Below are 126,492 nucleotides of genomic sequence, written 5' to 3'. Positions count from 1 at the left end.
ATGCGCTGTTAAAAGTCATACTTCATATTCTAAAATCGTGATTTTCTGCATCTCATACATATATATACATTTTAGCATCATAGCAGTATATTCCCAAAACATACATTTCATTCATAATATACCAATATAACATAAGCTTTTCTGAAACTAAATTTACTCGTAATTAATAATAATTTGCATTTAAAAAATAACTGCTTTAGTTTATTCCCTTACCTGGCTATTGAGAAAGCCCCCAAAATATCCTAGGCTAACCCCCGTATGATTTCCTGATCAATACCCTGAAACTCAAAACTCCCTGTATTAAACATCAGTATTTTCATGCGTACATCATCTCTTATAACTATCACAAGACTAAATTTGGCTTAAAAAGTTTTACCTCAACTCAGAGATGATTTCCAACTTCGTTTTCCCAACGATCCGCTCCGGAAAACTCGTAAAGAACTTCGCCAGAAGCGTCGTGGTGACTTCGGATTGTCGATCCGACATATATCTGGCCCAAAAATGATGAGAGAGAGAGAGAGAGCCGAAGGGGAGAGAGAGAGGGTGAAATTGCTTATGAATGAAGATAAAAATCAGATTTTTGATATATATATATATATATATATATATAGGGCCAGATTCATCGACGAGACACGTCACCTCGTCAACGAGTCCTTCATTAAATTCGTCAACGAGACCTTGTATTCATTGACGAAATTCAGGCTGCCTCTGAACCCTCTCGGTATTTTCTTGTCGACAAGGCCCTGTATTCGTCAACGAATTTTCTTCTGCACTTGTCGATAAACCCCTGTATTCGTTGATGAATCCAGGCAATCTCTTGAAATCATTTTTATCCCCCAAATGCAATGTCGTCGATGAACACAAAGTCTACGGCCCCCTCCTGTTTCTATTTCTATTTCTCTCCCTCTTAATTATTCAAATTCCATTTTATTTGGGTTGTCACATTACTAATCCACCTTACATTTTCATGGATAGGATGAATCAAGTTATTCAACTATATTTGGATCAATTTATAATAAAATTTTATGGATGATGCTTGGGGTATTCAAAGACTCAAGAAGTACATGAACAACATTTGGGATTAATTTTGCAAACATTATGAGAGCGTCATTTATATGCTAAGTGGGAAATGTGAGTTCTGGACAATTAATACAAATTTTTTTTGAAGTCATGTCATAATCAAAGAATAGTTAACTATTCATTCTTCTAAGGTTATATGTTGGTGTTAGATCTTTGAAAGACTGGAAATGAAAATTGGAGATGTTGAGTGTTAATGCTGAAGTAAGGTGTATTAGAACAGGATGTATAATCCATCTATGTTAGTTATCAGTTCTAATGGACTTGTTTAAAAGATTGACTCAAAACTTGTTGGGTTAATGATGGATTTTACTTGCGTTTGTATTCAACAAATTTCGAGGATGAAATTTTTTATGAGGAGAGAATGTAATAACTTCAAAAATAGTTAAACAAGATGAGTGAAATGATCTTAATATATATATATATATATATACATATATATATTAGTTATTAATTATTAATTAATTATTAAACTGAATTAATTAATTAAATATTATTAAATTGGATTTATTAAATAATTAAAATGATATATATATATATATATATATAACAAAAGATAAAAGTAGATATATATGTAATACACTAATATATGTTATATAGGATTGGTATGTAAATCTCCTGAAGGTTCTGCTTTAGGAGAATAAAGCAGATTAAAAAGAAACCCCCCCCCCCCCCTTGGCCATGAGTCTCTTTGCGCTCTCTCTCAATTCACATTGTTCACCTCCGTCTCTCTCCCACTTCCTTCAATTTCTCGATTGATTTTCGCCTAATCGAAAATCAAAATATACTACTGGACTTCATTCTCCGCCACCGACATTTTTACTGGAGTGGATTTGTCATAGGAGCGGCGTAGGCATATCTCGTGGGGTAGGTTCAATTCTCACTTTTACCTCAATTTCTCCTAATCTTAAGCCCAATTGACAATCGGACACCACCACGAAAATCTAGAGATGATTCTCTATAAGTCTAGCGGAACGGATTTCTCGTGGGGTTATCGTAGGCATAACCCCAAAATTAGGCTAAGGGGATTATTAAGGGGCTAATTATTATTTAATTATTGTAGATTTAGAAATGTTAAATATTAGGCATTCTAAGGTTGAATTAGGGTCATTGAATTTAGGGCTCGAGTAAGCGCTACGGATGTAATTTCGGGACCCTACGGGCATAGTTCAGGAAAACCAAGGTAATTTGATTATTTTGGAGTTTAACAATTTATTTAGGTTATTAGGAGCTTAGGAAATGTTTTATGGAAATTATGTTTGAAAACTAAGGTGTAAACCCAAGAGAGGGGTGAATTGGATTTAAAATTTTCTTTTTAGTCTTTTTAATAAATTCTTGACTTCTTATTGATTTACTAATTACACAACAAATACTTAAAACAATATCCAATCCACAACTGTATACCAATAAAGTAACCAAGACAACACAAGTACTTAAACAATCAACCAAACCAATTAATTTTTCAATCAACCACAATATTCAAACTAAGATATAAGGTTTGGTTTTTGTTTGTTTGCAGCCCTGTATATATGAAAGTTTGATTCAAGCCCTAAAGTTAATGCAAGCCCTATGATAATGAATTTGCCTTCTCAAAATGAAGTACCATATAAAATTCAATACTCTTTCCAAAAGTTTAAACATTAAATAAACTTTTAGTTAAAGAGTCTTTGGGTGTTTAACCAAACAATGTACTCCCTAACCAAACAATGTACTCCCTTACGATTTCTGCAAAGTATGGATAAATCAACGTACTCCCTTTCAGTTTCCACAAGCCCAGAAACAATTTAAACTTCAATTTATTTAATTTCCAAACTCCGTAGTATTTATAATTAAGAATTTAAAACATCCACGCAATTTATATGTTTGCTGGAAAGTAAAGAGAGTAAAGGAAAGAGAGAGACACCGGGATTTTACGAGGTTTGGCTTATCCCTAGCCTACATCCTCGCCTTTGGCAAACCACCAAAGGATTCACTAAAACTAGTTCCTTTCCAGGTGGAACAACACTGTTACACACTCTTTTAGTAGGCTAGAACCCACCTCTCCAAGTGATATCCCCTTACTCAGTCAATCTTTCAATTAGGCTAGAGCAGCACCTCTCTAAGCGATACCCCACACTAAGCCAATGATCCGAACACCTTGAATTGTTCAAGAACTACAAAAAAAATATGAAGTAAACACTACATACAAGAACACTCTCAAAACAGAGTATATTAGTACAAATTCAGCACTATGTACTTCAACAATTTAAATACCAATAGGAAATAGAATTGAAACTCAAGTGTAGAGATCACCAAGGGTTCTTTAGTGATTGAGAAAACTCAGTATGAGAACCGTAGATTGATGTTTCAACAGCAATTCAAATGAATTCCCCCCAACAAGAGTATGAGCAATAGAGAGCTTTGAGAGAGATTGAGAGATTGAATGCAAGTTTGCTGTGTAATTGTTTGGTTTATTTATTTCTTGGGATTAAGGTAGTATTTATAGACTTTTTAGGATTAGTTTTCTTGTTTCCCAAGTTACTTGGAGTGTTCACCAAATTTTTATAACGTTCACATTTGAAAAATTAATTTTTAGAAATTTTCCGTTAAGTTCAAAAATTTTAATTCCCGTAGAGTCAGGCCGGTGGACAGGCGACTGGGTAAGCAATTTTCACAGGGTCAATCGGCTGGACAGGCGGCTGAGGCCTTTCTATTTGCCAGAAATAAATTCAATTAATTTGCCAGTTGGCCGGCTCGACCACATTCAAAAATGTCAGTTAGCTGGACATTGTCAGTCGACTGAGTAAGGTCAATTCATTTGGTCGGTCGATTAGGCAGTTTATTTAACTGTTGTATTCTTGTTAGTCAGCTGAGTATCCCAGTGTAATCTAGTCAGTCGGCTGACCAATTCATTTTTCTTATTTTTCATTTTTAGATTTCAAAATTAGTTTTACTCTCTTGGTTTGATTTTTCATAAAATATTTTTCGGGGTTTTAAAATAGGTCTCTAAGTCCAAAAATATCCCCTAAAGAACTTCAACAATATTTCAAAAGACATTTAAACATTAAAGCTCTTACATAAAGACTTCTAAGCCATTTGTCATTCTTAAACACTTAAGTCTTCATGCTTTGGTCTGCTACTTGTCAAGCTTTAAAATACTTTGAACTTTTCATCAAGTCCTCTTTAATATCCATGCTCTCACGTTCTTCAAGCTTTATTCTTTGAATCCATGCCATTTAAGCTTCATATGATCATCCTTCTTTGAAGTATAAGCTTGCAATGGATCCTTGACCTTGCATTTACATGCCTGATCCTTGTAAATCCTAAAATATCATTACTCAACCAAATATGTTAAGTTTCACTTATTTGTTAGTATCAAAACAAGATGTTAAGCCTTGTAAGGCCAACAATGTTAGAATTTTGTTAAATGTTCTGGGGAAATAGAAATTGTAGATTTTGTACTGAAAATGCCCCAGGCTCAGTATTGAATTGTGTAGGCATCTCAGTAAGTTATGTAAGGGGATAAACTAATTCAGTATTTTCATAAAATTATGTACATTGTAAGATTATGTTTGGGAAATATTGTTGTGAATAGGGATATGATTTAGATATGTTTTATCAGGAAATATGATTTTAGAATAAATTTTACACCAAAATTTTATCCATCTTGTGTGACATGAGTATTATTTACCATGAAAATTATGCTTATGGAATATTATGTTATTTCAGAATAAACATGTATTTCCAATTTTCAGGAAAATTATAAAACAATGCAGAAACTATGGTTTCATGAATAATATGTAAATAGTGCAAGAAATTCATGTTCAGTATGTTACAATTTGACAGCACAGATGCCGAGATTACTTGCTATGTTATACCGGTGCAGATGTCGTGATTTATGTTGGCGAAGATGCCATATTCATGTATGATATTACAAAATTCATGAAATATTATTATGTTAGATATTATTATGAAATATGAAATAGTTATGTTCAGTATACGAATTGTATTATATGATATCAGAATCGGGATGGTATGGTTTAGTTTAGTTTTCAGTAGCATGGTACTGTAGCTATATCTTTAGAATTATGATAGTACTACCACACAACCAGTAGTGTGGGAGATGACAATCGATGTGGCTTCAGTGTAGAGTGGTGATGTTCCCCTAGCAATCCGGGACCAGGCGAGGTAGACCCATCATACTTACAGACTTATGTTTGATCTAGCATGGTCGGCCAGCCATTACTAGGTCTCGCCTTTGGGCCGCACAACCCAGTCATGTGGGGGTAAGACATGACATTAGCCAGCTATCCATCCTGAGTGTTATTTCAGTATAGTACAGTTATATAAGATGTTTTCCATGTACAATACGCAGTATGTTATATTATGAATTGACAAATCATGTTTTACTCAGTTTAGTACAGTCAGACTTTTTCAGTTATGTTTTATGTATTATTTTCATGTAAAACATGAAAATATTCATGTTGTCACACACTGATACTAGTTTATTTCCCTTACTAAGAGGTGTCTCACCCCAGTATTAAAACATTTCAGGAAATCCAAGTAGAGGAGCAGATAAAGCTCTGTGACAGTAGAGTTGGACTGTGCTATCCTGTTATAAGGGTGAGTTGTTGTATTAGGGTCAGATTTACTTTCAGAATTGGTCCTAGGATACATTTAAGTCTTTTGGTGGATAATTGTATTTATATAATTAACGGATTTAATAAAACTTTGATATTGTGATTGATTGGTTGGTTGGTTGTATGTAAATTACGTTTCTTGCTACTTAGGTGTCAAAGTTATTTGACAGGTATGTCCCCAGTACCCACGGGTCTGGGTGGACCATGTTTATATCAATATAATAGGGAAACAGGGTAATTATGAATGTTGTTATGTTTTCATGTGAAAGAAAAAATAATATATGGTAAAATAGGCAAGTCGTTACACCTAGGCACCTATTTCCTATGACAAACTATTTCTTAGGAACCTCATTACCTATGTTTTAAATGTTTTATTTTACTTTTTTATTTTCTTTAATCTTTTAAGAAGTCATGTACAAGTCATGTGCATGTAAGGCTATAAATATGTCATCACTTGTATTGTAAAAGACATCTTGCATTACCAATTAAAAAAAAAAAATTTGCTTGAACTTGTGAATCTTGTTCCTCTCTTTATGTGAGTAGTGTGAGGCTACATTCCGCCTCTCCGGAGATTGGGCAGTGAGAGACCGTGATGACATCAACGTCATCATCAACACTACACACCCACATCTCTTTTATAGCTCATAGCCACAACCACCTCAAGCTTTATTCTTGTCTCAAGATTCCTAAGGATCAACAAGTTTGTTCGTGGTATGATCGAGTACTCATGTGTTTTGATGTTTGACATTCCAAACATTTTGGTAAGCTTGTTTCAATTCCTTCTTTGTGACCATCTAAAACAACCCCTAAAAGTACCTTGTAAGCCTTGAAATTCTACCCAAATCCTTGATTGAAAAACCTTATTCATTCTCTTTAAGTCTTCCTAGATTTTCAAACATAAACATGTTTGCCAATACCATGCTTAGGGATATTTGATTTGCACGTTAGGACTTGTGATCTAAGACTTCTAATATAACATATTTTAAAGTGAACTTAATTACTTGAATGAAATGATCAACTAAAAGCTTTTGAACCAAATCATATATATTTTCAAAATCTAAACAACTTGTGATCGTTAAAATATATTTGTGATGTTCATGTTTGGTTAATTCAATTCTTCTTATAGATTGTGATATTGTGTGTGCGCTATAAATAGGGTCAACTGTAGGACTAAAACTAGTTAGAACTGTCCTACATCATATAGTTATGCAAATACTTAAGGATTATTTGTGGCACTGTCAAAATCAACAATTAAACCTTCCTTTTAGCCCAAATTATAAATGATTCATCGTCACAATTCGATTGCGACATCCTTGAGATAATTGGATTTTTTTAAAAAAAATTTTGCCAACATCATGAATTTTTCACTTAAAATTTATACTGATAAATAAAAATCAATCAATAACGTACATATGTAATTAATTAGCATATTAATTGCATTCATACATATCTTTATATTTACATAAATACTTAAATACAAATTAAAGATGTGTATTTATGGTGAATGTACGTTATAATTACCTTCACTAACCCCTACTGAAGAGACCGTTGCTAGTATTTACTATGTCAGTTATTGTTGACCTTAATGTTCTCAACTTCTCATTCATTTCTATTATAATTAATTATAATAGGGGTATTTCAATATTTTTACACATTTAATTTAACATTATTGAACGGTGTTATAACATTTTCATAATTTTAAGAATCACAAGGGTGTTCAGTGATCATAAGAAAATTATGGGGTGACTTTTATTAAAAAAAAAAAAAATTAAACCACAAGAAAAGTTTGTGTTAACTATTTTTTTTTTTCTAAACTGAAAATTCATGCTCCCAAACTCTACCTTAGGTTAAGTTTGAGGGAATGGATTTTGAGTTGAACTATAATTTTTTTATAAAAAAAAATTATATATTTTTATGTTATATTTTTATTTGGTTTATATATGTGCATATCTAAATCATAAGAGTGAATTTCAAGTTTGTGAACAAAAGGTTTATTAAAGTCTTATATCATCGTGGATATATATTTTATATTTTTCATGATCAATTTTTTATTTTGATTTCTTTGAATAAGTGCAAAAAATTTATGACAAACTCAAAATAGCAGCCTAATAAAAAATTGTACATAGAATATGAAGAAAATATGAAATATTATATTAATTTATAAAATATTTATTGAATGTAGCCTCAATCCCTTCACCCATGTATGAAACCATTGCCCTTATAAAGATTTACTTAATTGTATAAATTAAGGTTGCGTTTGGATCGAAGCATGAATTTTAGACTTTAAATTTAGATTTGGATGGATTTGGATAAATTCAATACAAATTCAAATTCAAGATTTCCCTAAACATATGATAAAAGAATATTCTTATATAATTGGATGTTTTAAATAAAATTTCAAAATGCAATCTCGTCTCCTATAAAAGCAAAATTAAGTATACATGTCATTTTAGGAGTTTAATTTACAAGCAACAAAAATATTTCTTTACATATTCATATTTCCTTTACGGGTCCATTTGGAACTTAGAAAACATTGAGGAAAGAAAAAGAAATTTTCATTTCAGTTTCAATTCTTACTTTTTTTTTTCTTTTTTTCTTTTTTATAATTTTTGTTTCTTAGTTCAGTTTTGATTTTTATTTTCGTGAACATATGGTTATTACACGAACCGAACCGATATATGGATTTATTTACTATATATATTATCAATATTATATGTTATTATATAACGATGTATCTATTAAAAATGGTATAGTCCCAAAATTGGGGTAAATTGGGTATTTAAAAAATTTAGGCAAATACTTAAATAATTTTAACAACGGTTTGAGGAAGTAATTTAAATACGCACATGCGATTATATTCACAATAAATATGAACAAATATAAATATACTCAAATTAAAGAGATTAGGGAAGAGAGAATAAAACACAGATTTTACAAGGTTCGGCTATACTCTCCTACGTCCTTACCTCAAGAAAACTACTTGAGGATTTCGCTATCCACTCCTTTCAATAGGCAGAGCCACCTCCTTCCTTCACTAGGCGGAGAAGTCTTTACAATCCCTCCTTATAGGCGGAGATGCTTTTACAATCTCTCCTTGTAGGCGGAGATACCTCTCCAAGCAATATCCCCTTACTTAGCACGATTTACACCCGAACCATCGTTTGTAGAAAGAAAAATAGAAGTTGTATAATGAATGCTCATTGATTGAAAACTTGGATTTTTATTGTGGATGAGTATCTCTTTTTCTCCTTGTTAAAACAAGTTAGAGACCATGTATTTATAGCCAAAATGACCTACTTTTTATGACCGTTAAGGGTTGAAAATAATTGTTTATTTTAAAAAAATTAGGTATTTTCAAGGCATTACGCCTCTTTTCCCAAGAGGTCCGGTCGACCAGGCCAAGGGTTCGGTTGACTGGATTTTGAGTTTTCCGTTGCAGAACCCTTTCAATATTTTAGGTATAACTTTTTCTAAAAAAAACTAAAAAATGTGACGTTTTTTGTATCAAAAAATAGTTATGAGAAAATCTCACAACCTTCATGTTGAACATTTTTTAATATGAGAAATGATTAATCGATGAAATTGCTCATCAATGCGGCGGCAGAAACATGAAGAGAATTTTGAAAAACTTGTTTTGGGGTTTTCATTCCAAAAGTAATTTTAACACTTTGAAATAATTTTTACACATTTGAAAAAGAATTTTAACACTTTGAAATAATTTTTTGCACATCTTAAAAATAATTTTCAATGGAATATAGAGTGCTTAGGGCCCAACTAAGGTCACCTATGAGTTTTTTTCACATAATCAATGAAATTGTACTTACATAGATCCTATTTATAAAATATATGAAATAACTTCTTTAAATTCTTTAAGCTTGAGCTTCATGAGCTCCATAAATATCTTCATAGTCTTCAAGTTTGGTCTTAATATGCTTTATGTTCATAGCCAGTTATCATCGTCTTATACACTTCATGGCTTTTTAATTTGCATATGTTATTGTGTTTAATACCTTAATCCCTATAAACATACTTAGTAGCATAATTAGATGTCTTGGTTTATCATTATCAAAATAGGATAAAATCTAGAAAAGCCTACAGTATCTAATATATCTCAAAGTTAGAAAATAGCATGTATAAATATTTTTTGAGTGATTAATTTGTATAAACTAGGGGTGGCAAAACGGGTTCATAGGTCAGGTCTAGGTGGATCGTAAACGAGTTGAGGTTAACCGCACTTGTTCTGTTGGAGGAGCTCCTTGAAGGTGGCAATGAGGTTGGATTTAACATGGCGGGGGAAGCTCTTGGAGAGGACGTCAGGGACCTTCGTCGGATTGGATTGGATCTGTGGGCGTGGTTTAGGGCTTGGATGGCGAGGATTACTTCGGATTTGCCCTTCGCCCTTTTCCCACTTTCATAATCTTCATCTATTTTGCCTTCCTCTTCTCCTACCTCTGAAAGCTCACATGATTTGAAGTCCAGAATTCACTGTAACAATGTTACTTAAACGGGTTGCCCGTCAAGTGACCTGACCTGAACCCACGTTAATCCATGTATAAACGGGTTGACTTGCATAAACCCAAATCTGTTTTAAACGAGCGGGTTATGGGTCACCCATCGGATTTCAACCTGGTTTGTCACCCTTAATATAAACAAAGTGTAGATGCATACACTAAATCAAAATTTAAATAAATGATCTTATTTTCTTTGAAAAATTATAATGTTTTGAAAATTAGTTTAAAATCGATAACCGAACCAAATTGTTGATTAACCAAACCATTGGTCAACCAAAGGATTCGGATTGGTTTTGATTTATAAAAATATAGAATCGAAACGTTCGATTTGATTCAGATAACAAAACCAGGAACACTTCAACATTCCGTCACTAATCAAGAATAAATAGTTTTCTTATCTACGTTTACATAAATAAATTAATTATTTAAAAAATAAATACAAAAAGTACGATGTCAAATCCATTTGTTGAGTGAATTTTTCTCTTTTCTTTTTTTTTATTTTTTAAAAAAAGAAAGACAAGTGCAAATCATCTTATTTTGAGCGAGTCTGGATAGCAGATCGCAAAGGTGTCCTCCTTCCACGTGGCCAGTTCATACACTTCTGGTGCACACTAGCATGACATACAGATTGAGCTTCCTTGGAATTATCAATCATTGTCCGCGTGGCATGGCTCGCCAGCTCAGACGGGGAGCCGTCATTTTCCCGGCGGAAAACGACGGAGTGGCAGTTTCGAAATTAAGCAAAGGAATAGGGGCAGCCCCGGAACCCGCCACATGGGGGCGTCGATGGGGACGAGGTGACACAAGAATCCAAGGATGCACGTGATGATGGAATGCATGAGTGAATGATGAGGCGCCACGCTTTTTACCCACCCCCCTCCCGGCGCGTGTCCAACCCTTACCCGCCAAGCGCCACCACCGTTCCCCCACGCCCTCTGGAACCGCGTGGGCCGCTGCTCAAACCACCAAACGCCTCGGTGGTAGAGACCTCTGCCGCTGCGTACTGCCTTACTTCACGAAGCATGGAAGACCGCGCCGGTGGAGCGCGTGGGATTAAGATAATCATGCGCTTCTATCCGGTGCGGAAAACAACACAAAGACTCAAAACGGGGACCAGTGATGTGCCGCCACGTAAGCAGAAGAATACGTGGCGATAAACTGTGGAGGTGCTTAATGCGAAACTGCGGTGGCAGGCGCAGGCAATGATTACTCATGAGGGTGGGGGAGAGGGCTGAGGAGGACAAGAGCAAAGATGGAAACCTAACTTCAAAGTGAAAATGATGAGTGGGTCAAAGGATGGATTAGGATTAGGGTTTGAAGGAATGGCGATTTGACCAAAGCTGCAAGCAGACAAAACCCTTAAAACCCTAAATCAAAGAAGATTCAAGACCAAGACCAAGACCAAGACCATTAATGGGCCAGCCTTTCCTTTCTCGATGGGAAAATATAAAAGTATGTTTGGGCTTTTGGATGAAATTAGGATAAGGCCCAAAATTCTTGTGGACTGCTTTTAACTACCCCAACTTAATTATAGATTGTAAGATGGGATGTTAGGTTGGGTAGGAAGTCATGCGCATGTCACATGGGTCTTGGTCCATGCACCCACCAACTGGGGCCTAAATGGGCCTCTCTCCCTTTGGCATCGCTGCCCTGGTCCCCTCCTGTATCAACATGTGCCAAACAACACTTACCTAATTTCTCAACTTCAAAATATTTTTTTCAAGTATGGTGATAAGTTTGAGGCAGCATGATTTGACTTCATAGACACTTTAGTGAGGTTTGACTTGATCAGGCATGTTGATTCCATCTCTTGATAATTTATTTATGGATCTCATACTTTACTTTAGTATGGTCCTTAGAGGGCTATATAGCCAATTTTGTTTTATAAGTTCTTCCCTTTAACTTTTCACCTTAAGTTTTCTTGACACTAAACCTCTCAACTCTGAAGCTTGGCATGGAAGAAAAATATTTTTCTGAAACTTTATTTTTTGAAGAAAATTTATTTTCTTCATGAGGAGGAAGTTGTTTTCTTCTTTTTTTGGATAGAAAGTAATTTTACTTTAGTGTGTGATATTAAAATTAAAAGAAAATAAAAAAGATGGTGATTAGATAATTGAAGATGGTGCGGACATGAACATTCTTTGGAGAACATGGTTCGAAATCGCGGTCGCGGGTAACGTCGCGAAACGGTCGCGGGTGTCGCGGGTCGCGGGAGACGCGGGTGTTACGTAACGGGAAGCGGGCGTAACGGTCGTGAATTTTTTTCACGCATGCACAACCATGCAAAAATTAAAAAATAAGCATGAAATCCATTAATACATGATTTTTAATGAATTTTGAAGGCTTTCATTCAACCTACAAATGCTTTTTAATAGGCATTATGATTTTTATATTAATTTTAGTGCGCTGTTTACAAAAAAAAGCATATTTTTTTATAATTTACATTACTTTAATGAGTAAAAAGATGTAGAAATGTAAGAATCAATTAATTTAAGTCATAAAGTTACTAAAAATGAATCAATACTCAATAGACTTAATACTCAATATACACATTACACATACATGAATTTAAAAAGTGATTAATATCAAATATCAATAAATAATTGAAAATACATGAATACAATATTACAAATTTATAATATAACACATGTCACCACCAAAAAGAATGACGTGGAGGGTCTTCATAATTTGCATCTGTATCTTGAGATTGGGATGGGAAATTATCTCCCCATCCTTGTGGAAATACATAGTTGAATGAACCCAAGTTTGCATCATTTTGTTGTTGCTCTTGAAAATGTACTGGTGATGAAAATTCTCCTGAATAATGTCTATAAGTTGGCGCAGGGGCTGGCTCTGGGTAGTGTGTAGAAGAAGACTCACTAGATCCTGAGATTCCTAATCCACTAGGATAAAAATGTGAGTCACGAGATGCATAATGTGGATATGCTGGATGAGATCCAAATGATTGTGATGATGAACCATCTAAACCAAAGTCGCCAAAACTACGAACCACACCATATGAATCTTCAGTAGAATCGCTAGGGTCACCACGAGCACTCCTCCTTCTCCTGGGTTGTGAAGATTGGTTCCCTGGAGGAATACCCAAGTCATAATTTTCAGGTATGTCATGTAGTCCATAAGGATCAGAAGGATATATATCCCTTCCAAATGATGTCCCTGTATCATATCCATAATTATATTCTACACCACCGCCTCCACCACCACCACTGCCACCCCCCCCAACCCCAGCTCCAGCACCACTATTACCATCATCATCACTTGGTGGGCTCAAACCAAGATTGTCATCACTTTGTGTACGTTCAGGGCTTGAACCTGAATCATCATGCGCGTTTATTGGTGGTTGATCACCTCCTTCTGTAGTACCACCAACCTCTTCATTTAACCAATTTGAATTGTCCTGACCGTCGAGTAGTGGTGTCTCTCTCTCCTCTAACCATTGACTTAAAGGATCATCTTCTTCGAAAATGTAGTCCAAATTGATAGGATTGAAACCCTCTTCAATTTCTCGTTGGCTTCTTCTCATTGTACGTCTTAACTTTAACCTCATGTTGTAATGTACGAAAACAAGTTTTTGTAGTCTCATGTACTTTAATCTATTTCTTGTTTTCGTATGGATGAGGCTAAAGGTGCTCCAATTACGCTCACAGTTCGAAGCTGATGTGGTCTGGCTAAGAACTCTAATTGCTATTCTTTGGAGCTCAGGAGCACACAAGCCATAATGAATCCACCATTCAGCTGCATGAATAATTAAAAAGAGTTTTATGTTAGTATAGCGTATTTCAAAAGTCAAATTTGAACACAAAGAGAGAAAATAGAGTAATTTTCCATTATTTAGCTATATAGCCATATTTACCAGGATTTGTTTGTTTCACTGCCCTTTGAGCCAACGGGGTTCCAAAAGTCTCCTGCCTATCTCGATATAGCAACAACTAAAAAATGATGATTGTGAAATATAATTAATTAATTAGATGTATTAATAATTATTCTTGAAAGTATTACAGAATACTAGAACAATTCATTATTCAATTTAATGGAACCAATACTTACTTGATTAATAGCCCGAATTTGAGTATCTATATCGGGTACCAACTTGGTTATCACTTTTTTAACTCCATCCATGACTTCTCTAGCAACTTCAGGAGAGGGTGGGGCACCATAAAGAAATTGTGGGTTCAAAAAATACCCTACAATTAAATTTAGAAACATATTAATCAATAGTTTTCTAATGCAACTATGCATAATTTAAAAGTTAAAATAATAAGAAATTGTATTTGATTTACACTTACCAGCAGCGTGCAAATCTTGGTGCAACTGAAAACTCCACCGGTTGTCAATAATTTTCCAATAGTCTTTGTAAAACCGGCAATCTTTTTGAATGGCCAACTTCGCCCTATCAATTGCCTCGTATATGAAGCCCATGGTTGGTTTTTCATCACCATCAACCAATTTAAGAACTTTCACCAAGGGTTCTTGCACTTTAATTATATCAGAGGCCTTTTGCCAAAACTCTTTGCCTAAGATAATTTTCTTTGAATCATATGCTGGGCCTGATTTTGCCATTCCAAACCTTGAGTTTTTCCAAGCATCAGATGTAAACATTTCCCTTAGTGCTTGTTTATGCCTGACAATAGTCTCCAAAGCAATGAAATTTGTGGCAAATCGAGTGATGGCAGGGCGAAGTAACTCTCTATTATTTGTGAATTTCTTCATGAAATTCACTGTCCATGTGTGGTTGTAAATAAATGAGGTTATTGTTCTTGCATCTTCTAAGACCTTCTTCACGTTACTTTTCTTACCAATATCTCAAGAATAAGGTCTATGCAATGAGCTGCACATGCTGTCCAATAGAGATTGGGCCTCTTCTGCATTAATAATTTTCCTCCTGCCTTCATTGCAGCTTCATTATCAGTCACTACTTGGACAACATTCTCCTCTCCAATTTCTTCAACCACCTCATCCATTAATCTGAAATGAAATTATATATTCAATAATTACTACTATTTAATTAAAAACATGCAAGTCCATAATACTATTTGTATATACAATTAAAATTAGAAAATTACCTGAAATAATATTCAGCTGTTCTGCTTGGCACATCAGAGGCATCAACTGATTTATGAAACACGGTGCCTCTATCACAATAAACTAAAAAGTTTATAATGTGTTTTCTAGTTGGTCCTGACCAACCATCACACATAAGTGTTACACCTCTTTCCTTCCAAATTCCAGCAAAAGAAGCTATATAATTTTTCATTTCTTGATACTCTTGCTCCAAATAAATTTCAGATATCTCATAGGGTGATGGACCCTTCACCCCCTTTCCAACCTCTGCAGCAATATCAAGCATAGGCTGCATAAATGGAGAGTCAGCTACATTCGCTGGAATCCGATTATAAATTAGGAATTTTCCAACCACTTTTCCTAATTTACTTCTTAAACCTTTCAGTAACTTTGTGTTGAGTTTTGGTTGTTTCGCACTCTTGCTTCTTTCTAAAATAGGATCCATTGCCTTTAGTCTAGCTTCAGGGGCATCAAGATTGATCCATTGTCGTCCACTACCTCCAGCTTCTCGACCACTATAAGATCGAGCTCCTGCTCTATTGAAACCACTGGTAGCACCACTGCCAGAGCCACCTCCCTCTTCATAAATATTACCCCTTCCAGTTGTTCTTGCTCGAAATCTTTGTCTATCTTCCCATTGTTGTTGTGATCGCATGCTTTCTTGTCGAGCAAATCTCATACTTTCTTCTTCCAAGTCTTCTTCATCGCTCAAATTCTCAAAATCTCCTCTAATTTGGGCTTCTGTTTCTTCTTGCCTTTTTTGTTTATCTCTTTTCTTCTCAGCATACTGTTGTAGATGTTTCATCATTTGTTCTCTTACTTGTGTGGTCACATTTGAGCATCCAGCTACTTGACCCTTTTTATGTGCCAAGTGTTGTTTCAAGCGTGTAATGCCCCCTTTGATTATCTTCCCACATAATTTACACATAATAACATGTCTATTACCGTCTACCGCAGTACCAAAATGCCATCCAATATCTTCACTAGGTAAGTTTTCATTTCCTCTATCACGTGACATATTGATAGACTTAATTTGATGATCTCTACACAAAATATAAAGAAAATACAAAGTTACAACTTACAACCTTCCTACAATGACAGGAATAATATAATTAGTAATTTAGTAAATATTAAATAATAAGTACTAAATAGTCCTAATTTTAAATACTTATTACGTAAAAATAAGTATAATATTTGATTAAAAATAATAAGTAATGTTTATTATTTTTATATTTAAATAAACAAAATTATAAAATATTAGATATTTTATTACAAAAAAAATATATTCCTTTATCTTTAAAAAGATATTTTCATTATTTTTTATAGCTTGATTTATTTTCATTTATAACTATAAGAAATTAACAGGTGAAAAAGATTTTTACTCTATTTTCATATACATCATAGCATCACAAATAGAGATCCATACATTACAAATTGACTATTTAATTTTTTAAACATTTTCTCAGTATATGGATTAAAATTAAATTTTTCTACAAATTCTAGTAGTAATTAGTAAAAATCAAATTTATTAATGTATTAACTATTAGATTAATTTTTTTTTATTAAGTTATTAATTTTTACTTTATTTGATAACTAAAAACAAAAAATAGATGTAAACATTTATTTTACCTAATTTTAAATTTAAGGTCAAAATAATGTTTAAAACTTAAAAAATATTAATAAACAGGGTCAACCTACTCAAGAAATGGCAAGTAGATACACATGTAACATAAAATGGGTGACAGATGTTATTTAATTTTTTTTCTTTTATAATATGAATATTATTTAATATTTTTTCAATAGATGGGAGTGAATATGATATCTTCTTTATCAAAATGACCACTTTATCCAGCTGACATAAATAGTATGTTAGCCAATTGGTGCCATGAATTAATTTTATTTCTATAAGTTTGGCAAATCCTAAGACTAAATATTATAATAATTGTGCAGAGTATTCCTTGGAATTCTTTAAGAATGGTGAAAAATAGAGCTCAATTAAGCCTAGATAATATAAAATGCCATCACATGGATGTCTTGTGTACATACATTATTTAATGCTTTGTTTAGATGGTGAATGCAGTAGTGGATTATTGATATTCAAATATTATTATAAAAAAGGCTTCAATTATTATTGGTAAATATTAATTATTTACTAACCTTAAAAAATATTAATTATATAATATTAATAATTGCTTGCTATGTCATGGAATTAATTTTCATAATTATCTTTCAAAAAATATAATACAATTAAAATATTTATAAATTAAGAAAATTTTATTTTACATAATTATTAATGATTTTTAATTTTTTACTCTATTAAATTACTTTTTTTTTAATTCAATTTAACAAACCTATTTTACAACAAAATATAATTTAAAAAAATAAACAGAATGAAAGGAATGAAAAGGGCTGTGGCCTGTGGTGCAACAAAATATAATTTAAAAAAAAAACATAATGAAAAGTGCTGTGGGTGTTAGAGTGTCTCATACGCTGAGGCCTGTAGTCGAGTCAGACCGAGAGAGAGGAGGGATTCGAGGGAACTCAGAGGAGCCTCGAACAGTCGAAGGAGCGAAGCAAAAGCAGCGAGCCAGCGATGACTCCAAGCTCCGAGCCTCCGAAGCTGAAATCGAGAGGCTGGCTGGTGCGACTGCGACGACTGGCGGAGGAAGGTGCCAACTGCGATGACTGGCGGAGCTGCTGCAGACCTTTTTCCGTCGCCGGTGACTCGCCAAGTTGCTGGAACTGGAAGCCTGGAACTGCAAGTCTGCAATTCTGAGTAGATCTGCTCGGTAGCCTCGGTGTGCTCACTCTCAGGCTTCGAAGCCTTCTTATTGCCGAAGGCCAACAAATTTTCAAGGTCAGTTTGTAACTTTCCTTTTTAGCCTTTGAATGGCAGATGGGTGTGGGGACTGGGGAGAGGGGGAAAGCAGCGTTGCTGCCTGCTGCCCGTCAGCGAATATGCTACCTGTCGGCCATGTAACGGTCCGTAACGGACGTTACGACATGTAACGTTGGAGTATCGGCCGTTACGTGCCGTTACGCCTCCGTAACGGCCGTTACGGCCGTGAATTTTTTCCGAACCGCGATATCGGCCCGTATCGGTTTCGGGCCCTCTGATTTCCGTTACGTATCGGCCGTTACGCTACGTAACGGCCGTTATTTAAAACCATGTTGGAGAATGATAACTCTATTACAAAAATGGCACAAGAGTTTTTAACTGAATCACGAGAAAGATTCTTGTATAGCAAAGAAAGGTTGGTGGCACCGGTGGGATAAGGATGTCCAAAAAACTATAAATAAATAATAATAAAAAAAGAAATAATTTAGTATAAAACATAACGAAAATGTAGAAACATAAAAATAAAAAAAAATTGAATAGTATAAATAGACGAGAAAAGATGTAAAAAAGATTGTTAGTACTGAAGCTAAATGTAGATATTTAAAAATTTATATGCTAGGTTAGATATAAAAGACGAGGAAAGCGACATATTTAAATTTGATGTAGCTAGAGAAAGAAAAACTAAGGACTTAGATAATGTAAAATGTATTAAAAAAAAATGAAGATGATAGTGTCTTGGGTGAAGATGAAGGCATAAAGGAAACATGACAAAGTTGCTTTAGTAAACTATTTAATGAAAATCGAATGAAAGACTTAAACATATAATTGATAAATGAGAAAAATATTAAAAATACAAGATTTATTCATAAAATTAGAGTTAACAAAGTTATGTTTGCATTTAAAAGATGAAAAATGGAAAATATATAAAATTGAAAAATATCTCAATTGAAGTTTGGAAATGACGAGGTGATAACAGAATTATATGGTTAACTAATGTGTTTAATAAAATAATAAAAAATTAAGAAAATGTCAGATGAATGGAGGAAAAATACTTTAATATCTATATAAAAAATAAATAAGATATTCAAAATTATAATGATTATCATGGAATTAAATTATAAGAAAGGGTAGTTGAACAAATATTAAACTTAGAAACATAGGCATCAAAAAAACAAATTGATTTTATGATCGAGAGATTTACTACAGAAGTTATATATCTTTTAAAAAGATTAATAAAAAATTTTAGTGAAAAGAAAGAGGACTTGAATATAGTATTTATTGATTTAGAGAAACGTGTGATAAGGTAATCAGGAAAGTTCTATGGTGGGTTTTAGAAAAATAAAAAAAAAAATGTGTATATGGTAGGTATATTGATATTATTAAGGATATGTATGTTGGAGTAATGATTAGTGTTAAGATTACAAGTAGATAAATTAGGGAATTTCCAATCACCTATGTGTACATCAAGAATCTAGGTTGAGCTCTCATCTTTTTATTTTAGTGATGGATGAACTTACTAGGGGTATTCAAAATGAGTTCCATGGTGTATGTTATTTGCAGAAGGCCAAGTATTGTCTTAATTGATGAAATTAGAGGTGGAGTAGAAACTAAGTTAAAATTATGGAGAAAAACTTTAGAATCTAGAGACTTTAGGATAAGTAGAAATAAGACAAAATATATGAAATATAAATCCATTCATGGTAGGAGCAATATTGGAGATAAAGTTAAATTTGATAGTAAAAAAATCAATAGCACTAGTAGATTTCTACACCTTAGATCTATTATATAAGTTGAAAGAAAAACTGAAGAAAATGTAATGCATAGAGTTAAAATCGATTAGATAAAATGGAGAAATACTTCAAATGTGTTGTGTGATCATAAAATATCTTTAAAATTATAATGGAAGATCTAGAATGACTGTAAAACCAGTTATACTATATGGATCAAAATGTTGGATAACTAAAAAACAACACATCCAAAAAGTAAAATTTGTTGAGATGAGAATATTAAGATAGATGAGTGGTGTCAATAACACTAGTAGATTTTGATACCTTAGATCTATTATGTAAGTTAAAGGAGAAGATGTAATGCATAGAGTTAAAGTCGATTGGATAAAATGGAGAAATGCTTCAAATGTGTTGTGTGATCATAAAATATCTTTAAAATTTAAATAGAAGATCTAGAACGACTGTAGGATCAGTTATGTTATATGGATCAAAATGTTGGATGACTAAGAAACAACACATCCAAAAAGTAAAATTTGTCGAGATGAGAATATTAAGATAGATGAGTGGTATCAATAACACTAGTAGATTTTGATACCTTAAATCTATTATGTAAGCTGAAGGAGAAATTAAAGAAGATGTAGTGCATAGAGTTAAAATCGATTGGATAAAATGAAGAAATGCTTCAAATGTGTTGCATGATCATAAAATATCTTTAAAATTAAAATGGAAGATCTAGAACGATTGTAAGACCAGTTATGTCATATGGATCAAAATGTTGGATGATTAAGAAACAACACATCCAAAAAGTAAAATTTATTGAGATGAGAATATTAAGATAGATGAGTGGTTTAGTGTTAAAAGATAAATTAAGGAATTAAGGAATGAACATATTTGTTGGCCCTAGAGTCAAGTCTAGAGGGGGGGTGAATAGGCTCTTTTGCATTTTTTTCATTTTTTCTGTACAAAATATATATCTTGACAAGATACAAGCTAGGCAATTATATCACAATATATAAAATATAAATCATGCACAAGAAATAAATAAAAGAGTAGGAAATAAAAACTCGACAAACAATTTTAACGTGGTTCAACCTCTTGCCTACGTGCACGCCTTGAGACACACTTAAGGATTCCGCAATCCACTATCAACCTCCTTCACCGGCAGAGAAGTCTTTACACGTTGCTCACCCAAGTCTTTCCGTAAGGTTCACTAAGAACACTTGCAATCCGGTTCACTAAAAACCTTCACACGGAAACCAATCCCTGTTGCTCACAAAAAGCCCAAACAAGGGAACCAATCCCTTTAACCCTTGGTTCACAAAGAACCCTTACAAAAAGAAAATGAAATACAAACAAAGCTCCTTAAATGAGCAAAAATTTAATACACCAAAAACCTCACACAAATCTCTCAAATAATGAATCAACACAAGATTAGAGAACAAGAGAGATTTTGAGCATTTGAGATGATGAACTAAATGCAAAGAGCTTGTGAATGATAATCTAAAGATGTTAATAACTAAAATCAATCCTTAAATAAGTATTTGGGCTTGTATATATAGGCAAATTGATCAACTAGCCATTATATGAACCGTTAGGCATTTAAAACAATTAAATATTTTAAAAACTAGCCATCTTTCGCTCATTGAATTTTGGGTCCTAACACAAACTATTGACGGTTTTCCCAAACCGTCGACAATTTCCTCAAGCAAAAAATCATTCAGCTTTTTGCCTGAAACCGTCGATGCACCTGGTCAAACCGTTGACGGTTTGCCCTATTTGTTCATTATCTAAACCTTATCAACTATGAAAATCTTCAACATGAAAGTTGTAGAATTTTTTCTTAACTTTCCGCAGATACCAATATCGCCCCTTTTGGAGTTTTCTAGCAAAAGTTATGCTCCAAATACTAAAGGGTGTTTCAAGAAATTCGAGAGAGGAATTTGAGTGGTGCATAAATGAGGCTTTATGTAAGAACCCGAACCGTGATAGGTGGGTTTAATTAATTAATAGAGGGGCAAGATGGTAATTAAATAGGCTTCGTCTACGAAGCCAGAGTTCGTCGACGAAGGCCTTACATTTCTCGTCGACGAGGTGCAGTGGCTTGTCGACGAGGAGAAGGCGAGGGGTTTCGGAAAATTGAAAATCCCAGGCTCGTCGACGAGGTCATCGTCTCGTCCACGAGCTGTCTACGTGGTCTCATCAATGAGGACACTATTCATTGACAAGAAGTGGTCGAGTCAAAGGGCTATAAATAAATATTTAAGTTACTTCTCAGCTAAGAAATCTCATTTTCTCTCTCTATCTCTCTAGAAACTTAACCCACTCTCCATCTCTCTAGATTTCTTCACTATTCTTCGTGGGAATCATTGATCCAGAGTTATCATGAGAATCGTGGAAGGATTCTCTACACTATCTTTGGATCGGATCTTTGTTTCAGGTGTTTTCAGGTTTTAGCCTAAAATCGAGGTAAGACTCGATTTTCATTTTTGTTCCAATAGTTTTGTAGAGAATGAAGTCGTGAGTATATTCTGTACTGTACATTGTAGGTTTTGGAACTCGGTTCGCTGTTTAGGGACCTTGGAGTTCGAAATTTACCATTTGGGGAAAGGTAAGGGGATTCAGTTTATGTTGGTTATTTTTGAAATCAGACTCGGTGGAGCTGTGGTCCACGGTCCTGTGTGCATTTTGGTTACTCATTTGGGGGGATCTAAGGGGTAAAACTATGGGTTTTTCATGATTACAGTTTTGGGAAAAAGGGGGTATTGGGTTGCATCCCTGGTTTTGTTGGAAAAATCGTATGTATATGATGATTTATACTATGTAATAGGGATGGTTGTGCCTTGACTTTATTTAAGCTATATATGTTTGGAAAACCATGATTTTAGATTGTCAAATGGGTGTGGTATGTTTGGTTATATGAGCATGCGTAGTTATGTTTTGTGGAATGCAATTGGAACTGGGTTCTGAGTTGTTCCATGTACTGAGTGTCTGGCTCTATATCCGTGGGTGTATGAAATCACTAGGTGTCACGAGCTAAGCTTGTTCAGGGCATTATGCTTGCCTATGACCACTTATCTCGTGTGCTTGGGATGGGTTTCCATCATGTAAATACTAATGTAGGGTTATTTTCTGCTAGTAGAGTCTTTGTAAGCCAAATAAGGCAGTATGACTCCTCGATCACTTTGATGTTTCCTAGTGCCAGGATGATAATTACATAAAAACCTCTTTAGGGGAGGGTGAGTGTTCATCAGTCATTGTAAAACTCACTAGCAATTATCAACGTGCTTAGCCTACTTGCCTCCCTCGCTAAGTACAACATGTCAACAAAGGATTTGTTAATGAATTACGTTTGCTTCAATGTTTACTACTTGGTTGCCACGACTTTCATGAATTGATTACTATTTCCGCTGTTATTTGAATGAATGTTAATGAAAGTGCTTCGTGGATGAATGTTGTTAAACAATAGGCTGGCTAGTTAAGCAAGAGTGCTTTAGCTAGCGCCGCACAGCCCTTCACAATGGTGTGAAAAGAGTCGGACCATGAGACTAGGTCATGTTTGGCAAAAGTGTCCTGCTCTATATCCGAGGGTGTGAGCCTTACCGGCTGATCACCGAAGGGTGTGGATCCACCAGTTTGTGCCGGTACGATGCCATAGGAATCTGGGACTAGCCATGTGCCAGTGGCACCGGGTAAAACGGGTCAGCCAGGCCGACACTGGGTATTGCGGGCTAGCTATGGGCCGAAGGGTGTGATGACACCGGGTTGCTTGATCATGTGTGTGTGTGCTTGTGTGCACTATGTTGAAACTAATACTGGAACCTGCATTTAACTGTGTATGTTTTTCTGTCATGATAACACTTGAATGTCACACACCGATATAACCTGTTTTCTTCCTTACTGAGAGGTGTCTCACCCCTACTGTACGTACATATTTTTCAAGTCCTTCGAGTAACCTGAACTAACGTCCTTGTGTAGGAGCATAGTGGTCGGTGTACAGCCGACGGTACTTGGGGAAGTATTAGGACTGTGCCGTATTGTCTTTTGTGGTTTTGGGTTGACACCCAGGTTGTGTTTTGTTCTATGGACCTAGATTTTCTTTTTGTATAGACTCTAGTATGGTACCATGTATGTATAGAATGACCTTTTTCCGCTGCATATTTTCTGTTGTGTATAAATGTGTATAGGGTGCCTAGGAACCCCACGAGGTCGGACCCTCATTTATTGTACTGTATCTTTGGATAATTTATTAGATATAGGGACAGGTTAGATTACATTTTCACCCCTGGGTCCCATTTCCGGGTTCGGGGCGTGACATTTTAAACTAAACCAAGACCAAGTCTTTAAAAGATTATAACACTAATATGATTTAAAACTTGTCTCATATAAAAATATATTTGAGTAAAATATATTTTTATAAAACTCTTATTTTGACTTTGAAAACTCATAAGTAATGAACTTATGACTCGGTGATACCCTATGTACTCTTACAAACTAGTATGCACATGCAATTTGCTCAACTCTTACTAAATAAACTTGCTCGAATTAAAACCACAAGATTTACAATAAACACTACCTCAAACACTCCCCATTATACATATGACTTTACATTTGCTTTGATGGTTATGCTTGAGTCCTTTCGAGTGATTGTCCACTTTGATCTTTCCTTCTTGAATTGACCACTCGATCTTTGCATATAAGAATGTTCGCTTGATCTTTGCACTAAAACTCGTATCTGTGTGATTTCACCACTTATACTTGCCACAGTTTAGTACGATTAGTTTAACTTGGAACCACTAATGTGTTGTTATTATCAAAATATGACAATTAGGATCATATAGTCACTCAGGCTAACAATATTTGTGGTAAGTTAGGCATAACTGTAACGACCCAAAAAATATTCATATTCAAATATTAAAAAGATATGAAAATAGATACAGAAACAAAAGGAGGTCGTAGATTTCGTCGACGAATGTGGAGCGTTCGTCGATGATATTGCATTTTGAAGATAATATTAAATAAAAATAATTTCAAAAAAATTGCCAAATTTCGTCGATGAACACAGGGTCTCGTCGACGAAGGTCTTCAAAATTTCATCAATGAACACAAGACTTCGTCGACGAGAAAATACCGAGAGGGGTTCTGAGACAGCTTGAATTTCGTCGACGAATACAGGGTCTCGTCGACGAAATTTGTGAAGGACTCGTCGACGAATACAGGGTCTCATCAACGAAATCCCCTATTTATATATACGAGAGTCCGGGAATAAATTCATTTTTAAGAAATCTCTCTCTCCTCTCTCTCTCTCTCTCTCTCTCTCTCTCTCTCTCTCTCTCTCTCTCTCGTACAACTCTCTCTCCCTTCTCTTTTCGTTTTTGGCCCCACCAGTCGCCGGATCGACGATCCGAAGCTACCACGACGCTCCTGGCGGAGTTCTCTACAAGTTTGCCAGAGTGGATCGTCGAGAAAACGAAGTTGGATTTCATCCCAAATTCAGGGTAAGGTCTTTTATTGAGTTTTTGACTTTCTGACAGTTATAGGAAATGATGTAGACTAAGAAATACTGATGTTTTGTTCTACGACATTGTGTTTTCAGGATGTTGGGTTAGGAATCCTGCCGATATACAGCCAAATTTTTATAGGGGCTTTTCAAAGTTTAGGTAAGGGAAATATGTTATGTTAAGAGTTTTAATAGAGTTAATAGAGATTTTATAAGCGTATTTTTATGTCAGTCTATTATACAGTTTTTATAGAAAATGAGCATAAATGTTTGTGTGGCCTAAGTAGACTTTCATGTGAAGAATGAATTTATACAGTTGTTATGAAACATCATACTATACTAAATACAAAGATATAGATAATATATACATTTGATATGGTTTTCCAGCATATGAGATTATACAGAGATAGATTTATATTTGCAGAGAAATGTACATGCATATACAGTTTTTATATGAATAGTTCAGGAAACATATATATATATATATATATATATATATATATATACATATATACAGATACATGTATACAGTATTATTCATATCAGTATTTATACCACAGCTTCATACAGAATTTGTTATGTCATGTTTCCTATTACCGTAATATACAGACAGAAATACAGAGGTAGCATCAAGATGTTACAGATGCAGTATACAGTTTTACAGTATGTATATATAGTACATAAAGACAGCATTACGGTAATTTTGGAAACATGATGAAAACAGTAAAAGAGTATATATGTATATATGTATATAGTAACAGATCCCTGAGGAAAGGTACACAGACAGATATAGATTACAGAGCACGGTACCGTTGCTAGATATAGATAGAGTGCAACTACATAGCTCAGATAGTATGTGGGTACCGTCAGCCGTGCTCAGAGAGTATGCAGCTCCCTAGTACACTGGGTTTAGGGGGCCGATTTGATGAGGTAGTAGCCAGTCCCAAGCTTAGGAGAGGATGCAGTTTGGCCGAGCTAAGGTAATGTAGAGTATGATGACCTATTTGGAGGGCCGACTAGATAGAGTCCCGCCTACGGGCCGCACAACCCTGTCATGAGGGGTCAAATCATGAGGTACAGAGTCTCAGGGAATAAGTACAATTATATCTATATGTATACAGTTTTACAGTATATGATGAGTATAGTATGATATTACCAGTATGAATAGTAGAAAAATAGACGATACAATATGTTTTAAATTGTGAAAGAAAGGTTTTACAGATGATTTATTACATTGCAGTTCAATTATTATTTTTAAAAAAGTATCCTTAACTTAGTTCCCACACACTAGTGATAGCATATTTCCACTTACTGAGTGTTGACTCACCCTATTACTCTAACATTTTTTAGGTGAGCCAGTAAGGCGAGCAGATCAGGCTCGTGAGTAGAGTGTAGCTCAGATCACCCTGGTTATAGGGTGAGTTTTTGTTAGAGTTGTATATCTTTTTAAGTAGATGATATTGGAGGGGCATTTTGTATGGTCTGTATATTCTGGAATCTGGTATTGTACAATTTATGTATAAATGGTTTTATTCATGTTTCCGTTGTGTAGGAATGTTTATTGCATATGTTAAAAAAAATGATGAAAAATGATAAGAATTTTGAGGTCGTTACAATTTGGTATCAGAGCCTAGGTTGCTAGGTTCTGTAGACTCTAGAGTGTAGCGGGAAACAATACCAGAATATAGGGAAAAGATTTGAGGTTTTATTCTGTGAGCTAGATACAGGACTTCGTGATTGTTTCTGTGTTTTTCCTGAGGTGACGATTTCAGGAAAACCATAGTAAATTGTCGACGAGTCATGTGTTTAGGTTGCAGGAGTGGATTTTGGGATTAGGAACAGGAGGGATAGTTAATAGAGGTTTTGGAGTTTTAGTTGAATAAGTTGAGTCCATAGGAAGATAGAATTTTGAAACGGTGTTCTATGTGTTTGCAGGATGGACGTAGGGGACAATAGTGCTCACGCTAGTGGGAATGATGGAGCAGGTCCTTCTAGCGCAGTTGGAGGGGATTCAGATGTTGTGCTACGCAGTGTAGCTCAGCAAGTTATGGCTGAGATAGCGCGGAGCTCTAGAGAGCAGGGAGGTCCATCCTCAGCTCAGGGATGTACCATAAAGAAATTCATGAAGATGAATCTGTCGTCTTTTCTGGAGCGATTGATCCTGCAGTTGTAGAGAACTGGGTGCAGGAGATAGAGAAGATTCTGACAGTACTTCACTGCACAAACGAGTAGAGAGTTATGTACGCTACATATAGGCTGGCATGGGAGGCTGAGAGATGGTGGACAACCACCAGGTTGTTGGAGGAGCAGAGAGCTATACCGGTGCAGATGACCTGGGCCCGATTCAGGGACATGTTCTTTGATCGATATTATCCTACTTCGGTCAGAGAGGCTCGAGTACAAGAGTTTTTGAGTCTGTCCTAGGGGTCGTTGACTGTCCCACAGTATGTGGCGAGATTTATTAAGCTCTCTCGCTTTTGCCCTTATATTGTCCCAGATGAAGCAAAGAAGGCTAGAATGTTTGAGAGAAATTTGAGGCGGGATATTTACAGGCAGGTGGCGGTACTGAGGATCCAGGATTTCTCAGATTTGGTTGACAAGGCCACTATCGCGGAGGAGAGTCTATCTGGAGAGATGGAGGCACAAAGTCAGAAGAAGAGGGCTGCGCCCTCGAGTTATCAGGCGGGTCCCAGCCGAGGCCCTTGGAGAGGAGGTAGATCTGGTGGAGGCCAGAGACAGATGGTAGAGCACAGAGGATTCCAGAGCAGTCAGCCTCCCGCCACTTGTGCCAGGTGTGGCCGAAGATACCCGGGTGAATGTCGATTTGGGGAGAATGTTTGCTATCGTTGTGGGAGACCCGGTCACATAGCACGAGCATGTTAGATGTCATCGGGTTATGCACAGGCTCCCAGACCATTTCGGGGTGGATATCAGGCGCCCCGCAGTGGTCAGCAGAGGAACATTGCACCGGCGAGGGTTTATGCGTTGACACTAGGAGACACTGAGACAGCTGGGGACGTTGTCACAGGTACTCTTACTGCTTTACCATATAGAATGATTGTCTTGTTTGATACAGGTGCCACCCACTCTTTCATATTGGCGGGGTATGTGAGAATAGCTGGAATAGAGACACAACCGTTAGATATAGAATTGTCTGTGGGCACGCCGATGGGATCTGTGATTAGATGCAGGAGAGTACTTCGGAATTTTCTAGTAAGTATTTAGGAGAGAGTGCTATTAGCTGATCTTGTGGTCCTGGAAATGCAGGGGTTTGATGTGATATTGGGCATGGATTGGTTAGCCATTTATCATACTAGCATAGACTGCCATCAGAAAGAAGTAATTTTCAGACCCCTGGGTGAAACCGAATTTAGATTTACGGGTTCGTGTATGCGTGCTTCGCCACAGCTGGTGTCGGCTATTCAGGCGAGGAGATTGTTACAGGACGGTTGCTAGGGGTATGTAGCATGCATAAAAGAGTTTCCAAAAGAAGAGTTGAGACAAGATGACATACCAATAGTAAGAGAATTCCCAGATGTATTCCCAGAAGAATTGCCTGGTTTACCACCGGATCATGAGATTGAGTTTACTATAGATTTGTTGCCGGGGTCTGCACCAGTATCTAAAGCACCGTATCGTATGGCACCAGTTGAGTTGAAAGAACTGAAAGATCAGCTACAGGAGTTACTGGATAAGGGTTTTATTAGGCCTAGTGTGTCGCCTTGGGGTGCGCCAGTATTGTTCGTGAAAAAGAAAGATGAAACCATGAGATTATGCATTAATTATAGGAAGATAAACAAATTGACAGTCAAGAATAAATATCCTCTCCCTAGGATCGATGATTTATTTGATCAACTCCAGGGGACCCAGGTTTATTCTAAGATTGAGCTGCGGTCAGGTTACCATCAAGTGAAAGTCAAGGCAGAGGACATTTCGAAGACTACTTTTTGTACCCGGTATGGGCATTACGAGTTCTTAGTGATGCCATTTGGGTTGACTAATGCACCAACGGTTTTTATGGATTTGATGAATCAGGTATTCCACCAGTATTTGGACCAGTTTGTGGTTGTGTTCATTAATGATATACTGATCTACTCGAGGAGTTCTGAGGAGCACGAGCATCATTTGAGGCTAGTGTTGCAGGTATTGAGAGAAAGGAAATTATATGCAAAGTTCAAAAAATGTGAGTTCTGGTTAAGGCAGGTTACTTTTCTCGGTCATGTGATCTCAGAAGCAAGAATATCAGTTGATCCAAGCAAGTTAGAGGCAGTGGTGAATTGGGGGAGGCCGGGAAATGTTCAGGAAGTCAAGAGTTTTTTGGGGTTGGCAGGTTATTACCGACGCTTTGTGGAGGGTTTTTCCAGGCTATCAGGTCCATTGACACGACTTACGAGGAAAAATGTGAAATTTGAATGGACTAATGACTGCGAGCAAAGTTTTCAAGAGTTAAAGCAGCGGTTAGTTTCAGCCCCAGTACTAGCTATTCCATTAGGAGAGGATGGTTATGTGACATACAGTGATGCTTCTTTGAAGGGTCTTGGGTGTGTGTTGATGCAGCACAGTAGGGTTATTGCATATGCGTCTAGGCAGCTTAAAGAATATGAGAAGAATTATCCTGTCCATGAGTTAGAGCTTGCTGCAGTAGTTTATGCTCTTAAAATCTGGAGGCATTATTTATATGGTGGGAAATGCGAGATTTTCACGGACCATAAAAGCCTGAAATATTTCTTCACTCAAAAAGAATTAAATATGAGACAAAGAAGGTGGCTAGAGTTTATTAAAGACTATGACTACACGATTAGCTACCACCCAGGAAAAGCGAACGTAGTGACAGATGCTTTGAGCAGGAAATCAGGGGGATCCGTGCTGGCAGCTATGGAGATTCAGCACTCGATTTTGATGGATTTGGAGAGGCTTAGTATTGAATTGGTGGAGGAGAGTCCTCAGGCAGTTATTGCCAGCCTAGTGATTCAGCCTACACTATACGAGAGGATTAAAGCAGCCCAGGGTGATAACGCAGAGTTGGCAAAGGTGATGGCTAGAGTGCGGGATGGTCAGGCTGAGGAGTTCAGCATATCAGATGATGGAGCTCTGCGATTTCGTACTAGGCTATGTGTTCCTGCAGATACTGAGATCAGGAGGACTATACTGGAGGAGGCTCACAGATCCCTATACACGATCAATCCCGGCAGTACTAAAATATACAGGGATCTGTGATAGTATTTCTGGTGGAGTGGAATGAAAAGGGAGATAGCTGAATTTGTTCAGCAGTGTTTGACGTGCCAGCAGGTTAAAGCTGAGCACCAGAGACCAGAAGGACAATGGCAGCCGTTGTTTATTCCGGAGTGGAAGTGGGACCACGTTTCGATGGATTTTGTTACAGGGTTACCACCGGTGCGACAGGGATTGAATGCAATTTGGGTAGTTGTTGATCGTTTGACGAAGACTGCTCATTTCATCCCTATTAAAATTGGTTATTCCATGGACAGACTGGCAGAAATATATGTTCAAGAGATAGTTCGTATTCATGGAGTACCAGTATCCATAGTCTCAGACCAAGATCCTCGGTTTACTTCACGATTCTGGAAAAGTTTTCAGGAGGCTATGGGTACGCACCTAGCTTTTAGCACTGCTTTCCATCCCCAGACTGATGGTCAGACGGAGAGGACCATTCAGATATTAAAAGATATGCTTCGTGCTTGTGTACTTGATTTTGGGGGCAACTGGATATAGTTTATGTCGTTGGTTGAGTTCGCTTACAATAATAGCTATCAGGCTAGTATCGGCATGGCTCCATACGAAGCATTGTATGGCAGGAGATGTCGTTCTCCTCTTTTTTGGGATGAGGTAGGTGAAAGGCGAGTTTTGGGTCCAGATATAGTACAATAGGCGTCCAACAAAGTCCGGTTAATTAGAGAAAGAATCAAAACAGCATAGAGTCGGCAGAAAAGTTATGCAGGCACTCGCCGCAGAGAATTGGAATTTGATGTGGGAGATCGAGTATTTTTTAAGAAAGCTCCTCTGAAGGGAGTTATGAGGTTTGGAAAGAAGGGCAAGTTGAGCCCTAGGTTTATTGGCCCTTTTGAGATACTTGAGAGAATAGGGTCAGTTGCCTATAGGCTAGCTTTGCCGCCAGCTTTGGCTCGTATTCATGACGTGTTTCATGTTGCCATGTTACGGAAATATGTCCCAGACCCATCCCACATCATTAGCTATGCAGAGATAGAACTCAAGGATTCTTTGGCATATGAAGAGGTATCGGTACAGATTTTGGACAGAAAGGTTCAGACTTTCCGCACTAAAGAAATACAGTTAGATAAAGTTTTGTGAAAAAATCATGCTATAGAGAAAGCTTCTTGGGAGCTTGAGGAGCAGATTAGACATAGATACCTACAGTTATTCCCAGAGGTATAGAGGTACTCAAGTAAAGTATAATAGTTAGAGAGATTTCCTTTTTGCAGGTACATGTATAAGATTTTAGCTAGTAGATAGTTTTTAATTTTATATGTGTAATCTCCCAGAACATAATATGTAACCACGGTATTCCTCCACCACAAGTGAGGGCAGGTAATAAAATAAGTAGACCCTTTTCTTCTATGGAATGATAAAGCATATTGGCAGGGATACAGATAGTAAATTTCGAGGATGAAATTTTGTAAGGAGGGGAGAATGTAATGACCCAGAAAATATTCATATTCAAATATTAAAGAGAGGAAAAAAGATACAGAAACAGAAGGAGGCCGTAGACTTCGTCGACAAAGGTCTTCAGAATTTCGTCAACGAACGCAAGGCTTCATCGATAAGAAAATACCGAGAGGGGTTCTGAGGCAGCCTGAATTTCGTCGACGAATATAGGGTCTCGTCGACGAAATTTGTGAAGGACTCGTCGACGAATACAGGGTCTCGTCGATGAAATCCCCTATCTATATATACGAGAGTCGGGGAATAAATTCATTTTTAAGAAATCTCTCTCTCTCTCTACGACTCTCTCTCCCTTCTCTCTTCGTTTTCGGCTCCACCAGTTGCCGGATCGACGATCTGAAGCTACCACGACGCTCCTGACGGAGTTCTCTACAAGTTTGCCGGAGCGGATCGTCGAGAAAACGAAGTTGGATTTCATCCCAAATTCAGAGTAAGGTCTTTTATTGAGTTTTTGACTTTCTGACAGTTATAGGAAATGATGTAGATTAAGAAATACTGATGTTTTGTTCTGGGACATTGTGTTTTCAGGATGTTGGGTTAGGAATCCTACCGATATACAGCCAGATTTTTATAGGGGCTTTTCAAAATTGAGGTAAGGGAAATATGCTATGCTAAGAGTTTTAATAGAGTTAATAGAGATTTTATAAGCGTATTTTTATGTCAGTCTATTATACAGTTTTTATAGAAAATGAGCATAAATGTTTGTGTGACCTAAGTAGACTTTCATGTGAAGAATGAATTTATACAGTTGTTATGAAACATCATACTATACTAAATACAAAGATATAGATAGTATACACATTTGATATGGTTTTCCAGCATATGAGATTATATAGAGATAGATTTATATTCGCAGAGAAATGTACATACATATACAGTTTTTATATGAATAGTTCAGGAAACAGATATATATATATATATATATATATATATATATATATGTATAGATACATGCATACAATATTATTCAGATCAGTATTTATACCACAGCTTTATACAGAATTTGTTATGCCATGTTTCCTATTACCGTAATATACAGACAGAAATACAGAGGTAGCATCAAGATGTTACAGATGCAGTATGCAGTTTTACAGTATATATATATAGTGCATAAAGACAGCGTTACGGTAATTTTGGAAATATGATGAAAACAGTAAAAGAGTATATATGTATATATGTATATAGTAACTGATCCTTGAGGAAAGGTACACAGATAGATACAGATTACAGAGCACGGTACCGTTGTTAGATACAGATAGAGTGCAACCACATAACTCAGATAGTATATGGGTACCGTCAGCCGTGCTCGGAAAGTATGCAGCTCCCCAGTACACTGGGTTTAGGGGGCCGGTTTGACAAGGTAGTAGCCAGTCCCGAGCTTAGGAGAGGATGAAGTTTGGCCGGGCTGAGGTAGTGTAGAGTATGATGACCTATCTGGAGGGCCGACCAGATAAAGTCCTGCCTACGGGCCGCACAATCCTGTCATGAGGGGTCAAATCATGACGTACAGAGTCCTAGGGAATAAGTACAGTTATATCTATATGTATACAGTTTTACAGTATATGATGAGTATAGTATGATATTACCAGTATGAATAGTAGAAAAACAGACGATACAATATGTTTTACATTGTGAAAGAAAGATATGTTTTACAGATGATTTATTACATTGCAGTTCAGTTATTATTTTTAAAAAAGTATCCTTAACTTAGTTGTCACACACTAGTGATAGCATATTTCCACTTACTGAGCGTCGACTCACCCCATTACTCTAACATTTTTCAGGTGAGCCAGTAAGGTGAGCAGATCAGGCTCGCGAATAGAGTGTAGCTCAAATCACCCTAGTTATAGGGTGAGTTTTTGTCAGAGTTGTATATCTTTTTGAGTAAATGATACTGGAGGGGCATTTTGTATGGTCTGTATATTCTGGAATATGGTATTGTACAGTTTATGTATAAATGGTTTGATTCGTGTTTCCGCTGCGTAGGAATGTTTATTGCATATGTTAAAAAAAAATGATGAAAAATGATAAGAATTTTGAGGTCGTTACAATAACTCCTGTAGAAGACGAGATAAGTGAGAGACAACTTAGGTGGTTTGGGTACCTACAATATATGCCAGTGAGGAAAACTAAATTAATTACAGTGAGGAACAGTAGAAGGGTCAAAAGTAAACATAAAATAACTTGAAATGAAATAGTGAGTAAGGATTTAATGACCTTGAATTTGTCGGAGAAAATTGTCGATGATCATATAAATTGGCAAAAAAGGACTCATGTATTTGACTCCATCTAGTAGGACTTAAGGTTTGATTTGTTATTGTCGTAGAAAAGTATACTTTCCAAAAAAAAAATTCCCTTCAAATGAAACATTGATAAATCAGTTTATATAAGTGTTGCCAATCATATGTTTGTATTCTTTCTATTGTTTCTGCATTGCTTATGTGTATGAAATCATAATTAACATGCAATTTCAAACATTTTTGTGTTCTTTTCATACAAAAAATAATAATATATTAACATGCACCCATGCATATATTATGATCCTGATCAGGTGACTTTAAGGAGACCTAAAGTTTTCCTCATATATTAGAATGTTTTATGTTTTAATTTTGTGAAATGTTTTGTGTTTATGAATTCAAATGGTTTAAAGTAGACAATATATTTGATCAGAATTGATATGAAGCTATTACATTTAGAGTTTATTTGGATTAAGGATTTTAATAGGAGAAAGGAAAGTAAAGAAAAATAAGGCAGAAACTCATTTTCAATTGTATTTTCCTTCTGTATTAAATATTATTTAAAATAAAAATTTATTTTAATATGATTAAAATTATGAAAGAGCAAATATTACTAATGTATAAAATCTAAATTTTGTTCATAGTTTGTATATTCTTTAATTTTCTTTCTCACTTTTTTTGATAACCAAACATGAAAATAAATTCCTTAGTATATTCCTTTTCTTTGCTTAATATATTTTTCAAGGTCCAAATGGACTTTAGTATCGACTCTATCAAGATTACCCTTAAGAGATTGCTATGGGAACAAATCGTATGCAAAGGTGTAAATCATTCTGACAAAAAATTAAAACTGTTGCACTACAATACACATGTATCCAAAATTTGCAATTTTATTTTATTTTTTTCTCAAAAAATAAAATAAAATAAAATGTTGATTGGATGAGCCTTAGCCATCCACATGCTTAACCCTTTTCTCCAAATTCATAGTACAATATCCTCCACATCAATCTCCCCTTCATTTTACTCAACTCATATCTCCTCCAATTTGGTGTTCTTTGACTTCAGACTTTCTAAAATATTTTTACTTTCAAAAACAAGAATTAAAATATTTACAATAATTAAAAAATCATACTAAAAATTGCGATGATGGTCATACATTCTTCCCCTCTTATGCACATGTTTCATGACATTCTTGTGGTGCAGTGGTCCAACTTCAAAGAACACCCATCCAGTTTGGAAAATTTTTATTTGGCAAAATGCCAAAAAGTCTGAGGGATGAAGACAAATTGCAAACAGCCAAACTGGACAAACTCATTTATTTCACCAGCTGGGGAAACAGTGAAAACATAATGCTATTGCAGAAATCAGAAATAGAATTATTAGTCAAGTCATATATCAATGCGATGCCATAGGCGTAGGAAGCGCTGCTGCTGCTGACTCCTTCCTGGGTCTGGCGCTCTGGTTTCGTTTTGTCAGAGTTTGATTTTCATTTTTCTTACCAAAACAAGGCCTAATCTTTGACCATAAACCAAACTTTCCCTGTGCTCCAAGCTTGAGTTTTAGTAGTAAAATTAGGGCACCTAACTCTTTTCCAAAATAAAATTTGAGTAGTAAGGCTTGGGTATTTGCAAGCCTAAATGCCATCTTGAGCTTAGCTTGACCCTCCTAATGGAAAAAAGAGATTTCCCAAAAAAAAACCACTAATTTACAACACTATACAAGTTATTTAGCCTCTTTTCTATCCGCAGCAAGCAATTGTTTGTTTATAAGAATAGAGAGGAATGAGAAATAAATATAATAAACATAGTAAAGAAAATTAAGAATTTAAAAATATCACTTCTATGAAAGCTTGTGTTATTCCATTTGAATGTAATAAAATAAGAATATACATTCTAGTTTAAGAACCGCCATTCTTTGTATAGTACTAACAAACTCAAAAAAATTTGTATGTTCATTTGCTATGATTACAAGATGACCAACACATCTTTTCTAAGCTAGCAAATCTCTTTTAAGAGTAGAAATTTTGTGAACCAAACGAACCTGAGAGCTAACTTTTTAAAGTTAAAAAGTTAGCTTACCAAACATTTGTAGTTTGTACCTAACTTTACTTTGGGGGAAAAAAATTATCTAGAGAGAGAGAGAGAGGGCGAGACCAAACTCACCCTTAATAAGGTTAAAAATATGAAAAGAGGGTTGGAATGTTTTCCCAGACACCAAAGTATGATTCCGTACCTAGCATGAGTGCTTTATCTGTATAATCATGGAAAATTTTCCCACGCCAGATTAGAATCAGCACAAAGCACAAAGAGCAAAGAAAAAAGACAGAATCATGGTGTATTTCATTTTCCAGCAGACTATCCTCGTTAGCAATTTTAGCCAATTCGGAATGAGCTTGTAGACATTCACATCCCTCACAGGTTAAAGAACCTTGGTTCGGAGGTTGTTAAAAAATCTTGCCTCACATTAGCTTCCAGGAGAGAATGAAATTCTCAAGCCTCCTAGAAGTTAATGAAAGGCAAGATTTTTTAATAACCTTACAAGTCAAAATTCTTTAGCCTCAGGAGTGGTAAAAAGTCTGCAAGCTCTTGAATATTGACATATATAGCACATGGAAGTGGAAGCCATCGATAAAACACAATACTGACATGAATAGTAAGACTTCAATTTACACAAAGTTCTCTTTAACATTTTTTTAACATCAATCCAGGGAGAATTGTTCAAAAAATCTAACGAAGGGTAGAAAATTTGCCATCTGAATCATGCACAAAACTTCCCATTTCCAATTTCATTTAGGTTCAGATAACCTACAAAATAATAAAACGTGGATACTATACAGATTGCCAATTTGATCTCAAGCTTCCATCCAGAAACTTTACACATTTTCCTATACAAAATTCTGAAATTTATTTGAGGCTCCCTCCTCTAAATAACAAACCTTCATAGAAACGCCAAGGCAGGCAATGATTTGTATTTTGACAATTCTAATCATAGGCGATGTCACTTTTAGCTAGTCATCTTTCTTCATCTAGTCAAATTCTAGCACTACTTTACCAGGAACATGCCTTTTGTCCTTGGCCTTGTGTGCCTCAATCACTTGTGTAATGGAAAATGTTTTCTCGACAGGTATTTTTAGATTCCCAGCTTCCAATAGCCTGCGGATCTCCTCCAAACCTTCTGAATCTGCTCTCATAAATGTCCACCAATATTCTGAAACAATAAAAAATAAAATGAAAAAGGAAAAGGTAATTTTATTAAAAATATAAAAGACTGACATCATAGTCTTGAATCCCATTTAAACAAGCCTATACCAAAGCAAAAGATGTTTACAATATTCTTTTATTCTTTTTTTTTACATTAAATACTAAAACTCAAATCCTGCGGCCAAAAAAATTTAACTTCTCCTACACCCAAACTCTAACCAATTCTTCTAAAAAGAACTATAATGACAGCAATAAATAACAATAAGCCATATGAAAAATCAACACTCGCAAATTTTTTTTTAATAAATAAAGGTGGGAGGTGGGATTTTCGTTTTGTGAAAAAATGTAATGAGAGAGACGAATGATCTGGCCCTTTTGATAAATATGTTTGATTATTTTCATATTCATCTGGGGAGAGAAGAATTTGGAGGTTAGGCTCTTTCAGGAGGTTAGGCTCTTTCAGGGGATTTTTTACAAGTCATTCTTCAATCATTTGATTCATCCCCTAAATACTAATCCGTTTTTTCCTTATTCTTTTATTCAGAAAGTTAAAAGTCCCTTCAAAGACACAGGCTTTTATATGGACTCTGATTTTCAAAAAAATTAATACGAATGACTTGGTCCAGAAGCAAGACCTAATAGGGTGCTATCATCAAATGTTGGTATCCTTTGACTTATGACTAGGAGGCTCGCCGTCATTTGTATTTACATGGCACTTTTGTTTGGATGCTTTGGAAAATTGTTCAGTATTCCTTGCAAGAATTGGGTTTGTCCCTCCTGCACTATTATTTTCAGAGGTTTTGGAAGGGAGGAGGAGAGGAAAGCTTTGTGATGATGCATTGTTCTTGCAATCAATTGGTGCATTTAGTTGGAGAGGGATGCCAAAATTTTAAGGGCACTGCCACATCTCATAACTTGGTCTGGAGTAGAATGGTGTTTCTTGTGTCACTTTGGTGCTTGGTGAATGGTTTTGTTTAGGAATATTTATCTTGATGACTTGCAGGGTGATTGGATTGCTTTGCTTCATTAGAATTCTTCTGTATATGCTTTTTCTCCTTGTGATCCACTTTGCCTTGTATATTTAATACAATATTTTGTTTATCAAAGAAAAATAATAAAACATTCACCTTTATTTTTCTCCTCAAAGATTACACATTTTAATAATATGATTGTTCTAATTTCTTATCTAATATATCTGTTTTATTTTAGCTCTGTCCGTTGTATGACTACATGTATTTTTGCATATATAGTACATACATCCATTTCTTTTACAGGATACAATGACTATTTTTTATTTTTTTTTTCAAAATTTTAAGAGTTGAACAAATCATTCCACAAGAATAGAGTATCTCCAAAAAAATTGGAAAACAATAAATTTTTAATTTCTTATGAGCATATTTAAAGTTATTTATCGTTTTTAATTGCATTAATATTTTAAATAAATAATTTTTTTAAGCCTAGAGTCTTCAATATAAAAATTATCTAAGCCCAAAATAGTTAGTTCATTAACTCATCAAATTGCAAATAAAATGTGAGAAAAGAATACAACATTGGACAGCATAAATTTTTCACTAAGTCTAAAATTTAAGACTAGAATCTTCAATACAAAAATAGTCCTAGCCCAAAATAATAAGTTCAATAACTCATCATATTGCAAACAAAATGTGAGAAAAGAATATAGCATTGGACATCATAAAATTTTGATCAAGTCTAGCAGCCCCCAACACCCCCTTCCCCACAAGTCCCCTTTTTTTTTCTCTCTCTATTACAAAATCCTGGATCCACCATTGTTTTCCCCCTAAAAAAAATCATGAATCTTCCCAGGCCATATATACAACAACGACAACAACAAAACCAAGTCCTAAGTCCCACTAGGTGGGGTCAACTACATGAATCATTTTCCGTCAATTTATGAGATCATAGACCATTTCTTTATGCATTACATCCTCTTCAATTTCTCCTTCAACTTGCATAATAAATCCAAGGCATCGAAATCAACAAGTGCTATTTATTTCTTCATCATCAAGTTTAACTTTATCTTCAATATTCCTCCTACTATTACTGAAATTATATTTCATATATTCTGTCTTATTTCTACTTATCCTAAAGTCTCTAGATCCCAAAACTTCTCTCCGTAATTCAAACTTAGCCTCTACTCCGCCCCTAGTTTCATCAATCAATACGATATCATCTACAAACAATATACACCATGGAACCTTATTTTGGATACTTAGTCAATTGATCCATCACTAAAGCAAAAAGATAAGGGCTCAAAGCAGATCCTTGATGTACACCTATGGTGATAGGAAATTCTCTAGTCTCACCATCTATAATCCATACACTAGTCATATCTTCTTTTCCCTAAACTTTTCCATTAATCTTCTTAACAGATATATAGCTTCTGTGGTAGATCTCCTAGGTATAAAACTAAATTGATTTTTTGAGACCTTCATTTCTAGCCTTAATCTTCATTTCTACCCTTATATATATAATAAAAAAGCCACTCAAGCACCAAGGACTAAGATGAGCACCTAAAAATTATCTGCAATATGGGTCCAAACTTACAAACATTTCTTTGAAACAAAGCTAACTCACAAGTGACGAGATGCTAATAAGCATTCCCTTTACAAAGTAATCTCCATTTAAGTTTATGGAAGTCTTAAGAGGCACTGGCACGTGATACCTCATCACTAAAGGAAGAGCATGATTGTACATGATCCAATGTGAAGAAGGTCTTCTCAACTGGAAAACCAAAAATTAATCAGTTATAAGAGAAAGCAAATGGAAGTTTGCACATCCCATCGTCATTATCATTGAGATATGTTGAATCTATCAACTAGCATAACTCTTGTTTTCATTCTGGCTACCGTCAGAATGTGAGGGAGCAAGCATGCAAATGAGTGAATGTGCGTGCATGCATGGAATGATGTTATAAACCGCATACTATATTTTCTATATATGTTTTCCTCATGAATGCCTAATCCAATGTGAAAATAAAGAAATCTTTCCCATTCTCTCTTTATTGGCCCCTCTCACAAAAGGCAGGAGTGATGATGCGCATAATCACATATGGCTCTCTTTGGATTTAAGCATACACAATTCCAATGCACTTTGAAACCAGATGATCCTTGGAAATATTCTTAGCATCCCCCCCCCCCCCCCCCCCCCCGCCCTTCTCAAAAATTATAATAATAATAATAATTGTTAAAACTTGATATACATTGTTAGCCCGCAACCTAAGAGCTTAAGTTTTTAGGTATAGTGGTATTCTAACATGGTATCAAAGCTAACTACCAAAAGGTCCTGAGTTCTAGTCTTGTTGCCCGTGTTTGTTGTGTGATGTTTGAAAAATTATTGTGCACCCTATCATGGGTGTTATTTATTGTACATTTATCTCTCCATGTGCTGGTGGCTTGTACAAGAAGTGTCAAAACTTGATATACATTATTAGCCCATAACTAAGAGCTTAAGCTTTTAGATAAAGAGGTATTCTGATGATGATGATGATGATCATAATAATAATAATAATAATAATAATAAAGTCCTTAACATCAAAACTAAAAGTCATGTTAACCACCAAGTTCGACAATTGAATAGCATGGCATGAACAAATATCTTAAAATAGAAGGAAAGATTTTTTAGACTAGTATTCTAGTTCAGATTATGGTGCAATAGTTAAATGACTATACCTATTCCATGAGAATAGCGGTATTGAATTTGCTTCTTCAATAAAATTGCTGTTGCTGCAGGAAGCCCAATAGCTAGTCCATATCTATCAGTTAAAGATGCTGCTTCCCCCTAAAAGAGGAGAATAAAAATTTACAATTGCGGCAGCATTCAGAAAAATATTCATTTGAAATTCCTCACAAAAGAACTCTCAGATAAAAACCTTCCATCTACCTGCAGTGTCATATAATGCCCACCTCTCTTCAAGAAAGTGATGCCTAATCTTTCCGTATCCAGCATACCAATTGTGTCCAAAACGGCATCAAACTTACCATGTATGACTGATTCAATATCCTGTAAGCTGAGAAACATGTTAGCTCCAAGAAGAGAAATGACTATTTTCGAGAAATAAGCTGAAAAAATTACTAAAGCATCAGAATTTCAAACATCTAGCAATGTGGAGTAAAAAAGACTCAGAACTCAATATATCATCACCTCGGCAGTGTAGTCAACGGCCTGCTCAGCACCAGCTCCCAATACCCGTTCTATACTTTGAGCTCCACATGTAGTTGAAACATGGCAACCTGCAGCCACTGCAAGCTGAATTGCAGCAAAACCTACGGCTCCTCCACCACCCACTACCAATAGCCTTTGTCTGTAAATGGAATCATGAGGAAATAAACAACATAAAAAAGACAGTCATCTTTCATCATACTGTACAAGCTTAATGCAAAGACCAATGACCAGGAGATGTAATGAGGAAAAACAATCTGCAACAGCAGAAACACTAAATAGGTTTATATGAAATTCTATCTGGCAAAAAAATTGTATGACATACAATATCGTGTGGCAGCTGTGGCTTCTCAGCAGTTGCTATTGTCCTTAACACAAACATAAACTTGGCATAGATGAAGTAAAAGAAAAATAGGAGCTTTAGTTTGAACTGTATATCCCACAGGGGAGGATATAGTGCTATGATGAAAATAGAAAGACCAGTGGAATGAAAAGTACGATTCATAAGAAAAATATGAATATTGTTATGAAGCAGAGGTAGGAGAAAAATGGGTATAAAAAGCAACACACCATAAAGACCAAGCAGAAGATTATTTTCATAATGCCCACAAGATGACAAATTTTAAAAATAAATATAAGCATTACCTGTTTGACAAAATGCGACAAGAAAAGCAGCCAATATTCGAAGTTCCAGATTACAATGTAGCATGCATACCATCCAAAAATCAATATTTATGCATGCATTGTTGACATTTATGTTGGATGTTTCAAATTAAAAGGAAAAACTATCTATTTAATAAATATTATATAACAATTGTTGGTTTTACTTTAATCAACAAACAACAAAACAAAACCAAGCTTTAGTCCCACTAAGTGGGGTCGGCTATATAAATCATTTTCCGCCAATTTATGCGATCATGGACCATTTCTTTTGATAGATTCAAGGATATTAAATCCTTACTCACTATCTCCTCCCAAGTTATTTTAGGTCTATCCCTACCCCTTCTACTGCCCCCCACAAAACTAAGTCACTCTTCCTCACAGGTGCACTATAAGGCCTACGTTGCAAGTGTCCATACCATCTGAGTCGTCCCTCCCTTATCTTATCTTCTATAGAAGCTACACCTAACTTACCACGAATATGTTCATTCCTTAATTTATCTTTCAATGTTATACCACTCATCCATCTAAGCATCCTCATCTAGGCAACTTTTACTTTTTGGATATTATGCTTCTTCGTCGCCCAACATTCTGATCCATATAGCATAGCTGATCTTATAGCTGTCCTATAAAACTTTCCTTTCAATTTTAAGGGTATTCTACGATCACATAGAACACTTGAAGCACTTCTCCATTTTACCCAACCCGCTTGAACTCTATGCATTACATCATCCTCAATTTCTCCTTCAGCTTGCATAATAGATCCAAGGTATCGAAATCTACAAGTGCTATTTATTTCTTCATCATCAAGTATACGTTAAATTTAATATATTAATTTTAACGTTTTAAAATATTAACTACCACTTTAAAAGTTTCGTATTTATGATGTTGGAAGTTATACTTAATTTTACCTATATAAACTGTGATCCAACTTCATTTCAAGCTATGGTTTTTCTTCTTCGAAATAACATTATCTTTTACTCTTCTTTGAAATTTATATTTTGTCTGGTAACTAAGTGACACTACATCTCCTATAGCTCTGGTGTTTATGAGTGCACACAAAACCAAGCCAACTAAGTAATCATGGAGGCCGTGCGCACAGTGACTATATGCACCGAGAAATTTTCTCCGTAGTTGCAAAATTGGCTTTAAGGACAGTGGTCCTTCCATACCTCAGCTTCTGATAAGTATTTGTTTTTTTATTTAATATTAATTTTATTAGTTCCTTCTATTATATTTCCAACAATCTTAAAGCCAACTCATTTTAGAACAATGAGAACAAGGCACGTAGTAACAAATTTTTCTTGCACACATGAAATTTACATTTAACCATCTTGTCCTAATTTGTTATGGTTAAGTTTTGGTGCTTTGGTCGGGCCCTAAATGTCGTAGTAATGATCAAAGCAATTTGTTGATTGGTGCAATCACGATGTGTTGAAGTTGGCAACAAATGTGTGGATCAAGTTATGTTTCGATAAAGTAATGTGTTTGTTCCTTTGCTTAATAACATGATATAATCACCATCTCTTTCACTATTATTTAACTTAGTCCCTTGTAGTTTAGAATTTATTCTTGGTTTGAAATGTTTTACAACTCGTTAAATTGATATTATTTATATTTTCTAGAAGTTCAAATGATAAATTTCTTTTCCCATTTGTGTGTTGCACAACTTTGGAGAGTCAAATAGGAACATTGGAGTTGATGGCAAAATCAATTGCAAATGATGTCACAAATATTGTAGAAATTTTAGATCATTAATCTATAAAGCAATTTTAGTAAAATTGCATTTACTTTATTTATTTTGTCAAAAATGCTTTTAATTTGGTGTATGTTGTGGCTAGTTTCATTTGTCCTACATGTGCCGACTAAGACTTGGGATGTGTAAGTGATTCAATTAAGCAAGAGTGTTTGACTTCTCCCATCTACTTCATTGACATGTTCAATTTTGATTGCCCCATCTCATTTGCATTTTCACCCAATTCTTATGAATTGTTAAAACCTTAATACCTATCGTTCGGGTTGATTTATTTGAAAATTACTTGCATTATTTGTAAACCAAATCCAAGTTCACTTATGAAGACTTTCAATGGTAATAATGCTTTGGGAGTGTCAAATAATTGTTGGTTATGTAAAAGAACTGCATCTATTACAAAGCATAGAGATAGTTATCCTCAAGCTTAAATATTGTTACCTTCAATGGGTGAAGCATGCATTTCAAGGGGGCAAAAAATACAGTTATATAACTCATGTGAGTTTCTTAATTTCTTTTTTTAGATTTCTTTTTGGGACCCTGTTTTCCTTTTTCAAACTAATGGTAAATTTGTTTATAAAATGGGGGAAAACATCTTGGGATATAGATCACAACCTAATTAATAGTGGGGTTTACAGTAATATAAGAACTTAAATGCTCCCCACTATTGTTATGACTTGTTTTTAAGTGGTGGAAGCATGTGTGCATAAATGAGCTGACATTATTCTTGAATTGTTTTTATTATGAATGCTCCAGCCATGTACATGGACGGTATATAGTAAAGTAATTTCTTTAGTGATATCTAAATGTAAAATTTTTACTGTGGCATTAGCATTTTCAGTGGATCATTTTTTTACTACTAGTAGACAATATTATAATATTTTGTCTTTCGGTTCTATTACATAAAATATAATATTACCTATTTTTCCCATAATGAGGCGAATTCTCATAAGTCACACAAATTTATTATCATTATTTGTGGGGGTATCTATCCAATGTGGTTTTTGGTATTCTTGTTCATTCATGAAAATGTATGATGATGCATAAATATGCAAAATATATATATGTTCCATGATTGTTTTATTGATTTTTGTCTTTGAGTTAACAAGTGCAAATAAGGCATAATACATGGAAGCAATGGTGTGGGGATGAAGTCACTTAGCTATAAAATGGCACGGAGAAATTAAAGTGTAAACACACATAGGTGTGTAAATTATGTAATTTTGTGGTGCATTATCCAAGTGGATAATGGACACATAGTCATAGTATTGACATTGGTTAGTGTATATGTGGACTAACCTGAACTAATTGAATAGTCAATTGAGCTATTACTAGTGTGATTACAAAAATGTGGGGATACCTAGTATCAATATGATCAAAATATGAGAATTGAGAAACAACTGTTGATTAATAAATTCCTTGACTAAAGGATTAGCGAAAAAGCTAATAGAAAATAAACACCAAGGGGGATGTGTCTTAAGCCCTTAACATAAACCACTAATGATGGCAACCCAACCTATGTGATTAGAGATCTCATGAATTAGGTTCAATTGGTAATAACAAGTCATTGAGTAGTTTGGTGAGCACTATTATTTGTTTTGATCATCCCTATGGTGTTTTGAATGGTGCAATTGTAATGATTTTGAGGTTGAGTTTATCTCTTAATAAGACCATATCCTTTGTTAGGTGGTGTATTTAGTTACAGTTACACACTTGATGGATTTTATGTGAGTGTGGAAGTAGGGCCGCTTCCTATGAAAGTTTACTGGACTAAAACTTTCTAGAACACTTATGAATATCTAGGTATGGGACATGGCCTATTTGTACCAACCTGCAGGAGTTTTGTGTCTAGAGATGTTATATGAGTAATATATTTATAATGTTATGCTAAAAGAATTTGGTTCAAGAATTTAATATTCACCAAGTTCTTGTAACTCAAAAACATATTTTCTCTAAGTGCAATTCAAACTAAAAGGTATTGCACCCAATGCATTACATCTCGTAATTACCCAACACTAATTTTTATCTTTCTTCGATTTTTTTAATTTGAACCATGTGGGGGATTGTTGATATTTATGTTGGATGTTTCAAATAGTGTTTTAAAAGACTCAATCACCTCAAGGCAAGGCATGCCTAAAACGTCTCGAGGGTTAATATAAAATACCAAATTCCAAGAAAGGCTAACACATTACTTGCTCAGGCTTAAGCATTTTTACAAAATGCACGCCTTTTGCGCCTTTTTTAGTTGAGGCTTACGCATTTTGGATTTGTGATTCTCAAGTTAGAATTGGTTAGAAAATTTTAACTACATGTTTATATAAAAGGAATGTCATAATATGAGTTGATTTCTAAAACTCTTGAACCTCAACCTTTCCAAAATAACTAAGAGTTCTATCTTAGATCATGAAAATAGTTTGAACTTTATAATAGTATGGTTATCTCATCATGATTTAAGTCATGTACTCAAATTTAGCAATTTTTTAATGCCCACAAGTAGTTTGCAAAGTACATATAATTATTCTTTTTTTACATTATATTTGTGATTTTCTTAAGTTTTTCTTTATTTTTATAATACATATAATTTATTTGCATATTTTTATCTTAAAAACAAATTCCCAAAAGGCTTACGCCCCAACACCTTAAGGCTTATGCCTCACTTCTAAACAATTAAAACGCCTCATCTTACACCTTCGCCTTTTAAAACAATGGTTTCAAATTAAAAAAATCTATTTAATAAATATTATATAAGAGTCATCGGTTTTATTTTAATCAAGTATACGTTAAATTTAATATATTAGTTTTAATGTTCATCAGTTTTATTTTAATCAAGTATACGTTAAATTTAATATAATAGTTTTAATGTTTTAAAATAATAAATACTACTTTAATAGTTTTGTATTTATGATGCTGGAAGTTATACTTAATTTTACCTATATAAACTGTGATCTAGCTTCATTTCAAGATATGGTTTTTCTTCTTCAAAATGACTATCTTCTACTCTTTTTTGGGTAACTAAATGACACAACATTTCCTATGGCTCTGGTGTTTGTGAGTGCACACAAAACCAAGCCAGCTAAATAATCTGAGGTTGTGCGTGCAATGACTATATGCACCAAGAAATGTTTTCCGTAAGTGCCAAATCGGTTTCAAGGACAGTGGTCCTTCCACGCCTCAACTTCTGATAAGTATTTGTGCTTTTATTTAATATTAATTTTATTAGTAAATATTTTTCCTTCTATATATTTCCAACATGCATGATTATCCACTCAAAGAAATGAAAAAAAAAAAAGAGGATAAAAACATTAATAATCAGTACATAAGAAGCTAGAATGAACTCCTGGATGAGTGGTATATCTCAAAAAGGATAAAAGAGTGAATAATGAGAACATCCATGATAAGCTAAGACTAGCACTTTTAGAAGATGAAAAATGAGAAAGATGGCTAAGGTGATTTGCGCACTTGCAACAAACACTAGGATAATGCCCGGGCGAGAGTGATTTACTTGACATTAGAGGCCAGTTATCCAGTTTATTTATTTATTCTTTTTTTTTTTGGTGGGGGGGGGGGTGGTGGGAGAGAGAGAGAGAGAGAGAGAGAGAGGGCTTGGTGTGGTTTTAAAGGTAAACTTACAATAACATGAACTGAAATAGTAAGAAAGGATTAGACAGCTAGAACTTTCCACACATGTTTCCCTAAATCGTGCATAATGGTGAAAAAGGATTTGTATTCCTAATGCCCTAGTAGGACTTTGACGTTTGTTATTGCACTGCTCCGTATGCTGAAAATATTTATTATAGATGTGCTTCTTCAAGAGCTATATATGCTTCGAATGTAGAGTGAGTTTGAACAACCTATAGACATTGCACATGCCCCCACATACATAGCACAAATTTCATAGCATTCGACATGAGCTGATTTAATTGCAGTAATTAACTGTATTTTGCAACAAAAATAGAAAAGAAAATTCAAGCATGCAAGAGCAATTTACTGTTGGTTAACTTGGTTCAAGTTCTATTATATGGCAATTCGCTCATTGACAGCGAATGTTTGTCAAAAGAACTTGTTAAACTACCTCCTTCAAAAAATAGTACGATTCTATCAATATAAACATACCCCTTGGTTATCCTAGCAGTACTTTTTAGAGCACGCCATGCAGTCAACGCGGCAAATGGAATGGCACTCGCTTCCTACATAATCACACAAAATTCTGTAATCATGTTCTGTGGTCAAAAAATATGTTCAATAAAATTAAAGGAAATCAAACAAAATCTACCAATTATGAAACAAAATTTAAAAATTATGAAGCACCATATTAATCTCAGAGAAGTAGAATTTTTAACAAATTAATGAAGAGGATGGGAAGATGAGAACACAACTTAGGGTACAGCATTTGCAAAGAAAACAAAACAATAAATCTGATTAAAACAAGAGTAAGAAATAATTAATTACAATTTACATAAATCCAAAGAAAGCACATGCACAAACCACGTAACTGCCAAGAGTTACCTAAATTACCATTTCAGCTTTAAGCAATGAGAACTCCAATACTTACCACGTGGGTGACTGTTGCTGGTTTTAAAGCAAGTTCATGTTCTGAAAGAATAGCATAGTCAGCATAGGTACCCCTCAGAGCAGTTGGATGCAATGCACCAAAAACTTCTTGCCCAACACTAAAAGAACATACTGAAGCTCCTACAGATGCAACTTCGCCACTGATATCACGACCCAAAATAAGTGGCAAAAGTGGTCCAAATATGGAACGACCATAGCCTGCCCGCATCTGAAAATATTTATATTTGAATCAGTTAAAAACTTTGATTCTGTTGCACAACCAAGATATTCAAGCACAGCATAAAAAATATTATATTTTTGAGGGCTCACAGAAAGTGCATCACAAAAGCCTTCTGCCAGATCTTCAGAGATAAGTACCATCAATGTACATGCCCCATTGATATAACCTAAATCTATATTCTTATCCAATAAATCATTTTAAGGTAATTTCCAGATGCCTTAGTTAACATTTCCATTCTGTTCGGCACCATTCAATTCACTCAATAATTTAAGTATTAATTTAAGTGTCCCCAGTTCCACTAAAATAATATCAAATACAAAACACCATTTTCCCAGGAGTAGATTCCACCAATGCATAAATCAGCTAAAGAAATATTCAAAAATTGGAAGCATTGCATTCGATAGACAAGACCCTTACTCAGGATCCACCATTACTGTATGTCTGTCTCCACTGCCCAAATCATGATTATAAAATAAAGCATTTTCCACAATTCTACTTGAGCTAGGGTAAAATATCAATACAAAAGAAAAAAAAATAAAAGAAAAAATGAAAAAGAAAAAGGAGTTCAACTATACATGAACACAATTGGCTTGGATGAATGGATGCTGGCCTCCTCCGCAACAAGGTATAAGATGGTCTGCCACTCTAGGACACCCAATCTGCGCACCTCCTACTGTAGATTGAAAACTAGGGCGAGGATTGCGCAGAAGCATGGTGAGTTAATTCAAAATTGACAAACTGAAATTTTCAGTTCATGGATTTTTGGGCGGGTTGGGTGTTGTAATTGTATACCAACCTGACCATCAGGATGGTTGATGGTCCTTCAAAGTATGGGGATACATTACTATCAAGATTTATTACATAGCCTTTTCTATATATTAAATAAATAGTAACATTATAATATTACAGCACTAAGCACAAACAAAAACATATAAAATATGTGAACCCTCTGGAGATGCACTAGACTATATCGTTTTTTGCAAAATGGCTGCTCCCACATATCCGTCCTGCTCTAGCCTAGATTCTACTTTCCTTCAATTAATGGAGTGTGATTCAGTGCATATTGGACTACTAAAAGATGACTATGTTAAAAAAAAAAAAAAAGGGGGCAGCCTAGTGCACAAAGCTCCCGCGTATGCAGGGTCCGGGGAAGGGGCGGACCACAATGGGTCTATAGTACGCAGCCTTACCTTGCATTTTTGCAAGAGGCTGTTTCCACACCTCGAACCTGTGACCTCCAACAATTGGCTGACAAAAAGGTTCATGGCCAAAAACGGCTAAAATGATCTACTTAAGGGAAGAATTAACTTATCTTAGTCTCATTTTAAGAAGGCTAAATTGACATTACTTTATGCTTTCTTAGTTACAAACACAGCTTTAAATTTCCTTCTCATTTTTCAGGAAATGACAACCAGACGAAGGTAACAGAGGAAAAATCCAAATCATCAATTTCATATCAGTTTTGTTTCTTAAAAATGAAAACTAACTCAACCATGTCAAACAGTTGTTCCAAGCACAGTTAATTGTAGTAGATTCATTTTCTTATGTCCATAGTACAGAGTACAATCTCTGTACTGCTGAGAAAATCAGGAAATAAAAACAAATTCTAATTTTTTTAATCTAAGAGTTCATTGTTGGGACATTAGAAAACAGCATCTCTGAACACAGCCTATTACGATTATTTGGCTGAGCCCGCATAGCAGCATGAAATTGAGCCTCTCAAGTCCCAATCTGACAGTTCAATTGCTTTATACGCAGACAAAATTGAGACTAAACTACATGCTCCACTGCCCAAAATCCACAAAAGCATTTATAAATTAGTTGACGAACAATTTTTGAATTCCACAATTACATATCTGCACAACCAAAGAAAAATTTAGAGCAGTTGACTTTCCCTTCTTTTTGTCCAGTTTATAACAACCAAAACAAAAGAAAACACCTGAGTTTAACTTTTAAAAAATAAGAAATACCTAGAAGGGACAGTTCCTCCATATAGGATTTGAAATCCACCAATCACATGTTATATTAATGTTTGGACTCAATAAAATGAAGTGGGACCCACACTAAACCGTATCTCTCACTTGTGTGGGTCCATGTGCTCACATGGCATCTGGAGATTGTTGGGTTCAATCCAATGCGGAGGAACCGTCCCTTGCAAATCTTTCACTTAAAATTTAAAAAAAAAAATTAAAACTAAACAAATTTTTTCCATTTTCTGATATTCCCATAAAACAATCTGATGTGAATCGTTAGCAATCAGTCAGTTACTTTCAGTTATGGACAGTTAGAGCCTTAGAGGTTAGTCAATTTCTGATAATTCTGTTATGAAGGGAAGAGGTTACTCATTGCGAAGGATACAAATACAATTGTAAAGGACAGAGCATAGGAAAACAAAAGCAACTACAATGACGAAATTTCCTCCTCCATTCTTCTCCTCTAAATTTCTTTATTCTTTCTGATTTATCTCTTACTTCTTCTTTCTCTTATTTTCTCCCCTGTTTTTTCCTAATGCTCACAATTCATCTGCAACCTATTTAATCATCTGCAAAAAAGTCATCACTACACATCAATTGATATTAGAGCTCAATCTTGGAACAAGGCATTCATAGGAATGGATGGGATGCCAGGGGGGTAGCATTGTTACTCATGCCCCGGTACCTTGTTATTTCTTTCCCCTCATTCAGTTTACAGTGAGTAGTAGTGCTCAAGTTCGTTTCTGAGAGGAAATTTGGGTGGAAGAGACTTTGGTAGAGTTATTGGTGTCACATTTGTATAGACTTTCTTCCATTCATAATGCACCAATTTCATCAGAGGGGGGCTCTGTTTCATGGATTGGCACTTTTTAGGAGTCTCAATGAAAGAGATGTTGATGAGCTCCCTTGATTATGGAGTGTTTTGAATTCCTTTCATCTTCTAAAAAACGGAGGCATGCAAGGTTTCACATTGAGACTCTTCGGCGTCCTTTTCTTCAAAGTGTTATTAATTCATCTCACAAAATTACTAACTCCTAACCCTTTCCATTTGGACAATGCTGTGTGGAAGGCAAAAGTCCCTTTTAAGATTCGAGCTTTCATTTGTACTTTCATTCTTAACACATTTATATGAATGACTTGCTTCAGACTAGGAGGCCTCATAAGGCTCTCATTCCGGGTTTACATACGCATGATGTTTATAGTGAGGAAAACAAGACTAATTGTCATTTATTTCTACATTGATGGGTGCAAGTTTTTTGTTGTTTTCCTGCTTTGGTGAGGTTTGGGTGGCTCCAAAGACTGTTCATGATTTTATAGAATTGAAATTGGAAAGGATAGAAGGAGGAGAAGTTTTTGGAATTGTACAGTTTTTGCTACATTGTGAATACTTTGGCTAGAAAGGAGTGCAAGAATTTTTTAAACACCAAAAGACTTCTCTTGACCTGCTTTGGGAGAAAGTTACAATCCTTGCTTCTTTTGGGCTCATTCTTTTGGGGGTTTTGAGGGTCTTTCACTGTCCAATATCCATTGGAAGGCAGTCTTGACATAACTCTTTTTCATCTTTTATTTTTTTGGAGGATGCCTTATCCTCCTTCAACTGTATTTTTCTCTGTTCATGCTTTAATGAAATTTTCTGTTATCTAAGAAACAGAAGATATTATATCTCAAGATTTCAAGAAATTAGGAAATATGGTTCTTTAAATGAAGACATAATATGGTAGGACATTGGTGCAGAATGAGAGATCTTTTGCAGAGCTTCAAGAGCTAGTTACTATTTTGAGCCTACAAATACTCAATTAATGAGTCAAACTCAAGGAGTTTACGGTTCACATTCAATGACTAATGCAACTAGTCCTTCAGTTATGATTCAGCAACATATCAAGCTCTGGCCAAATTTTCAAAAATGGATTTTCACAAAAGGTCTTCCAAAGCCTCAAGGAAAGGAAGTGATTATGGTGGTAATGTATAGAGTGATCAAATATAGGCATTTTTTTGCCTTGGCACACCCATATAGTGCTGAAACAGTTGCTCAATCTTTCTTAGATAATATCTCCAAGTTGCAGGGGTTTTCCCAATCCTGCAAGGAATCAGGGGAGAACTGTGAACTTGGAAAAAAACAATGGAGAGAAGCAGAAAAAAAAAATGAAGTAAAAGGGAAATAAAAAAAAGAATCAGATTTCTTGAGTATCTTTTGGAAGGAATTCTTCAAATTTTAAGGACTCTCTCCACGATTTACTTCTACATACCACTCACAAACAAATGGTCAATCCGAAGTTGTCAACAAATGTTTGAGCGTTATTTAAGATGTACGGCAGGAGATGCACCTATTACTTGGAGCAAATGCTTCTCAATAGCAGAATATTGGTATCATCCAACTCTCCCAATGCCATTAAAACTACACCATCTGAAGTACTTTATGGATATCCTCCTCCATTACATATTCCCCATCTCCCAATGTATTCTTCTGCACCAATTGTTCATAGTTATGCGCAAGACAAGGGACTTATGTTTAGAATATTGAAGTCTCATTTGAACAAGGCTCAGCACAGAATGAAAAGGATAGCAGACAAGCATATAAGCGAAAGACATCTTCCAATTGGTGATTGGGTGTACCGTAAGCTGCAGCCTTATGGGCAACAATTTTTTTGGTTCATATGAAGAATTAGAAACTTGCTCAAAACTTTATTTTTTGGATAAGAAAAGCTTGCTCCAAAGCATTATGGTCCTTTTCATACTATCAACAAGATAGGAGCAGTTACATCTTATTTGGCCTTGCCAATGGAGGCTCAATCCATTCTACCTTTCATGTTTTCCAATTAAAGAAGGCTATTGGAGATCAATACACATTTGCTTCCCCATTCCTGCCCACCACATTTTCTTATTTCTTATCCTGCCCACCAACAAGCAGCAATTCTTGATGAAAGAATGGTGAAAAGAAAACTTGCTTCTGCTATTCACATGCTGGTTCATTGGGCTAATATTTCATGGAATTTCTTAATCAAGTGAAAGTAAAGATCCCTAAGTTCCTTGAGGACAAGGTTCTATAAGGGCAGTAAATGATATGAATTGTTAGCAATCATCAGTTAATTTCTGTTAATACAGTCAGAAGTTCAATGTCTGTCTATTAATTTAAATCTGTTATGGAAACAAAAAGGTTACTCATCAAAATGGATATAATTACAATGGTAAAGGAGGAAGAATGGGAATACGAGAGTGCATACAACTTCACGATTCTCTCCTGGATTCTTCTTCTCTATGTTTCTCGAATTCTTTCAGATTCTTTCTTATTTCTCTCCTACTTCTTCTTATTCTCCCCTGTTTCTTTTTCTTTTCTTTTCTTTTTTTTTTTTTTGGTACAAATGTTCACAGTCCATTTGCAATCTAGTCAATCATCTGCAAAGCCTCATAACTACAAATCAAAATTACAGTCATCTTCTAATTAAAAATCTTCTTTTAATCCTGCAGGAAGCGAAGCAAAAGTGGTTAAAAAAAAAAAAAAAACTGAAATTCTACTCTCTTTTTTCCTTCATTTCCTCATACACGTCAATACTGCAGAGTTTCCAGGCAACCAAACGCATGCTATAATTGAGTTTGGTTTTTCCAAATTTATTTTATAACAACCAAAAAAAAGAGACCTCAAAACCCCAAAACTCAATTTTCTTTCAGCCTTCCGCCATTTTCCCCTCATATACAACACTCAGAATTGTAATCCCCAGCAACAAAACAAAACAGAAGCAAAACAATTCAACAGAAACAGCACATAACACTAACCCGAGTGTCAAGAGGGTTGATCGACACCGCGCGAGCGCGAACGAGCACATCATCGGGCTTCAGATCAGGTACATCGACATTAGGACGAAGCTGGAGCACCTCGGGCCCGCCGAAGCGCGGGAGGACGACGGCCCGGCAGCTGGAGACGATGCACCGGAACCAGCCCAGGGTCGGGAGAGGCCGGAGGAGCTTGGAATCGCAGGCGCCGGATCTTGAGAAGTGCATTGTGAGATGCGTGCAGCGGGCGAGTGAGGGAAAATTTCAAACTCTGGCAGGCGGAGAATGTGGAGACGTGGTGTGTGTTTTCATCCTGTGATCGAAGAAGAGAAGACTCTGGCAGGCGGAGAGTGTGGCGACGTGGTGTGTTTTCATCTTGTGATTGAAGGAGAGAAGGACTCATGAAAGTTCTTTCTCTACTGCACCTGCATGTGGTCTTTCTTCTCTTTCCAAATCCAACCCATTGGCGTTACAAAATATGGCACGTGCCCATGTTCATGACTTCCCACTCTAGCCTAGGGTTTGGATGTTGGAAAGATTTATGGATGAAATTAATTTGGCTATGAATGAGATTATTACTCTTTGATATACATTTGAAATAGCTAGTTGACTTTAAAAGGAAGTGTTTAGATGAATGGATCATTTAGATTCACCAATTTAAAAATAAAATTAAGGCATTCGTATTCAGATATGATAACCTTTTTTTCTCTTAATTGAGTTCAATTGAGAGAGAAGGGAAAGGATTTGATAATAGCAATGAATTCAAAAAGAATAAAGAGTTAAGATATAGCATTTTGGACTCGAAAAAGAGAGTAACTAAACTAGTTCAAGATATACCGAACCTAATAGCGATTAAGGTTAGGACTATGACATGAGAGCATGAGTTCAAATTCATGGCTTCCCTATACTTAAACGTTGTGTCTTGTCCTGTTAAGAAGCATGGGTCACTAGTCATTGAGCTTAAGCTGAGTATAAGCTTTCAATTGACCAACAAAAAAAATTTGAATAATTATGTATGTTTTTATTACTTTGTATTATTATATGTGATTAGAACCACACAACTCAAAAAAATTGTATTAATAGAACTCTTCCATTTCTTAGATAGAGTCAAAGAAGAAAAGTATTTAGTTTAAGTAAATCTTAAAGAGTCTATTAATATTCAGGATCAAGAATTCTCACCTTAATAAGAGCGTAGGTATCTACTAGATATACGCCTATTATCAATACTTGAACATTTCAATTATATTATTTTTATATAAATATACTAAAAAATAATATTTTTAAATTGGTCGATGATTTGATTTATTATTAATCGTTCGATCATTGGTAATGAACACATGCCATGCAAATGTAGATAGAAGACCCCACTAATTTAAAACATTAAGTTAGTATACAAATTTAGCCTTGTAAATCAAAATCAAGGTTTATCTTCTCTTTAATTGTAAATAAATTTTATATAAAAAACATTCTTAGCTAATAAGGCTTATCATCTTTTCAAATACAACTAATACAAATAAATTTTAAAAATTAAGTCAGCAAATTTTGTTTAGCACCAAACTAACTATTATTATGTCTGTCACCCAACGAAAAACAAACCAATAAAACATTGTATGGATGGTCCGCTAGTTAATAATTGAAGTAGTCCATTGAATGCAAAAGCTAATTTTTAAATCATATGAACTGGTAACCATAAAATTTTTTTTAAAAAAAAAAATCACAAAAAGTTAAATTTTTCCGTAAATATAAGTCTTCATCGAGTGAAAGTACTTTTTAAACGTGTCGAGTGATATTTTCTATATGAAAAATGTTGTACTTTTGTGAGCCATCAAAGTCTAATAAACTTTTGTATAATTTATTGCATAAAATCATTATTCTTTTACTTAATAACCTTTTCAAAGTACAATACCATAATAATCATGTCATCTTACAATAAGATTACGTTGCTAAAAAGAAAATAATACTCCGCCAAAAAGATAGAAATTTCCCTTGAAATCTTGTTCTTTGGAAAAACACATAAAACTCAGATTCACCCTAATATTTGACAAAAGACGAGCCAAGAAAACGTAAATGTGTAATAATGAAACTTATAACACCTCGAGACGGTACACATTTTTTTTGGCCTAACCTCCTAAGAGGGGCTTGGATGAGCTGCCCAAACTAATAAACCAAAGAGGTGAATGGCTTGCCATAATAATAATAATAATAATGCAACCAAACTGCACACAGAGCTTTATGCAATTGCCAAGAAAACAGTAAAGAGCTGGAAACTTTGGACATGAAGTCTCTTAGGTTGGCATGTAATCATAAGGTGATCTCCGTCTCCTGTTGCTTTTCAGCATTCAAAGCAAGCATAAGAGGTGGGAAAAAATCAGAACAAAAGAATACTCGATCATTTTGCCAAAGGAAAAACAACCAAGTCGTGGGAGAACAGCACCAAATATGAAACAAAAATGAATACAATTATCATACAAAAAAATTACATATATTGGAGCTGCAAAAATCAATTCAAAAGGAGCACCATTCCAAAAATTGTCAGATCTACCTACTATTTTCCCTCGGGCGTATTTTCACCTGTGTCTCCAGCGATGGTGCTCACGTTTGTAACACTTGCAAATGCAGCATTGCCTGGTGTAGCATCAGAGTTTCCAACATTACCAGTGCAGCTTGTTTCAGCATTTTTTGTTTCCAAATTTGTTGTTCCAGCTGTTGTCACGGGCACATTACTCTCATGAGAAGCAGGAGCACCCGCCACTGAAACATCTGCATTCTCCTCAGCTTTGCGCTGCTTCTGTGTCATTTCAGTAGTAGTGTGAACTCTTAAGTCACCGCCCGCAGTAGGAGCAGCAGCAGTTTTCTGCTGGTCCAAGGATGCAGACTCGTTAGCAGCATGCAGCTGTTGCAGCCTGTAATCGGTTTCAGGGCGACGGCACACCTTTCTCAGAGGCACTATTTCCTGGGAAACAAATTTAAAAACTGTAAATCTTTCTGAATATAGTGTAAGAACACATAACTTCACAATGCAGGGAGTAGAGCTCAGGCATTGGAATAAAACAAGTCCCAATTGCACGCTTTGCACAAGTCAAATGATAAAACAATAAAGGCATGGTGCCAAAAAGAACATGAACAATAAAGCACATAAAGGGAGCCCATATGCACAATTTGATTGCTGAACATGGGGGAACTTGATGGGGCACCCTGGGTAATTTTCTGCAGGATTTTAAACTTCAAGCAGTTTCTGACTTCAGCATTAACAACACATCGAATTGGTTAAATTAGTTTAATCCAGCCCCCTAGCAGAAAAAGATTGGGATTAAATTTCAGAACACAAATCAGATCAAAGCCATGTCCGAAGTCAGGCCTGCATTAGGCCATCAAGCCAAAAAACTTTGGACATCACCACATCCACCTCCTACCCAACCTGTTACACAGTCCCAGATTTTCATTTCTTTTCCAACCCCTTGGCAATCAAATGCAACATCAGATCACACGTATCTCTACCATCAATATTTATAAGATCTGTTACCACAATCCTTGTGAAGTAGAGCATTTCATCGTCGTAATGACCACCATACCAATCTAGAGAGAAAATAACAAACTTCAAAATATTCTGTGCCATGAAAATACAAAGGTTGTGGCATACCTCGGATTGATCATGATCATAGCGCACCAGAAACCTACAACGACAACCTCTCACATCATGCCTCCGCCGTTGGGCATCAAGAACATGAGCATCAAAGTAAAGAGCCTGCTCTTTACCTTCCTGAAAGTTTTTGGAACATTAAAAATTTCCAATATGTATGATCATAAATAATTTTACCAAGATTTCCAAGCAAAAATGTTTTGCGGTGCTCAAATGGAACTATTTCCACCTGAAAACAGAGTATGAGATCTCCAGGAAGAACTGCAACACATTCTGATGATTCACATGGGAGAGAGCGCTGTCTGACATGCCTTCGAACATTGACCCACTCATCCTCCTCTGGCCCAAATCCAGAAAACCGAACTAGAACTTCCTGAAAAAACCAGCTACATTAAAACAATATCCCAAAGGAAACATGTTGACAAAAGGCCAAATAAAATGTGAACCGTGTAGACTGTAGAATAAGACTAATTTAATATTGAACAGGAATTCCACTTCAATAGACTACGTAAAATACTCAAAATTGTTTATGGGTAGAAAATTATGAGAAAACATGCCTATGCAACATGGATGCTTCTGGAAGGACCCATGTCCACATCATGTCTGTTGGACACCCAACAATTTTTGGAATGCAGTTTTACAATATATTTTTAATTTCAAGCACTTCTTCAACACGTTTAAGCATAATGAGACATCATAACGTTATTTTTCTTTCCTGGAGTCAAATATTTGAAGGTGAGAGAAAATCAATATTTGCTTCCTTAGTTTTGTTTGTCTTACGTTCTTGTATCTGTACAGTTCCCCTTGATCTAATATACTACTTATCTTCTTCCAAAAAAAAAACCTAGTTTCTTTCATTTTTACTCCTGAAACAATATAATAATAAAATGCAAAAGACCACAAAAAGGTTTTCTTGTAATAATGATAAAATTGTGAAACAAAATTAAAAATTCAATGGTAGGAGGACAAAAGCAAAGAACATATACAAATAACGAAGTATCTTTTACTCGGACTTATATAAACTATCAAAGAACTTAATGCTCAAATATGCAGTGTGTTCATAGTCCCTGCCCCCATCATGTGTTGCTCTATTAATATTTGCCATGTAATCTATGTCATGTCATGCCCACATCTCATGCCCAGTGTCCTTTAAGTAGTAGAAAAACAGAGAGAGACACACACACAAGGTTAGAGCAATTTGGTCCATTGACAGCACAATAGCAAAAGTTGACGCATCATTTAATTATTCACCAAAAAGATTAGAAACAAGCCTGCTAGAGTTCATCTAAATGTAGACCATCATAGCCTATCAATTTAGGTTAAACTAGATGAGAACTTAAGAGGCACATGTATTAAAAGGTAGATCCAAATTTGGTCCTTCAACAGCACAATAGCAAAAATTGAAGTACCGGTTAAGTACTCACAAAGGAGATCAGAAACAGTCCACTAACATTCATCTAAATAGAGACCTTCATAGCACATCAATTCAGCTTAAAAGTAGTTCTGATGCACGGGCATTGCATGTGAAAATCTTCAACTTGCGGACATCTCAACAGTTTTTTTTTTGGGATAGCAAAGGAAGAGATTTCATTAGAAAGAGAAGAATTTACAAATAGGAGAATAAGCCATTTCCCATCAAAATCCTGAAAAATCCAAAAAAAAAAAAAACTAAAAACACAAATATATATATATATATATATATATATTTGAAATACTTTGAAACATCTCAACAGTTTACGCTAAGAATTAAATTGGCAAAATATTAGGCATCAGATAAAAAAATTTTGTTTATGATTAAATAAATTTTTCATTTTCCTTCTTAAATTTTTTATTAAATTAGATGGAGTCTTATACTTTATTTTAATATGGATAAAACACAATTCAACCATCTTTAGGGGATAGATCTTTTATAGGGACAATGTTAGTATGTGTGCAACTTTTGATACATTGGAATCCTACTAATATAAGGAATCAAATTAACCGAAAACTAGGGATACGGTAAGAGTATGCCCAAGATTGAATTACTTATGTTGTCTCATCAGTTTGATGTGAATTAGATAAAAATTCAAGGTCACTAGAGCCATCCAAAAGATAGTTAAGGATTTTTTGTCCTAGTTGGATGTGGATTAGATTCCAAAATAGGATGGACAGAGATTATCACCACATTGAAGACAAAGTTAAGAATATTCTTGCTCAATCAAATGATTTAAACTACTCAAAACCTTAATATATAGATATAAGAGGCCACTTGACGGTTTGCTGTGACCCACTCAAGACCGCCATTCTATTGAATGAAACACCAAATAGTGCGTCATGCAGTTCCTCTCCTCATTACTAGGGAACATCTTGCTGCAATGATAACTTCACCAGCATTCAGCTTATTGTTTTCACCCTTACAATGTACAACCAGTCCTGAGCCTAGGTAATTGTGCAGGTTGCGTTAAGTAGCTGACAACTAAAATAATAAATTGTCAGATCTCTATGATATAGATCCATTGATTATAGCACATAATGTCCCCATATGAATAATGTGCAGCACTTCCAATGCTTGGGTATGGGGAAAAATAGGCAAGGGTGAACCAGCTGTTCAACTTGATGTGTCATAGCCTAGGCCCTAGATACGTTGTCAAATATGTAAAGGTTCCCACACACCCTTCTGGATATGTGCAAGTAAAGAAGCTAGTTTAGGAAACCAAGGTTGTATTTGGAAGCATTGATTTTGGACCTTGGATTTGGGATTGTTTGGATATGGAAGAAACCTCAAACAATTTTATGCTAAGTTTTGTCTAAATCCACACAAATCCAAATCCAAGGCCCAAAATCCATGCTCCCAATCACAGGGTGGTTAGCAGCTTGGAAAATAGGAACCTTACCAATAAAAACATGGAGATGGATGACACAATGATTAAGAGAAAAATTAATATAATTTGCCTTCAAGGAATTAAATTGGAAGGTTTAAATATAAAGAAATTGAAAACAAGATTTGAACTTAAAAATGTAAGAATGGAGCAGGTAAAATGGTAGGCAAAGACCTAAAAGATGTTGTTGCAGTTGTTAAAAGAGTACAAGATAGAACCATAATTTTTTCTTTTAAGGATACAAGGATATTTGAGGCCCTTCATAAACTCGACTAATCCACCAAGATAATGGGCTTGTCTCTTTACCCTTCTCCATTTAAATACTAAGGTTTAATCTCAATTAAAAAACAGCAGCCCACGAGACTCAGACCCTGGCATCTAACCAGGAAAGCCTCGAGTTTTACTTGGGCCACCCTTGGGGTGCCTATAAAATTATAAGGCATTTATTTGGTTAGTAGTCTTCAATAGAGTTACACCAATAGTTTGTCGCAGACTAGGAGCCCCTATAAAGCTTTACCAGCTGTTCATATTATGTGTTTTGACAGTGCTGAGACTCTTACCTTTTCTTGTTGCGTTTAGCTCCTTGGAAGCTGCAAAAAATATTGTTTGGTTTGTTTGGAGAGAATTTTTTTTTTTTTTTTTTTTTAAATAATAGAAAAAAAATCTTCAATGAAACTAGCAAGAATCAAATAAGACAAAATACAACGAAGAACAAAAAATCCTCAAACATGAGAAGAGAAAACAGAAAACCCAGCATCATGTTAATAATGCCACCCAATCTTGGTTAACATCCTGAAAATAAAAGCCCTCAAGACAGCCTGCACCATAAGCCTAAAGAGAAACCAAATATTGCACCCTGTCCAAAGAAACTCACATGAAAGCCTCTTTCCAAAAAATGTAATAACATTCCTTTCCAACCAAATTCCCATAGACCACAAAAAGCACACGTTCAGAGCTTCTAAACATCCTTACCTTCCCAAAAGCAGCAAAAGAAAGACTAAGGAGCTCCTCCACTGATTTCAGGCATACCCACATTTCACCAAGAACTGCAATTTTTTTAAGTTCCACAATCTCCATGCAAATAAGCAGCATAGAAACAAATGAGAAGCTTTCTAAGAGCTACTCCTACACATGAGATGCAAATCTGGAGATCAAACAAATTCCTTTATCTTAGAAGGAACTTTAGCATCCCATATGCTCTGAAAAAGAGGAAAGACACATCAACCTTAACTAGATGAGGGAGAAAAAGGATTTACATGATTAATCCCCTGATGAATCCAAATTCCCAATTCTAGCATCACCTATTGGAGTTATAACTACCTCTCGCACAATGAACAAAAAGCCTCCAACTCTCTATCATTTAAGTCTCTTTCTAAAATGAAAATCCCAAGAAAATGAATCCTCACAAGAACAAGGAGGACATCACATCATCATAGTGAGAAGAAAGACAATACAATCAAGGAAAAGAACAGGACAACGCAACTTCCCCCACACAAACATATTCCCAAAACTGAAAATGATTGCCTCTACCCAGATGAAACTTGGAAAGAGGTAGAATGAAAGGGTAAACCTGTGAAATGAACCACCAAGAACTCTCTAAGGAACTTTTAAAACCCACATTTGCATCCAACCCATTCTCTTGTAATACAAATTTACTTCTATCACTTTGTGCCAAAGAAAATTTACCTTCATGGGAAAACACCAAAGCCATTATCCAAAAGGGCAGTATTTTTAGACACCAAATGACCAAAACCCTTCCTCCTCCTTCGACCTACACACCACCTCCCACTTAACTAAATGATCTCTCGTCCCCCTTACACCAGACCCAAGAAATCCCATATAACCCTCTCATCCAACCCCACTTGGAATCCTAAAACGAGAAGAAGTACAGAGGAATAGCAGGCAAGCTAGCCTGCATAAGAGCAATTCTAGCCCCCAAAAGGAAATAATGCACCTTTCCACCCATCTAACCACTTAGCCACCATAGTCACCCCAGATCCCCAAAAGCTAGAGAACGGGGATTTACTCCTGAAGGAACCAATAATTTCCTAAATATGTCAAAGGCCTCTTGAAAACCCCACACCCAGCTAGGGAGGTTAGTTCTAAAATCCTTTCAAAGCTAAGATTAACTATCTGAACCACTGTTTCCCTAAGATTAAATATATGAACCACTCTTTCCCAAGTTAATTCTAAGATCAGATACCCTCTCAAAAGTCTATAATAGCAAGGGTGTTTACAAAATAGGACTCCATCCCAACCCCTCAATCTTGGCCTTAGTAAGTCCTCCGCAGATCTTTAAAAGAAACCAGGAACCTTTTCTGCTATCAACCAAACATCACTAAACAACCTCCCCACTTCTCAAGTCTACCTCTCATGTATAATTACCTCTCATTCGCCCTAGCTACCTTATAAAAAAATTTTGAGTTACAATCCCCCTCCATAATTAATTTAAACTTAGTGTTTTTGCCACCAACTCCTACAATATTACACACTCTTAACTCATTCTTCAAACTAACTTGATAGACACTTTCCAAATTTTTTAGAGTTTGGAAGGATTCAAGATGCAGAAACTGTGGAAGTGCACTCTTTTCACTATTTTTTGGGGCAAATTGGCTCGGAAGGAACGTACATAACTACATAATTTCAATGGACATTCTGACTTTATCATTACATTGAGATAGAATTGGTTTCTTTGCATCCCTATAGGCTTTTATGTCATTATTTCAAAGGGACTTGCTTTCCTAATTTTCAGCGAGAGTGGTGGACACATGATTTGATGTTCCTTCTTTTTTATTTTTTCCTTTCCTTCGTATCTTTTCTTTCTTTTTAGGAGGATATCATGTCCTCTACTTTTTATCTGTTTTCTCTCTTCATGAATTTTCTTCTTTAACTAAATAAATAGTTTCTGCTTAAGGGAGAATAAATCTCATTAGTGCATATGCTCCTTGACTAGGCTCAGATGAAAATGCTAAAAGGTGATTCTAGGAAGAAATGGATAATATTTTATAAGGTATAGTAGGAGGTGGGAAAATTTTTATAGGAACATGTTTGAATGGTCATCTAGGAGGTGATAATAAATGTTACAAGAAAATATATGGAGGACATAGACATGGAGGCAAAAATAAGTATAGACCTTAAAGTTGATTTGTGACATGATTTTATAACAACAAAGACAAGGTTCATTCAAGAATATGAAGAGATAAAAGCCCTTAATAACCTTCAAGAGTGTATAAAATAAAAGTCAAAACAATTGTTTTTTTAAAACAAGGGGGTAGCATGCAAGGATTGCTAAGTTCACTAAAAGGGAGAGTGACACAACAAGTGTCATATGCGCATTCAAAAAGTGGAAAATGATGGGAAACTAAATCATTGCATGGCAACTATGCAGTGGAACCTAAAGAGAGAAAATATACACAAAAAAAAAAAAAAAAAAAAAGATAAAAAGGTAAAAGAAGGCAACTAGACAACAGAAGATAACATCAACACAAACTTTTTTTGAGATAGTATGGCTAGTTCTACTAGAACTATCTGGAAAAAACCATTTTAGATGAATCCAATGAAAAGGCATGATTTGTAAAGAGAGTTGATGGGCAATAAGGAAGCAGAAAGTGCAATTCAAATAAAAAGAATGCTGTTTAAGACATAGCAATAGTGTACAGATGGGGAAAGCTTTGAAAAGTATAGAGGTGAAAAAGGATGCAAAAGAGTTGTTAGTGAGCCTAAACATGGAGCAAAAAAATAAAAAATGTCAATAAAGAGAAATTTAAATTAGCAAGGCATCAAGGGGATGCCATCCCGATGTGAAAAACATCAACCACTCTATAGTGTCACAAACATCAAGGATTACATTAAGATCATCAACAATTTGCCCACCAAGCCTAATGGAAACAACAACAATCCACTGCTCTTTGAAAATCTGAAGCAGAGTAGCTGTATCTTTGAAAACTCTCTTATTTCTTTCTTTCCAAGTACGCCAAAAGATGGCGAGAGGGATGAGATTCAAAGCTTTTCGCTTCTCCTTGGTGGCTCTAATGCCTTTCCAAGCCCAAATCTCTCTCCAACAGAATTTGCAGTAACCCACTGATATCCAGTCAAGGATAGAACCATACACAAGTTCACCGTCCACAGGCAGTGGAGATGAATGTGGTTTACTGATTCTCCATCAGCCATACAAAGAAAACATCTATTTTTGACTGTAAGCCCCCTTTTCTGCAAATTGTCAAGGGTTAAAATATTTCCATGTGTGGACTCCCAAACAAAAAATGCAACCTTTGAAGGGGCTGCACTGCACTCCTCCAAATATGAATCCAAGGGGAGTGGCTGCAATTTGTTTTCATCGGTAGAGCTTCTAGTAAAGAATTAACAGTGAAAACACCATTTTTGTCCAAAGCCCATTTTGGTTTGTTGGGGATGTTTTGGTAACAGAAATTATAGAGATTTCTGTAAAAGTCAGACAGTGCATGAAATTCCCAATCTACCACATTCCTAGTAAAAGGAATATTCCAAAAAGACATACAAACTGAAGCTAGAGAAAGAAAGAGTAGAGACCTAGGTTATATCAAATGTATAAAAAGTGTGGACAAGAATGTCTAGTCAAACAAGAAGATATTTAAAAATGATTGTGAACCTTTAATAACCTATTTAATGGAAACCAAAGAGAAGTACCAATACTTATAACTAACAAATGAGGAGGACAAATATTAAAATATATCTGCAAAATTAACACAAACTTAAGTCCACATTAAAAAAGATGAAAAATGGAAAGGATGTTGAACCAACTGACATTCTCCGTTCAAGTTTGGATGTGCTTAGAAAGTTTGGTCATTCTTAGAAGATAATGGGTGATATGGTTGACTAGTCTATTTAACAAAGTAATAAGGATTTAGAAAGATTGTCAACCAAGGTCTTGAAAAGGCAGGACACCAAGAAAAAAATTGATAGAATGATTTAAAAATTCCACAACCAGATCATTCCACATGATAAACACCGCTCCCTGCTGTGCCTGCGGCTTTTAACATAATCCATTTGTAGCTTTTTAAACCCCCTAAGCTATTCACCAAGCATCTATTTAGAGATCCAACTTTGGTTTCCTAAAAACAGATAACATGCCCTCTCCAATTATGGAAGTTTTGAGCCATATGATAATCAAAACCAATGAAGATGACCTGCTTAAGGGGCTTAGCATCGGAAGGAGCAATGAAAATTTAGTAGTCTCCCACCTCCCTTTTGGAAATGATACTATCGTTTTTTGCAAAGATGATTGTGAGCAAATTATTAACCTCAAGTACATCCTTCTTGGGTTCAAAGCAGTCACAGGTTTAAAGGTGAATTTGGGCAAGAGCAATATCATTTCTACAGGGCCTTGCGATTGTGGCCCGCAGGCATTTTTTGCTACAATCTAGGAACCTTCCCTAACTCTTACCTTGGCCTCCCTTTAGGAGCCAAGTTCAAAGGCAAGGACGTTTGGGATCATATAATTGGCAGACTTGAAAGGAAATTGGTTAGTTGGAAAAGGATTTGTCTCTCCAAGAGTGGCAGATTCCCACTCATTACAAGCACCTTAGCCAATCTCCCTATTTATTTTATGTCAAAGTTTCCCATCCCTAATGCAATTGCCAAAATACTGGAAGACATTCAAAAAAGATTCCTTTGGGGGACACGAGAGAGGAATTCAAATATTATCTTGTTAGATGGGGGGTTGTCAAGCAACCCATACAAAAGGGAGGGCTCGGCCTAAGGAGTTAGATCCCTAACAAGACACTCTTGGGGAAGTGGCTTTGGAGGTTCAAGCCTGAGAAAAATCAGGGAAGTTATTGCTACTAAATATGGCTCTCATCACAATGGTTGGGCCTTCAAAGAGGTGACCAAAGGCTATGGTATAAGTGTTTGGAAATTCATCAGGAGAGGCCGAGAGGGTGGGGTTTTTTCTCTCACATTCATTTCAGCGTGGGAAATGGGGAGGATGTGTTTTTTTTGGCATGAAATTTGGTGCAGAAAGTCCCAACTTAGCTCTCCATTCCCAACCATTTAAGGCCTGCCTGCGACAATAAAAAAAATGCCCTCATTTTCCAACAGCGAGAACCCACAAATCATGGAACCCTCTGGAAAGTTTCCCTTATTAGGAATTTTATTGATTAGGAGATTGATGCTCTAATAAATTTTTATAGTAGCCTTTACAATGTTCAGAGCCAAGCCTCCTCCAATGTGCCCTATTAGTCCTTAAGCAAGGAAGGAACTTCCACCGTCAAATCTTATTATAATCACCTTAGCTGCCCAGCGGAGTAATTTTCCTTGGAAGCTCAATTGGAAACAGCAGCCCCTTTGAAGGTTGCTTTTTTCACTTGGGAGGGAAGATCCTCAGCTTCAACAATCTTCAAAAAAGGGCTTGATTATCGTAGGTGTTTTCTGTGCCTTAAGGAAGCAGATTTGGTGAACCACGTCCTTCTTCACTGCCCTTGGTCCAAAAATCTCTGGAGCTTTGCTATTTTCATGGTCAAACAGAAATAGGTTATTGCAGATTCAGTTGAGAGTGAGAGGCTTGGAAAGAGACCTGCTCCAAAAAGATCAAAAGTAGGGCTTTTTCCCATATTCCCCTTGCTACCTTTTGGGCAGTATGGAAAGAAAGGAATAGAAGGCTTCCATGGGAAGGTTTCTCCTTTGGAGGCTTTCATGGAAAATTAGATATCTATGATCTCTAGCTGGAATCATAGGATGCTTGGTAGGGACGTTCCAATTACTCTTGATTTCATTGATGTAATTCAGTGACCATTGTATTGTTCTTATTATTTGTTGTTCTAGCTGTATTTGATCGGCATCTCCTTGATACGCAGTTTTTTTTTAATAATATTTCTTTGCTGTTTAAAAAAAAAAAAGATTAAGAAAAATTTTATATGAATGGAGGAAAAACATGTTTGCACCTACATACAAAAATGAAGATGTTCAAAACTATAATAACTATTGTGGCATTAAACTTATGAGACGTACAATGAAACTTCATAAGAGAGTAACTAAACAAGAACTAGAAACAAAAGTTCAAGAAAATCAATTTGATTAAATGTTCAGAATATTAATCATTGAGGTTGTACTATTTAGAGAGGAGATTAATGGAAAACTTCAAAGAGAAAAAAAAGGATTTGCACACATTATTGTTGACAATAACTACAAGTTTTATGGTGGGTTTTAGAAAAGGAGTAGACAGTAGGTGTATAGAAATTCCATAGATTGTCTCATCTTGCAAACCCTTGGTGTACATGTATTGTGGTTAGAAATTCCCTAGATTCTCAGCCTGCAGCCCTAACACTAATCATTACCCATCAAGGGAGAAATTGCTAGACATATCCAAAATGAGGTTCCATGGTATGTGATATCTACAGATCATATTGCCCAAACTCCCAATAGATGAAATTGGAGGTGGTAATGGGTGGAATTCAAGTTGGAATTATGGAGATTGGAGAGAAACTTCAGAACCAAAAGGTTTCAAAAATAAGTAAAAGTAAAACATAAAGCGTACCCGCAGCTTCCTTCCCACTTCATTGTAGTATTTGGAAGGCCAAAGTCCCATCTAAGATTGAGGCTTTTATTTGATTGGTTGTTCTTAATAGAGTTAACACCAATAGCAAAGTAGGACGCCTTTGAAGGCAGTATCACTGAATGTGTGTACTTTACGTTTTGACAGTCCAGAATCTGCTTCTTATATTTTTTTGGAATAAGTTCTTCGGTTTATTTGGAGAGAGTTGGATTTGTCCAGAGTCAATAGAGGACGAAGTTGTTGGAATCTTACGATTCACGATTTGATTCATACGATTCGCATCAATTCTGCACCAAATCGATTCGAATCATACTAGTGAATCTAAAATCAACTGAATTGCTGCCGAATCTTTTGATTCAGCTCATGAATTTGGAATCAATTCAAATATGTCGATTCAAACGATTCTATACCTATTGTATCCCGACAAGCCCAACTGGTTTAAAACCCCATTTTTTTAATTGCTTTTTTTTTATTACACGATTAGCTTCCATTCCTCATCTATGTCAATTTTTCGTGATAAAAAAGAGGAGAAAATAGAACTTTAGGTCAACCATTCTTCACTCTTGGAGTATAGCACTCTGCCATTGAGAAGAAGAGGCAGAACACGAATCGTGTTACACACGATTTTGTTCTGTTGTTAGATTCAAAAATAGTTTTTTTTTTTAGTATTTTGTTCAATTATTATCATTTTCAAAGTTAATTATTTTTTTTTCCTTTTTTGATTCAGGAAAGAATACGCATGAATTTTTTTAAAAAAATTGTTGATAAACACCAAAAGCGCAGTTTTTTTATTATTTTTCTTGATTCCTTCCCTTAACAGCATAATGTTTTTATTTTTTTAGGGAAGGCACATCAATATGTAAATGCATTGTTACTATTTTTCTTGTTGTTTATATATCAATACATGCATGTCATTTAGAATTGATTTTGGAAATTCATACCAAATCTCACAATTCCTAAAATTGGAATTTCAATTTGCGATTTCAATCTTGATTTGACAACTATGGTGGAGGATCTATAGATTTTTGGTAGGAGTAAAGATGACTCAATTTTGCAAGAGATGTGAGTTTTTTGCACATTTGTGGTTGGAGCTGAATGCATGCATTTTATGATGAAGAAGATGACGTGTTCCTTGCTCTAGAATAGGATCCATTATATGGCTTCATTTTGGTCTTTTGGAGCCAGTTGTCTTAAAGAGATATGTTTTTTGGATCTACAACGAGATTGGTAGGTTGAGTAGCTTTTTCTTTTATTGTTTTCTTTTCTTCGAGGATTTCTTATATCCCGTTTCGTACACTCTTCTTTAACGAAATCACTTCATTTTGTATCACAAAATAAAAACAAATAAAATAAACTGCTATTTTAGCAATATTACAAGGAATAGTAGAGACCATATTAAACCTTCTAGTCAAAAAATTCCTAGCAATGGCAGATTTCAATACCTATATCCATTAATTAAAGGAGAAATCAAAGAAAATGTGAGACATAGGGTAAAGCAAGTTGAGTAAAAAACAAAAGATCTTTGGGTCAGTTACAGGATTGTAAAATACATTTAACCATAAAAGAAAAGTTATATAAGACAGCCATTAGGTCTATAGCACCAGGTACATTGATGTTTTCTTTTTTTTTCTTTTTCTTTTTTTTGGATAGCAACTATATGGATTAGAATATTGTGTAACCGATGAATAACATGTCCAAAATGCCAGCGTAATATATGAGAATGTTAAGATGGATTAATGGAACAACTCTAGAAGATAAATTCAAGAAAAGAACACATTCAGGGTAAGGCAGGCATAGCAGCTGCATAAGATAAGATAATATAAAAGAAAGGTAGCTGACATGATTTAAGCACTTGTAACGTAGACCAAATTATGCTCCAGTCAGAAAGTGATTTAGTTGATATTTGAGGCTATAGAGGGGTAGACCTAGAACAACATGGATTGAGGTACTAAATCAGTTGGTAGCACTTTAAATTTTTTAGGATATTGCCCTAATTTGAGACTTACGGCTTGGCTGTTGCAGTTGTTATCATGCTATGATGATGGATCATGGTTGGTCATACGACTCATACCTTGCTCCTATGATCACCCTATGACATTTCCCAGAAAGCTTTGTAGAAGGAAAAGAAAAAGAAAAGAAAAGAAATGCTGACAAAGAAAAGAAATGCCGACTAATAGAATATGAAGGGGTATATGCATACAACCATATCTACCACCACCACCACCAAATCACAATTGAATCATTGGTGAATGAACTGTAATCGCCTCATGAGAACAACAAATAGTAGTAGCAGCAGCAGCAGTAAGAGGGTTCAAATTGGGTTCCTCCTAACAGATTATGTAAATATATGGAAGAAAAAGAATTACCGGATCACCCGTCTCAAAATATCGATGAGATAAAAAACTTGCAACATCATACCTAAGAAAGGGTACAAAACAATCAAGCAATTACTAATAAGTATCATATACAATAAAAATAAACCAAAAACAACAAAATTATCTGAGAGGAATTAAGGATATTGGCAAGCATCTAGTGGAACTAAACCACATTGGCAAAAGCTACCAACCATGCACCATCTCTTGCAGATTTAGCTTCAAACTCCATTTGAGCACCGTCCACTGAATTCCTTCCTGCATTAAGAGTGGAAATAAAATTGAGGGCAAAATAATCATGCACCAGATTTAGATTAAATAATATTATCAGCTTAATCCATGTCTAGAATCATTATTTACCTTTCAAAATATCCATTGTTTTCCCAGCAAACATCAACAAGGATCAAGAGGCAGAAAAAAAAAAATATATATATATACAGAAGGGTAACAAGTAAAAGGAAAATTTAAGAAGACTAGTTAAACACGATGAATAGGTTCTACACCTAAAACAAGTAAATTACTAAAACGCCAACGGGCTATAACACTAGCTTCATTCATGCCATATTCACATCAACCTTACCCCAGAGCTTTACAAGAATCATTTGGAGGTCTTTAAAGATCTACAATTAGGGCAATAGCCACCTACTATCATAAAGCATCTTCATACAAGTAAGAGAAAATCACCTCCAAAAGAATCTTACAGTTTATACAAATGATATTCTTGCAGCAAGCATCAACAGGTTTAACACTTTACACTCTTAACCTTAGCACTAGCCTTGCAATAAAATTCTGAACGATTTATACCCAATCATCATTGTAAAAACGATGTAATCAACTTATAAGCCTGGACATGAGTCTTTTTCTTCAGATCTTTAAATATCTCATACATAGGTTTCTTTGATGAACCAAAAACCCCATCAACACTGCAACCTTGAGGTAACTTATACAAATCCCATAAATCAAACATAGAAACTGCTGTGATTTTGATTAAAATGAATGATCTAACTTCAAGATAGGTCTCTCCCTCAATTTATAATACAAATTAAATACATTCTAATGACAATTATAACCTTACAAACTCTCTCTAATTGACACACTAACAAACTTAATAATAATACTAAAAGACACAAATAATTTCTAATACTCCCCCTCAAGCTGGAGCATAAATATCACATGCTCCTTGCTTGTTACAAATAAATTTAACACGAGCACCACCCAAAAAAAATTGGTAAACAACAAGGTTGTTAGAATCGAGAATCTAAATGGGATCATTGGAGGGGTCTACAGGATCGAATCGTAGAATCGGATCGCAAATTGTAAGATTCTACTTTCAATGTAAAATAAATATTAAAAATATATGTATGTGGAACTTTATGACAAGTCTTAAGGCTAAAACCTTGGTTAGTAACTTAGTAGTATAGGAAGTTAAAAATACAATAAAAAGTTCAAACAATAAAATAAATATTAAAAAATTATACATGTGGAACTTTATGACAAGTCTTAAGCCTAAAAATTTGGTTAGTAACTTCGATATATAAGAAATTAAAAATACAATAAAAAGTTCAAACAATAAAAAGAAGAAAAGCAAGAAAGGAGGAGGAGGAGGAGGAGGAGGAGAAAAACAGTGCTCACTAATGAGTCTTTTCAAGAAGCAAAAAATTTGCTTCAAAGCATACCTCTGCAGCTCTGCTGGGCCAGCTGGCTTGGCTCTTTTCTTGGCTGCTGCTGATCAAGCAAGAACTCTGTGCTGAAGAGGACTGATGTGTTCTTGTCAAACACCCCAAAGAAGGAAGAGGACTCAGGACGGAGTTTTTGTCAAACCCCAGGAGCTCTGGTTGTGAACACCAAAGAACTGTTGATCAAACAGCAAGACTGCTAGCTGCCGCTGATCAAACACCAGTCACCAGATGGAGGGCTCTCTAGTTGTTGAACAGGAGAGAAATTCAGGTGCTGGGTTGCTGAATTTCAATGAGGAGAGGACTGAGGTGTCAAAACTCTCGGAAGTCAGGTGCAGATTCCGCTAAATCTGTTCACTAATGGGAGGCTGGGAGCCATTTTACCACACTTTTGGAAGACTTTGGACCAAACAGGGCAAATAAAAATAAGTATTGGGCCACATTATTGAAGCCCAAAAAGGAAAAATTTCCCAATCCAGGTAACAGAGTAGGATCTGTATGATTCTACTTACGAATCTATGATTCCAATTCTACAATTCTATCGATTCTTTTACGATTCTACCACAATTCTACTTGATTCCGATTTTTGTGGCGACTTGGATCATTTGAGTGAATCTGGATTGTAGAATTGCACGATCCTATGATCCAGATCACGATTTTAATAACCATGTTAAACATATCAGCAAGCTGCATATCAGACTTCACATAAGCGGTAGTAATGAGCTTCTAGGCAAGTTTATCCTGAACAAAATGGCAATCAACTTCAATGTGTTTCGCCTGCTCATTAAAGAATGCGTTAGAGGCAATATGAAGAGCATCCTGATTATCACACATCAACTTCATAGGCTAAGAATGTGAAAAATCCAATTCTTCCAACATGTTCTTCAACTAGACAAGTTCACAAGTAGCGTGAGCCATAACTCTATATTCTGACTCAGCACTTGACTTGGTCACCACCATTTGTTTCTTACTTTTCCAAAATATCAAATTACCACCAACCAAGATACAGTACTCAATTGTGGATCTTCAGTCGAAAGGCCACCCAGCCCAATCTGCATTTGCATATCCATGAATATAAGTGTGAACGCAATCACAATATAAAATACCTCTCCCAAGTGCACCTTTGAGATATCTCAAGATACAAATTACTACGTCCCAATGACTTGTCCTCAAAGAATCTAGAAATTGACTCACAACGCTTGTTGTAAAAGATATATCCGGTCGAGTGCTTGTGAAATCTCTGGCATTGTCCAAAATTAGGTAATAAAACACCCATATCCAGCACTAACTTGCTGTTAGGATCCATGGGTGTACCAACCGGTTTGGATCCCAACAATCTATTTTCATCTAACAAATCAAGAACATAATTCCTCTGTGAGAAAATAGTTCCCATACGAGATCTAGATACTTCTATACCCAATAAGTATTTCAACGGCCCCAAATATTTGGTTTAAAACTTAGTCTATGGAAAAAGTTTGAGACTCTGAATACATTTATCATCATCACCTATAATAACAATATCATCCACATAAACAACAAGGATCCTACTCAATGAAGTATGACGATAAAATATAGAATGATTCGCTGCACACTGTCGAAGACCAAAATCAAGTAGTATAGTACTAAAACGGCCAAACAATACTCTGAGAGACTATTTTAAACCATATTGTGCCATCTTGAGCTGACACACTAAGCCTGACTCTCCCTAAGCAACAAACCCAAGTGGTTGCTCCATAGACCTCCTCGTCAATATCACCATGCAAGAAGGCATTCCTCACATCTAACTGATGCAAATGCCAGTGACAAGTGGCAGCCGAGAAAAAGAAATAGAAAAAGTGGGATTTATAGTCCCAATTCCCTTGATGGCAATGGTGGATCCATGATGGGGATCAACATGCACCTCGAGTATCTTTCGCGGATATTGTGACATGTGGACGACCACCCAAAGTCCACCAGTGGATGTGAATTTTATTTGCAGCAATTGAAGCTTCTCTTGAAATCTAGCTTGGAAAGAGGATGACAACTTGCAAGTCAAAGAGTCTTGGTTTTTCAAGAAGCATGACAACTTGCAAGTCAAAGAGTCTCATTTTTTTCAAGAAGCATTTATTTAATTTTAAGTTCCTAGACTCCACTATCATAATTATTCTAGTTCCTAGGCACTTATTTCCTATGACAAACTATTTTCTAGGAACCTCATTATCTATGTTATATATATTTTATTTTACTTTTGTATTTTCTTTAATATCTTAAGAAGTCATGTGCAAATCATGTGCATGCTCATATAAGGTTATAAAATATGCCATCACTTGTATTGTAAAAGGTATCTTTGCATTATCAATTAAAAAGGAAGCCTTTGCTTGAACTTGTGAATCTTATTCCTCTCCTTGTGAGTGAGTAGTGTGAGGCTACGTTCCGTCTCCCCGAAGATTGGGTGGTGAGAGACCACGACAACATCAACGTTATCATCAACACTGCACGCCCACTCCTTTTTCATAGCTCACAGCCACAACCTTCCTCAAGCTTCATTCTTGTCTCAAGATTCCTAAGGATCAACAAGCTTGTTCGTGGTGCGATTGAGTACTCGTGTGTCTTGATGTTTGCCATTCTAAACCTTTTGGTAAGCTCATTTCAATTCCTTGTTTTTGACCACCTAAAACGCCCCCTAAAGGTACCTTGCAACCCTTGAAACTCTACCCAAATCCTTGATTGAAAAACCTTGTTCGTTCTCTTTGAATCTTCCTAGATTTTCAACATGAACATGCTTACTAATACCATGCTTAGGGATATTTGATTTGTACGCTAGGACTTGTGATCTAAGGCTTCTAATATAACATCCTTTAAAGTGAACTTGATTACTTGAATGAAATGATCAACTAAGGGTTTTTAAACCAAATCATATATGTTTTCAAAATCTCAACAACTTGTGATCATTAGAATAAGTTTGTGATGTTCATGCTTGGTTAATTCAATTCTTCTCATAGATTGTGATATTGCGTGTGTGCTACAAAGAGGGTCAACCGTAGGACTAGGGCTACTTAGAGCTGTCCTACATCAATCCATCAGAAAGAGTAACACAAGGTAAGTTAGCAGGATAGTGAAGAGTAGAGAAAAAAGTAGGTATAATTGTGATATGATCAGTAGCAGCAGAGTCTATAACCCAAGAATTAGGACAAGAAGTACTGTATGACAAGCATACTGTGGGATTACCTGTTTGGGCAAGAGATGCAATGGGAAGAGAAGCTTTTTGTGATGCTTGATACTGTTGAAACTTGGAATGTTCCTCTAACATGGATACAATACGTCGCTCCTCACTCGGCCCCAAAGGTGTGGAGTTGGTGGTGGCTGCATTGGCTGCCACCAAAAGTGTGAAGTCCATGGTGGCTGCATTAGCAACACGTGAAGGTCTACCGTGGAAATCCCAACACTGCTCAATAGTATGATTACCTCGACCACAATGAGTGCACTTGCAAGGAGTGTCTCTACCTCGTCCATCCCAACCACCACGACCACTCAAACCACCTCGATAACTTTTGCAGTTGTTTGGTAGAGAACTAGAATCACCCTATGTAGCAAAGGCTGCCCTCTCAGAGCCAAATGCAAAAGCAAGAGAATGCGTGCTAAAGGAAGCACAAAGAACACAAGAATAAACATCAGCAAATGATGGCAATTCTAAAATACTAAGTATCTGGGACCAGACTACCTCATGCTTGGGTCTCAAGCCCGCTAGAACCGGAAGAACTATCATCTGCTCCCATTGCTTCTACATCTCACAAACATTGGTGATTACAGGTTGCACAACGTTAAGCTCCTCCTAGATACGTTTCATCTCTCCAAAATAATCTACAATGCTCCTAACTCCTTCTCGTAATTGAAAGCTCCTAGGATAAATCATACATACATGTAATGTTACTAGAGTACAAAAGCTTGGCACAATCCCAAATCTCCTTGCACGTATTTAGATGCATGGACATCTATGCAATCTGTGGCTCCATCAAATTTCACAAGAGAGAAACAATCAAGGCGCCTTCTTGAATCCACACTTATTTTCTCTTCTTACCAAAAGGATCAGATTGGAGCAAGTGGTCAAATTTTACTAATCTTGCTAAATAAACTCAAAAAGCTTTAGACCATTGAACATAATATTTTCCATCCAACTTTTGAGTTGTTATTTGTGGCAGCAATGAAGGAAACATGTTTTTGGGATTCATAGACTCCATACCAACACTCACTAACCAGCAGCCACACCAATGTCAAACAAGAAGAGCAATCAAAACTAATCAAGACAATCACAAACGATGTGAAACACCGACACAACCACGGATGAGGTAAACGACTTACCAACTGATATAGCACTGCCACAGCCTCATAACTCAACTTACGAACACTGCGACTACTCCAAGAAACTCACAAAGAAGCCTTTACAAACATTGAACAAAAACTAACAGATTACCACGAGTGCATGGTCAAAAAAAGTTGGATCTTTGAGCTAAAAACATGCCCAAAAGCTTGATACTATGGTCTAGAGAAGGAATCAGAACATTGCAGAGCCAAAAAAGAAAAATGTGGCCGGAAACCCTCTCACACACCCTTGGGGGGGGGGGGGGATTGGCACTGCCAGCTGTCGGCCGGCGTGTGACAGTGCGTGGGTCTGTTTCCGGCGATGCAGTTTTTGTTGGGGCAGGCTTCTTTTTTTGGCTATATGGTTTGTTTTTTGAAATAATGAAGGATGGAGGTGGATCTGAGAAGGGCAGCCACGCGATGGTGTTTTCCAGCAACAGCCGAGTATGATAGGGTTTAGGTTGGATCACGCTCTGATTCCATGTTGAGATTTTGATTCAAATGAATGACCAAACTATAAGATAGGTCTCTCCCTCTATTTATAATACAAATCAAATACATTCTAATGACAATAATACCCTTTCTATCTCTAATTAACATACTAACAAACTTATTAATATTATTAAAAGACATAAATAACCTCTAACAAAAACGAACTCATAATATCTAGCGGATAAAGAGTAAAAGAAACTAATACTATGATGTAACAATAATGCAAATTCAAGGAAGATGCTTAATATTCATAACATGAGAACAGTTGTTCATGATATCAAACCTCTTGAACATAGGGCAACAATCTTCCTAAGATGAATGATGTTAGGCTAGCCTCCCAGCCACCCCCTAATGAATAACCATAGCATCACCAACTTGGCACTAATGCAATATTAGATCCAATTCAAGTAAGATGCTCAATATGACAAATTTAATACAGATTGTTCTTGGTAGTAAACTTTTTGAGCATGGGCCAATGATTTCCATAGAACTCAAATGATGTTAGGCTAACATCCTATGAGGGATAACCAAACCATCACAAGCACCTAGACTAGAAAACATTGTGGAGCATTTGTTTGATTTGCATGACCTCTGAATAGAGGCTACGTCACTAGTTCACTAAATAAGTAAAATAGGTTAGACATCAAAGCATTTGGTGGTAGTTCTAAACTTTCTTAAAATTTCTCTAATAGAATTAGACATGGAAACATGTCTGATTTTGATTCGGAGGTTTCTTTTCCAATTGCATCCCTCATAAAAAAATGAAAATAACAAAAAAATCAATATCCAAATGATTAAAACTAAAATAATATATTCCCTTTTTGCACAATAATAAATTATATTATTTTTATTTATAATTATTAATTAAATATATAACAAGAAAATATTATTTATGTTATTAAAAAGTTTAGCTTACATAATTGCTCGTTAATTTTATCAAATATTTATACTCTTAAAGTGTTAAGAAGGTTAACATTGAAAAACAACACATATTCAAATACTAGATACCAAACAATTAAAATAATTCATCTTTTCGATTCAGTGGCCATTCAAATTCAATTCAAAACCAGCTCACAAAATCCCATTTGAATTCAGTGTTCAGCACTTTAACACTTAATTTTACCAAAAGCCCCTCAAATCCCACTTGGCAAAGTTGGCTACATGATTCCTTTTCTACCAATTCGCCCTCTCACAACGTTCAATGATACAAAATTATTTATAGAAAAATACAACAAGAGGCCTACAAATGGCAATCTGAACATTTAGAACCTCAGAAAAAATAATATAGAACAAGAAATTTAACAATAATAGTTGTTCCCACTCTTGCATACACCCATTTTTCGATGGATGTGTTGGATATAGGAAGTCAAAAACTTGAAATGAAATAAAACAAAAACAAAAATTTCTCTTTTTGGAATCGCTCTACATATGGTTTTGGCTTGCACTCTCAAGGTGATTCCTGTCCTCCATAAATTTCACTTTTTGGAATATATCCTAATTCCTAAGATTAAAGAGGAAGATAATTTAAGGACAATTCTAATGGATGTTTGGCTTTGGCAAGGAAGTTTATTCTAGTATAGCCAATGGGAACGAATAGAAATTCTAGCAGGAACTAGCCCGTTATTCTTCCTCTCAAAACTTCCCAAAAAAGTTCCATCCATTTTTCAGGTGCAGTCCCCAACATTTCCTTCAAAAAACAGAATTATAAGTTGAATCCAAAAGAGTGGAGCAGTCTCTAACTGTTCATTAAATTTGCTTTTCTCAAGGGAAAGTGATAAAAGATGCTAGTTGGTTGTTCTTTGGAGAGAATGTTTTCACTATTTTAAGGGATTGGGTATATCAAAGGAGGGAAAGGCTCTCTAGAGTTTACAAGACAGCAAAGTTTGCAGTGATAGTTCATTTGGTTGAGCGTAATGCTAGAATTTAAAGGGCATTGTTGTTCCTATCGATATCTCTTGTTGTAAGGTGGTTTTTCATTGCTTCACTTTGGTGTATGCTAAAGGCCTTTTTAAAAGTTACTGATTTTAAGGGATTGGGTATATCAAAGGAGGGAAAGGCTCTCTAGAGTTTACAAGACAGCAAAGTTTGCAGTGATAGTTCATTTGGTTGAGCGTAATGCTAGAATTTAAAGGGCATTGTTGTTCCTATCGATATCTCATGTTGTAAGGTGGTTTTTCATTGCTTCACTTTGGTGTATGCTAAAGGCCTTTTTAAAAGTTACTGATCTCTAGAGGGACTACAGTGCTGCTCTTCATTCTTTCGTTTTAGCTCTTAATATAATTATCTTTATTTATCTATTGGGGGAAAAAACTTCCTTAAAAACACATTGCATGATCATATATGTTGAGGCTTGATATACATTGTCGGTGCACAACTAACCAAACAACTTAAGCTTTTTGATGAAGTGTGTTCTAATGTGGTATTAGAGTCAGGTTGTCTGGAGGTCCTGGGCTCTAGTCTCGTTGCCCATGTTTATTATTTGTTTATTAAGAATTATCTTATTCCCTGTAATGGATGTTGTTTATTGTTTGGTTATTTCTCCACTTGCTGCCAGGCTGCACATGCAGGGAGTGTCAAGGCCTGATACATGTTGTTGGCCCACAACCTACAAGCATAAGTTTTTAGGTAAAGTGGTAATCTAACAAAATACACTCTGGCAATATCAAGTTCAGGATAATTTAAAGGGAGATCTTTTTCTTATTTAAATATATGGACACATTCTTTCATATGTGTCCCATAAAATGAATAAATAAATAAATATTAAAAAATTACAAATATGTTAAAAACACATTAGTAAATGGTTTTGGAGCTCCTAGTTTCAACATCAAACTAAGTGCTCCCTCAAAACCCACCCAGGCTACCAAAAAGGTGCCACGTGCCAGCGTCAAGATGCTCCACCTTAATATAGTAATAGAATTGTTTTTTTTTTCTAAATTAGAAACATAAACTTATATTTCATCACTCAAAAAATGTATACTGGGATTCATTAGTTCAAACATATCATAAAGGAACTCTAGAATGATGGAGCGGCATATGTCCATTGAATATTCAATGCATAAGATCAGCAATGATCCTGAAGTGAACAATTTGGAAGCTTCGCGCATCAAGCAAAACAACTCTACCTGAAGGAGCAGGCAGAGGTTGAGGCACATTTCTTACTGGAATAGGATCCTCTCGAGGCACAGTCGAAACAGTTAATTTCCCTGGTCCAGGAGCCTTGTTTGATTTTGCCCTAATGGCATACCTCCTATTTTGGAACCAATTCCACACCTGTAATGAAAAATATCAATGAGCAAAATACTCCACATGCTCTCACATCATGCAGAAAAAGGAAAAGGAAAAGGTGCCGCACTTGCTTCATTTGCACTACAATCTTTCCGGTTCGATCTGCAGAATTACTACAACCAAAGAAAATCAAGGCATGATTTTATTTCTATAGCTAAGAAAATGAACAAAGATTTTTTAAGTGTTTAGTTTCTTCAAAAAAGAAAGGCATGGGCTAGTACACACCTGAACTTTTCTGCAAGAGCTGTGAGAACTTCCCGTGGTGGCACTGCAAGATTGTGTTCTTGCAAAATACTTTCCATCTCCGCAACCTTAACAATGAACAAGTAAAGGTAAAGCATATAATTGAGCGCTAAAATGTACATAAAAAATTGAGAACCCACAATGACAGTCATACTGCCAACAACGATATTTGATGGCATCATGCCACTCATATACTTTTGGTCCAAATATGCATAAAGTGCATCATCCATCAGATTGATCGTATCCACACTATAAATGAACATAAAAAGCATTGTAATGCATTCCTCATTCTCTACTAAGTACTAAGAAGCTTCCCGATAGTTAAAAAAGTCTCTGTGAAGATGCATTTGTGGGAGATCATTAACCTGCTTTGTTGTTGCAATTCTCACGTCACGAATACATGAAGTGCCTTTGAGACTAGCAATGACTAACATTTGGTGTGTAAAGGAGAGGCTTCAGGATTCTTCTTAATAAATTTCCAGATTTCTTGTTCTGTACATACTAAAATTCATTTGAAGCAGGGAAAAAAAGGTTCTGCAAATGCACTAAATTTAATTGAAAGCAAGTAGTTCTTATAGGCACAATCCAAAACGGAGACATTATTTTAAAAGACAAAAGCTTTGAGTAAAAGCTGAGTGAAAATAGCCTACTGCAGAAGTGTAATTAAAATTTGAAATCTTTATAATAAAACTAAAATCGTGACAAAAGTAAAAATATATCAACATACATAAAAAATAACAAAACATAAGAAATGCCAACGAACTATCCCAACACTGACTAACAATCAAAAATCACAAAAATCATAGAAACTGTCATCAATCCAAAATATTTCAAGATTCTAATACAAAGATTTTACAGAAAGAAAAAAAAAAAAACCCCACAGAACGACAACTTTAAAATTCAAAAAAGGAAAAAAAAAAAAAGCAATAGAACAAAATCGCCCAAATGACAGCCAAGGGTGAGAAAAACGAGGTAAACCAAAGAAGTACTCCAACAAAAACGCCAGAGAAATCGAGCAGAAAACATATTACGAGATTCCCAACACTAACCCATGACCGAAAAAAACCCAGAAAACCAAGCTGATAAATCACTCCAATATGCTAAAACAGGCATGGCTAATTGATTTATTTCAACTCCAAAATCAAAAATTACAAACATAATACCTCAGTTGGGGTGAAACGAAAAGCAGGACCTCCATTACTTGGGGGTCTCCCCATCGACACCTCTCGTGTAAGTCGAGTTAAAAAAAGTACTCGAACACCTTTTTGTATATAAAGAAGGAACTCAAGAGCTGAGCTCGTATTTCGAAAGGGCAATGATCAGAGAGTTCTGGGATTCGGCAATATCATTGGAATCGCAACTCCATGGAACGGTGAAGAGAAGAAAAACAATAGAGCGATTCAGCAGGGGGGAAGAGAGAGAGAGAGAGGGTGGCGTGGGGCCGTGGGGGGAGGCTGGCGTTTGGGTTTAAAACGGATGCTATATAATTTGACGAATTTGATAATTTGAGTCATTTGTGTTCTATCCGGTAGTCCTCTCTACAGTGACTACATTCTTATTCTTAATGATTTTTACTAACATCAACCTTTAAAAAAAAAAAAAAAAACCCAAGAAGCAAGAAACCCTTAATTAAGCCCACCAATTGATGGATCCCTCTTTTTTGCCTTTCTTTTTTTTTCTCATTTTAATTACAGCAACGATAACAAAACTAAGTTTTAAGTTCCACTAAATGAGATCAGTTATATGAAATTTTTTTCCATCAATTTATGCAATTATGGACCATTTCTTTCGACATATTAAATCTTTCCTTACTGGCGTATTAAATTGCTGACGTTGTAAGTGTTCATATCATTTAAATCGTTTGTTTCTTATCTTATATAAAAGTTACACCTAACTTACCACAAATATATGATTCTTAATTTATCTTTCAATGTATTAATAATATAGTAATGTATAAATTATAATAATTTTGAATATATATATATATATATAATACAATGATGATAAATTTGCAATGGAGATTAATTATTGCAATCTAAAACTTCAATCCAATAGAATTATATTTTCTATAAAAAGTATAATTAAATATATGAAGAAAATTTTTAATATACTATGAACCCCCCCCCCCCCCCCCCCCCAACAAGATATGTCAATAAACTTGAGAATCACACCTTACTTTAAAAGAAAAAATTCAAGAATTCAATTGTCATTATTATTCTTAGTTTGCAGTATATGCATGTACTGCACTTTCAAAGTGATATAAATGGTAGGAAACTAAAATTTATTATTTAGATGGTGAAGGCACCTAATAGTGGCACATCTCTTCACAGGCTTACCTGCATCACCATAAATTGGCAAAAATTAGGCACTTGATATTTAATAAAACACTACTAGAATGGACAAACTTTTTCCCACTTATTAATTGAAGCAGTAGAAAAGGGAAATAAAACATACAACAAGTTCTGAAAATTAAAAGTGAATTACCCTTTACCTCTTTTGTTGAAGAGGTTCGAATCCCAATATCTCATTAATTCACCACATCCCAAGATCATTTTGTCCTATACATTAAATGAAAAAAAGCCCTTCAAGGTCTCAAAATCTCTGTCATTGACACAACATGCACCATCTTTCCTTGATGCAAAAATTCACTACAACCGAAGCGATGACGAAAAAATGAGACGAGATCTACTGCCCTAAGAATTAAGATGCCTCCTCCCCCTCCCCTCATGCTTGACATGAGTAGCTGCCCTATGCCAGCATGTTACTCCTCCCTCTTTTTCACGTGATAGGTCCAGCATCAATTTTGACTTTAGGCAGCAACATCATCTCACTCCTATTATTGCATTCACATGACACATCCCAAATTTCATCATCACTTTGGTCAAAATGTTTTTTAAGATAATGTCAGATTAAAATGACTGGTATTTTTTTTATTAATGATTGCACTTGAACCAGAGAGCGTAAAGTAAACCATCGCACTATGGTCCAATCACTCATCCAACTTGCCCATATATTTTCCGCCAGATTTGGCCCCTGCATTATTCTCATGAGTAACCTAACTCCACAGCAGAAACAAGAATCGGCTTGAAATACATGCTGCAAAAGCATACTCTGGTTTAGTCTTACATCCAAATACAATACCATAAAAGGACTAAACAGTCGATTACAACCCACACGTTATGCCTTGTTATGCCTCGTATAGTAGGAAAACAGAATGTGCACGCGAATCCAGTCTAGCATAGGCACAATAACTACAACCACTTTACCAACTACATGATGGAATTACAGGAAGGATATGCCTAAACTAGGAAGGCTACAAACTGTCTGGCTACTACTCTCAAGAAGGAGAACATAGATCATTAATCAATTGAAAATCTAGTCTGCCTCTTGGGCACCCTCGTCTTCAAGGTTGTTGACCCGTTCACATTCGTCAATCCATTCGCTATATCTGCAGTTGAGATAGTCAGATTAGAGACCCCAATAAAGTACTGTCATTACAAATGAGGTTTGAATTAATGTCAACTTACATGTCTATAGGCTCAGTCAAGGCTGCAAAAACAAAATAAATGGAAATTAGTTCATCTCTCCCAGTAAGTCAGAACCATAAAAAATCAAAAATAAGACAAGTGGCAAGTCAAAAGCAAATGAAGCAAGGTCAATTTCCATTTTATTGGCCACAAGCTCATTTCAAACTCAGAATCCTAGCCCACTAAACAACCCCTGAGCAGGTGATGGACTCAGGAGGTTCAAGTATAACACCTCAGAAGAAATTTTATTGCATTTTATACATTTCTAGTTCAAAACACACCAAGGCATACCTGTGACAGTTGTACTAAAGCTCTCTTGGCAGATTCTGCATACTGCTTCCCCAATCAAATTCTTCATGTCACTGAGAAACCATTCACCATCATTGATTTTAGTGAGTGCACACAAGCATACATACTGAGCATAAATTGGAATCTTAAAATTACACCACTCCATTGTGTTGATTAAAAAAATTGACGCAATGTGGGATAAAAAAAAAAAGACTAAAAGTCTAGTGCTTCATAATCTAGGCCATTTAGTCCACACTCCATCCTATGAATCACTCCAAAGAAAGGAGTAACACAACCATCATTATAAGTTATTCTTAGATAAGCAAACCTCTTATTAATGAGAACATTCAATTTTCATTTCAGAATCTGGAATCTGTACAACACAGTTCCCACTCAAGTATTACCCTAATGTCTAGATCTAAAAGACATGCTCACGCACATGCTTTAGACATGCTCACGCACATGCACACACAAGCCAGATATAAACACACTTGCTGATATATATATATATATATATATATATATATGCACGCAAGCATGCTGATTTTTCGAAACATCATATATGGAGCCCTAGAACCCTCAGGCCAATATTTTTGTTTCTCTGTAGGCTTACCCTACCCTCTAAGAAGCACCAATACCAACATAAGACACAGTTGCCACATGATACTAACACAGCAATGCTACAATTTTGGGAAAATTTAGGATACAATACAACATGGATAATTAGATATGTTAATTAATTAATATAAAAATATGTATATGTATATATTTAGGCATGCTTTTACTTTTAGATGAAAAATAGTTATGTAATTTTAATTTAAAATGAACTATTAGCAATATTCATGCAAAATTATCAATAACTTTCACAAACTATGCTTAAACAATCGTCTACTACATTCATATTACAAAATATTGGTCCAACAACTAAAAAACATCTGAGGGGCAAGCTTCATCAAGATATTTAAAAAAAGAGCACAGATAAACATATGCTTGAAAAAGGAGGGGAAGGGTGTCTAGTGAAGCTCTGTAAAGCTGGCACAGTGGTGCTAGGGTTCCAAAGTCCAACCACTCCATTTTCAAAGAACCTCCTAACCCTTTGTCCCTCAGCAACTTCTTAAAATATTTTTTTTGGGCTTTGTTAACAGGATTAAGGGGGGCCATGAAACGCAGGGTTGCAGTGCAGGAAGTGTCCCAAAGGAATACTTGCTATGTAGGGAAGTGTCTCGGGTGCGTCCAAAAAATAAAATAATTAATTTCCAACATGCGTTGAATATGTCGGGCAGGTGTCGGTGACATGTGTTGAAACGGACACTTCCAGATGTATTGGTGTTTCCTAGCTTACACTGAACCAAGAACTAATAACACTTTCTCATGACTGGGTGCAATTATGAATAGTTCTCCTTTCTCCTTCAATAGGAAAAACAGTTGAGTTTGTCATAGCATAGCTAAATCATACTTCTATTCGAATATACCAAAGAGAGATGAAACCAAACAACTACTCACATGCGACATTCGACACTGGTTCCATGGCTGCAGAAGGGGCAGCTAAACACTGTATCAAGCTTGTCCATTCGCTTCTTCGGGGGTGGCTTAGCCCTTGACTTTCTTTTCCCCATTTACAAAAGCAGACCTTTCCTTTCACTGTCAAACATTTCACTTCATTATATTGTATCTTAGAGGATCCAACATGTAAAGCATGGTTACAATAATTATTAATTCAACTAAGCTGAATGGTTAAAAGAGCAAATACGAAATCAAATCCTATAGAAACTATAGATATTGTGCAATACATAATCCTAATCAACACTTTGTGGTGATTACTTCTTTATGTTTACTTACTATTTTTGTTGTTTAGAGCTGCATACTTCATCATTAAAGTTTAGTATGACTAAGTAAGGCAAAAGTGAATAAGTAATTGACATTAATTCCTCTGAGAATGCCACTAAATTGTACCTTTTATTTGTTTTAAGTTGCAATTTTATCATCTGAGTTTGGAATTGTAATGCAAAAACCTCCACACATTCTGTTTCTGGATGTGCAAAGTTGCATTTAATTGAAGTTTCAATCCTGTGCAATACAGAAATCTTGCTTCAGGTCTTAAAAATTTTAAAGTCCCACGTCCATAAATCTTAAAACGCATGTAAAATTCTCCTTTTCTTGCTCCTAACTTTCTAGATTGCCAAGAAAACAACAGAAAACAAATGAAAAGCACAAGCTTACGTTCTTCTGGTAATTAAAAAAGCTAGAAATCCAGTTTACCTAGCTTAAGTAACTGTATACACGGAGGTTTTGAAATAAACTTACCGTTCCCTTCAATTTCCCAGAAACCATAGGAATTTAAAATAAAAAATAAAAAGGAACTCAATTCATCGGAACTAATTACACGCACAAAGAATTTCGTTTGTTTTCTTTCTTTCTTTCATGCTGGTGGCACAAAAAACTATTTGATCGGATCTTTCATTATTTGGAAGACAAATCAGCTTTCCTTCGTTTTCCCTTGATTTCCAGAAACTAAACGGATCACAACGAAACCCTAAAAACACCGAACGATACAAGAAGCGAGATACCGAAAGAACCCTAGAATGAAAACAAATTACAGGCTCATGTAAAATGGCGAAAATGTTTTGAGATTGGCAGTAAAAGCATGAATTCAACGCAACGAAACAGAATTAAAAAATAACAAAACAAAACAAGAAGAAAAAAGCAGTGGCGAACTCACCAGAACGCAGTGTGCGGAGAGCGAATTTCTTGAGGGCTTTGCTGCAGGGAAAAGATGATTACTGCTACTGATAGGGTCGCCTATTTATAGGTTTTTGAATTTTGGAATTTTTGGGAGTTGGGAATTCGTACGACGACGCCGTTTTAGTGCCCTTGCAAATGACGTCAGGCGTGCCGTAATTTCGACGACTCCGTTCCGAAAAACAAAAAGACTAGCAATTTATGATTTGCGGAAATGAGGTCTGAAATAAAATTAAATCTTTTATATTATTGTTTTTAGTTTATTAAATTAAGGATAGAATTATATGTCGACCAAAATATGATTTTTGTGAATGTGAAAATTGTGGTGTCAGTTCAAAAAATCGATGGAATTAGACTTATTTTATAATTAAAAAATATTTAAAAATAAAAAAAATACTAATAATATTAATTATAATTGCTATAATAATAATAATAATAATAGGAAGAAGAAGAATAAGAATATTAATTTAAAAAAGGCCAAAATAATAATTATTATAGAAAGGATAATAATTATTATAAAAATAATAATAGCAACAAGAATTATAATAAAGAATGAAGAAGTTATTATTATTATTATTATTACTATTATTATTTGAAGGATAATAATTATTGTAAAAATAAAAAAAATAGTAATTCAAACAACAATAAGATAATAACTACACTATTAATGATCACAATTATGAAAATAATAATAATAAAAAACAGCAACAAATAATAATAATAATATGACTTATTATTATTATAAAAAATATAAAAACTAATAATAATTACAATAACAATAATAATATTTATTACTATTAAAATGATAATAACAATAAGAACAACAACAACAACAATAACAATAATAATAATAATAATAATAATAATAATAATAAAATGCAATAATAATTATTATTTTGAGGAAAATAATTATCCTAAAAATTAAAAATAATAATAATAACTAATAATAATTACAATGGCAATCACATTCATTACTATAAAAAATAATAATGACAAAAAGAACAATAACAATAATAATAATAATAATAATAATAATAATAATAATAATAATAATAATAATAAGGAAAAAATAATAGTTAGTATTTCGAGGAAACTAATTATTATAAAAATAATATAAAAAATAATTAATAATAATTACAATGACAAAAATTATTGCTATAAAAATAATAATAATAATAACAAAAAAGGAAAATAATAACAATAAAAAATAAAAATAATATTTTTTATCATTTTAATGATAATAAGTAGTATAAAAAACAAAAAAATAATAATAACAACAGCAAAAAAATATTAACACTAACAAAAACCACTATTATAAAATAAAAATATTAAATAATTATGTATTAGGGGTTTTTATAAAAAATAACTTCTTTTTTTGAAGGCATTGAAGAATATCAAATGTTGTAAAGAAATTAAAATTGAATTTCTATAGTCATTCTAAATTATTAATTGAACACAATAATTGCATTCTAAAGGCAATTTTCCTTATTCCTTTTCTATTTCAATTTCATTCCACGTACCAAATGAGAGTGAGAGACTAGAGAATATTAAATTTATGGGCTTATATTACGCAGGCCCATGATAACACGGGCTCACATGGCACGGCACCAAGTGTGTGGTATAACACGGTTGAACTCATTATGTGACAAATTCAGAGGCTCGGTTGTTCGTGGCAGAAAATAAAAATGTATTCAACATCATATACGGTGATAAACCAATAAGTAGAAATTATTGTTAACAGTTATGGATTGTTTTATATATTTTAATAATTAATTGAAATTTGAATTTTAATAATTTAATTCAAAAATAATAATTAATCAAAATTTATTGAACTTTTAAATTTGTAACTAATTGTGTATCATGTGATATGATAGATAGTTTAATAAGACAGTTTTCATTTCCTCATTGAGAAGCACACAATTTATTTTCTCCAAACATAGATAGTATTCATTTCCTCATTGAGAAGCAGACTATTTATTTTCTCCAAACACAAGTAAATAATTAATTAAATAAAAATATATAAAAAAAAAATGACTGCATGATTTCACTGTTAGCGCTAAATTCTGTTGTCTTTTTTTAAAATTATGCAAAATTTAAACCTTTTTTTTTTTTTTTTTTGGATTACGCACCAAATATCCACGTGTCCGTTTTACGATCTATATGACTAATCCTGCGCCCCTTAAAGTTAATCCCAAAACTCCAAAGGGAGGGTAAATTCAGGAGTACAGAAGCGAAAACAAACCCGGGAATTTAAACCTTGTTATTCTTTGTTAAAAGAGATGCTAAAATCAAATTAAAATAGTAATTGATTGAATTAGTATTAATATAAACTTCAAGACTTAACCCTTTCTTGCTTTCAAGTACATCCTTATTTTAAATAAATAAATAAATAAAAATTAATCAAATTAAAATAGTAATTTATTGAATTAATATTGATATAAACTTGAAGACTTAACCCCTTTTACTTTGATATTATGAATCAAATCATCAGCACTCTCCTTTATGTTAGCAGTTAATGACATTATTGGACACTTTTGTAACTAAGATATTAATGTCATGATTGTCGTTAACAAACATTGAATAAGACTTAAACTTTTGTAATATTAATCAAATCAATTAATCATCTAATTTGAAAGCTACTTAATTATTTGGAAACACTAGCATTTTAAGCATATTTTATTAATAAAATTAGCAAGGTTGTGATTTCACATGGTTTTGATATATAACTTAATGGCTTGTGCCCATTTCATCTTTTTCCTTCAGGCCCACCTGCACAAAAAATCATTCCCATCGACATAACTTCTATGGATCAGTTTGTACAGGACTACAGACAGCCGGCAAAGTATTAATGGACCTCCCAGGAGCTACGATGCATTCTGAGCATGATGGGCATTTGAAGCATCCCTCTCCGCTGGCTTCCTTTTCGGCTTTCGTTTCTTCTGCTTTTGTTTAAGCCTCGTGTGATCTTTGACACTCTTCTCCCATTGTTTTCGGTTTTTCTGGTAAAGCAGCATCGCAGCACGGGCATCTTCTATCTGAAAGAAGATGCATTAATAAGACAAGACCCATAAAGGTTTGGATTTATACCTCGTGTACTTTCACCCAACAAATGGCCAATCGAAGGCCCAACGATTTACTTACGATACCTTTTACTCATCTTACCTCAAATGAGTTAAATGTTTACATGAACTACAAAAAAAATAAAAATAATCACTGCAGGGTTAAGGAACTGACAGGGCAGTGCTCCCCATTTTGGATCTCGACACCAAGGAATTCAGTTGCGAGATGCCGAAGTGACTTTTTGCGCCCTTCCCTGCTTCAGCAACCACAAAAATTAGGAACATTTAGGTCGGGGGGAAAAGCAAGCTGCAAATGAAGATTATAAACAGACGAGGGTAACAATACTTTAGAAAGGGTTGATACTCTGAAGTATCCCTCATATCTTGCTTTGGATGACTTAAAAGCAAAACCTGTCCAAAAAGAAAATTCACTCTAGATACTCAAGTCACTTACCCACACAGCCAAATTGGAAAAAACAGTTAAACCCAAGGGATAGATACTGATGGTAACAAAACATATGTGCTGTTCATGTGTTGTGTTGAATTATTATTTCATATTGATGTTTTGATGACTCCAAAGTCTTCTTAATGATTTTTTCTTATTTGCTCACAATACATGGGAACAATGTGAGTATAAATGATTTTGGCATAATAGCAGAAACAGGCTCATGTTGTGCATAAGCCAACTCATGACAGCAGTCGCATGAACAGACTTATGAACTGGCAGAACTAAAAGCTGCAATTCAGTAAAAAAACATGGATCTATAGTATTACATGGTTATTTTGGACTAATCTTGTTACCATTGTTTATATATTATTGTCACACATCGATACATAACAACATATTTATACATGATTTCTGAGCAGTAAAAATTGGATTTTTACGTATACACGTATATAGATGGTGTGCTGGGCCTGCTGGCAGATTTTGCAGCAGCAACTATTGCTTCTCTAACATGCATAATTTTCAAAGCTAAAATTGAAGAGCTTTGCTTAACATTTGCTAATGGCCATATTTCTTACCTTATCTTTGGGCTTTATATCTCTGCAATCTCCTAAAAACTAATAAAATTTTAAAAAAAGGAAAGAAACATGACCCCTTACAGCTAACCCTATCATCTAACAATCTTGGATTCATGTTCCATATCTTGAGAAAATAGAAGAGCTATCTTTGTCAACTTTTTTTATTGATTTTACAGTTTCAAAATATTATGTGAACATATGAGCTTCATTGAAGATTCAAATACGTTGTATCAGCTTACTGCACAAGCCACCAGATAAATCAACTCATTTGTGCTGCTCATCAAACTCGAGTTGCTCATGCTAAAGCTCATGTAGCCACACAGATTAAACATGCTGATCTTCCACATCTTTAAAACTCTGATCTCATATTTTATTGTGAGATTTGTAGATTTGTTTATTTACTACTTGTGATAGTTTTTGGATCGAGTAGCTGCAGATTAGTTGACCAATTGGTCATTTAACCATTTATATTACATTATCTGTGGTCTATTGTTCAATTGGTTGTATTACTGTCTGTAATTGATCAAAGATCCATATGCTGAATGTACATGTACTAGTTGATTTTCTACTGGCGGAATACCCAAACAAGTCCCTTGAGGAGTGGATCATGTAAGATCAAACCAACATTTTTTTTTTAAATAGAAGATTGGTTTGATACTGTTCAATTCCTTCCACACTTATTTCTTGAAGTTGGAATTGTTGGTAAATTTAATCACACCCAACTAAACACCCTAGGTGCCATAACCAAGCCAACAGAGTACCAACCTTGAAATCATTGTGCAAGGCATGGCCAACAAGAATCCGTCCCTTGATTAATTCAGCCACTTTCATCTGCACAGCCGTGAAATCTTTGGCTGTTAATAACATCACAAACATGCATTAGAACTCTTATAGCTATTGAGCACAATTTGAAACATTGCTGATTTCTCCAGATTCCAAAGTCGCAACATTTTTTTCTAATATTAATAAACTAACTATACTTCAAGGCATAAACAATTACATTTTAGTTAGTTTGACATGCTTATATTTTTTTTACCATAAATAGGGAGGAAAGAAAAACTACAAACATCAGGACAACAAAGTCTCCTCAAAAATAACCAAAAAAAAAAAAGGAAATGAGAAAACAAAACGAAACACAGCTAAGACCTTTTTATAAGTTAACTACACTATTACCGCAGACAATTACCAACCACATTTTACTCTTTTTTTATCAGCAAAAAGGAGAATTCATTAAAAGACTCCACGGGAGTGCCACCCACTTACAAAAATAGAGCCAAAAGGAAAGGTTATCACCTATGATACAAAATGTCCAAAAATTAAGAATTTTGCAAGCATCCAATATGTGCGGCATTACAGCTCACTCAACCATCTAATGAGAGTGGAAAGCCATCAATATTTGGTAACTGTGAGTAACATAGCTGATATTTCAAAGCTCTTTTGTTCCTTTCCCTCCACACATTGCAACAAATGGTTACAGAATCATAGCTTTTTTCTGTCTTTATTTGCTAGAACAGATGTCTCTCACAGCCAAATCTCATTCTCCACTGTCATAGCAGTAATCAAAGATGACTGACTAGAACAAAAACCAGATTCCAAAGGTTTCTAGTCCAAAAGCACTGAGGATATGAGCAATGGGTTCAGCATCTATTTCACCCAAAAGAAAAAACAAACATGTCAACTAAAGATATCCCCATTTATTGAAGATTGTTAATAGTAAGAATCTTCCTCAGAGCTGCTTCACAAGCACAGAAGGCTACCTTTATAGAGGCTAGAGATTTCGATATGAGTTTCCAAGAGAAATTGGTTCTGGTCTCTGCAGGTTTATACGACTTTCTGTAGTATGAGCTGGCTGAAAAGCTGCCATTTTTTATTAAGGGCTCAATTAGGCTCATTTGGTGTCTTTCCCAAAGGATCTCTATTGCATAAGCAGCCAAAAAACCTCAGCGAAGTTGACAAGCCCCCGAACTTGAACAGTTTTCACAAGGGGGAAATGTCCCAGATTGCTCCATTGTCCAAAAAGTTGAAAATGCATATTAACCAGAGCACCCACCAAATTGAAAATTTAATGAAAATAAATGCTAAGCAGGGTGAGTCTGCACCACATGTCATGCCAAAAGAAAATATTATTCCCATTCCCTGCTTCAAAGTGAATAAAGGTGAAAAAATCTTCACACGTAAGAGAGAGTCCTCCACCTTTTGAGAGGTAATTTCATTTCCAACCGACTAGTTTTTTCTCAAATCTCTCAACAATAGGCTACCAAACTCATTTATCCTTAAATTTCAGGAGAAAGCCCTAAGTAATTTGAAGAAAATACCCCCATTTGCAGCTCAAAATACCAGCTATAAAGATGCCGATTGTCCTATCATCGATGGGCATAAGCTCTCTTATCCGAAGCTGACTTTCAATCCTAAAATTGCTTCAAAACAAGATGATGCATTTCGAGTTTGAGAATCTGTTGAGTTTCAACCTCACAACATATTACGGTGTCATCTGCAAAAAGGAGGTGAGACACTTCTATTTTCCTTCCAATTCTTCCAACACTGAGCCCCTTGAAGAGAGTTGCATTTGCCCCTATTGCTTTTTGCAACAAGAGAATCAAAACTTCCATTACCAGAAAGAATTCCAAAGAAAAAAGGGGATCACCTTGCCAAAAACCTATGGAGGAACGTGAAAATCCTGAGGGGTAGCCATTATGAGAATGGAGAAGGACAGTGTGTGATACATTGCTCAATCCATTAGCACTGTAAATTCCCAAAAGCCATTTTTTAAAGGATGTAGAGTAGAAAAATCCCCACACGCATCAAAAAAGGCTATTTCCATGTCGATTTTACAAACCCACTCTCTTCAACTGGCCCTAAAATGTGCTTCCACAATTTCAGAGGCAATAAGGTCTGGCACCCATAATCCACCTTTTTTCAACTAAGAAATGGTGACACTGACCCGAAAACTAGTTTCAAAACGAGCACTTTGGATAAAATTTTGTGAATAATTCCTACTAAGCTAATAGGATGTAAGTCTTTGATGTTAATGGCTCCTACTTTCTTAGGGGTCAAGAAAACAACAAAGTCGCTCAATTTGTGAAAATCACCAAAAAATCTTGATGACGTCATATTTAAAAAGACCGCATTTTGCTTGAAAGAAGGCCATCATGAATCCATCAGAGCCTGGAACTTCATCACCATTACAATACTTAATGGCTTGGAGAATATATCCTTGCCAAAAGGGCTTTCAAGCCCACACGGCAGTAGAGTTACTAATCTCTCTAAAATTGATGTTGTCAACCTTCCATAATTCATCTCCAAGTAGCTGAACTCGAGTACAGATTCTTGTAAAAATTACATATTGCTTCCTTTATGGCCCTCTCCTCTTCAAGAATCTTCCCATCAATTTCAATTCTATACAAGGTGTTATCTTTTATATACATTCACTCTTTGGTGGAAGAACTTGATGTTTCAGTCCCCATCTTTGGTCCACAAAGCCCTATTTTTTTCCCCTTCTTGTTTCATCCATGTTAGAGACCTTGAACAGCTCTTTCCTAATAAGTTGCCTTCCAGTTTTTTCATCGACAGTTAGTTTTGGTTTATCTCTTTGTCGTCGAGTCCCTTAAGATTGCCAAGAATAGAATCCTTCTTCAACTGAATATCTCCAAAAGGTACTTTTATTCCCCACCATTTCAGCTTTCCCTTTAGTCCCTTCAACTTAGGAAGCAAAACTAAAACTTGTGTATGTTCTAAAATGTCTTAGAAGCAAAATCAAACTTGCATATCCTTTAAAATTGGAGAGCAGCGCATCCTTTAACATTGGAGACCACCACCACTAAATTTGATCCCCAAAGCCTTCATGCTTGAGCCACATTTTTTTAGAAACAGAAGGGAGTTGAGCATGTAGACGATGATCAGAGATAGGCCTTGGGAGAAGCTTCATAGAGACTTTAGGAAGTGCTCTTACCACCTTGCTGAGAAGAAGAATTGGCCAATCCTTGAGAACAAAGGACTCTCTAGTTGGACCAAGTACAAGAAGCACCACTAAGGGAGGTCAATGAGGGCATTCACAATTACGAAATCTAAAATTCCTTCATGCTAGCATTTTCCATATTTATACCATTTATTTTGTGAGGCAACAGCACCAAGTTAAAAGTCTCCTCCAATAACCCAAGTAGCATCCCATTTAGCTCGGGCTTCCCAAAGCTTGTTCAACAAAAATTGTCTGGAAGGCCCTTCGCAGGGGCCATAGACACCAATGAAAAGCCAGATTATGCTGTCGTCCAACTCTCAGTGTAAGCAGGATACCAAGAAAGTGCCAGTAGCATATTCAACTAATTTCACCACAGCTTCCTTCCAAATAGCTGTCAGCCCTCCACCATTTCCAACAGCTTTTAGTGAGACCCAGTTGCATTCTCCATACTCCATATACTGCTGATGAAAAATCTATCAATGGCATCCATTTTTTTATAATAAAGAAAATATATTGAGAGAGGAAAGCAGATTACAACCTCAAATAGGACAAGCAATCCTCAGTAGAGAGATAAAAATATATATAAATAAAGAAAATAGAATGCAAAAAAGGGTCCATACTAACAATTCAAACAAGAACTCCCCCCCCCCCCCCAGTTTTAAACCCTTGCCTTCATATTTCAGCAAACACTTCAAATTTACTAATTCGCATTGTCCCTTCTTCAAATCCCTTTTAGCACCGTCCAAGCAAACTTCGTCACCTCAAGGACCAGAAAACCTTACACCTTACACATTCCATCGCCCTCAATTATACAAGTACTCTCTAAAGCTTCCATTGGAGATGGTGGCACTTATGGTAAATCCCCAAGTAAATCAGATGATTCAGAATCAAAGCCACACTGTTTCTTGAATCTCATCCAAAAGCAAAGCACCCTCAGCCTCAAATTCAGTAATATCGACACTATCATTATCCAACATAGCACCAAATTTTTCCTTCTCCTTATCCTTACTACCACTGACATCTTAACCTCCCTTCTGAATACTCTGGATTTCACAACACAGAGCACTTCCATCATTGATTCTTGCATCTTCTTCTGTTGTCCCAGAGAATTAACTCGCTAGTCCACCCAACATGCATAAACCCTCTGGAAATTCTTTCCCTCCCAGTAGTTTTATCCCCCACATCATCAGCAATCCTTTGGACATCATCTGCACCTCCTTCCCGTACCTTAGTGTAAGCTCATCCCATGTACCTTAGTATAAGCCCATCCCTCAGCTAATGCCAATGGCAGCTTCTTGAACAAGCCCTCATCCTGGCAACAACCCTCTCAAACTAAAAGTGCAGGAGCATCAACTGAAATCCCAAGAGAAACCAAATTGGTACCTGTCCCTGGTCGAAGTCTACACTGCAGGAATCACCCCATCAACCCCCCTGTGATGTGCTGTCGAAGTCTAGGATCCTCATCTTTACAACATGGATCGGCATCAATTTTTTCTGCAAAAGGGTTAGGGCTGGCTCCTCCTGCACATGAGAGTTAGCTGTACTGAGGGTTTATTCATCCCTTTCTGAAACTTGAAATGGGCAGATTAATTTCTTTGTGAGGGTTAGAATTTTGGGGCTGACAAAGGAGCCTATTTCGCTCTTAACCTATTTGAGCCCAAGCCTGATCCCTCTTATCCACCAAACAATTAGCCGTCCCTACCCACAGATTGTTTTTTTCTTTTTTTATCAGAAAAAAAAAAAAAGGTATTATTGAAGGGCATCAAGGTGATGCCACCCATGTATAAACAGCAATGCACGTACCTGCTCTGCAGGGTATAAAAAAAAATCAAGAATTACAAGTGAGCCAACAAAAGACAAACCACTATGCAACCTAGTTATAGTACTACAGTGGTCCATAAAAATAAATAGGGGCATTGCTGTTCCTTCAAAAGCTCTCTTATTCCCTTCCCTCCACACAAACCAAACAATGGCAAGGGGAATGAGGGACAAGGCTTTCTTCCTCTACTTACTAGCTGGGATTCCTTTGCAAGCCCATAACTCTCCTTCACTGTCCTATCAATAGCCGGCTGATGTCTGATTGAGGAAATGGCCAGGTCCCACAGTGTTATGGTCCAGGAACAGTGCATGAGAATCAATAGTTTCCGTACTTTCTAAACACAAGAAGCACCTGTTTACATGGAGCAGCCCCCTTTTTTGAAGGTTGTCCAGGTAAGAATTTCCCTAGGAGTTGTCTCTCATGCAAAGAAAACAAATCTTGTGAGGGCTGCTGTTTTCCATAAGTGCTTCTAAGTTATTAATAGTTCCATCTGGGGAGTGAATTTCCTAAAGAAGGATCTGACCATGCTGCTTTAGTCCAGGATCCACTTGGTATCATTTGGTGTTAACGGTAATGGATTTTGTATAAGCTATCTAAAAAATCATTTTCTCCATTTCTCAATCTACAGCATTCCTAATCAAAGAAATGTGGCCAGAAATTTGGAGATGATTACTGATAAGGGAATCCTTGCCACGAGCCAGGCTGAAGATAGAAGGGTTTTGGTACTAAGGGAGACAGATTGCACAATAGTCGTCAAATCGAAATTTGAATCGTGAATCGAAATTCAAGTTTGGGAATCAAGAATCAACCGAATCACACAATTTTCCAAAACCAATTCTAAATGACATGCATATATTGATATACAAACAAGCAAAATGGTAAAATACATTTAAATTTTTCCAGTGTAAAAAAAAATTGAAAACGAAAAAACATATTTCATGTTTATGTTTTCCCTAAGCAGATGAAAACTAAGAGAATGAGCCAAGAACTATTAATAAAAAATGAAACTTCTTCTATTTAAGGGAAGGAATCAAGAAAAAAATAAAAATTTGAACTTTTGGTGTTTATCTACAATAAAAATAACATTTCATTCATGTTCTTTCTTGGATTAAATCGAAAAAATAATTAACCAAAAACAAATGACAATAACTTAACAAACTACTACAAAAACCAACTTTTGAATCTAACAATACAACGAAACATGAGTACCACCTACAGTGAGTGTTCTGCCCTTTCTTCTTAATGGCAACATAAGACATAAAGTTCTATTTTCTTCGTTTTTTTTTTTTTAACAAAATTAACGTAGACAAGGAATTGAAGGTAATCGTGTAAACATAAAAGCAATAATGCAAAAAAAAAATTGTTGTTTTGGGGTTTTAAACTAATCAAATTTGTTAGGATATGATAGGTCTAGAATCATGTGAATCCATAGATTCGGGTCAATTCGTCAGATTCACGACGTCAATTAATAGATTCGGCAATATTCAATAGTTTTTAGATATGCTATTAAGATTCGAATCGATTTGATGTGAACTTGATACAAATAGTACGGGTCAAATCGCTAATTGTAAGATTCTAACAACTATGAATTGCACCATATATCATGTCGAAAGAAAATTTTATCCCCACTCCCCACTCAAAAGCTAATGAAAGGGTAAAAATCCTCATAACCTTTTTTGATGAATTTCCGAACTCCAACACCATGTGCTCCTCTCCCAACTTTAGTGGTCCAGCCATTACATAGCAGACCATATCTTGAAGCAATCACTTCCCTCCAAAGGTTATCCTTCTTCATGAATCTCCAAAACCATTCTCCAAGGAGAGCTTTCTTGAAAGTAGATGACGATTTTAACCCTAGATCTCCGTGTCTTAGAGGTTGTTTAACAACCCCCAACTTAACGAGATGGGGCTTCCCCTAAACAGCCCCAAAGAGATTGCCTCTGAATTCGCTCTAGCCTTTTGGCAACTAGGCAAGGGAGAGTGTCACGGTCCCACATTGGATGTGTACGAGAGAGATCTTGGTCTTACAAGAATGGTTTGAAGGCCAACTATGTGAGAAGTCTTTTATAAAACAAAACCATGAGGCCAGTGGGCCAAAGCGGACAATACCTCACCAAAAGTTGGGTTGAGACCATTACATTTAGTATTTGAGCCACCCTGAGGATATTATCATGTGGGTGGATCCTATACAAAGGTGTGAACCACTTTGATAAGGGAGTCAAAAATCAAGCGAGAGAGCACGTCACAATCCCAAATCAGATTTATGCTAGGGTGATCTTGGGCTTATAAGAATAGTTCAAATGCCAACTATGTGAGGCACCTTTTATAAGACAAAATTGTTAGGCCAATGGGCCAAAGCAGACAGTACCTCACCCAAGTTGGGCTGAGATCGCTACAAATAAGAAAGAGAGACATATAATAGACAAGAGATTAGGTAGAGTGCTCTTCACTAGGATAAGTCTCCTACCTTTAGATAGATAATTCCTTTTATAATTGGCCAATTTTCTTTCAATTTTTTTAATGACAGGGTTGAATTTAGCACCACAAGGAAGACCAAGGTAGGTAGGCCAAGGAGAGGCCCCTTAGTTATGTGCTCAAGTACGCCTTTCTTAAGTTCACCTTCAATCCAAAGACAGCTTCAAACCTATGGAGGATGCACCTAAGATTAAGATTCTGGTGAGGGTCATTTTCGCAGAAAATAATGGTATTGATAGGAGATGGGAGACTTCCATTTTTGTCCTATTCATTCTAATGCTAAGGTCTTTGAGGAGGTCTCTTTCAAAAACCTTTTTCAACAGAGCTTAAAACTTCCATAACCAAGATAAACAATAAGGGGAGAGGGGGAACGAAAAACATCTAGAGGGCAGCCATTACAAGTACTAACCAGGACAAGCACTCACCTTTAAGTGTTAGGCCTATTGATTTCCCACCTGGGCTAATACTTAGCCTACTCCATGTCTAACCAGAGACTAAACCACTTAATAATAGGGCCCAAACCAAGGACAATATTCAGCACATCTAGCCTAGATCACTTTGTTGTCAACCCCTGAGAATTGTCTTGTGAATTCCTGGCCGCCACTATCATGAGCCACTTGCCCTCTTTTGCAACTTATCCTTTTGATCGCCTCAATCAATCTTCGCTAATCTTACTATGCATAATCTGGCAATACTTTGCAAAGAGTTGATTTTCCTCTTGCGTTAACACTTTCTTCCATGATTGAGATTTTTAAAGCCTTGTCGAAACTCCTTCCATGGCCTTTTTTGATTGCCTCAAAATCAATTCCACTCACCGTACAACAAAGATCCTTGCCTGAATCCTCCACAACCATTGCTAAACATCTTGACTTTGTGAAGTATCCAATTGGAAATCCATTCCTTGAATTGTTCCTTATCATTGTCCAATCCCTTGAGTTCTTTAATGCCTAGAGAAGGAAATCCCTCTATGTTGCCTTTTGAAACTCTATCAAGGACAGGGATTGATGCTGAATTATCATCTCTATCATTGAACCTTGGTGAGCCATCATTGTCAAGCAAGATGATCGTCACATGGTGGAGTGGGTCTTTGGGACTAAGAGATGTTCGTTGTGTTGTGCACATAAGTGTCTAAAGGGTCTTGAAAACCCAAATCATGAGTGAAGGAAGCCGTCCAAATTAAGGGGCTCCATTGAGGAAATAACAGGGTGATTGAGCTTCAAGTCAATTGGCCTTCTATCTTTTGCAAAGGAGCAAAAGAGACGCAAACTATTGCAAAAATGAGTTAAGCCCAAGTTAAGTCTTGTATAAAGGTCTTGAAAATTGGAGAAAGTCTTGGGCCTGGGAGTAACCAAACCAAACTTTTCAATTTTGAAGCCTTGACAATGAGAAATTTGTTACTAAGCTAAACAAACCTATTCTCATCAGTTTGTTTATTAATTTAACCATTGGACACGAAGTCCTTGATTCCACCCTTCCAGGAAAAGACCTCTCCCATTGGTTTTTGATGTATGCCACAAGCTCCCAAAATTTATCTAGCCAAAAAAAGGTCTAAACTACAAGTAGTAGTTTCTCCCCTGGTCCCAAGCTCCTTCTCCATATCTATCATAGTCATTTAAGTCCACAAGGTCGCAAATCGTCCAATCCTTAGGTGCAGAGTGTCATTCTCAATTATTTCAAGTGTTCCAATCCACTTGTTAAATCTAAATTTCTTAATCCATTCACATTTTGAGAAAAATGAATGTCAATCCAAAGGCAGGCATATCACCTGGGTAAGAACCCATCTTCCTACCCTTTAGTTCAACAACAATTGTTACAACTTTAGAAAAAGAGTGGAAGCAACCACATCTGCAGGTAGAAGCTTTGTGCCACTCCGATGAGTTACCTTAACCCATGTGGGAGGAGGTTTTGCCTCTAGTCGATGCTAGGACTTACCTCCCATGGCCTTGCAGTTAGTGTCCTAGGATTCTTCAACCAAGCTCCTTGTTCCACCTCTTTTAGTCAAAACTTTCTGGGTAGGCAATACTTCTCCATCTGTTTGGGTTGATTCCCATGAGTAAGATGCACTGCCACAGGTTTTCTTCTTTAGTTGGATCATAAAGAGGTTTTACCCTTTTCTTGTCCTTTTGGGCCAAAGGAGGGATTTATCGGTGCCCCGAAGTTCTTTCCAAGAACAAAGAAATCAGTTGAGTTCATCCATCTCCAAGAAAATGGAGATCCTTCGCCTTCTCCGATACTCAATGATTCTAATGAGGTCAAAAGGTTTTCTTTCCAAGACCACTGTTTTCCAATAGCCACCATGCATGAGGAACCTTCTCTCGTCCAGAACCAGAATGTTAGCATCTTTCAACAAAAATATTGATTACATCACAGCTTCTAGCAACCAAAATTAGAAGAGATTCAGACAATTATTCTGCTCATGGGAGCAAGTTGAAGGGAGGACGATGAGCCAAAAGAGAAGAATAAGGTATAGGGAAAAGAAAAACCTTAAATGCTGGAATTTCTAATAGTTTTGGAACATTGTTATAAGTTCTGATGTAGTCTAAATTGATGCAAGTGGAAAAAGATCCATACATCCGATCCTTATCTATACAATGGACCATAGGATGCTTTCGCAGTTTCATGGCTCAGCTGGCAATATCTAATTGCTTAGGCATTGTCTACCTTATGAGTTCCCATGGTGACACAAAGATGCTATCAGGAGGATGAATCCACCAGGTCAAATTCAGATTCACAGCCTAGATCCCATGGTGACACAAACATGCTATGAGTAGGATGAATCCACCAGGTGAAATTCGGATTCACAAACTAGGAGGTTGGATAAGGATCAGAGAGGGCTCAAGTTTAATTCTATCATTTGTTAACAGCTGCTGCTACGTGCATGTTAAATCAAATGCACCCACCCTCCCCCATCCCAACCCAAAAGAAGGCCTAGAAATTCATATCTCAAATCCAATTTCAGTTATCCAAGCACCTGTATCATTGATTTGTGGAAGATCTATTGCTGCATATATTGCAATCAAATAAGCATTAAGCATTGATATGTTTCAGAGGGGAAAATTGATTTATAAGGTGTTTGCATATGACAGTTAGTTGGCAGTGACAACATGATGCTACACCTCCACAGGGAAGGGGTGTGGCCATGTGGGACGGCAGGAAAATCCAAAAATAAAAAAAGTAGCAGGTGCATCCAAATAAACTTGGTGACACTTTATCTGCACTCCGCAAAATTATAGAAACTGCAACAAGATACAGCTCCAAATCAGTACAATAGTGCTTAAGAATGCATTAGTATGAAGACAGTGACATTTCTGCATGTCCGAATTTCAACTTCAAATATCCAGAAATTTTATCATGAACCAATTTAAGATGTACTCTCTCATGTTGGTTCAATGACACCACCAACAGATTTAATTTTCCTTTTATTTTCACCCCTCAGATGACAAGACACAGCCATAAACACATACAAATACTACTATCTACTATAAAATATATGTTAAACTCAATTATTAGCAACTACATAGCCCAACAATTAGCAAAATAAACAGTCTATCATATGCATTTGAAGTTTGAATATATTAAGAATGGAACTGAACATTATCTACCCATCTATCTATATATATATATATCAAAATTAAAAGATTAAAAGATAACGGCAACCTTTCCTCAAATCACGGGGTCTAATTCCACTTATTCTTGTGCGGAAGTCAACAACACGGTCAAATGGACGAACAAACTCATCATATAGAACATTTCCCCACTTATTTACCTGTCGCAAGCTAAACCACAGTTAGCAAACGAGGACCCTAACAAAAAATTAAGTCATTGCAAACTGAAAATGTTACAAATAAACATAAAGCTGAGGTTGCAAAATTGGAGATGAACTCCAACCAAAACATTCTAATATGGATCACCTAGCATTATTTATCATTTTTAACATACAACTCTACATGCATCATCGAGGTCCTGTTACAAGCACCAATTGCTTGAAAAGCTCAACTAAATTTGAGGAACAGCAGAGATAAATAGCTTCTGAACAGAGTAATCTGGCTTGAAAGGGATCATTTCTGTGATTGGACACGAACAGATCTTACTCAAAACCCCAATTATGACATCCCTTCTCTCCCACTTCATATTTCGGAGGGGCACCATTCTTCATTTCAGTTTTTTTTTTTTGACAAATACTGAGATGGTATATGGGTAGCTGAAAGAATAGATAAAAACGTTTATGTTGATATAAAGCTTTCCCCACTTCAGTCTACTGTTGCAAGGTTGCGTGGCTGTTTCAGCAGTTCAGTCTACTGTTGATGCAAGTATTTTTTCAAGCATAGGGAACTTTCCAGATTATCTTGCAACAAGATGAACAAAATGACAAAAAAGGGTATGCAAGAACAAACATTTACCAGAGTGACACGTCCAAGAGCACTTTTGTTTCCTTGAGAACTGACACCGACCATTTCACAATCCATGGCTACCACATCTGTCAGGCTGTCCAAAACTTGGTGAGTTTTGAATGACAGAATACAGCTCAATGCACATTCAATGCAGTATGCAGAAAAACATATGTTGTTAGTATAACACTGTCAAGTTTTAAAAAGATTATTATTTTAAAAAAAAAAAAAGCAGCAGCAAATAGATGAACCTCTTAAAAGCAGAACAAAGTTTGAATCCCTACACTAGGAAATATGCCCATCTTTGTGGACAAGCAAGATACCAGCCAGCCAAAGATAGATCCAGCATTAGAACATCTAACAAAAACATTTGCTTTTCAATAATGCATAAAAATGTGCATCCAACAATTTCTAATATATTTAAATGCTCTAACATAAAGAAATGGAATAGTTGTTCTCAGCATGTTGGATCAATAATTCTCTAACATAAAGAAAATGAATAGTTGTTCTCAGCATGTTGGATCAATAATTCATTAAATGTTCGTCCAGCATACCAACAAATAATCGCAAGCATATTTTCTCAAACAAATTTAATGAATAATTTTGAAAACCATGATATTCAGAGAGACTACAAACACAGAACTTCAAGATACTGCCCTTAAACTATGATTGTAAATTGCTCCCTACAAACTTAGTGCAATTGTAATCAAAAGTGGGCTTTTCTATAAACTTGAGTAAGACATCCCCATGCTATACAGAATTTTTAAAACAAAGGGAGGCATAAACAGCATCACATGAAAACAGGCACTTGACTGCAATCACCTGACATAAGGAACACTATCAGCAGAGAGCAACGTAATGGAACATAAGGTGTAAAGCACATCACATTCTTGAAAGGAAATGATCCCCAATAGAAATGATTACCGCATTGCTGATGGAACAAATTAGAACTCAAGGGCTTGTTTGATACCATTTCTATTTTTTCGTTATCTGTTTCCATTGTGATAAAGTTAAAGAACAGTTGATGGCAACACACTTTCCTGAGTTGCTAGTTTTCAATTTTTGTGGTTTTCAATTGTTATAGTAACTTCTTGTTAGTTTTCAGTTGTTCACTGTCTAGAACTCATTTTTGTCAATTAAATCATTGTATATACACATTTTAGTGAATAAATAAAGATAAAATTGCCATGTGAATTTAAATAAAATTAAAATACATAAATTTTCTACAAATTTGAGAAAAAAAAAAATTTAAAAATAACCCAAAAATATTCTCACTATTTCTCAACCTTCACATACAACTATAGAAGAGCATTGTTCTTATAGTACTAAAACATGAATTTAAAAATAAAATTAAGTATAATTAGCAATAGTTAATTTCTATTTCTACTATAATATTTTAATTTGTATCATTTTGCATTATAATCATACGTTTATCATAAACAACCATTCCACCAGATTTTTTTTTTTTTAATTTAAATTTTGAGGACATTAACCAAACAAGCTTTCGTTTTAATTTTCAGTTTCTCCTTCTCTAGTTTCTAATTTTCGTTTTCATAGTTTTTTAAGGTGTATTGCACCCAAGTTTTCCAGCAAAATACTCCCTTTTTTCTTTGAAAAAATTACAGAGATAAAAAAAAAATGAAAATGCCAAAGATAGGAAAGCATTTTTAACCATTTAAAAGTTTTCCTTTCCTTTTTCTCTCCTTCTACCTAGAGGATCAAATGGCGCTCAAAAAAATTCCCAGCGAGAAAAAGATGAGTTGCTAAGAATCACCTAAAATCAGTAGAGGTCGGGTTGAGAGGACTAAGCTGAGAATCATCGGATTCTGTATCAGGTCTTTCCTTGCGCTTCCCTGAGATGCGAATCGAAGGCAAAACAAGAGAACATGAATAATAATAATAATAATAATAAAGGCACACAAACAGAGGACAGAGGCATTCAGAACCCAAACAACTGAGAAACAGAAACAAAACACGGCACACTTATTACCTAATAAGGTTTTTGCTTCGGAGTTCTCTGAACGTCTTGGGGGATTGGAGCTACCATGGCTTCTCAGTTTCTACGTAGAGACAGAGAGATTAAAGAGAGAGAAGAGTAGAAATAGAGAGGGGGATAGAGAGAGTGAGTGGGAGAAAGAGAGAGAAATACTTCTCTGAGGTGAGCCCAGTTGGGATTGAGCTGGGTTTGCTTATTAGGGTTCCGGACCTGACTTCCCATCTTCTTCTCCTCACACTCGACAGAAAGCCACGAAGGATTCTATCAGGAACCGCCGGCCGCCTAGCAGAAACGATCACAAGAAAGTATTGGAAGAAAACAAGCGCGGGCCTCTTCTCCCCCGCATTTTCTTTTCTATTCATGGGCTTTATACCCGGACGGGTGAGTGACCGGTGAAGCTACCGAGTCGATCCGCTCAGTCAGACCGGTCAATTGAACCGGTGATTAAACCGGTGATATTAGGATGTAAAAATATGTGTGTGTGCGCGCGTGTATATATATATATATATATATATATATATATATATATGTATGTATGTATGTATAGCCACATATATAAATATTATAAAGATGCTAGTTGAAGTTACACGAATTAGAACAACGAAAGCTAATAATTTTCTCAAAAAGTAGAGTGTGAGTGATAATCAAACCAAAATTAGACAGCTAAGAGACGTGTCATGTGTCTTATCATCAATGAAGGATCAATCCCTTCGTATTTTCTCACGAATATGTGCAACATTTTTTTTATAGAAGGGAATTCTTTTTTTATTTATTTATTTTTTTGGTACATTGATGTCCAGGTCCTAAGCATTCTACTAATGCATTTGGGTAATTGGTCCATCGCTCTATCTTTCAACTTAACCAATATTTAGTATCAATTATAAAATCATAACCTTAAGTATTTGATTTCTAATCTAACATTAAATGTTTTGACTTTGCATTTTTTGCTATTTTAATTTTATTTCACTAAGCACTCATACCTATGTCTTCTACATGAGAATGGGAGTGGTAACAATACTAACACGAGGTTAGGATGAAAACAAATATTTACATGACAATCCAAATAATCGTTTTATCTCTACAAGACCTCCGTGGAGAGTGGAGGTCTCATCGATGATGAGATCAATAGCCTCTATGGAGTCAGATTTTACTTGGAGTTGCCTATACAAATTAGATCTACCATCTATAGAAAGTTATGAAGTATGACTCATAATTCATCTTAGTTGTTTGAGCAATCTCTTGGGTTTAAAATGATTTACGATGCACATTTCCTCCAATTTCTACGCAAGCCTCCAGCATCCACCAAACCCACGAACGTCCAATTTAGTTTTCTCTAAGAAATATAAATATTTTTAAAGGGCACAAAAATCCTCTCCTCTAAACTTCTCACATATCTTTTTAGCAAAGTTCTATCTTAGTTAGTAGTAATCAAACTCTAAAATCAAGACATTTCCTCTAAATTTCTAAACAAGCCTCCAACGCTCACCAAACCCATCGACGTCCAACTTGGTTTTCTCCAAGAGACATAAATTAAGGGTGCAAAAATCCTCTCCTCTAAACTCCTCACATATCTTTTTAGCAATATTACGTCTTAGTTAGTAGTGATCAAACTCTAAAATCAAGACATTTCCTCTAAATTTATAAGCAAGCCTCCAACACTCCGCCAAACTCATCAACGTCCAATTTGGCTTTCTCCAAGAGATATAATTTTTTTAAGGATGGAAAAATCCTTACCTATCTTTTTAGCTATGTTCCATCTTAGTTAGTAGTGATCAAACTCTAAAATCAAGACAATGTTGATGTCTAACCACTCCACACAAAATATCAAGATCTCCCATAGTACACATCCAATATGAGACCGTGACATGTTCTCCAGTCTAATCTCTAATGCTCTCATTAGAGTGAATTACAACTCTGTGTAGGATTCACCCACATGATAGCACCCCTATGATGGTTCTAAATCTAAATGTAATGGGTTTGGGCCCAACTCCAGTAAGGTATTGTCCTCTTTGGTCCAATGGCTTCACAAATTTGTCCTATCTAGAAAATGTCTCTCATAGTTGGAGCTCAAACTATTCTTATAAGCTCAAGATATCCCTAGTATACATTGGATGTGGAACCGAAACACTTAGCAATATAATGAGGATTAAAGTTCTAAATTACTACCTAGAATATGACCACAAATAAATTCATCTAGCTCCCCGCTATTTTGTTCACTAAAGCTTATGGGATAAAGATATGGATATCTCATCTTCCACCATTTAAATATCTATAAATATATGAGACTTAAAATCACTTGCACTAGAGGTTGACACATGGCAATGGCACGTGTCATTTTTTGTGTCTCGGAAGGATCCGTAGGCTTTGCAGCAGAATGCAGCATAAAATTTTGTACTGCATGTTTTGTTAGGAGGGTATTACAAAGTTTTTTCCCGTTTGATTATTAATTTAAAATAAAATATTAAATAATACTCTGTTTTGGAAAAATTTTCCCAGTTTATTGTTTACATAATCACGCAGCTTGGTGCTACAAGATTTAAACAAATCTCACGGCACCAAGTTGCGAGATTTAAACGTGCAGCGTTTCTGGTGATGACGCGTGGCAAGGTGGACGAAGCAAATCTCACAGGACTAACCTGCGAGATTTTCTTCGGAGATAACCCATAAGCTGATGCGCGGCAAATCTTGCAGCTTGGTCCTGCGAGATTTGCTTCGCCCATTCAAACGCTCTTTCTCCTTCAATTAAATCTCACAGCTTAGTCCTGCAAGATATATGATATATATTTTAAATTAAAAATGCATTATACACAATTAAAAAAATAAAGTATTATAATTCAAAGTTAATAACTCAAAATTTGTTTTAATTTATAATTTTTAAAAAATTATAAAATATATTTTCCATCTAATTGAATGAATTGTTAATCTAGTTTAATGTCCAAACATATAGAACTAAGCAAAAATCATATGCATGAATTTTTTTTTTTAGTTTCTTCTTCTTTAACAATTATCATGCTTTAGGTTTTTTTTTTCTTTACTTATAATGCTTCTTAAAACAATATGAACGGATTAAATGTTATTCATTGCAATAGTCAAATTTAAAATTTTTTTTTTTTATGAGAATGCACATATATATTGTAGACACCAAATTTTATTCGGAAATCTAAGGTCTTGGGTTAACCATGTTCTCTCCCTCACTTTTTGTGTATATTTCACATCTCACTCCAACATACATATTTTACACGCACGTGAAAGTGTGAAAATATCTTATAAACAAGAGTTCATAAAAGTCCATTTATATAGATAACTTCAAATCGTAAGTACATTTGAATTGCATCACAATGTAATGATTGGTAAACTTAAGATAAATATAAGTAGGCATCATAGAACATATGATGGTGCAAATATTTTTTTTTTTTTGTATAAATTTTAACATGAAATAAACAAGAAACAACTTTTTAAATTCCATAATGAAAACATAGTGCTTATGTTGGATAAAATCATATAAGTTTTTTTTGTTTTTTTCAAAGTTTTCATTTCTTAAATGTCATTCTTAATAATATTATATGAAGTGTGCATAAGACACATGAAGGTACAAATGAAATGAAAATAATCAAATGCTATATAAATGAAATGAAAATAATTAATGATATACAAATGAAATAAAAATAATCAATGCTATACAAATGAAATAAAAATAATCAATGATATACAAATGAAATGAAAATAATGCTATACTACTCGATGCCGCAGCGAGGTCGTCTTCGAGGTCGTGGTGGCTGCCATCTGTGTTTGCCCTCTCCCTGCCAGTCATCTGCATCAGGCGTCCTGTCCCGTCGTCCTGTATGTGGATCATCTCTGCCAAGAGGTACTGCGTAATCATCATCCATGCAAAGTGCACACGGAAATAACTGATATGATGTCTCTGGATGAGAATAAGGCAACATAGCGGGTGCATCAACCCCCTCCCCACCTAAAATGTCGTCCAATAAAAATGACATCGATGGGGTGGCAGCAGAGTTAGATGGGGCGTCGGCCGATCTATTGGACAGTCGTACAATATCAATTGCATTGGAAGGCGCATACGGTGCTGACGAATCAAACACGTACTCCGCCTGCACAACCGGTGGTGAGGAGATGGGACTCACTGGATGACCAAAGGAGGCATGTTGTCCTCCTCGTACTGGAGCTAGTCAACCTCCTCTTGCTGGTACATCAGGTCGAGTAGCTGGGATCTGTCAGGCATCCTCGTGGACAAGGTCCTATGCAACACTCATCAATCGATGGATAGTGGGGTTTGACAAGATCTGATCTGCCTCATGTAGTATGTCAACCTGCAAGATACAAAAAAATTTGGTTAACTCATGCAGATCGTAAACGTAACAAAAGGAAGTGTGGGTTAAAGTCTTCTTACGAGGCTCAAATATACAGCAGCAGTTCTGTCGACGAAGCGGTGTGTGATGGAACTATACCAGGTGAAAGTGCCAATTTCGAAAGCCTCGTACAAAATGGCACCAGCAGAATTAATAGAATTGAAGGATCAGTTGCAAGAGTTGTTGGGCAGGAGGTTTATTCGACCCAGCATGTCGTCTTGGGGAGCGCCAGTATTATTTGTGAAAAAGAAAGATGGGTTTATGAGAATGTGCATCGACTACCATGAAATTAATAAAGTGACTATAAAGAATAAGTACCCGCTTCCCCGCATCGACGATTTGTTTGATCAACTATAAGGGACATAGGTTTTCTCAAAGATAGATTTACGATCTGGGTATCATAAAGTAAAAGTTAGAGCAGTGGATGTTTCTAAGATGACATTCAAGACTCGGTATAACCACTACGAATTCTTGGTTATGCCGTTTGGGTTGACAAATGTTCTTGCAGTGTTTATGGATTTGATGAACAGGGTTTTTCACCAGTAAATGGATCAATTCGTGGTGGTATTTATCGACAATATACTAATGTATTCAAAGAGCCCAGAGAACACGAGGAACATTTGAGGATAGTACTTCAGATATTGAGGGAAATGAAACTATTTGCGAAATTTAAGAAGTGTGAATTCTAGCTAGAGCAGGTTACCTTCCTTGGACATGTGATTTCTAGGGGTGGTATCTCAATAGACCCAAGTAAGATCCAGGCGGTAGTAGACTGGGTACGACTAAAGAATGTGCAAGAAATTAGAAGTTTTCTGGGATTGTCTGGATACTACTGTAGATTCGTTGAGGGTTTCTCTAAATTGTTAGGTCCGTTGACGAGGTTGACCAAGAAAGGGGTAAAGTTTGAATAGTCAGATGAATGTGAGCAAAGTTTCTAGGAGTTGAAGCAGCGACTCATCACTGCACCGGTGTTGACGATTCCTTTAGGTGAGGAGGGTTTCGTGATTTACAGTGATGCATCGCATAAAGGGCTTAGATGTGTTCTGATGCAATAGGGGAGAGTTATAGCATATGTCTCACGTTAGTTGAAAAAATATGAGAAGAATTACCCTACCCATGATTTGAAGCTGGCAGCAGTAGTGTACGCACTAAAGATTTGGCGGCATTATCTTTATAAGGGTAGGTGTGAAATTTTTACTGATCATAAGAGTTTGAAATACTTTTTCACGCAGAAAGAGTTGAACATGAGGCAAAGGAGATGGTTAGAACTAATAAAGGATTACGAATGCACCATCAGTTACCACCTGGGAAATGCTAATGTGGTGGCTAATGCCTTAAGCCGAAAATTCGTGGGTACATCAATATCTGCAGTAGGGGTGTACACAGTTCGATTCGATTCGATTTTTGCCAAAACCGCCAACCGAACCGAACTCCTCGATTTTCAAAATGACTGAACCGAAACCAAACCGTATACCATCGATTTATGAACAAACCAAACCATGAACTTTGTGGTTCGGTTCGGTTATTTTTGGTTTTACCGAATTTTGAATAATCAAAACAACACTAATACAGAGCTTGGGTTGCATCAACAGCCACAACCCAACAGCCACAGCCCCATTATGTCATTATATAACTCTTAGGCCAAGGCTTTAGTTGCAAAGCCCAAAACATGAGATAAAATATATAAGGTGGGGATATAGTTCTCTTCCCATTTCCAACCAATGTGGGATGGCTACTTGGCTAGCATGTGCCATGTGGTTCCTGCATGTAAGCCCTCTTTGCAGTTCGCCAGTGGCCTCTCTCTCTCTCCTTGTCGCAAACACACACACACACACACACAGAGATGGGGCGTGTGCACTGCACACCAAGACGGTGAAGAAATCTCTCGCCACGGTCGCTGTGCTGCCTCGCACACCGGCTGCTTCCACCTCAGCCTCCGCCGCCGCCCTTGCTGCTTGGTGGACAGCTCTCGAATTTCCCTTTGTTATACACCGGAGGCAGCTCCGTTCACCATCTCTCTCTCGCAAACACACACACACATATAGAGACAGAGATGGGGCTTGTGCACGGCACAGTCTGCACACCAAGACGGTGAAGAAATCTCCCACCGTCACGTTGTGCACCCTCACACGCTGGCTGCTTCCACCTCCGCCTCCGCCTCTGCCGCCGCCCTTGCCGCTTGATGGATAGCTCTCAAATTCCCCCTTGTCGTACACCGGAGGCAACTCCGTCCGCCATCTCTCCAAGCTCCAGCTTCGACGTCAGCCCTTCCACAGTTCCATGCTTCCGTCCAAGCTCCACTTGTCCAAATTTCGCATATGTTACAGGCTCTCTCAATTGGGCCAAGATGTCCGACCCGTGAGTTTTCGATTTAATAATGATTATTTTTTATTAATTCGATTTTTGGTTTTTTCAGTTCTGTTTTGGTCCAAAATCAAAATCGAAATTGAAATCGAATTTTTTTATATTTCAAAACCGCAACTGAAATCGCAAATCGAAAAATCGAACCGAAATGTGTTTTGGTTCAGTTTCGGTCCGATTTTGATTTTTCGGTAAATTTTGTACACCCCTAATCTGCAATGGAGATCCAGTATTCGATTTAGATGGATCTAGAAAGAATGGGGATAGAACTCGTAGACGGTGATCATCAGACATTTATTGTCAATCTGGTGTTGCAACCGACTCTGTAGGAAAGAATTAAAGTGGCACAGAGGAGTGATGCGGAATTGGTAGAGCTAATAGAGAAAGTACAGGATGGTCTAGAGGAAGATTTTAGTATCTCAGATGATGGGGCCTTGAGGTTCCGTACCGAGTTATGTGTACCTGCCGATCCTGAGATTAAGAAAGTGATTTTGAAGGAAGCGCACCAATCCTTGTATACGATATATCCTGGTAGCACTAAAATGTACAGGGATCTTCGGGATTTGTTTTGGTGAAGCGGAATGAAAAGAGAGATTGTCGAGTTTGTATCACAGTGTTTGATATGCCAACAGGTGAAAGCTAAGCATCAGAGACTGGCGGGGTCAATGCAGCCGCTGTATATACCTAAGGGAAGTGGGAGCATATAGCTATGGATTTTGTCATAGGGTTGCCACCGGCACTTCATGGACAGGACATCATTTGGGTAGTGGTGGATCAACTCATGAAGACTGCCCATTTTCTACCTATCAGAGTTAACTACTCCCTAAACCAGTTGGCAGAGTTATATATTCAGGAGGTAATGAGAATGCATGGCATGCCTATGTCCATAGTTTCAGACCGAGACCCATGGTTCACATCCCGTTTCTAGAGGAGTTTGCAAGAGGTCATGGGTTCTCATTTGTCATTCAGCATTGCATTTCATCCTCAGACAGATGAATAGACGGAGAGGATGATACAGATATTGGAGGATATGCTAACTGCATGCGTGCTGGACTTTGGAGGCAGTTGGTTACGGTTTATACCATTAGTCGAGTTTGCGTATAATAACAACTATCAGGCCAGCATTGAGATGACACCATTTGAGGCATTATATGGCAAAAGGTGTCGATCCCCGTTATGTTGGGATGATATTGGTGAGAGACAGATATTAGGGTCAAAATTGACACAATAGACTCAAGATAAAGTTAGACTCATCAGAGATAAAATCAGTGCAACGCAGAGCCGGCAGAAAAGTTATGCTAATACTCTCCAATGAGAGTTGGAGTTCAACACAGGGGATCATGTGTTCCTAAAAGTGGTACCGTTGAAAGGTATTATGAGATTAGGGAGGAAGGGTAAATTGAGCCTTAGGTATATTGGGTCATTTGAGATTATGGAGAGAGTGGGTCCAGTTGCTTAAAGGTTGGCTCTGCCACTTGCTTTGTCTAGAATTCATGATGTATTTCACGTTTCGATGTTGAGGAAATAGATCCTGGACCCCTCCCATGTGATTAGATATGAGGCACTGGAACTCAGTGACGCTTTATCTTATGAAGAAACGCTAGTGCTGATTTTGAATTGGAAAGAACAGGAGCTGCATATGAAAATTATACCGTTGGTAAAAGTTCTATGGTGCAACCATAAAGTAGATGAAGTTTCTTGGGAGTTAGAGGAGCAGATGCGCCAGAGATATCCGCACCTGTTCGGCGAGAATCAGAGTTAAGGTATGTAATTTAATTTGTATAATATAGATTAGGTAGTGTTTAGATTTTAATGGTTTTGGGGAGAATTTTATTTCAATGGTTGTAATATCCCAGAACCCCTTTGTGACCATGATATTCTTCCACCACAAGTGAGGGTAAGTAATAAAATAAGTAGTTGATTTTTCCTTGAAGGATGGTATTCAATACAAATGGTAAATTTCGAGGATGAAATTTTATAAGGAAGGGAGTATGTAGAGACCCGAGGAATTATAGAAATTAAGTAAATAAAAGAAGAAAGAGAAAAGGATTTTTCAAAAGGAATTATAGAAATTAAGTAAATAAAAGAAAAAAGAGAAAAGGATTTTTCAAAAGGGACTCAGTAGGGTCTCATTGACGAATGCAGAGCACTCGTCGACGAGCAGCCTTCTTGGGCTGGTCTACATAGACTCGTGTTTCGTCGACAAGAACTTACCAAGAGGGGTTTAGCGGAGCTTGAATTTCATCAATGAGGATTATGAGTTCATCAACGAACTTCTTTCATGGACTCGTCAACGATGTGACGTGTCTCGTTGACAAATCCACATTTTATAAATACACCAACCTCAGGATTTCAGCGAAATTTTCATGCGACCATTCTCTCTCTCTCTCTCTCTCTCTCTCTAAAATTGTCTTCTCTACCTTCTCTCTAGATTTTCGGCTTCGTTCTTTGCCGGTTCGACAATCGGAAGCCGTCACGCTACTCATGGAAAGATTCTCTTCAAGTCCCTTGGAGTAGTTCGCTGGTTAGGCCAACTTGGGCATCATCCCAAAATATTGGTAAGTTGGTTATTTTAAGTTTTATAAGATATTTGGTATTTCTGGACTAAGGAAAGTGTAGTAGATGGAATAATACTGAAGTTTTGTTTAGGAAAATGTAAATTTCTAGGTGTTGAGCTGGGAACACCATGGGTGTAGGTTTGGATTAAATTGCGAGCATCTCAGTAAGTCAAGTAAGGAGAATAAATTATAACAGTATTTTTATGAGAATTATGGGTGGGAAAATATGTGAAAATAATATATGATATTTTACCTAAAATTTATTTACAATATAAATATCAGATGAAATTTGTGTGGCTTATGAATTGTGTTGAGAAATGTTTAAACTGTGATAAATGAATTACCTAGTGAAATATGTGATATTGAAATGTGTTATGGTATGAGAATTGAATTATGGGAAAATGATGAAAGTAAAATATGCAGGAAAGGTATTTTCTAAGAAAATGAGGAAATGTGAAATATGTGAATGTGTTTTAAGAAATAATGAATATTTGTGAAAAGATATGTTTATATGATAAAATGTGTTGAGAATACTGATTTTAAAATGTGTATATTGCAATGTAAAATTCTACAATATGAATATGAGGAATGTGAACATGTGAAAGATGATGATAAGAAATGTGAATATGGGAAATGAAAATATTGTAATGTTAATTTTGCAATATGAAAACGTGAAATATGAATATGGGAAATGTAAATATATGAAATGTGAACATTGCATGTTAATTCTGCAATATGAATATTAAACTGTGAGAAATGAAATGTGGAATTCCGCATGGGGAATGCAAACATGTGCTGGATGAAATGTCAATACCACATAATGATTGTTGGTATGTGGTAGTGAAAACTCTCATGGATGAATATGGAAACCCTAATGATGAGTTATGATATTGAGAGCATGGTATCGTTGCTAGTGGAGCAGTGCAACCACACGGGCTCGTGGAGCGTGTGGCGTGATAGTAGGCTGAGCCGTATAGTAGAGTTGTAGAGCCCCTGAGTCCGGATTAGGGCTTTGGCTGGCCAGTCGTACTACAGACATGAGATATATGGTGACATTTGACCTAAACGGGTCGGCCAACCATGGTTAGGTCCATCCTTCGGACCGCACAACCCTATTCATGGGGGGAAGCATGACGTGGAGTGAGATCCTTAGGGTAGCCATGAGTACAGACACGGATTGTCACGCCCCGAACTCAAAAATGGGCCCCAGGGTGTGATTTAATAACCTAACCTGTCCCTGTATTATACAATTGTCCATGATACTATAAAATATAAGAATTCGACCCCATAGGGTTCACGTATACCCTATCCATCATCACATACACAGTATATACGTAGCAAAAAATCCAACCTAATACATCTATAAAACCATACTAGAGTCTATACAAAACAGGATCTAGTTTCCCAAAATACATAACATACCCGGGGTGTCTACATAACCCAAAATGACTACCCGACAAAGGACCAGTACTTACACAAGTACCTCTACATAGCTAACCAACCACCACGCTCCTGAACCGCTAGGACGCTAGTGTCGACTACTTGAAGGACCTGAAAACATTTGTATGATAGGGGTGAAACACCTCTCAATAAAGGAGAAATAGGTTATATCAGTGTGTGGCACATGAGTATTATTTAAAGAGTTAAACATAAACATTTCACAATCCAGTATTTTCACAAAACAGTTCCAGTATATATATATCACAAAACACCTCAGTCTAGTGTCGTCACACTCTTCAGCTTAAGTCGACCGTGCGACACGGCGCCCTCAGTAACCTGGCGTAGCCTAAGCCCCACAGCGTTCAATTGGTGCAAACATGGTACAAACTCATACCCTTCGATGACCAACCGGAATCATAAGTCGTATTGCACACCCTCAGCCTCAAGTCGGATATCGCTGCCTACGGTATTATTCTGGCATGCCTCATATCTCAGCTTTTAGTTGTTAATCGGCACGCTTCGATTGTCCTAGGCCTTCGGTTTTATCCTAATTCAACATTTTCACAAAACCTGAAACATTTTGGAACTCACGTTCCTATATCTCATTTCAATTACACATAGCCTATGGTAGTTAACCGGCACGCTTTTCCATAAAATACATCATTCAAAGCCTACGGTAGTTAACCGACATGCTTTTCCACAAAACATATGATTCAATATATATAAACTCATTCCACACTTATTTGGGTAAACAAACAATTCCATATCAGGTATTCCAAAAATACAATTTAAAATAATCAAAGGTACATCATCTCTATATTACAGTTTAACCAAATATATAGTTTTCCAACAAAAATAGAGATGATACTCGAAACCCCCAATTTTCCCAAAAACTGTAAACTCGAAAATCCTATAACTCGTAAAGTATAGTTTTACTGATTCAGATTATAAAAATATCTGATATAAACAGAAACCTATTACCTTTCCCCGAAACCAAAACACGAACTAAATGGCTCCAACACAACGAACCGAGTTCCCAAAACCTAAAAATCGGAGAACACAACTTCATTATATTCGTATCTACTACATAACTACCAAACCAAAAACGAAATTGGACCCTTACCTCGATTTTGGGATAAAACTCGAAAATCCTCGAAACGAAATTCTGATCCGCTATAAACGTAGAGATTCTCTTTTTGATCCACGTGGTATCGTCAGATCGTTGATTCGAGGTAATAGATGGCCTGAAACCCTAGATAGAGAGAGTGGTTCAAGTTAGAGAGAGAGAGAGAGAGAGAGAGAGAGAGAGAGAGAGAGAGAGGGCTTTTATGTTTCTTAGCAATGAAGCAACCAAAAATTCAACTTATAGACCTTTGACCTGGCCAAACTTGTTGACAAAGTGGAGAGCTCGTCGACGAGCAGAAGAAAGGAGTTCGTCGACCATGGCGTGGCCTCGTTGATGAGTCTGAGATTTCAAGAATTCCCAAAATCTCTCAGTATTCGCTCGTCGACAAACCTCTAAATTTCGTTGATGAGCAATAGAAAGGACTTCGTCGACGAGAGAAGGAGCCTCATCGATGAGCCCTACTGATTTTGCATTTTTAAATTTCCTTCCCCTTTTCTTATTTATTTAATTCAAAATTCTTGAGTTGGGTTCTTACACGAATACCTCAATATGGCGACACTCATGAGTTAGATATGGAAATGGAAAGGAAAAATGAATGGAAATGAACATGAAAATGGGAACAACAATGAAATGAGGAATGAATAGTGTGAGTTAATAAATAATTAAAACGAAGTAAAACACACCGCCTGAGGGCTTACTGAGTAAGGTGAGTGCTTTGATAAGCACAAGTTGTAGTTGTACTCAAGTTAATCGGGTTAGGCTGCAAATGATATCAGGGCAGAGGAAAGCTACTTGTATGGGCGGGTAAGCTTCCTTATTCTTTGGAACTTCATAGGTAAATTTGGGTTATACTGAATGTGTAACGACCTGCAAATTATTTTCCTGTTCTGATTTTTTTTTAATACCATAAGATTTATAATGCTCTGATACCTACTAGACTAAACCAAACCATCAACCTAAGTAGCGAGAAATGGGATCCATATAAACACAATCAAGAAAATATACAATACTAAAGTGCTAAAATGTGTCCCCAAAATATACATATATGACTATTTCCTAAAACACCCTCAACTAGGCTAGGGCTATATATAAATACTCTAAAAAATACTCACTCTACTAACAAAGAAGTACTGAGGCCCCTCTATCTACGAGCCTAATAAGCTCACCTACCTGAATCACCTGAAAAATGTTAAAGTAATGGGATGAGACGATGCTCAGTAATACGAAATATGCTATAGCTAGTGTATGACAAATGAGTTACAATACTTTAAAGATCTGTTTCTAAATAATCATGTATAACTGAATATGAGAATACAAGTACAAATAACATATACAACCACCGCTTGTAACCATGTTGCTTAACATATCTGTTTTTATAGGTTTTCCATTCATAATACTTCTATTATACATAAGTACCCCCACTATTACTGTAAAACTGTATATACATCTAATAGCTGAAAACATCCTTGTGGATAATTGTATGTCATGATTTAATTCCTCATGACAGGGTTGTGCGGCCCGTAGGCGGGATCTACCCTAGCTGGCCGACCAGGATAGACCACTATACTCAATCAGTCTGATCAGCCCTCCTCAACCCATAACTGATGGGGAGTTTGTCCACTCGTGAGCTCTATACGATCGACTTTCATACCATGTATTATCTGAATAGGTGGTTGCACTCTATATTGTATGTAGCAACGATACCGTGCTCTATAAACTGTATCTGTATGGTCCATCAAGGTCTGATACTATATAATACATTTCTACATACAACTATCTGTTTTACCGTGATTTTGTAATACCTGTATAAATCATGACACTGTGATAAACTGTATCTGTATCAACTGTATTTCTGAAATGAACTGTAAAATTATATGTCATGGTACTGTAAACTGTATCTGTATCAATTGTATAATCATGGTATTTTGTAATTACTATAAAATATATTCACTGTCTGTATAACCTATAAAGCATAGCTCTGAAAAATACTGTAAAGCATGTCTCTATACTATATCTATATTCTCAAGTCACACAGTAATTTAAAACATGTTATACATAATGGATAAACTATATAAATTCCTACTGTGAATAATAATATGGTAAAAACGCATAATTTATACTAAAACATACTAGAATTGCCTAGCATAGCATATTTCTCTTACTTGATTTCTGCTAAAATCCCCCTATCGTGATGGGTCCTACACCCGCATGGTTCTCCGCTCAACACCCTGAAAACCATATATCCCAAAACAAAATATCACTATTTCTATGTCTACAAAATTTCATATAACTGCTGTAAAGTCAAATTCTAACAAAAAGGTCTTACCCTAAATTTAGGATGAAATCCAACTTCGTCCCACCGACGATCCACTCCGGAAGACTTAGGGAGAACTTCCCCAGGAGCGTCGTGGTGGCCTTAGATCATCGATCCAGCGAACGACGGGGTCGAAATCAAAAAAAGATGGAGGTGGAGCTGTTGAAGAGAGAGAGGGAGTGAATTTCTATGAATTTTCTACGTGAAAGTCCAACTTTCAGCTATTTATAGAGTCGAATTCGTCGACGAGACATGTTACCTCATCGACGAGTCCTGTAGAAAGTTCGTCGATGAACCTGCACCCTTGTCGACGAATTTCAGACTTCCAAATATCCTCTCTCAGTATCTTCTCGTCGACGAAACTTGTCTTCGTTGACGAGGCCCTCTTGTACCCTCGTCGACGAATCCTTTGTGTTCATCGACGAGGACCTGATAAATTCTCTTGCGTCATTACATCACAAAGTGCAACATCGTTGATGAACGCGAAGGCTGCCTCCTTCTATTACTATTTCCATTTCTATCCTTCTTTATTATTTAAATACCTTTTTTCTTCGGGTCATTTCATTCTCCCCTCCTTATAAAATTTTGTCCTCAAAATTTACTATTCATATAGCTCGTCATTCCTTAAAGGCAAAATGGTCTACTTATTTTATTACCTGCCCTCACTTATGGCGGAGGAATACCATGGTTACATGGATAGTTTCGGGAGATTACAAGTATAAAAGAAAATTCCCCCAAAACCAAAATACTACCTATGCTATACACTATATTACAATTCCACTATTTAAACAAAATAAAATTATTGTTACCTTATTTATACATCATTGTAGTATTCACTAAATAATTGGGGATATTTCCATCTCATCTTCAAGTTCCCACGAGGCTTCTTCTATTGCGTGATTCCTCCATAGGACTTTTACTAATGGTATCTTTTTATTACACAATTCCTATTCTTTTTTGTCTAAGATTTGTACTGGAGCTTCCTCATATGCTAGATCGTCCATGAGTTCCAATTCTACATAACTCATGATATAGGAAGGATCTGGGACGTATTTCCTTAACATAGAGACATGAAACACATCGTGAATCTTGAATAGAGATGGCGGTAAAGCCAGTTGATAGGCAACTGACCCAATCTTCTCGAGTATCTCAAATGGGCCAATGAACCTAGGGCTCAACTTAGCCTTCTTCTCAAATCTCATGATCCCCTTCAATGGTTCTATTTTCATGATCACCCGCTTCAAATTCAAGTTCCCGGCGGCGAGTATCCGTGTAACTTTTCTGCCGACTCTATGCTGCACTGATCCTATCTTGAATGAGTCGAACTTTATCGTATGCCTATTGTACTATTTCTGGCCACAAAACTCGCCTCTCACCCAGCTCACTCCAGTATAAAGGGGAACGACACTTTCTATCATAAAGTGCTTCATAAGGAGTTATACCTATGCTAGCCTAATAGTTGTTGTTGTAAGCAAATTCCACCAATGACATATATTGAGTCCAGCTACCCCCAAAATCCAATACACACGCTCACAACATATCCTCAAGTACCTTAATAGCTCTCTCTGTCTGATCGTCCATCTAAAGATGGAAAGCAGTGCTGAATGCTAACTAAGTCCCCAATGTCTCCTGCAAACTCCTCGAGAACCACAATGTAAAACGTGGATCATGGTCAGAGACTATGGATGCCGGCACTCCCTGGGGTCGAACAATCTCCTGTATGTAAATCTCTGCTAACCTGTTCATAGGGTAGCTAACCTTAATGGGCAGAAAGTGTGCCGTCTTCGTCAACCTATTTACAATTACCTAGATGGCATTTTGACCATGCAGCGCCAACGGTAACCCAGTAACAAAATCCATGGATACATGGTCCCACTTCCATTTGGGAATGAAAAGTTGCTGCAACTAACCAACCGGCCTCTGGTGCTCAGCCTTAACCCGCTAGCACGTAAAACACTACCACACAAATTCTGTTATTCCCCTCTTCATGCCACTCCACCAGAAATACTTCTGCTGATCCCTATATATTTTCGTACTGTCAGGATGAATAGTGTATAGAGATATGTGTGTCTCCTCTAAAATCGTCCTCCTGATGCTGTCATCTGTAGGCACACACAATCTGGTGCGAAATCTCAAAGCTCCATCATCAAAAATGCTGAATTCTTCTCCCTAACAGTCCTGTATTCTAGCACACACTTCTGCCAATTCTAGATCATTCCCCTTAGCAGCTTTAATCATTTCATAAAGTTTAGGTTGTATAACCAGACTGGAAATAAGTGCCTGAGGATCATCTGCTACTAATTCCACGCCGAGCCTTTCCAAGTCTATTTGAATTTGGTGCTGAACTAATGCTGCTAGCTGTGCTGTATCTTCTGATTAATGGCTCAAAGCATCAGCCACCACATTTGCTTTACTTGGGTGGTAACTGATGGTGCAGTCATAATCCTTGATGGGTTCTAACCACCTTCTCTGGCACACATTTAACCTTTTCTGTGTAAAGAAATACTTTAGGTTCTTGTGATCAGAAAATATTTCACATCTTTCACCACATAAGTAATGTCTCTTGATCTTTAGTGTGTGTGAAACGACCTGCTAGTAAAATAAAATATTTTTCCTAGTTTTAAATTCAATCATTAACCTAAACAGCGGGAAGCCAATCATATAAAATAAATCCACACATAATACAATACCAGAGTGACAAATCAACCCACAATATAGAAACATCTATGATCTCTTAAAACTACCCTTACTAATGTTTAGGGTTTACAAAACATGCCACCCAAAAATAATACTCACTCTCAAAAAGGGCAGTACAACCACCCCTCTACTTGCGAGCCTGCTGTGCTCGCCTTGCTGGTTCACCTGAAAAACAATTCAATACTAGGATGAGCCGACGCTCAGTAAAACGAAACATGTTATTATTAGTGTGTGGCTTCTAAATTATATTTATGTATAAATAATCCGTTTTAAAAATAATATCATGAATAACTGGAACTGTAAATGCTGGTATAAGGAACATATATTAAAATTATATAAATTTACTTTTCATAATACTACTACTATTTCTGAAAATCTACTTATACTTATAATATTTGAGAAACTTTCCCTGGATGGTTGTATGTCATGATTTAACCCCTCATGACAGGGTTGTGTGGCTCGAAGGTAGGACCTATCCTGGCTGGTCAACTAGGGTAAGTCAACTGAACTCCGACAGTCTGATCGGCCCCCTCAATCCATATATGATGGAGAGCTTGTCCCGACGTGGACACAATTGGCCTTATACCACTTACTATCTAAGTAAAGTGGTTGCACTCTGAACTGAATATCTGTATCTACGGTACTATGCTCTGTTGTCTGATCCATCAGGGTCTGATACTATATAGGTAACTGATATCTGTAATATACTATTTTTACTGTAGTTTCTAAAATAACCATAACCCTATAGAATTTATCTAGAATTCTAAATAAACTGACTGAAAATCTGTTTTCTATATAACTGGACTGCTGTCTGAATATTTGTTATTGGGGCGTTATGGTACTGATAGATGTGTTATTTTGAAATTACAGAAAATGCATATTTCTGAGTATACTGTACACTGAAAAAATCGTCATTCTATAAACATGCAAATATCATGGTCTTTCTGTTAATAACTATAAACATGGTATTCACAAATTCTATAAATATAGTACTGTTCTGTTATCAACTCAAGCCACACAAATAAATATTAATATTATCTGGTTTTGGAAACTGTAAATATATATATAATCTGAATAATAATTTGATAACTGACTCACTCGAAAAATGAGCAGCTCGAAAGCTATCCCAAGTATAGGAGTTATGTCGTGTAATATTAAGCCCAAGGGCTAGATCGTCTCCTCAGGGAATGTGTTTAATCTCAGATTTTACGTTCTTCCAATCGAAACTAAAAATGCACTGAACTCGGTTCAGATTCGGGTTTTTCAAGAGTTGTTCAATTTTACTTTTGCCGAATTAGATGACACGTAATTTAAAAACCCTAAAACTAACATGTATTAAATAAAAGAAACAAGAATAGAAATCCTAGTTTACTTAAAGAAACATTGGGACATGCGTTAATAAAAATGGGAAACCTAAAACATGGAACTAAAACATGCAAGAATGGAAACTCTAATCTACCTAAGGAAACATCGAAACATGCTCTAATTAAAAATGGTGACATTAATCATGGAATTAAAGACACACTATGGAAACTCAATCAACACATACGTGCGCAATAAAAATCGGATCTTTAACACGAATCAAGAATGCAAATTAAAATAACTATCAATTAGATAAACAAAGAGATTAATTTAACAATAATGAAATACTCAACATTACTCAACTTAAACAAAAAGAAAGAAAACTCCAATAACATTAAAAAAAACTAAAATTTCTTCAATATTCCAAGATTCAAAGAAAAGTAAATAAAAGAAAGAAAGAAAGGAAAAGAGAGAGAGAGAAACAAATCCACGGAGCCGTGAAGTTGCTGCTGTGCTGGAGAAGTTGCTGCTGCGCTTTGGTGGTCCTGCTATGGAGTCGGCTAGTGTTCTGCTGTGCTTGGGGACTGCTGAAGATGGTGGAGGAGGCTGGCCATACTGCAAGAGGGCAGAGGAGGCCAAGAGAAATAGAGGAAAGGGGGAGAGTGAGGAAGGAAAGACAAAGGGAAGGAAGAGAGACAAGGGGAGAGAAACAGAATTGAAAAGAACAAAAAAGACAAACTAAAGAAGAAGAAGAAGAAGAAGAAGAAGGAAAAGAGGAGAATGGGGAGCCATGGGGGCTGCCTACGTAGGAAGATAAAGAGGAGGGTTAAATAGGATAGGGGGGGAAAGCCCTAGACCCGAATAGGAAACCCGAATTGCTATATTTTTTCATTTTTTTCATTCTCTATTCATCGCAAATCTGACTCTTTTAGAGCCCGTATCTCACAAAACTAAAAACACAAAAGTTGTAGATAATCCTTTCCTATTTCTCCAAAAATTTGAATCGTCTCGATTGGAGTTTGGATAGAAAAGTTATGCACAAAATACGAACAGGTGTTGGTTTTGATTCCCGGGAATTTTCCTGCGACAAAAAATTACCAAAACTTCATAAATAGTGCAATAAAGTTCAAGAATGATGATTTTGGAACTTTATTAAAATATTGGACAATAATTAAAAATATAAACCGTAAAGCTCGGGTTAAACGTCCAATTACGCAGTTTCGATGCGTAATCACACCCCCCAACTAACGTTTTGCTAGTCTCTAGCAAATGACGTGAATGAATTTCAAGGCGGTGCCTACAACTACAAACTCCAATAATCATGAAATCAATGCACATGCAACAATATTATACCACTTCACATACAAGAACATAACTGAATTTCACACAAGCTTGTTCATATTCAATGCACACGACTCGAAAGCACGTCACTTAAGCAAGTTTCATCATTTATATGTCATTTAAAAGCAGTATACTCACATGAAGTTAATTAGAGGTACATTCAGAGTTAATGCAATCATATAAGTTCGAGTATAAACAGGTAAACTCTTGAGGTGTGTGTAATGTGTATGACTCAGTACACCTAGGATGCCAGTGGACACCTACAGAACGATCGCTTTGACTTGGCCTAACTGGTATACCCTCAAAAACACTCAAAGAAAATGGGTTCACTCATCATATGTGAGGAGGAGTGTCGCGATCAAACATCCCACATATTAAAAGGAACAAAGCTAAGTATATGGAGTGGACTAGTCTGGAAAGGATCTAGCCTATCTATGAGGTGTCGGGTCCTTCACCCTAGCATCTTCTCACCTACTCGCCATATCCAACTGAGACCACCCTAGATCAACTTACTCACGAACTTGTCGTGAATACATCTGAGGCATTAACCGGTTGAAGCATCTTCATACGTGGAAAATATGTGTCGTCCTTGACTTTTTGTGATATGTATTTGGGCCGGCATTGACTTTTCATTTCATGCGCATGTGTATTGCTTATTCTTTATTTCTG

At 36.0% G+C, this 126,492-nt stretch overlaps 4 protein-coding genes across 7 annotated transcripts; all 4 read right to left on the bottom strand.

Annotated features, from left to right (window-relative positions):
* Positions 1-37,035: 37,035 nt before the first annotated feature.
* Positions 37,036-55,091, bottom strand: LOC131154964 (uncharacterized). Its single transcript, XM_058107822.1, has 7 exons — positions 54,617-55,091; positions 48,633-48,860; positions 48,194-48,267; positions 41,653-41,812; positions 41,392-41,511; positions 41,181-41,289; positions 37,036-37,498 (listed from the first exon to the last, which is right to left on the bottom strand). Exons 1-7 carry the CDS (start codon positions 54,839-54,841, stop codon positions 37,317-37,319), a joined length of 1,098 nt encoding a protein of 365 aa, XP_057963805.1. The 5' UTR covers positions 54,842-55,091; the 3' UTR covers positions 37,036-37,316.
* Positions 55,092-56,881: 1,790 nt separating this feature from the next.
* LOC131154953 (protein SAWADEE HOMEODOMAIN HOMOLOG 2) lies at positions 56,882-82,538 on the bottom strand. 2 transcript variants are annotated; one of them, XM_058107813.1, is made up of 9 exons: positions 82,209-82,538; positions 81,028-81,113; positions 80,870-80,915; positions 80,640-80,787; positions 71,206-71,269; positions 71,006-71,057; positions 58,483-58,626; positions 58,254-58,373; positions 56,882-57,566 (listed from the first exon to the last, which is right to left on the bottom strand). In XM_058107813.1, the coding sequence occupies exons 1-9, from the start codon at positions 82,260-82,262 to the stop codon at positions 57,159-57,161; spliced, it is 1,122 nt and encodes a 373-aa protein (XP_057963796.1). In that variant the 5' UTR covers positions 82,263-82,538; the 3' UTR covers positions 56,882-57,158. The 2 variants fall into 2 exon arrangements, with proteins under 2 accessions (XP_057963796.1, XP_057963786.1); XM_058107803.1 differs by lacking the exon at positions 82,209-82,538 and adding an exon at positions 81,411-82,046.
* A 1,576-nt stretch (positions 82,539-84,114) lies between these two features.
* LOC131154939 (transcription elongation factor 1 homolog) lies at positions 84,115-87,773 on the bottom strand. Of its 2 annotated transcripts, XM_058107791.1 has the most exons (5): positions 87,580-87,773; positions 86,364-86,501; positions 84,864-84,934; positions 84,573-84,594; positions 84,115-84,493 (listed from the first exon to the last, which is right to left on the bottom strand). In XM_058107791.1, exons 2-5 carry the CDS (start codon positions 86,474-86,476, stop codon positions 84,421-84,423), a joined length of 279 nt encoding a protein of 92 aa, XP_057963774.1. In that variant the 5' UTR covers positions 86,477-86,501; positions 87,580-87,773; the 3' UTR covers positions 84,115-84,420. The 2 variants fall into 2 exon arrangements, with proteins under 2 accessions (XP_057963774.1, XP_057963768.1); XM_058107785.1 differs by lacking the exon at positions 84,573-84,594 and having other exon boundaries at positions 84,852-84,934; positions 87,580-87,653.
* A 2,470-nt stretch (positions 87,774-90,243) lies between these two features.
* Positions 90,244-106,667, bottom strand: LOC131154924 (uncharacterized). 2 transcript variants are annotated; one of them, XM_058107773.1, is made up of 9 exons: positions 106,468-106,667; positions 106,309-106,378; positions 106,093-106,171; positions 104,331-104,415; positions 103,588-103,696; positions 92,447-92,535; positions 91,005-91,069; positions 90,834-90,912; positions 90,244-90,634 (listed from the first exon to the last, which is right to left on the bottom strand). In XM_058107773.1, exons 1-9 carry the CDS (start codon positions 106,534-106,536, stop codon positions 90,464-90,466), a joined length of 816 nt encoding a protein of 271 aa, XP_057963756.1. In that variant the 5' UTR covers positions 106,537-106,667; the 3' UTR covers positions 90,244-90,463. The 2 variants fall into 2 exon arrangements, with proteins under 2 accessions (XP_057963756.1, XP_057963749.1); XM_058107766.1 differs by having other exon boundaries at positions 90,834-90,915; positions 106,468-106,666.
* Positions 106,668-126,492: the final 19,825 nt, after the last annotated feature.

Source organism: Malania oleifera, chromosome 1 (genome assembly GCF_029873635.1).
Source record: "Malania oleifera isolate guangnan ecotype guangnan chromosome 1, ASM2987363v1, whole genome shotgun sequence".
Lineage (NCBI taxonomy): Eukaryota > Viridiplantae > Streptophyta > Magnoliopsida > Santalales > Ximeniaceae > Malania > Malania oleifera.
The sequence above is the reverse complement of the archived record's forward strand: the minus strand, read 5'-3'. Positions and strand labels throughout refer to the sequence as shown.

What these genes read in the sequence shown, in the direction of transcription:
- LOC131154964 (XM_058107822.1), bottom strand. Translation starts at nt 54,841, where the DNA reads ATGCACTTCTCAAGATCCGGCGCCTGCGATTCCAAGCTCCTCCGGCCT. An exon ending in ACTGCTAGGATAACCAAGGG is followed by an intron (nt 41,813 to 48,193) that starts GTATGTTTATAT and finishes TTCCATTTACAG; the next exon opens with ACAAAGGCTATTGGTAGTGG. An exon ending in CCGCTATTCTCATGGAATAG is followed by an intron (nt 37,499 to 41,180) that starts GTATAGTCATTT and finishes TTATTGTTTCAG; the next exon opens with AATATTGGTGGACATTTATG.
- LOC131154953 (XM_058107803.1), bottom strand. Translation starts at nt 81,479, where the DNA reads ATGTTAGTCATTGCTAGTCTCAAAGGCACTTCATGTATTCGTGACGTG. An exon ending in ACCTCTGCCTGCTCCTTCAG is followed by an intron (nt 71,270 to 80,639) that starts GTAGAGTTGTTT and finishes CTCTTAATGCAG; the next exon opens with GAAGGAATTCAGTGGACGGT. An exon ending in ATTTTGAGACGGGTGATCCG is followed by an intron (nt 58,627 to 71,005) that starts GTAATTCTTTTT and finishes TGGTTTTTTCAG; the next exon opens with GAAGTTCTAGTTCGGTTTTC.
- LOC131154939 (XM_058107785.1), bottom strand. Translation starts at nt 86,476, where the DNA reads ATGGGGAAAAGAAAGTCAAGGGCTAAGCCACCCCCGAAGAAGCGAATG. An exon ending in ACCAGTGTCGAATGTCGCAT is followed by an intron (nt 84,935 to 86,363) that starts GTGAGTAGTTGT and finishes ATGGTTTCTCAG; the next exon opens with TGACATGAAGAATTTGATTG. An exon ending in TGTCACAGGTATGCCTTGGT is followed by an intron (nt 84,494 to 84,851) that starts GTGTTTTGAACT and finishes TCTCAACTGCAG; the next exon opens with ATATAGCGAATGGATTGACG.
- LOC131154924 (XM_058107766.1), bottom strand. Translation starts at nt 106,536, where the DNA reads ATGGGAAGTCAGGTCCGGAACCCTAATAAGCAAACCCAGCTCAATCCC. An exon ending in CCTTGCACAATGATTTCAAG is followed by an intron (nt 91,070 to 92,446) that starts GTTGGTACTCTG and finishes CTTTTTGGACAG; the next exon opens with GTTTTGCTTTTAAGTCATCC. An exon ending in GAGTATCAACCCTTTCTAAA is followed by an intron (nt 90,916 to 91,004) that starts GTATTGTTACCC and finishes TGGTTGCTGAAG; the next exon opens with CAGGGAAGGGCGCAAAAAGT.